The 121896-nt window shown below is 42.1% G+C and overlaps 1 protein-coding gene across 2 annotated transcripts; it reads left to right on the forward strand.

The window, feature by feature from the left end:
• Nucleotides 1–44210: 44210 nt before the first annotated feature.
• Nucleotides 44211–120092, forward strand: LOC133388830 (collagen alpha-1(XIII) chain-like). Of its 2 annotated transcripts, none has more exons than XM_061635225.1 (3): nt 44211–45007; nt 60542–60611; nt 119947–120092. In XM_061635225.1, exons 1-3 carry the CDS (start codon nt 44702–44704, stop codon nt 120033–120035), a joined length of 465 nt encoding a protein of 154 aa, XP_061491209.1. In that variant the 5' UTR covers nt 44211–44701; the 3' UTR covers nt 120036–120092. The 2 variants fall into 2 exon arrangements, with proteins under 2 accessions (XP_061491209.1, XP_061491210.1); XM_061635226.1 differs by lacking the exon at nt 119947–120092 and adding an exon at nt 106068–106136.
• The last annotated feature ends 1804 nt before the right edge of the window (nt 120093–121896 follow it).

A 121896-nucleotide genomic window follows, 5' to 3' on the forward strand; every position in this document is an offset into this window, starting at 1 on the left:
GACAACAGTGTTGGTGCCAGGTGCACCTCGGCAAGGAGATAATTCTATAATTTGGGGGCCACCACTGAGAAGGCCCTCTCCCTTGTTGCCATCCTCTGAGCTTCCCTCGGAGTAGGCACCCAGAGGAGGGCCTTTGATATTGAGTGTAGAGTGCATCCGCCCACCTAGGACACTGATGGAGCAAAGGCAAAACCCACAAATATTAATCAGGGTAGGACCCCTTACCTGAAGGCTGCCCTCTAGATCTGGGCTTTCTCCCCTTCTGAAAACCCTTAAACCCCTGAGCTCTAGAGCAGCTGGTAAAAGGATGGAAGCCAGTGCATATAGAACACTCATGTCCAAATTTACACAGGTTCCTATTGCAAATTCCCTTAGCACTGAGCTCCCAACAGAGCAGGTGGGGTGGAATCCCCTACCCCGTGGCCCCACAGGAAGGCGCTACAGTGGCAGACTGACCCAGTAAATGCCCACTGTCTGCCATATCCCCTTGCACAGTTTGAGCTGCAGTCATGAACTGCAACCACAACCCAGGTCCTTTCTGTTCCACTGTAGGTTTATATCCACTGCCACTCTCATCCTAAAAAAATTATCATAGGCCAGCCATGCTAACCCCATGAATTCCGTATGCGCCCTAAGTATTATGTCCAGGTATTTCACCAAAGCTGCTGCCCTCATAGGCTGGCGCTGAATCACCACCCCCATATAAATTAAAATTCCTGCCATCCAATTACCCCAGGTCCTATCCACCATTTCCTTTTAAATTTTTCATTGTCTCTCTCCTCCTGCTTATCCTTTTTATAATAGGGAAAACACATCCATGCATTCTCCCTTCCAAATATGCTCCCTTGTTGCCAACAGCAAATGGGCCCCTGTGACGCCCTTCCCTGGCTCTCCCTGTCAGGTTCCTACCTGCTCGTGGCTACTGCCTTTCACTAGGCACCACCAGGGACTCCATCAGTCCGGACTGTCCTTTTTTATGGTTTCTCTCTCCGCTCTAGCACAGATCTCAATAGATCCCCCTGCTAGGCAGCACCACCAGTCACGTTCTACAACCAATGTTCCCAGAGACCTTGCCTGAGTCTCTCTATCTGGTTACATTCGTGACTGCGTGCCTATGCTGTTCCCAACCCCCTTGTATCAATGCAGATAACTCATAACTTGGGGTTGCTCTGGATACTTATAATGTTATCTTCTCCTCTTCACCGCTGCCACCATTTGTTACTGTTTCCCTTCAGCCTTGGTTATTACCTTACCCTCCCTTCTGGTCTCTGAAACCCCAGCCAAGGATCAGGCCTTCGGTAAACCAAAATAGTATTTATTAAATAACATTAATAACAAGATAACTTTGATAATGATCTACAAGCTTATGGTTTCATCTATTACTGTGATATTTGACTTATTACTAATCCGAACTCCACCTCCCTCTTTCTCCACACTCTCCTGACATACACCAACTCACACCCACCTCCCAACTCCACCAAAACAACCCACTCACGTCCACCCAGATTCAACTGTCATCCTTCCATTTATTCAAACACTCAGCCAATCATCCAGCATTCTACTGCTCATTTACTCCCCCCTCCTCTTTCATTCCACTTACCATGTATCTTCTATACAAACAGCACTTACCATATATACATTAATACGGAACATCACATTTCCCCCCCCCCTTAAAAATAACGGCAGAGTATTATTCCTGCTCTAGGATTCATACGCCGCGTTAACAATAAAACCAAGTCTTTATGGGAAAAATGTCTTTTTTGTTCCTACGTCTGCGTCACGTCACTGCAGTCCCAGCCACCTGCCTTGACAGTCCATCGGCCAATACATTGTCCTTGCCTTTGATGAACTGGAAGTCCACTTGATAGTTTTGTAGGGCCCAGGACCACCTCTGCAGCATAGTGTTATGGTTTTTCATAGTCTGTAACCATAACAAGGCCCGATGGTCAGTCGTCACCGTAAATCTTCGTCCCCACACGTATGGGCGCAACTTGTTCAGTCCTCACACGACCGCTAGGCACTCCTTTTGGACCGATGAATAGTTTTTCTCCCTCGACTTCAGCTTGCGTCTCAGATACAGCACTGGATGTCTGGTGCCTTCTCTCTCCTGCAGCAAGACGACTCCCAGAGCGAGGTCCGACGCATCCGTAGCCACGATGAATGGTTGCTCATAGTCTGGTGCTATTAATATAGGTCCTTGGCACAAGGCTTGCTTCAGCAGATCAAAAGCCTTCTGACATTCATCCGTCCATACCACACGCTCAGAACACTTTTTCTTTGTCAACTCATGCAAGGGGGTTGCTATTTCCCCAAAATCTTTCACAAACTTTCTATAAAAACCAGCCACACCTAGAAATGCCCTAACTTGTTTTTTAGTTAAGGGGATAGGCCACGCTTGTATTGCCTCCACCTTGCTCCATAAGGGGGTGATTTTCCCATTCACACGGTACGGAACAGATCTGATTGGGGCATGATTTCCAGTATCAATAGAATGTCTGGCTATACTGGTTCGGCCAGGTTTATTACTAAAGGGATCTCCATAGTTTTTCAAAACTCTCAGAATCTCTTCCTTTACTTCTTCTTTCACCTCCTCCGACCATTCCACTTGATCTACCCCTCTTTTGTCTTTGCTTTCCTGTACCAAATCTGGAATTCCCTCAGGGAATAAGGTAACTTGCAACACCTTTGCATCCCTGGTATGGTAAGGTTTCAACGTATTTACGTGAACCACTTTGTTTTTGTTTAATTGGTCTGTGGTAATTACATACGTCACTGTGTCAAGCTTTTCTCTTATGGTATATGGTCCCTCCCAGTTAGCCTGTAATTTATCATGTTTCCTGGGTATGAATGCCATAACCATATCTCCAGAGCTTGGAAGTAACTCGTTATTTTTAATGAGTTACTTTTAATTCGTTACAATTTTAAATAACGAGTGGGTAATTCCATTACATTTGGCAAGTAACGGAACGAATAGTAATTTCCCTACTTTTCAGCTTCAACTTTAACGTTTCCACGTTAGGTTGGACGTTACTTGGGGGCGGGAACAAGGGGAAGTCAGCTCCTGGCTGTGATTGGTTAACACAAGACATGTGCCTCACACTGATTGGACCTCTGCGCAGACTGTCTCTTCCCTCGTGATCTGTGTTAGGAGGCACGATAGAAGAGATGAATAGGCAGGGGGAGCCTGCTAGCGTCTGACTCTGAGAGGAAAAAATGGACGCCGGAGGAAAAAGCCAGGGCAAGGAAGGCAGAATGGCGAAGAGCTGTGGAGGTGAGTGACGATGATTTGTGTGTGTGTGTGTGCCCCGGTGTCTGTGTTTTCGGCTGGAGTGTCTGGTTTTGGGGGGGGGGCTCCGGCTCTCTGGCTACCACCCCTTACTGTCTGGACTCTCCGCTTCAATTTTTTTTTAAAAATAAGTTTCTAGGTGTTCTAATTCCCGAGATATACACCAAAACGTAAACCCCCCCTGCACAACTTTTTTTAAACAGATCATGCTCTAGCTACAACTCCCATCAGCCCAATCCAGTGGCCATGCTGGCTGGGGCTGATGGGAGTTGTAGTTTAAAGTAACTTTTCAAAGCTCTGGCTGCAACCCTGCCCTTTCATGATTGTGAGTAAAGTGCAGACTTGTGTTTGTGTTGTAAATCTCTCTCCCTCCAACCCTATTTTTAAAGAAATTAGGCAGGGTTTATCACAGTTTTTATTATGTAGGAAACTAATACTCATTTTTTAAAAAAATGAATGAAGTTTATTTATTTATTTTTATTATTTTATTTATATCCCACCCTTCCTCCCAGTAGGAGCCCAGGGCAGCAAACAAAAGCACTAAAAACACTTTAAAAATCATAAAAACAGACTTTAAAATATATTAAAACAAAACATCTTTAAAAACATTTTTAAAAGCTTTAAAAACATATTTTTTAAGAAAAAATTTAAAAACATATTAAAAAGCAATTTCAACACAGACGCAGACTGGGATAAGCTCTCAACTTAAAGGACTTGTTAAAAGAACAAGTTCCTTATCACTTGAGGCTGCAGTTTTCCCTGGTTGAGTAAGCCCCATTGAATACATTGGGACTTGCTTCTGAGTAAACAAACATAGGATTGCACTATAAATACCTTTACAGGTTATATAAATAAACATATTTGATAGTCATGCTTATATAAATATTTTCATAGAATCATAGAATAGTAGAGTTGGAAGGGGCCTATAAGGCCATCAAGTCCAACCCCTTGCTCAATGCAGGAATCCAAATCAAAGCATTCCCGACAGATGGCTGTCCAGCTGCCTCTTGAATGCCTCCAGTGTCGGAGATCCCACTACCTCTCTAGTAATTAGTTCCATTGTTGTATGGCTCTAACAGTTAGGAAGCTTTTCCTGATGTCCAGTCGAAATCTGGCTTCTTGCAACTTGAGCCCATTATTCTGTGTCCTGCACTCTGGGATCATTGAGAAGAGATCCCGGCCCTCCTCTGTGTGGCAACCTTTCAAGTACTTGAAGAGTGCTATCATATCTCCCCTCAGTCTTCTCTTCTCCAGGTTAAATATGCCCAGTTCCTTCAGTCTCTCCTCATAGGGCGTTGTTTCCAGTCCCCTGATCATCCTTGTTGCCCTCTTCTGAACCTGTTCCAGTTTGTCTGCATCCTTCTTGAAGTGCAGAGACCAGAACTGGACACAGCACTCAAGATGAGGCCTAACCAGTGCTGAATAGAGGGGAACTAATACTTCACATGATTTGGAAACTATACTTCTGTTCATGCAGCCTGATATAGCATTTGCCTTTTTTGCAGCCACATCACACTGTTGGCTCATATTCAGCTTGTGATCAACAACAATTCCAAGATCCTTCTTGCATGTCGTACTGCTGAGCCAAGTATCCCCCATCTTATAACTGTGCATTTGGTTTCTTTTTCCTAAGTGTAGAACTTTTACTTCCACCCAGTTTTGTCATGCTGTGTCCCTATAAGTATCCAATTGAATACTATGGTTGTACAATACTTCCTTTACATTTTAAGTATGCCTTGGGGTAGTCATGGTTCTCCATTGTTTTCATCCTGAGGGGCAGATAGGCTGAGAAATGGTGAGTAGCCCATGGTCACCCACTACACTTTATAGCTTATTTTCATTTTGAAAAATTAATTAAAACAATTTACATGCAGGCAAAATTTATTAAGCGGATTCACACAACATGTGTAAAGCACATCCAACTCGCATTTAAAGCGCATGACTTCCCCTAAAGAATTCTGGGAAGTGTCATTTCCCCCTCACAGTTATAGTTCTCACCACTCTTAACAAACTGCAGTTCCCATGATTCTGTGGTGGGATTCATGTGCTTCAAATGGGTGCTGAATGTGCTTTAAAGGAATGGTGTGGATCTGCCCTAGGTATGATGTTCATTCAAGAGTGAATTGAAAAGAACAATTTTAAAAGATACTTCTTACTCTTACTCATTTTTCAGACCTCTTTCTGAAGTAAAGGGTCAAATCTGTAAAAACATTTGGAGCAGCCACATTAAAAGATAAGGGCAGGGTATTCCAGGCAGGGGGTTGCCAACCCTGCTTGGATATGGATGTCTTTGCAGAAGAACCCTAGTCAAGGTTTACCAACAGCACAATCCAAACTATATCTACTTAGAAGTCAGTCCTGTTGAGTTCTATGGGGCTTAATCCCTTAGTAAGTGTGTTTAGAATTGCAGCCTTCAGGAGCCTCCATCTTTACTCCCCAAAGCTCCCATCTAACATCTCCACAACACTAGGCTCCTTTGTCTCTGCTGTGGCCTTCTGGTGACTGCCCTAGCCTGAAGGCACTTAACCCTTCTTGCTGAAAGCAAGTAGGCTAGATTAAATGTTCCCTACCCAGGCTCATATATATAAAATATAAACGGCATTTTGTCAAAAGTATTTTTGTCTACATTTTATACCTCATCCTTGGTTTTCCAAGCTTGGCATGGAATGCTTCTCATACAGAATTAATTTGAAATGCTGCATATTTATTATCATAATCATCATATTCAAAATAAAAAATATATGTACCGCCTTCAAGTTGATTCCAACTTACGGTGACCCTATGAATAGGGTTTTCATGAGGCTGAGAGGCAGTGACTGGCCCAAGGTCACTCAGTGAGCTTCATGGCTATGTGGGGATTTGAACCCTAGTCTCATTTTGTTCTCACAACAACCCTGTGAGATAGTAGGTTAGACTGGCCCAGGCAGGGTTATTCAGTGAGCAAATAGGATCTCTTTTAATTGTGCTATCGACCTGCTTATTTCCACTCTGACTGGGGCATCTTGCAGCATGGGGAAGAGATGGGGGCACATCACAGCTGAAGTTCACCCATATAGGAGCATTATCTCTTGTTTATTACAGAGACGCCTGTTGCAGATTTTGCTGCTGAGAGCAGCAGTCAGTTAGTGCGGCCACTTGAGTCACAGCTTGTTGATCCTGAGGAGGCAAAACTAGAAAGTGAGGTTCAGAAAGGAGGCCCTGTGCACGAGGAGGAGGAGGGCATGAAGCAGTGCCAGTTGCCCACAGCCACATCTGCAGAACAGCAAGTACCATGGTTTGGCTTTGAGAAAGCTTGTACATTTGTGAGCCAGAGTGGGGAAAATGTTGTTGTACGATGCAATTACTGCCTTCCAAGGATCAAAAATCTGAGATCAGCTGTTTCCTCCTCATCCAATGTGAAGAAACATTTTGAGGTAAGCCTTTGTCATGCTGGTCCTCAAAGAGTGTCCATTGTCTATTTATGTTTAAATTGTGAAGTTCCTCTTCCATTTTTTCTTGGATTCATGCTTTGTTCTTCTTCCTCAGAGGGCACACCCTGAGAAGCTGAGAGCAATTGAAGAAGCAATAAAGGCAAGGAGACGTGGCCTTCCTGAACCAATGCATGACACCCCTCCTCCCAAAATGCTGAAGCAGCAGCAGACAACCCTTGAGAGGTGGGGATCTGGCAGGGATCTGCTTCTTCTGGCAGCCTGCGTACACCCTCGCTGCAAACTAGATCGACTGGAATCGTGTCAGGCCACCACCCATACCAACAAGTAAGAACATTAGGGAAGCCCTTTGGGTGGATTACTCCAAGGGAAATGTCTCAAGGGAGGCATCAGAGGGCTTAAGGTGGTAGGCAGGGGCTGGGCCTTTTCTTTCTGGGGCTCCTCATCACAACCTTGGGTTGCTGCAGGTAATCCTTAAGGGTCTGCTGCGCTGCCCCATGAGTGTGGTGACTTGGTCACCTTCCTACCTTCCATGTCATCATCCACAGGCTCAGGCTGGACCCTGAACCAGGGGACATGACAAGCATCAGGAAATGAAGAGCAGATGATGGTTTCCTAACATATATGAGTTAACATATCCTCTCTCTTTCTTAGATACACAATGGAAGCCTTGTTGAAAGCTGAAATAAAGATGGGTGTACTTAATGAGGACAGTGATCAGTCTTCAGATAAAGACCAGGAAGGAGATGACTTAGCAGATGACTTCTTTAACTTTCTGCCCCAGGGCAAGAAGTCAGCAGTGGACACTGCTGAGGAGGAACTGGTGAGGTACCTGAGGTCTCCCAGCAGGGAAGTGTCATCACTCCATGGCTTTCCACGTGTGCTGCGGTGTTTTTTGCAGCACAACACAGGCATGCCTTCAAGCGCCACAGTAGAACGCCTGTTCAGTACTGGTGGCAACGTAATGACTGTAAAAATACATTCCTTGTCTGACATGCTCTTTGAGCATCTTGTTCTTTTGAGACATAACAGAAACATATTATAAAAGCATTTCAAGTGTAAAATCTGATTTCAAGAGTTGGGGTATCTTCATTGCTTGGGGGGATGTGAGATTCTGTTATGCCATTATGTTAATCTTATGGATAAAATTTTTTATTCTACTACCCCCTGTGTGTGTGTGTTTATTTTTAATATTGTTTTAGGCTTCTTAGATGTGCAGCAGCCAAGGCCAGCACCTTGTAGGAGTTTTTTTTAAAAAGTAACTGAAATGTAATTGTAGTGATTACTTTTGAGAAAAAGTAAAGTAATCAGTTACTTTCAGAGCAATTGTAATTGTAACGGTAATTACTACTTTTTTGGGCCAAGTAATTGTAACTGTAATTTATTACTTTTTAAAAGTAATCTTCCAAGCTCTGCATATCTCCCACATCATACACACGTTCCCTGGCTGTTCTGTCATACCAGTAACTTTGCTTCTCCTGAGCTTGACTCAAATTCTTTTGTACAGCTTCCATCATCGATGTTAATTTGCTGTGGAAGTCTAATACAAAATCAACTACAGATGTTCTGTACTCTCCCAGGGTTCCTTCCCATGAATTTTTTAACAGTTCCAAAGGTCCCCTCACTTTTCTAGTGAACATCAGTTCAAATGTGAGAAGCCTGTTGACTCCTGAGGGACTTCTCTGTACGCAAATAAGAAGCACCCCAAACGTTCATCCCAGTCTTGTGGGTGATCTTGAACATAACTTCTTATCATGCCCTTCAGAACCCCATTAAATCTCTCAGTCAATCCATTAGTGGCTGGATGGTAAGTGGTGGTCTTTAGATGTTTTAGACCACAACACTTCCACATACATTGCATCACTTCTCCCATGAATACACTGCCTTGATCCGTCAGCACTTCATGAAGGAAACCCAGCCTCATAAAGATTTTTAACAAAGCCTCTGCCACTACAGGGGCTTCTACGGATCTTAATGCTTCCGCGTCTGGGTACCTGGTGGCAAAATCCACCACCACCAATAGATATTTCTTGCCATGCCTTGTGGGTTTGGAAAAAGGGCCCACCGACTTCCGGGAAGGGTGACTTCGCTTGTGCCTGCTTTTTGAGATGAGCTCTCGTCTCAGAAGAAGCTTTTTCAGTTTTAAAATCAGTCAGAACGTTCCTTTTGACTGGTAAAGATTTTCTCCCGGGCAGGGAGAAACGTAGAGATTAACCACAAAAGCCTGTTTTTGTTGGGAGGACTGGATTTCATTAATTTATGAGAGAAGGTTCACCCAGCAATGCCGGACGGACTTCCAACAAGCTCTAACTGATTAAGCGACACGTTTATCTTTTCTTCAAAGAAAAACGGACTTTAACAGGCAAGCATCCTTCTTTCTATTTTTTTTTTCACTTGGTTTAAATTGTTGCAGCAAAAAGAGATTTGTCAATGAATCAGCTATAAAGAATTTCTGGGTGAGTTATAACTCTTCTCTTTTATTCACGAAATTAAGGAAGAAAGAAATTGAAAAAGCTTATCTTTGTTTTTATTGCAAAAAGCTGGCCTGGAAGTGCATTCTAAAGATACAAACGGAAGAGGGATTTCTATTCCGAGGAGGAAAATAAATAAATTTGATTTATGAAATTTGGAATATTATATGTCCCGGACTATTTTCTTTTTGGTCTATTTCATTTTGACAAATCCGCTTGTTCACGACGCCACTAACTGTTTTGATGCTGGGAACTAAATTTGTTTTGTATTCCTGAACATATAAGAGATAAGGCAGGCTGTACTGTCTACACTGTGATGTCATCAAGCCTGGAATATTAACCCAATTGTTGCTGAAATAAGAAGTGGGGTTTTTTTTTTCGTGGTTTTAAGAATGGCAATCAAGAAAGTGGCTGAGATTCTGGAAGTAAGTATGTTTCAGAAAATAATGGATGAGATTGAGATAACGAAACAAACCCTGAGACAGGGTAGACAGGAGATGAAAATTGAATTTGGCAAAATGACGCAGGAGCTTAAAGAAATAGGGGGTCTTATGAGAGAGGAGATTGATGAGATCAGAGATGAGAAACGAAAAATTAAAGGGAAGATACAAGCTCTGGAGATTGGAACAAATGTGGAACTGGAAAAAGATCTGGAGTTTATGGATATTAGAAACAAAATTTACTGTTTGGAATTCAACGTTGTCTCTGAAGAAATTAATGAAGATATTTGAGATAAAGTTATCAATGTCTTGGATAATTTTCGGGACTGGAATGATGTGATGGAGCTTGACATAGAAAAAATCTATGGAATTAACTACAGATATGTGACAATGGAAAAACTCTCAAGAGATGAGCCAGTGCATTTTGTAAAAAAGAAGAACAGAGATATGACTTTACAACAATATTTCAGCAACATATTCAGAATTGATGGCAAGGAAATATTTGTGATAAAGGAAATTCCCATCAGACTCTTATTATATGACTATGGCTATGACAGCAAGATTATTATGGGATACTGATAATGGACTATGGCTATGACAGCAAGATTATTATGGGATACTGATAATGGAAGAATGGATACTGAAATTACTGGACTTAACAGGACTATTGAAGATGGAAGATGGAATTAATATTGATAATGGAAGAATGGCTATTGAAATTATTGGACCTAACAGATTTGATGAGATGGATTAATCGATATGTTTATTTGGACTATGGCTATGACAACAAGATTATTATGGGATACTGATAATGGAAGAATGGCTACTGAAATTACTGGATTTAACAGGATTATTGAAGATGGAAGATGGAATTAATATTGATAATGGAAGAATGGCTATTGAAATTATTGGACCTAACAGATTTGAACGAGATGGATTAATCGACATGTTTATTTGGAGAAAAATTGATAGATATATTTCTCAAAGAATTGAAACCTCTCTTTGACTTTTTGTGGAAAGAATAAAGTAATGTTTATGAGATTTGATGATTAATTAAGATAACTACTGGAGGAAAATGATTTTATAATATAATTTAAGAGACAGGATTGTTATATATTGTAGACCTATAACTGATCTGCGACAAATCGGAAGTCAACATTTTATTTTATTGTTTAATTATTTGTGTTTTGTTTTGTTTTTTGTCTTTGAAAATTTGAATAAAAATTAATGATAAAAAAAAGGAAAAAGGGCCCACCAAATCTACTCCCACTCTATAAAAGGGTTGCCCAATTATAGGAAGGGGCTTTAAGGGTGCCTTAGTCTTTACTCCACTTTTTCCCACCTTTTGGCATATACCACAAGATAGACAATGTTGTTTTACATCTTTGGAGATATTTGGCCAATAATAGTGTGCAGCCAATCTCCTCTTGGTCTTTTTTATTCCCAGATGTCCTGCACATGGGACATCGTGGGCTACCTCTAGCAATCTGGTTCTGTATTTGCTAGGTACTATCAATTGCTTCACTGGTTCACATTCATCCTTTCTCTCAGCAGGCATCCACAGTCTTGTCAGCTTGTCAGTAAAGGGAATCTTTTGTGTCAGGGCTTCCGCCTTTATTTGCTTCAAACTTGTATCCCTATTCAGTTCTTCTCTGAACTGCTCTGCCTCTTCACTAGAGACCATTTGATACAAGTTGTTTCTTTCAGCAGGCCTTCCAGGGGTTGCTATGGTGACCGTAGGCTCGAAAACAGGTTCCACCCTGTTTCCTTCAGCCCCTTTTAACATGGCTTCTGTTTCTCTGCCAAGTTGTTGTCTGGTTACCACATATATTTTTCCTTGTGCCCCCATTACATCTCTTCCCAGTATCACTGGCTCTTGTTGTTGGGCATTAATACCCACTTTATATTTTCCCTCTCTGCCTCTCCACTGCATTTTCACTAGGGCCATGGGTAAGCTTTCTGGTTTACCCCTCACTCCTTGGATAGTCACCATTTCCTGAGGTAATATTTCCTCAGATTTTATTAAATCTGGCCTCAGTAACGTCTGAGCGGCACCAGTATCAAGCAATGCCCAATAATTTGCCCCTTGTACACTCACTTCCTCTCTCAGACTCGAATCAAGGTCTTTTACTTCTGTCCAGTTTATCTGGCAGAACTGAACCTTTTTCGCTGTTAGATCTTTTGGTTCTGTCTTTACTGCCCTTGCCTGAGCAGGATTACTAATGGGGTTGGCAACCTCACATTGAAAACGTAGGTGCCCCGGTCTACCACATTTATAGCATAACGTCTCCTCCATTTTAGGGTATACAGATCCACTCTGGGGTGTCCTGTGCCCTTCAGATTTTATTGGAGGGCTCACTCGTTGTGGCACCACATCCTTTTTCCGCCATTATATGGTCTGGGTTTAAACTCTCTTGATGTTTTCCCCACCCAGCCAGTTCTATTGGAGGCAAAGTGATCCGCCATCTCTGCGGCCTCCTGCACCGATGTAGGGGAACGGTCTTTGACTAGGAGCCTTATTTCTGGTGGTAACTGATGGTATAATTGATCCAGTATCATGAGGCTTTTCACCTCTTCCACTGACTGAGCTTTGGCACTACTCATCCACTTTCCAAATATATCCATCAACTTTGCTCCCAGTTCAACAAAAGACCTCCCTGCTTGGATCTGACAGTTTTGGAATAATTTTCTAAAGTAGTCAGGTCCCAGTCTGAATCTCTTGTACACTGCCTCTTTAAACTCGGCATATGTGACGGGCCTGTCTGAGGGGAAATATTGGTATACCTCTGCCAATTCCCCTTTGATCAGGTTTGACAAATATTACATATATTTATCCTCCGGTAGCCTCCACATTTGAGCCGCTTTTTCAAAAGTGCTGAGGTAAATTTGTGGATCTTGTTCCGGCTCAAACACTGCAAAATCTTTCGGTGTAACCTTTATTTTGGTTTCATTTCTGTCCTTTCTTGTTTCATCAGAATGAAACTTCTGTCTTTCAAATTTTAACTTTTCCACCTGTATCTCAGCATCCAATGCTCGTTGCTTCTCCCTCTCCTCAAACTCCATTCTCATTCTCTCAATTTCCAACTCCCGCTGCTTTTCCTTCTCTTCCGTTTCAAAGACCCTCTGCTTGTCTTTTTCCTCAGCCTCCCTCCTCAATCTCTCAGTTTCCAACTCCCTCTGCTTCTCTTTCTCATCAGCCTCCCATCTTAACTTCTCTCTCAAATACTCTATATAAGCGGGATTGCTTAAGTATCCTTCTGGGGTCTCTTCCCTGACAGGTTGTTTTTGCTGGACAGTTGTAAATCCTATTAGTGCTACCCTCAATTCATCTACCCCTTTACCCTCGTGAGGCAAATTGAATGTTATGCACTTCTCCACCAGCTCCTCTCTTTTCATCTTTATGTATTCAGCCATGGTGTTGGAGTTCACTCACTCTTTGCCACACACTCTTTGCCAGTCACTCCCACAAGTAATCTTTATTTGTTATTTCTGTTTGCCACACCACTGTTAGGGACTCTCTTTTGTTCGTATCTGGACTCTCTTTTGTTCATATCCCACCGCTACAGCCAACACCTGTGACGCCCTTCCCTGGCTCTCCCTGTCAGGTTCCTACCTGCTCGTGGCTACTGCCTTTCACTAGGCACCACCAGGGACTCCACCAGTCCGGACTGTCCTTTTTTATGGTTTCTCTCTCCGCTCTAGCACAGATCTCAATAGATCCCCCTGCTAGGCAGCACCACCAGTCACGTTCTACAACCAATGTTCCCAGAGACCTTGCCTGAGTCTCTCTATCCAGTTACATTCGTGACTGCGTGCCTATGCTGTTCCCAACCCCCTTGTATCAATGCAGATAACTCATAACTTGGGGTTGCTCTGGATACTTATAATGTTATCTTCTCCTCTTCACCGCTGCCACCATTTGTTACTGTTTCCCTTCAGCCTTGGTTATTACCTTACCCTCCCTTCTGGTCTCTGAAACCTCAGCCAAGGATCAGGCCTTCGGTAAACCAAAATAGTATTTATTAAATAACATTAATAACAAGATAACTTTGATAATGATCTACAAGCTTATGGTTTCATCTATTACTGTGATATTTGACTTATTACTAATCCGAACTCCACCTCCCTCTTTCTCCACACTCTCCTGACATACACCAACTCACACCCACCTCCCAACTCCACCAAAACAACCCACTCACGTCCACCAAGATTCAACTGTCATCCTTCCATCTATACTCTCAGCCATCCAAACACTCAGCCAATCATCCAGCATTCTACTGCTCATTTACTCCCCCCTCCTCTTTCATTCCACTTACCATGTATCTTCTATACAAACAGCACTTACCATATATACATTAATACAGGAACATCACAGCCCCCAGAGGAGCTAACGTCTCCCCAAATGCAACTGCACCAACTTGGACAGAAGACAACAGGTTGGCAGTAAGGTAGGCTGCCCCTGCAGCAGGAGTGCCCATGGGGGCCCCAAGCTATCTACAAGCATCACTCCTAGGCTGCTGCTGGGCAGGAGGAGAAACTCCCTTTCCATATCCAGCAAGTACTGCCCCTGAACATGCAGATACAACATCAGGGCTCTAATCCACAGAGGATGACATGTCCTGAGGTGAAGGAGGCCACCGCTGAGCAGGCCGCTTTGGGGCCTTGCCCTTCTCCCTATGGCCACCCCCACCCTTCCTATGCTGTACACCGCCCTGGGAGCTTATTGCTATAGGGCGGTCTAAAAATGTAATAAAATAAATAAAAATAAATAATAAATAGGAGGCATGGTCCACAATCCAGATGGCTACTACCTAAAAATTACCTTACCAAAATGGCTGCCTCTGTAAGACCCTACCAAAATGGCCACCCTCCAGATGACCCTACCAAAATGGCCACACTCCAGATGAACTTACCAAAATGGCCACCCTTCAGATGACCCTACCAAAATGGCCACCCTCCAGATGACCTTACCACAATGCCTGCCAATCACCTATCAAAATGGCCACCTATGACAATCTTCCCCAAATGACTTGCCTCACAGAAAGTCTGCCAAAATGGCCACCAGGCAAAGAAAGGCCCAGTCACATGGCCCCAAACTACCACCCACGCTCCAACCGTAACTGTAGGCCCCAAACAGTCCCAGCCCTCCGGGCCCTTAACAAGCCAGCCAGGCCACCCAGGAGGCCTCCAAATGAAGCAGGCCTGCCAGGCCTCACAGAGACTCTCCCTGCCCCGACTCCAAACCTTGCAATGCCAGCCCTCCAGGCCCTTAACAGGCCAGCCAGGCCACACAAGAGGGCACCAAATGAAGCAGGTCTGCCAGGCCTAGCAGAGTCTCTCTCTGCCCAGACTCCACACCTTGTGGGCCCCTAAGGGACTGCCAACAATGCCGCTGCAACCACTGCAACTTCCCTGAATTCTGTTGACTCATCAACATCTTTGGGACTAATGTGAGGATTAGAATGAAATGACTCTTCTCTGAAGCTTGTTCTCAACTAAAAAAAAAATCAAAATGTATTAAAATGTGTATTTTTAGGGTATACATTGATATAAAATACACATTTTAAAAGTATTTCATGATACAATGTGTAGTTAAGTATAAATTTTAATGCTGATTAAAAAAAATAGAGAGAGAGAGGTAACAGACTTAGAAATGAACACATCCAAACCTGACATGGACTGAAAACAGAGTGATGCATCTATCACAGAAGTGCTCTTTGAATTTTGATAATTAACAGGCTGTTTCTGCATAGACGTATAAATTTATTTTTACAGATGTGTCCTGTGTCACCATCCTCCTTAATCACGTTGGCCCACACTGCAAATTGGATCAGGTGCACTATCAGCAGTTAGAAGCTATATGTGATTGTCATGTGCCAAACCATTGGCAGTTTACTTAGAATCCATGCTTTTATATAGTTCCAGATGAAACGGGAGCACAGCAAATGTTTAATGCAGATTCATTTTGGAAAAGCAAAATTTAGAGCAGGGCTGCCTAACCTGGGGTTGTGGAGGTTGAAGTCCAGCAACATCGGGGGGGGGCAGAGGTTAGCCACCCCTGTTTTAGAACATAATGGTTGGCCATCCATAATGAAGGATTCCACCATTAGAAATTATTTAGTAGTGAAAGCCACTTGATAGTATTTAGCCATCTGTTTATCTTTTCCCAGCTTTCAGACACAACTAGCCACAGTCTCATTTCAGGGTCAGGGACTGAAACACTTCAGATTTTTTGGGGAGATCCACAACATGGTTCTGTCTGAATATCAAAGAATCAGAAAGTGTTTCCAAGTTCCCTGGGGGGTGGGGAATGTCTCTGACAGCACTTTATTAAAACAGAGCAGCTCTGCTAATTCAAAATATACCAGTTGGATGCAGTCCGTAGTTAAATTAGTCCGTTTATATTGGCACAGGATTATAAGATTCCTTAATGCCTCATGGATAAAGAAATTACCCTCCCTGCACATCTGCAGCCAAAGCTTCTCATCTGACCTAAACTACACTGACATGCAGCAACCCGGGCCCACAGAAACAGCATGACATGGCCAGAAAATGAACTGATGGAGGAAAGGATGGAGGCAGCTGGAAGGCAACAAAAGGCAGTTACAAAACTACTCACCCAGTTCAGGAGTCTTGGCTGCATTACCTACATTGCAAACCAAGAGTGAATTATGGAGAACTCTCTCTGGTTAGCTCTGAGGTATGAAGACTACACATATGATAGCTGTTTTCCTTCATAAACATGAAGGATAAGGTGTGATTTCAAATTTAGCCCTCACACTGATAGATTGGGATGGGAGTGGGGAGGACAAATACAAGTGAGTGGGATACTCAAGTAGCGGCCTAGAACTCAATTGCTGCTTGTGCGTAGACTAGGATTGCCAGGTCAGAAGGATCCCAAACCCTGAGAATTCAGGGGCATGCCCTAGTGATGTCATGTGGACATGCCCTAGTGATGTCATGGGGGCATGCCCTAATGATGTCATTAACCATGATACATTAAGCATCAACAACAGTTGCTTGGACCATACCACTCAAAAAAAATCTCTGATTGGATTTTAAGATAGAAATCTCAACTAAATGAGGGTGTTTCCAGGTCCAGCTGAAGTGATGGGATCATCCCTTTTCACCTGCTTAGAGAGCCTGGGTAAGGAACATTTAATCTAGCCTATTTGCTTCTGGCAAGAAGGGTTTAAGTGTCAGACCAGGCCAGTCATTAGAAGGCCATTGTACGAAGAAACCCTAGTGTTGTGGAGATATTAGATGGGAGCACTCAGGAGTAAAGATGGATGCTCTGAAAGCTGCAATTCTAAATGAACTTACTAAAGGACTAAGCCGCATAGAACTCAATAGGATTTACTTCTGAGTAGATACCATTAGGATTGTGCTGTTGGTAAGGCTTAACTAGGGATCCTCTGCAAAGATATCCATATCAAAGCAGGTTTAGCAACCCCCTGCCTGGAATGCCCTGCCTGCCTTGTAACGTGGCTGCTCCAAATCTCTTGCCAGACTTGACCCTTCACTGTTAGGGTTGCCAGGTTTAGGGCCTGAGACTGATCCTGTATCTTTAGGAGAAGAGAAAGTCAGCCAAGTGCAGGTGTTCTTGCAACCCTGTAATGGGAAAAACCACAAGGTGGAATTCTCCCTTCCCCTGCACAACTTTTAAAGATACAGAAGACCTCTTGGAGGCCCGGCCTAGCAACCAAGTAACCAAATTACTTCATAAACTTTGCTTGCATATAAATAATTTTAATTAGATAAATGGAAATCAGCTACAAAGTTTACTGGGTGACCGTGGGCTACTTACCATCTCTCAGTCTAATCTGCCCCTCAGGTGAAAAAAACAGAGGGGGACCATGACCACCCCAAGGAAGAAGAGCACACTTAAAATGTAGACGAAATAATAATTTGTAAATAATAATTTACAACCATAGTGTGACATCAGATATATATCAAGACATAGTATGAAGAAAAAATTATATAAGCATGAATGTCAAAGTTGTTTATTATTTACATAACCTGTAAAGATATTTATAGTGCAATCCTATGCATGTTTACTCAGAAGCAAGTCCCAATGTATTCAATGGGGCTTACTCAAACAAGGAAGCAAGCACAAGAATTCAATTCAATTCAGAGGGAATTCAGCGATATGGAACTTCACTCACCCAATCCAAAATTCAGAATCATGCCACTTTAAGCTTTTTTGCAACTGTTTTATACTTGTTTTACAGTTATTGGGTTTTAAATGGATTTATTTCTTGTTGTGAGCTGCCTTGGTTTCCAACCCTACCTCACAGTGTTGTTGGAAATATTCCATACACACACACACTGGAGATGTAAAAATACATACACCCCATATAATAGTTTATTGTCAAAACCAGTTTGCCATTGCAGAACATTTTTTTAAAAGGTATGTGTTTCAAATAAATACAGTGACACCTAAGCAAGCCTTGCCTAACTGCTTTTTTTTTAAGGGTTGGAGAGAGAAAGATTTACAACACAATCCTTTTCTATGTTCACTCAAAAGCCCCATTGATTTTCTGCACAATCCTAACCATGTCTACTCAAAAGTAAATCTTACTGAATTCAATGGAGTTAACTCCCAGGTATGTGGAATTAGCATTGCAGCCTTACTCCCAGAAAAGCTTCATATTGGGAAGGTTTTCAAAACAGGTTATGAATAAGAAAAATAAACTGCCCTCTTGAACAGTCCAATAAAATTTAAACTTGTTTGACTTCTTAATTAGAACAGTTTAACACTGCAGCATGCACACTTTTTAAAACTTCTGTTCAAAAATTAATGGAAAGACAAAATGTATATATCATATTTTGCAAGTAATTAAAAAAACTGCATGCACACTTTTATTATAATTATAACTAAAATTGTTTACTGTGTATTCTCACCAAGATCCTGCTGTGATCTTCTGTTGTAGTGCAATCCTATGCATGTTTACTCAGAAGCAAGTCCTAATCCTGTACAGAGAAAGTACTCTTTATGCTGCTGAAAGCTATAAATTTACTGAATTCCTGATGTGAGGCAAGCAGGAAAAGGAACTTGAAATAGGTTTTAGGTATTGCCAGGGATCAACAAATCTTTTCAATCAGAACCCTGACTTCACTTATTGGCTAAAAACTGGAAAGGGCAGGGATTAGAGCAGCCGGTGCTAACAGACATTGTGGGTGTCGGTGACATTTTGGTTTATATCTTTTGAACCAGACTACCTAGAAACTTAAATTTTTTTGAAAATGAAAGCTAAAAGTCCAGAGATTAAGGTGACCCACCCGGAGACCCAGAGACAACCCCTAAAAACCGGAGTCTCTGGACAAAAACCAGACACCTGGCAACCCTAGCATAGACATGGCCCCAGACATTTTGTTGCCCAGGGCAGAAAATCCAAATGCTGCTCCCCTGGCAGTGAAATATAATAATAAACTAAGTAGTGGACAATTGATGCCTGTTATTGGTATGCTAAAATGTGCTGACTGAAGATAGGTAGGACTCAAGGTAGGAGCAATCCTACCTGTGAAACAAATTGAGGCCTGTCACTTTTGCTTTTTGCTTCTGTCACTATAAGTGGCTTAGGAACCCCAAACTGGCATACAGCCCTGGAAGAATGGATAGGAGGAATGAGGGAAACCACATAGTTGGCTACCTAGCAACCACTTATGTTCTCCTGACCATTTTTCATACACCAAACAGTGTAAAGCCAATATAAATACCTTTGTGGTGACTCCATATCTGTATTAATTGGGCAATGAGAATCAGTTGAGCACCTCATTGTCTTTGTAAGGGATTTTTGCTTCTCTAATCCCCTTCTTTCCACAGTGGTATATGCATCCCAGGGTATAGTCTGGAGGCAAGACTCTCCTTGTCTGCGGTGCATTTGGGGTGTCTTCCTCTCTGCTTTCCAGCTACAGTATACTGCCACTTGTGGCTGTATAATTTTTTTTGGTAACTGGTTCCATACATTGTGTCATGTACTAAGGATTATATTATGCCTTTGCTTCAGCTTGTAGGCTGCCCTACCACAGAAGACCAACCATATTTTTACAACACACGCATCTATTTTCAGTAATATAGACACAATTACTAATTGTGCTGAAACATGCTAATGAATGCCTAAACCAGACCACTATTTATGTATTAATTTATGTCACCCTTCAACATCTTTTGGATTCCTGTGCAGTGTACAACAAAAATTTATATCATAAAACAATATATACAAAACAGCAGATAAAACCCTTAAAAGCAGACTGGGATATGCAACATATTAAAATGCCTGGGCAAATAAAAATATTTTTGCCTTTAGCTTTAAATATTGCAATGTAAGCTCTAAGTCAGCCACAAAATATCAGTGTTCCCCCCGCCCCCCCATAAAGAGTTCACTTTGCATGGCAGTGAGAGAAAGTGAGTGGCTTCACATGTTACAAAAGTAGGCTCTTCTGTGTGGGAAGTTACTTGCAATCTAGATGGAGACTGCTGTCATGTGTCACTGCTGCTCTTACCGCTGCTTTGGAAAGTAGCAATCGAGCTCTACGAATACCACAGGTAGCATTTTCAATATAAGCCTCCAAGAAAAACAGGCCAACAGTGTAGTAAAACTATCAGTTAAGCTAACCTTGTTTTTTAATTTAAATTTTAAAATAATAATTTGATTTATAGCATTTTCTTCTGTTTTGGAACCCAAAGTGTCACAGATGAGATCCCCAGGTGGTCTTGCATCGAGGCAATGACCAGACCTAGACCTGCTTAGCTTTAGTAAGGTAGCAGCCTTGTGTTTGAAAGAAAACAAGGGTGGCTTCCTGCCAGGGCCGGCTCCAGGCATGCCGGGGCCCTTGGGCATCAACTTGCCCTGGGCCCCCCTTGCACGCGCATTCACAAATGCACATGGCCCCCAACCCCCCACCTACCTGTCTGCTGTCTTTTACCATTGCCCTTAATGAAGATGACGGCTGCAGTTTCCCTAAGGGGATGACGCCTCCGCCACCATCTTTGTTGATGGCACACGTGCGTGCTACGCGCGCACATCTCTGCCATCAACTAAGATGGCAGCAGGGGCTTCAGTACCTTAGGGAAACCGCAGCCACCATCTTCGTTAAGGGTTAATGGTAAAAGATAGCAGACAGGTGGGGGGTGGGGGCTGTGGATCGCAGAAGGGGAGTGGAGGTGTGGCTGATGGCCCCCCTATAGCTCCAGGGGCTGTCGGGCCAGTGCCCCACCTGGCCACCCTTTAGAACTGGCCCTGCTTCCTGCACTCAGGGAAGTCATCCAACAAGTGGCCTGCAGGGGATAGATTGATGTGTTGCTTACCACATGACCAAGTTAATAGCAACGTGTGCAAGAGCATTAGGAATTAATGGCACTTGTTGGATGCTATCCCTGAGTGCAGGAAGCCACCCTTACTTGCTTTCAAACTCACGAAGAACCTGAGGGATTGGCTTGTCCATAGCAATACCAGCCTTCCCTCAGGTTCCACTCAGTCCACTCCTGCTCCTGTGGGACACCATCCATGTGGCTGTTGCTCTTTTTGCAAACACACCTGCAAGTGCCTTTCTTTTTCTAACCCTTTGGACAACAGGGTCTACTTCCTTTGCCATTTTCCCACATGTAGCAGTGTTTCCATAGTTTATGTGATAAGAGTGTCCCTGCAAAAAAACTTTACATTGGCCAAACCAGGAGACCCCTCAAAAAATCGTATTGGAGAGCACCTTAGTAACATTCACAATAACAGAGCGGGATCTCCATTGGTGACCCATTCTCAGATCCAAATATATGCTCCCAATGACTTGGTCTTTTAGGCCCTAGAAAAAGTACAGTGTACCAACTATGATGTTCTGTTAAAAAGAGAACTTTTTTGGATCCTCCAGTTGAGGAGTGTATTCCCCACAGGTCTCAATGAAGATTTAGGAATAACTCCCCTATTACTAGCAATTGCCAGACTAGGGTTGCCAGGTCCATGGCCTGAGACTGCTCCTGTATCTTTAGGAGAAGAAAAAGTCAGCCAAGTGCAGGTGTTCTTCCAACTCTGTAATGAGAAAAACCACAAGGTGGAATTCTCCCTTCCCCCTGCCCAACTTTTAAAGATACAGAAGACCTCTTGGTTGCCAGGCCCGGCCTGCCAGAGGTCTTCTGTATCTTTAAAAGGCCATGAACCTGGCAACCCTATGCCAGACAGGTAGCTGTTTGGTGTGCCATTTGTATGTATGTGCATTCAATTTTACATAACATTCTTCTTTATGAAGACCGGTATCATATATCTTTAAGAACTTGAAAATTCTTCTGCTTTCACTGACTGTGTGGGTTGCTGTTGATCCTCCTTACTTTAAGAGTCAGCTGTTTTCAAGAATTATGTTAGCTTTTTACACTGATGAGATAGCAGTGTGTTACTTGCATAAGGTATTTTTCTTATACTCTTTCTGCTTTCAGATTCCTAAAAAAGCCCTGTAAGAATTTTTTAAAAAAAACCTTTTTGAGGGGGGGTCTGTTTAAATTCATTTATTTTTAGTTAGTTGTGAAGCTTTCACATTTTTAATTAATTACAAGATAGGCACCACCTTTATATGCCACCCATGTAGATGTTTGCATTTACTTTCAAGTAACATTATTTTCTATTGAGAATAGCATCATACACCTTTCGGAATTTAGAACTCTTCTGTCGTCAGTATATGGTTACATCCATCTGTTTGGTTATTGTTTATTTTCCTTCCTCTAAGAGTTAGCTGTTTTTAAGAATTCAAACAATTCTTGTTAAATCTTGGGTGCATGTTTATTTTCAGGGTCGTGTGAAGTTTATATGCTTCTGTTCTGTCCTCCTCTAAGAGCCAGTTACTCCTGTAAATTTGTTTGTTTAATTGACTAGATAACAGTGTGTGATGTATATAAGACATTCACCTTTGTATTCTTCTCCGTTCTTTTTCCAAGTTCAGGCTTTTTCAAATCAGAGAAGCTCTGTAAGAAATTTCCCAATTTGAGGTGTATGTACAATTTTGTGAAGCTTTAATGTGAAGTTTTATTTTGTATTATGTTTCATTTCAGTTGTCTCTTTTCCTTACTGATTCAGTTTCTGAGTCAGCCTCCAGCAGATTATGGCATTGTTAGGAATAGACAAGCTTATAAAAGTATTGTAGTTTATATTCTTAAGCACACTTTATAATTGATGTTAATGTTGTTCATATGTATTTTCACAGATTGCCCTTGATAAAAGCCTTTTGATACCCGAAATACGTTGGGCTACAATAAACAATTATTTTTTTCATTTTAGCTGGTTGCTTGCTCAGCACTTTGAGGGTTCCCCTCTCCTTGTCTGTAGTACACTATAGCCAGCATGGATTTTTCACATTCCACAATGTTAAATTGAAAATACCCCCATGCCATTCTGCTGCTTCCCATAAGTTCATTTCAAAACAAAATCTTACAAAACGTATAGTACTGAACTCAGAAATGCTTGCTTAATAACCCTCTAAGTTTTCATGGCAATACACAAAACACAAAGAGAGAGTTTAGAGTTCAAAATGTAAAACAAGAGGAAAAAAATAGACCCCTGTTGGACTTTTTTCTGTCAGTGGTCTCATCATTTTTTGAAATTGATTAAAAATCAGCCATGTTCACAGTTTAAACGTTTTTTAAAAATGCCTGACCAATTTTTAATTAATCTTAAGAAATTTAACATTGGAGTCAATGATAGCCAGGCATGCTCAGTAAGAACCAACTGTCAGTGTTCTAAAAGTGAGACTAACAACTGTTTGGTTTGGCTAATCAGGTGGGCACACCCACACCAGACATTTATTCCACTTTAAACAATCATGGCTTCCCCCAAAGAATCCTGGGAAGTGTAGTTTATGAAGGGTGCTAAGAGTTGTTAGGACACTCCTATTCCCCTGACAGAGCTCTGGTGTGGTTTAACAGTCAGCCCCACTTCTGGTGATTGTAGCTGTGTGAGGGGAATAGGGTGACTTCTCTCAGTACCCTTCACTAACTACACTTCCCAGGATTCCTTGGGGGAAGCCATGACTGTTTAAAGTGGGGAAAATGTCTGGATGTGACCAGGGACAGCTTTGGTTTATACTTGGGTGGGAGACCACATGTATCTGCTATAAAATAAAAAGGTGGGGGAAACCCAGAAAAATGATACTGTTAACAATGCTTTCCTTTTGGAAAGGAAACAGGCTTTTCCTCCATCCAGCGTCCATCCACCCATGATATAGTTCAGACAATCACTTTAAATAGGTTTGATTTCCTTAGCAATTTTACTGAAGTTTCCTATAGTAAATTATTTTCTTTTGCTTCTGTAGAAAGCAAGTACAGCAACACTTTGCATTATTTTTGCTAAAATAACCTCCAAAAATAATTTTGGAATAATGGCACTGATTATCCTGCAAAATACTCTCCAGTGGACATGAGGAGTGTCCCAGTTTGCACAAGATAAAACAGTGGAGGTGAAATATATTCTAGTAAATTTCTAGGTGTGTTCTATGTTTTTAATTGATCGTGCCCACCCTTCCTTATGTGCAATGGTTTAGGCATAGCAGGCTCAACGCATGCATCTTGGGCAAGCCAAGTTTGCTTTTTCCAACAGCTAGAGTCATTGCTTAAGTAGCAACATATTGTAATCAGTTTACTTTTACATCAATCTGCAGTTTCAGATTCAACTGTTAATGCACCCCAAATAGAAATAGAAAACAACCTCCAGTTTGAAACACAAAAGGCTGTCTTCACCATCATATGACACTATCCAATAAGGCTTTGAAATTAATAAAAATAAATTTGACACTAGGGATGGGGTTCGCTGCCTAGTTCTGATCCGCTTGTATTCCAATAGTCTGTCATTCGATTCCGATCCACAATTTTCGGTTCCTGTATGCTTTTGCACTTGCTGATTTGATTTGCTGTGAGGTTTTTTTGTTGGTGAAAAAAACTGCATAATTTTTAATGTAAATGCTTATGTAAATGATCACAGTGTTCCACTTGGGTTTTTTGTCCGATTTACATATCAGTGAGGCAGATGGAGTCTGTCTCTTGCCTCGGGATAATGGATGTTAATCGTGATCATTATCACACCTACACAGCCATTAAGGATGCATCAACTGAGAGGAAATACAATTAAAATAGACAATTATGTAAAATCAGGGGGGAAATAAAAAAAATCCATGCCGATTACAGCTGCGGCCCGCTACAAGAAATCAGTGCTGGTCCAAAGAGACAGCAGACTTGTTGGATTCAGTTGAAATCCAGTACTACGACCAATTTAGCAGATATTCTCCTTCATCCCTATTTGACACAGATTTCTAGAATGAATAATGAGAGAAATATACTTTTCTAGGTTAGATTCTCTGTAGAAACAATAGTAACACAGGAAAGAAGCAAAGTAAGAAGAACACCAACAAACATACAAAAATGTAATTCTCCATCTTTGGAGATGGCAGGTGTTGCCACCACTCACTATAGACTCAGAGGCACATATTACTAAATTCTTCCAAGCTACACAGGAAGTGGATTGGACTGTGAAAGACCAGCCTAAATTGTGTTTGCACTTTTACAAATTTGTAGGGCAGTACAATATCTCAGAGAAGAGGTCAGGTCTCTTGCTCCCTTTGTGCATTCACTATAGCTGCCCAATTTACCAACTGCTAAATTTAAATTTTGATAGAAATATCTGTTGGCTATAGGTAAGTTCTTAAACTGCAAGGGTTTTTTTCCTATTAGTGAATCTTACTATGAGAGTATTGGCATGCAATTATGGTTAAGTATAAACTACAGATCTACTAGGAGATTATAAAACTGAAGAACTTAGGATAGTTTGTTGTAGACAGGAAGAGCAACCTTTGTACTCTATTACTTTAAACATTCACTTTCAAATTCCCAGTTCTATATTTTAAAGTAACATTAAGGCTATAATCCTGACTCACGTATCTGGGAGTAAGCCCCATTAAATTCAATAGGGCTTACTTCTGAGAAGACATGCTTAGGAATTCAGCCTTAATGTACCAAAGTCTAGATCAGTTCCATTTCAGATATCAGCTTCTGTTCCCTCTGGTGGCAGAAAGTAGGCATCTCATAGGCATATCTGAACAACTGAAAAAGGGATTAGGAGTTTGCAGAGAACTGAAATGAATTATTTGAATTGACGCTGCAGAAGATTCTGGGCCAGTACCCACATCTGAACAACCTTTTCTGGGATGGTACCTGAAGAATGAAGTCAAACTGAGGACTGAGGCATCAAGAGATGAAGTTCTAGAGCTAATACGCAAATTAAAAATAAATAAGTCTTTGGGATCAGATGGCATACAGCCAATAGTGGGCAACATGGTGGAGCTGCAGTGCTCACCTGCCCTCCCACCCTCTGGTTAAGTTGCTGCTGCTCAGTGGGGGAGAGTTGAGGCCAGTACAGTGCAAATGTACCAGGAGAGCCAATCTGGTGCTGCTACTGGCTTATTTGCATTGTGCCAATTTTACCGCTGCCTCATCCCTCCTCCTTTCTGGCCTAGTATGCAGTATTGACTCCACCAGAGGGAGGTCAGGTCCTTATGCAGGGCTTAAGAACTTTCAGATCTGCAACTGCTGATCTAACAACAATATGCAAGTTATCTTTAAAATGAACCTCTCTATTGGAGGAGTGGAAGATGGTCAAAAAAGGGATCCCAGGGGTGTCTGGAAATTACACACTCAGTGGTCTAATATATGTACCAGGTAAATTGGTGGCAGGGCCAGTGCTAGGCATGCTTGGGCCCTTGGGCACCAGCCTGCCCAGAGCCCATGATGCCATAGCCCAACCCCTCCATACAAGCAGTGTGAGGCTAATAAAGCCGCCCACACTGTAATGTGAGTAGGAACTCAAGTGAATTAGAAGTAATTGTATGGGGGAATCAGTTGGGGGTGGGACCAGTAGGAAAATGAAAGTAGAGTTTTTGGTTATGCAGCAACACACTGTGAAGTAAAGTTGTTGCTTCTAACCAGCATTTGTGGTTCATTTCAAATCTTGCAAATATTACATGGTGTCAGAAGACTACCTAAAAACATAAGGCAGTGAAAAATGGACCAGCTAAAGCCTCCAGGAACATTGGTGTTTGAAGGAAATGCAGCAGAGAACTGGAGAAGATGGAAGCAAGGGTTTGAATTGTACTGCATTGCAAGTGGAGCAGATAAGAAAGATGAGACACTCCAGTCAGCATTATTTCTGCATGTGGCAGGTGAAGAAGCAAGAGAGGTATTTAATACTTTCCAGTTTGATGATGATGCAGATAAAAATAAAATTCAAGTTTTGATGAATAAATTTGAAGCATATTGTGTGCCCAGAAGAAATGTTACTTATGAAAGGCACAGGTTCTTCACTAGAATACAGAGTGAAGGAGAAAGTATAGACCAATATGTGACTGATTTGAAGCTTTTGGCTCAGACCTGTGAATTTGGGGAGCTGTGTGATTCTCTTATTAAGGATCACATAGTGTGTGGCATTCAGAAAGACAGATTGAGAGCCAAGTTACTGAGAGAGTGTGTGATTTAATCCTTGAGTGTGCAGTGAATATATGCAGGGCAGAAGAAGTGGCTGCAAAACAGATGAAAGTTTTTGGGGCAACAGAAAAACAAATGGATGCCTTACAGGGCAAAAGTACCTTTGAAAAGCCAAAAGAAAGCCAGCCTCAGAGCCAGTGGAGCCCTAGCACTACTACCAGCCCCCAAGAAAAGGAAATGTTGGCAATAGTGTTTCGATGCACAAGATTCCATCAATTTCTCTATGGCAAAAAAGTGACTGTGGAAACGGACCACAAACCATTGGAGGCAATTTTCAGAAAACCCTTGCATAATGCACCTCCAAGAATCCAAAGATGGCAGTTAACACTGCAGAAATATCAATTACAAGTGCACTATAGACCAGGCAAAGAATTAATCATTGCTGATACCCTGTCCAGGGCATATCTTGAACAGGGTGAAGGAATAAGTTCTGAAGAAGCTGAAGTTGCTGTTAACCTCATGCTATCTTATTTACCAATCTCCGAATCAAAAGAATTTCAGGTGGCTACTGAAAATGATAGCATTTTGCAAATCCTGAAAAATGCCATTTTGTAGGGGTGGCCAGATAGAAGAGTAGACGTTCCAGAGTGTATACGTGTTTATTGGAATTACAGAGAGGAATTAAGTGTTCATGATGGACTCATTTTTAAAAGTGACAGAATCGTAGTACCACAAGATTTGAGGAAAGAGATATTGAATATTATACATGAGAGTCATCTGAGTGTTGAATTATGTAAAAAGCGGGCACGAGAAGCTGCATATTGGCCAGGTATGTGTGCCCAAATTGAAGAATTGGTACTGTCATGTACCACATGTCACACCTTCAGAAATAAAAACCAAAAAGAACCAATGTTACCTCATGAAATTCCAAGAAGACCTTGGCAGAAGCTAGGAATTGACTTGTTTGAATTTCAAAGAAAGGACTATCTACTTTTGGTTGATTATTATTCAAAATATGTGGAAATATGTTTGCTTGAAGACACTACAAGTAGATCAGTAATTTTACACTGCAAATCTATATTTGCAAGACATGGTATACCTGAAGAGGTTGTCAGTGATAATGGCCCTCAGTTTTGCTCTAGAGACTTTAAAATGTTTGCCAAAGATTGGGACTATAGTGGACACAACATCCAGTCCACTATTTCCTCAATCAAATGGAATGGCAGAAAGAGCGATCCAAACAGTAAAGAGGATTCTTAAGAAATCTAGTCTGAATAACACAGATCCTTATCTTAGTTTATTGGATTACAGAAATACGCCTACAGTAGATACAGCCTCACCTGCACAACTTTTAATAGGGAGACGTTTAAGAACCAGGTTGCCTACCTCAGCACCGTTGTTACTACCTCAGCAGGTAAAAGGTGACATACAGACACATCTGAAGAGAAGACAAGAAAAACAGAAGCTTTACTTTGACAAAAGTTCAAAGTCTTTACCACCTTTGCAGGTTGGTGATTCTGTTAATGTTTGGCAAAATGGAGTGTGGAAACCAGCGAGAGTGACTGAACAAAACATGACTCCAAGATCATATTCGGTTCAGACTGATGATTTAGCTGTCTACCGAAGGAACAGAAGAGATCTTCAAAGCACTCCAAGTTGTGAACCAAAAATGGATGAGACTACTGAGACTGCAACTGCACCTCCATTAGAGGTAGACCTATCAGAGTCTCAAGACAACAAAAGTGGAACAGTTGTAGCACAAAGTGCCAGTGATATACCAGGGAAGATTTTGGACTCTGAGTTACCTGTTACTACATCAAGAGGCAGAGTGATCAGAAAACCAATTCGATATAGACAGTAGTTTCTATCTTTTTCTTAAAAATAAAAAAGGGAGATGTAATGTGAGTAGGAACTCAAGTGAATTAGAAGTAATTGTATGGGGGAATCAGTTGGGGGTGGGACCAGTAGGAAAACGAAATTAGAGTTTTTGGTTATGCAGCAACACATTGTGAAGTAAAGTTGTTCCTTCTAACCAGCATTTGTGGTTCATTTCAAATCTTGCAAATATTACACATACATCCCACCTACCTTTATTGTCCCTGTAAATGACATATGCGCTGTGCATGCATGCCTGCCCTCAACCAAGATGGCAGCAGGGGCATCAGCCCCTTAGGGAAGACTCTGCCACCATCTTGGTTGATGGCAGATGCACGCACTGCATTCACAGGGATGAGAGAGGTAAGTGAGATGTGCTTGCAGGCTTATTGAAGCCCGCACTGACTATATGGCGGGGAGATGCCTGGGAGCTCCCTCTCCACGATCCGCAGCAGGGTCGGGAGCCCATGCTGCCACAGATTGCAGAACAGGAGTGCTATCCCCCCACCCTAAGGGGGTCTTTTCAGGGGTTCCTCTGGGCTGCAGTGGCCCTCAGCCAGGGCCAGATCTGGCTGCCCCCGGCGCTGGTGCTGGCCCTGATTGGTGGAAAGTATTGTTAAACTAGAATGATTAAGCATATGGAAGAGTAACATTTGCTGAAGCTTCTGAATGGCTTTTACAAACAGGAGTCCTGTCTTGTTAAGTTTTTTAGAATTCTTTGAGTGTGTTAGCAAATTTGTAGACAAGAGTACTCTGGTCAACATTATGCTTAAATTTCCAAAAGATTTTGATGACGTCCATTGCCAAAGGTTTCTGAGTAAATTTAGCAATCAGAGAAGTTGGGACCTCTTATAGATTAAGAGGTGGATCAAAAACAGGAAGCTGAGTTGGAATAAATAGATGGTTTTCACAATGGAGGGGTCTCTCAAGAAAACATATTGGGAATGATGCTATTTATCTTATTTATCTTATTTATAAATTTTCTAGAGTCAAGGCAGGGGTGAGCAGCTTTCAGATGATAGCAAATTGTTTAGGATAGTGAAAACTCAAACAGACTGTGTTTGAAGAGATCCAAAAGGCTATCTCCAAACTGGGTGAATGAAAAACAAAAAGGCAGATGTCACAGAATCATAGAGTTGGAAGGGGCCTGTAAGGCCATTGAGTCCACCCCCTGCTCAATGCAGGAATCCAAATTAAAGTATACCTGACAGGCGGCTGTCCAGCTGCCTCTTGAATTCCTCCAGTGTTGGAGAGCCCACCACCTCCCTGGGTAATTCGTTCCATTGTTGTACCGCTCTAACAGTTAGGATGTTTTCCCTGATGTTCAATTGAAATCTGGCTTCCTCTAACTTGAGCCCATTATTCTGTGTCCTGCACTCTGGGATGATTAAGAAGAGGTCCTGGCCTTCCTTTATGTGGCAACCTTTCAAGTACTTGAACAGTGCTATCATGTCTCCCCTCAGTTGTCTCTTCTCAAAGTTAAACATGCCCAGTTCTTTCGGTCTTTCTTCATAGAGATTGGTTTCCAGTCCCCTGATCATCCTCGTTGCCCTCCTCTGAACCTATTCCAGTTTGTCTACATTCTTTCTAAAGTGTGGTGTCCAGAACTGGATGCAGTACTCAAGATGAGGCCTAACAAGTGCCAAATAGAGGGGAACAAATACTTCTGTTAATGCAGCCTAAAACAGCATTTTCCTTCTTTGCAGCCACATTACACTGTTGGCTCATATTCAGCTTATGATCAACAACAATCCCAAGATCCTTCTTGCATGTGGCATTGCTGAGCCAAGTATCCCCCATCTTATAACTGTGCATTTGGTTTCTTTTTACTAGGTGTAGAACTTTGCACTTATCCCTGTTAAATTTCATTCTGTTGTTTTCAGCCCAATGCTCCAACCTACCAAGGTCCCTTTGAATTTTGTTTCTGTCTTCCAATTTATTAGCTATCCCTTCCAATTATGTATCAGCTGCAAATTTGATAACCATTCCCTGCACCTCCTCATCCAAGTCATTAATAAAAATGTTGAAGAGCACTGGACCCAGGACCAAGCCCTGCAGTACCTCACTTGTTATCTCCCCCAGTTTGAGAAGGAGCCAACTGTGGATTCACCTGATAGTTGTTCCATCCAGCACACATTTAGCTAGCTTGCTAATCAGAATATCATGGGGCACATTGTCAAAAGCTATGCTGAAGTCGAGATATATTATGTCCACAGCATTCCCACAGTCTACCAGGAAGGTTACCCGATCATAAAATGAGATAAGATTAGTCTGGCAGGATTTGTTCTTGATAAATCCATGTTGGTTTCTAGTAATCACTGCATTGTTTTCAAGGTGTTTGTAGACTGACAGCTTTATAATCTGCTCCAGAATTTTCCCAGGGATTGATCTCAGGCTGACTGGTCTATAGTTCCCTAGTTCCTCCTTTTTGCCCTTTTTGAAAATAAGGACATTAGCCTTCCTCCAGTCATTCAGCACTTTACCCATCCTCCATGATTTCACAAAATTTGAAATTATAGACAGCTATTCCAAGAGTTCTTCAGCCAGTTCCTTCAATACTACACTCTAGTGTAGTTCATCGGGCCCTGAAGGTGTGAACTCGTTCAAAGTGATTTTGACCATTTGTCTATCAATCTCAAGCTCCAATCCTGCCCCTTCAACTTCACATTTCACAGGAGGGTCATAGACCCTTTTTTGGGAGAAGACTGAACCAAAGTAGGAATTGAGCACTTCTGCCTTTTCTTTATCATCTGTTATCATTTTACCATCCTTATTGAGTAGCTGTACCACCATTTCTTTTCTCTGTCTTTTACTACAGATGCACCTGAAGAAAGCCTTTTTGTTGCTTTTCTCTTGCTAACCTCAGCTCATTCTCAGCTTTAGCCTTCCTGACACCATCCCTGCAATTCCATGCTACCTGTCTATACTTTTCTATGTAGGTAAGTCTAAAAATAATGCACACTGGAGGGGGAAATCCCAGCACTGTATATACACTGATCTGAGTCAGCTGTCTAATCTGGAAGAAATCTTAGGACCATGATGGATTCCCTCAAAGAAAAAATATTGGTGTGCAGCAGTAATAAAACAAAAATGAAATGCAATGGACTGCCTTCAAGTCGATCCCAATTTGTGGTGATCCTATGAATAGGATTTTTATGGTAAGCAGTATTCAGAGGTGGTTTATCATTGCCCTTCCTCTGAGGCTTAGAGGCAGTGACTGGCCCAAGATCACCCACTGAGCTTCCCTGCCCCCCCAAAATCAAATACAATGTTAAGAATTATTGGGAGTAGGGTTGGCACCAGGCACGCCTGGGCCCTTGGGCATCAGCCTGCCCCAGGTCCATGGTGCCATAGTCCAACTCTTCCATACAAGCATGGGGCTAATAAACCAGCATGTCCCACCTACCTTTATCGTCCCTGTAAATGACATGCATGCTGTGTGCACATGCCTGCCATCAACCTAGATGGCAGCAGAGGCGTCAGGCCCTTAGGGAAGCCTCCGCTGCCATCTTGGTTGATGGCAGGCATGTGTGCTCTTCATTCACAAGAATGAGAGAGGCAGGTGGGGTGTGCATGAAGGCTTATTGAAGCCCACAATGACTGTATAGGGTGGAGGTGCATGGGAGTTCCCTCTCTATCATCCATGGCAGGGTCAGGAACCACCCACCCTAAGAAGGGACCCCTGGGAGCTCCTCTGGGCCACAGGGGCCCTCGGCCAGGGCCCAACCTGGCCACCCCCTTTCGCCAGCCCTGATTGGGAAGAGGCTGAAAGTAAAATGGCCAGTGTTATAATGCCTTTATAGGCTTTGTAGAGCAAACAAATGCTGTGTACAATTCTGATCACCACACTTTAAAAAGATATTGAAGATTTGAAAAAGGAACAGAAAATGGAAACCAAAATGATCAGGAGCTAGGAGCACTTTCCTCCCTGTGCGACAAAGAACAAACCAACCAACCGTAAAGCATTTAGGGATTTCTAGATTTATTTCTTTATTTGTTCTTTAAAAAATCATTTATAGCCTGTTCTTGCTCCCTAAGGAGATGAGAATCATGTACATTTAAAACAGTAAAACAGTGTTAAACAATAAAACTCACAGCAGCTAAAATGTCTAGGTGAAAAAAGATGATTGGGAGGTGAGGGCGGGGAGGCAGAAACATGATGCAACTTTATGAAAGTATGAATAGCGGAGACAAAGCTGATATTTTTTCTCTCTAGGAAAACACTAGAGAATACTACTAATACTAGATAACTTGGGATCACCCAATGACATGGACGTAATATGCACACGGAGTTCGCTGCCAAAGGATGTATGAGGGGCACTGGATTAGGTACTTTAAAGGGGGAATAGACCCATTAATGGAGGGTACCTGTCAATAGCAATGAGTCCTGCAACAAAATACTGCAGTTCAGGGTACTTCTTTCCATTTCCCCGGTTTTTGTCATCCTTGTCACCACTATGACAGACAGTCCGCACTCAGTACTCGTTGGTTTTTTTGCACTGGAGGACATACATTCTGAAGTCTGTATTTGTGCCCCCTAGAGTAGTTTTAGGAAGCCTTGCCCTCTGGGTCACATGAGGAAATTACCAGTGAAGCACATGTAGACCCCTCTCAGCCCATCACAGGACATTTTGGTTACTGATCCCTGTCGTTTGCTTCAAGAGAAGTCCCAAAACAGCCAATCTATTCACAATGCATACATATAACTTCTTGCCCTCTCTAGTTCATGGACTGAGCAATTCAGCAGAGATCCTGGTAGATTTTGTTTGGACTTTAATCTTGTAACGTAGCCTTCCCCAACCTGGTGCTCTCCAATTCCCATCAGCCTCAGGCAGTATGTCCAATGGTCAGGAATGATGTGAGTTATAGTCCAAAGCATCTGAAGTGCATCAGGCTGAGGAGGCTGTTTGGACCAAGGTATTTCAGCCCATCCACCTGACCTACTAGCTTGACACTTGGTTCTTCTGATCACAATGTTCTTGATTCGTTTTCAGGGAATTACACCAATGTTTGCAAAACTTCTGTTATATTTCTTGCAACATTGTAGTGGTTTTCTCTTTATATGCTTTGGGATGCCCATCCACATCTCCTTACAGATCCCTGTTGTAATTATCATTCTTTCTAAGGGAAATCAGTGCTGATTTATGACATAAAAGGTATATTAAGATCATCAGATAGGATGTTTCTATGAGCTGGCATCTCTACCATCAGCCAGCCCTTCTGCCCATCTGCTGTTCCTTCTGTGTTTTCCATCTAGAGGAAGAGCCTGGAAGTGGAACAGGGACAATGAAATGAACTGCCAGGGACAAAAAGAGATTGCCATAAATCATCTCCAGGTACACCCAGCGTGTTGTACCTTTTTGTGGATGACAATTGTATATTTTGTTTTTTTTTTTCAATTAATTTTTATTCCAATTTTCAAAACCAAAACAATACAAAAAGAAAACAACACAAATCAATAACTAGTACAATACAAAAAGAAAGAAATATATATATATATATATATATATATATATAAAAAGAATATTGACTTCCGATTTGTCATAGTTCAGCTATAAATCTATAATATATAACAAACCTATCTCTTAATAGATTATAAAATCACCTTCCTCCAACGGTTATCTTAGTTGGTTTCAAATTTCATTAACATCCTATCATTTTAATCTTCCACAAAAAGTCAAAGAGAAGTTTCCAATCCTTGAGATATATGTCAATCAATTTTTTTTCTAAATAAACATGCCAATTAATCCAACTCATCAAATCTACTAAGTCCAGTAATTTTAAAACGCTCTTCTGTCATTATCCATATTGGGTCCATCTTCCATCTTCCATCTTTACGCACCCAAAAATCTTGCTGTCATAGTCATATAATAAAAGTCTGATAGGAATTTCCTCCATCACAGATATTTTCTTGCCATCAAATCCAAACGTAACACTGAAGTATTGTTGCAAAGCCGCATCTCTGTTCCTCTTTTCCACATGATACACTAGTACATCTCTTGAAGGTTTTTCCATTGACACAAAACAGGGATTAATTCTGTTAACTTTCTCCATTTCAAGTTCCATCAAATCTTTCCAGTCCAAGAATTTTCTTGAACCGATAATATCTTTATCTCCAATCTCTTCAATTCCTTCAAGGACAGCGCTGAATTCCAAACAATAATATTTGTCTCCAGAATCCATCACAGCCAGGAAATCCAAATCTTTTTTCATGTCCATAATTAAGCCAATCTCCATAGTTTGAACCTTGCCTTTAATTTCTCTTTCATCCTTTTTTTGTTTTCCAGATCTATCTTTATTCTCCTTTCTCATAGAATCCTGAGTTTCTTTCAGCTCCTGTCTCATTTCGTGAAATTCAATTCTCCACGCTTGTCTATTATTTCTCAGTTCTTGTTTTATTGAGTTAATCCCATTCATTATTTTCTGAAACATGTCTAGAGATAAAGTCCCTTCTTGTACATCCATGATCTTCTTAATTGTCATTCTTAAAACCAAAGGAACAAAACTCCTTCAATTTTCAATGTCCCAAACAAAGAGCAGCTTATTTCTTTAACCAGTTACAAAGGAGTTAATCTTTCCAGCAAACTAACGTCACACGCTAGACAGCCCTTATCTCTTATCTGCCCAGAAGTGTAAGAACGGCTTTAGTTCACAGCGTCGAAATAGCTAGTAGCAGAGAGAGAATGAGCAGATTCGTCAAAAAAAAAGTAGATCAAGAAAAATAGTCCCAGCCAGTAAATCAAAAAGATTTCTTATCTCTTCCAATCAGAAATCTCTCGTCCGTTTAATCTTTAGATGCTATTTTCCATGTCAGCTTTTTGCAATAAAAAAAAGATACGCTATTTATATTTTCTTCCCCCTTAGTTCCGTGAATAAAAAAAGGAAAGTCTTACCTCACCTAGGTTATCTCAATTGCTGTTACTTTGACAAATCTCTTTAGCTGTATAGATAAGAAAATGATGAATGTAGACAGGAGGATGTTTGCCTGTTAATCCGTATAAAAAAAGGGTCACTTATCCAGCTGAGCTAGCATAAAAATCCTCGCTCTGTGTGGGCTGCTGGAAGACAGACAATTCTGACGAATTCCAGACTCCAACAATCAAAACAAAGCTATGTAGGAAATCTCACGTTTCTTCTTTAACCGGAAGAAATTATTCCCAGTCAGAAAAGAGCCTTCTGACTGAATTTAACCTGGATAAGTTTCATCCAAGACGGGAGCCCGTCTCAGAGGCAGCACAGGCGGAGGGATCCTCCTGGGAAGTTCGACAATTGTATATTTTGTAAGCCACTTCAGGAGCTGATGTGGACTAAAAAGTGGGGTATAAATATAATTCACTAACAGGCAAAAAACCCTTGCGGTTTAAGAATGTACCTATAGCCAACAGATATTTCTATCAAACCAAAAAGTAGGGAAATTGGGCGGCTATAGTGAATGACCAGGGGAGCAGGAGACCTGACCTCCTGTCTGAGATATTGTACTGCTCTACAAATTTGTAAAAATGCAAACACAGTTTGGGTTGGACTTTCACAGTCCAATCCACACCCTGTGTAGCTTGGAAGAATTTGGTAACATGTGCCTCTGAGAATATGGTGAGTGGTGGGGAGGGGGAGGGGAGGAGATTGGGTGGGTGGGCACTGGGCAGAGGCAAAGCCCCTTTCCAAAAGGAAAACATTCTGAACAGTATCATTGTTTTTCAGGGTTTCCCCCACCTTTTTATTCTACAGCAGGCACATGTAGTCTCCCACCCAAATTTAAACCAAAGTTGTCCCTGGCCACATCCACACCAGACCTTTATTTCAGGTGTGGCTTCTCCCAAAGAATCCTGGAAAGTGAAGGGTGCTGAGAGTTGCTGCAGATGCTCTATTCCCCTCACAGAGCTACAATCCCTGGAAGAGGGGCTGACTGTTAAACCACTGTGGCCACTGGAGCTCTATCAGGGGAATAGGAGTCTCCTAACAAGTCTCAGCACCCGTCACAAACTTTCCAGGATTCTTTGGGAGAGGCCATGACTGTCTAAAGTGGAATAAATGTTTGGCATGGGTGTGGTCCCTGATTAACCAAGCCAAGCAGCTGTGCGTCTGGCTTTTAGAACACTGACAGTTGGTTCTTAGTGAGTATGCCCGTGCTTATCATTGACTCCAATGTTAAGTTTCTAAAATTAATTAAAAATCAGCCAGACATTTTTTTAATGTTTAAACTGCAGAAGATGAAAGTCAGAGTATGGGGGCAAGGTCAGTAATAGGATTACACATATTCTGTGAACGTGGCTGATTTTTAATTAATTTCAAAAATTATGAGACCACTGACAGAAAAAAGCTGAACACGGGTCTGGATTCTTTTCCCTCTTGTTTTACACTTTGAACTCTCAATTCTCTCTGACTGTTTTGTGTATCACCATGAAAACTCAGAGGGTTGTTAAGCAATCATTTCTGAGTTCAGGACTATAAGTTTTGTAAGATTTTGTTTTGAAATGAGCTTATGGGAAGCAGCAGAATGTCATGGGGGTATTTTCAATTTAACATTGCCGAATGTGAAAAATCCATGCTGGCTATATTATACAACCACTCTTGTGGCTATATAATAAACAAATATAGATAATTATACGGTATAACAATTTTAACTGAGGCAAAACCATAGATTAAAAAAAATTTTTTTAAAGCATGAAGTAGCTCAGAGGAACTCCACAGAAGATTATTTTAAAATTAATACACTTATCCCCTGCACCTCATGATATAGTAGGGTAGCTCATATATATATGAAAAGCTGTTGAAAGAATATCTCTGTTAATAGGAGCATGTTTGCTAAGCATACCAAAGGCACAACATTCATTTGAGCTGTTAAATGACAAGGAACCCATTAGAAGAAATTAAGAAAGGATTTCCTGTCAAGCAGACACTAAAATCTCATTTTAGAAAACAAGTGGCTTGCGAAAGGGATATGGCTGTTCAAAGAATAAACACCGTGTGCTCTTGGGTTCTTCAAAGGTTTATTTGACGGAAGAGTAACAGATCTCTGTCTCTCTCTCTTCAACTGGGTCCCAAAAGGTCCATTTCTTCAAAAACAGTCTGAAACTGAGCTCAGGCCGGGGACGAATATGAGTTTCCTTTGCCAGCAATTTCCAGCACAGACTGCACACAAAATGTTCATTTAAACCGTGTAAATGACAGGCAAAGAGTCAGAAGGGAGCTCAATTTGAGAGGCCAATTTTCAGCATGTGTTTTAGTAAGCATGCTTCACAGTAGCCTTGGGCTGCTTTCTTTCAGCGTGTCTATATGAGGCAGACTGACCAAAAGCCATGCTGTCTACTGAGATGTTCAGAAAGAAGGCACATCCATTAAGGTTCTGTGGAGTTGATGTATTTCAGAAGAAAGGTCATTGATTTAAAACAGTTGTTTCAAACTCTGAATCTTTAGGGAACCTTTTCACATCATCTGCAAACAAACAAATCCTTGCATGTTGGCTGAGCATCTTGGACCATGTTCTAGAGTGCACATTCAGTTCATTCAGGACACTTGCCTGGCCTAATCAGCCAGTTAAATGGGATATGAACCAACCCAGACCCTGCGTTCAGCATCGAGGCCCTTCTTTGTGTGCCCCCTCCAAGGGAAGTGTGAAGAGTGGTGACATGAGAGTGGACCTTCTCAGTGGTGGCCCCCCACTTATGGAATACTCTCCCCAAGGAGATATCCCTTGCATCATCATTATCTATTTTTAGGTGCCAGGCATTTGGCTCCTAATTTTGGAGGGCTTTTGGAGGGCTCTTGATATTGTAGACTCTTTTAGGGGGTGGGTTGTTCCACTGCTGTTATAGTTACATGTTTTTAACTTTTTGTTTTGTTTAAGTTTTTATACTGGTTTTAACTTTTTTATTGATTGTAAGTTGCTTTGGTTCACTGTTCCCCACATCTGCTCTACAGGGCCCTCTACTGAAGCCTACCTTGCTGCTCTGGACCCCTTTTAAACAATATTTTCTGATACTCCAGTTGGGACCCAGTGACTGGGACTGCAAGCCAGCTGTTATTTTAATTTTCCATAGTGCCCCCAATACAGCGAGCATTTTTGGAAATTAAAATGACATCTGGCTCCCAGACCCAGCTACCTGACAGTAATTGGAGTACTGCTGCTATCTGACATCACTGCCAGGTAAGCCCATTAGATGGGCTTGTTGATGTAGGATGGGCCTCACTGTCATGAGCCTAGCGGAACAGGGGTGCAGCTGCGAGACTGCAGAGGAGGAGGAGGAGGACTTGGAATGGGTTGACAGTTCCAATGCCTGGCTGACTGGCATGCAGAACTCTGAGAGCTCTCTTGCCATATAGCTCCAGTTATCCCTGAGGAGGCCGAACCCAGTCAGGCAGTTGCCACACCACCTGACGAACTGCCTCTTGCCATACCCGCTTCACTGCCACCTCTGAGCAGCCCCCTCCCTCTGATGGGGAGGGACCTGCTGATGCAGAGCCACCACCTTCACCTCGAATACAGAACGGGTTGTGTTGGCAAGTTCAATGTGCCAGTTACAAACCTGCTCTTTTTAAGGGAAGTGCTACCCTGCCCAGAGTATGCCATCTACCCAGTTCCTGGACCTGAGAGCCACCTACATATAACAGCTCTGTTTTTCAGGATTCAGTGTTAGTTTATTGGCTATCATCCAGTCCAACGCTACCTCCAAATGCTATTCCATCACCAATGTGCATGACATTCTTTCCCCGACACTGTGAAAAGGAAGTTTAAAAGCTTTCACTTCTTCTTTTAGTTATTTTATTTTATTTATTTGATAAGGTTTATTTTGTTGTTTGTTATGTGCCTTCAAATCGATTACGACTTATGGCGACCCTATGAATCAGTGACCTCCAAGAGCATCTGTCGTGTTAGTCACTGTTCAGATCTTGTAAGTTCAGGTCTGTGGCTTCCTTTAGGGAATCACGCCATCTTTTGTTTGGCCTTCCTCTTTTTCTACTCCCTTCTGTTTTTCCCAGTATTATTGTCTTTTCTAGTGAATCATGTCTTCTCTTTAAGTGTCCATAACCTCAGTTTCATCATTTTAGCTTCTAGTGACAGTTCTGGTTTAACTTGTTCTAACACCCAATGATTTGTCATTTTCGCAGTCCATGGTATGCGCAAAGCTCTCCTCCAACACTGCATTTCAAATGAGTTGATTTTTCTCTTATCCACTGTTTTCACTGTCCAACTTTCACATCCTTACATAGAGATCGGGAATACCATGGTATGAATGATCCTGATTTTAGTGTTCAGTGATACATCTTTGCATTTAAGGACCTTTTCTAGTTCCCTCATAGCTGCCCTCCCCAGTCCTAGCCTTCTTCTGATTTCTTGACTATTGTCTCCACTTTGGTTAATGACTGTGCCGAGGTATGGATAATCCTTGACAAGTTCAATGTCCTCATTGTCAACTTTAAAGTTACATAAATCTTCTGTTGTCATTACTTTAGTCTTTTTGACGTTCAGCTGTAGTCCTGCTTTTGTGCTTTCCTCTTTAACTTTCATCAGCATTCGTTTCAAATCATTATTGGTTTCTGCTAGTAGTATGGTATCATCTGCATATCTTAAATTATTGATATTTCTCCCTCCAATTTTCACACCATCTTAGTCTAATTCCACTTTCCATATGATATGTTGTAAGCAGTTTAGTTAACCACAATTTGCTTTGTTGTCTGGAATTGGGGTTAACTGGAATTGGGGTTAACACTAACTATGGTTAATTTCCACAAGCCAGCTTCATAACCCGTAGTCTTAAATTGGTTTGTTTGAAATTAACCATAGTTAGTGTTAACTACAGTTTGTTGCTCCAAATGAAAGCAAAGGCTTCTAAACTCCTAGCCATGTGGTAGGAAAAGAATGAATGAAAGGAACATGCAAAGCTGAGGCTCACTATAAGTCCTTCCTTTTTGAGCATATCACACTAAACCATGGTTAGAGTGGTATGCAAATGTAGCAGTGAGTATAATTTAGAATACACCAACATTCCCCTACGGCTGCAAATTGCAGGGGAATATCAGTAGTGTTGGGTAAGCTGTCTTTTGAGGGAATTTGTCTGACATTACTGCTCTTCCACTGAGGAACCCCTAAAAAGTTTCCAAGGGACCTAGGTTTCCCTATCTGATAGATAGATCTAATCCGAGCATTCATTTAAGAACCACTGACTGAGAACCTTGCTTAGCGCATGGTCATTCTGAATGCAAGGGCAACATGTACTGAATCAGCTATACCACGTCATTTGGACATTACAGCAGCATCCTCCCGTGTCTTTTTGTGACACATACATTGCCAGTAGGATCTTTCCTCTGACCAGTGGCTGATTCCCACATTACGTTTTCCTCCATGTGAGTGTTTTGGAAGGATTCCAATGCGGGGGGGATTGCATCTGGACAGTAGGCCAGATTATTATCTCCCCCATCCCTTGGAGGCCAAGTCAATCACCTGTTAAACACTTGATGTCACAAAGGTGTCAAGTGACCCTTTTTTGCCTCCATGGGTCTTGCAGAATGATTTGCAAAGCACCACGCAAGATAGTTCTTTGCAAGGGCCTTAGCAAAACTTGACAATCAGCTGATTGTTGGGTCTTGAGAAGCCTGTCTGTAAGTGCTGAATAGTAGCAGGCAACTGTCAAGCAATTTCTCTACTCATGAGATCTGAACCCGTGTCTTTTCAGTCCAAGCATAGGTTTTTCAAACAATGTGGGATGTTTGGGAAGTTGTGAGACATTATAATTGTTAGTCCTCTTATGTGCCACAAGATTCTTTGCTGTTTTAACTTAGGAAAAATTAGCATTCTCCTTTCCATCCTTTCTTCTGGGTTGTTTCAATCCATTATTGGTTCCTGGCTAAACCTTTGGATTAGCTAGGAATTCTTCTGGGGCACATTATCTCCATTTTAAAATGTTCTCACTGTAACAGCAGCAACCAGCAAGCCAAGACCCTCCTCCTTCAACCTGTTTCATCCTTCTTTCCCACCCAGCTCTTGGTTCCCATCACCTTATTTCACCTTATTATGGAACTGCCACCCCAATAATAACCTATGATTTTGTCTTAGTGACAATGTACCTTGCCTCATGCTGGAGCTGACTAAAGTTATAATACTACATTGACTCAATCTGGCCACTTGCCTGTAGACCAAAGCATACCGGGTTCCTTCCTGTCTGTTGGCCAAACTCCTGGCAGATCCACATGGCTTTTCAATTGTGATTCAGCAGTTTCTAATTATGATTGTCTACAGGAATAATTCCATTCTCTTGGAGTTTGAATGTTATTCTGGAGCTGCATCTGGGCAGACACATGATCTGTCAAATCAGTTCTTGTAGCTTTGAAGTTCAGGAGAATGACTGGGAAGAGGATGTGTGCAATCTCAGGCCCTCAAAGTGAGTTCTAACCAACCAAAGAGGTCTCTTTCCATTTGCTTACCAGCTATTGGCATTGAAGAGAAATGTAAGGGGTTCTCAATGCTGAAATAAGATTCCTGAGTTTTGATGATATAACAATCTACAATTCCTTGGCACATTCAAAGATTGCACCAATGATTGTGTCCTGGAGACATAGAAAGATTACACCAATGCCCATTTTGACTTTTCTTTTCTTTTCTCCCAGTGATTTGTTTTCCAGTATTTCTTTTTTGCTTTGAGTAGAGTTGTCTTTTATATTCTGTTCCATAGTTTCACACTGGCTTGCATGATCATGTGTGCCATTTTGCTGGCTTCTCTCTTGTGGACTCGCCTATCTCTAAGCCATATTCCATTTACATTCCAGTGAGAATGTGAAAATGGAGGCATGTCCATAGATACTGGCTCTAGCCTAGCTGAATGGGGCTGGAAAAAGAGAGAGGAAGGAAGGACATGAACTAAAAATAGAGAGGGGGCAGTGAACAGAGGCAAGGGAGCGAAGGGAAGGAAATTTCCTAAGAAAATGAATGTGAAGAGACCAGAGTTGAGGCAGGACCAGCTGAGAGGTCTAGGAAAGGGAGGAAATCATAGACAAGAGAAGGGTAGCGGACAGAGGCAACAGATTCCTGCATTGCAATGGAACCTGGGGATAAACAGATCAAAAAAGTCAATGGAATACGGGAGGCAATCTGAGGCATTAGCACCATAATATTACATTCGTGTTGCCTTAGCTCTGGGTCTTAGCCCATAACAGGCTAGATTAAAGAATGCAAGCCATACACTATCCCAGTGTCAGAGACCTCACAGATTTCTTCTCTACCAGCATTTAAGAACATAAGAAGAGCCATACTGGATCCGCCTAGTGTCCCATCTAATCTAGCACCCTTTTTTCACTGTGGCCAGCCAGGTGCTTATGGGAAGGTCACAAGCAGGACCTGAGTGCAATAGCACTCTACCCATCTGCGATTCCCAGCAACTTATATGCAGAAACATTCTGCCTCTGACAGTGGAGGTAAAACATAACCATTGTAATTAGTAGTTTGAGGGCCAGTTCTAACCTACAGAAGCTGCACCTGAAATCTGTAGCTATGAAAAAGGCTGCTGAAATTCCAGTCAGTTGCTGCCCATGAAGTTATCACTTTTATGTATCCTCTACTCACTATGGAATTCCTCTGTAGTTTCATCATAGCATAAGTCCCTTATGCCATAGCATACTTTGCGTAACTGTTAATCCATCCTATGACCTTACTATTTTTATGTGAGGATTGATATGAAATCTATATGCCAGCCAACCTAGCTGAAGAGATTTCAGTCATTAGCATGACGTTAGATCCCATATAGACATTGTGCTCCTAAATTGTAGTCTGGTTTTCATGCCTACATTAGGAGCACATTTCATGTGTGTGAAATACCTGTGCCAAAGGAGCCCAGACATCTCCTCAATGAAGCCACAACGCAAAGAAAGGAGTCAGCAAAAAGATTCAGGACAAATCAACTAAATGAAAAACTATCCAAAGTTGTTTAGATCCAATGAAAAACAGCAGACCTGTCTGGAAAGAGTGGGGCAGCAGTATGCTGTGTGTCTTGTAAAGTCTTGTAACGAAAATCAAAACAAAGCCACAGACATAATCACCCTGATGTGAGATGGGAGGTGGTGGGAGCGTGGGTCCTGCCCCTCTGCTTTACAATCACTTTTCTGTAGCTATAAATGACTCCAGTGAGTGCCACTTCAAAGAAGAGCTGATGAAAGGCACTTTAGGGACCTGTGGGACTTTAAAGAAGGCGGGAGTCTAGAATCCAATCCCACCCAGCAGTTTTGCATAAATAAATAAATCATCACAGAGAGAGCGAGAGCAGAGGAGGTTGCTTTGGGAAGCAACGCAGCCAGCTCATCTGAGAGAGAGAGAGAGAGAGAGCGTGTGTATGTGTGTCATATTACAGAGAAGTCAGGAACAGCCACAGTAGAACTTCCAATCATTTGAGAATTACCTCTCTCTAATGGGGACCTCCACGTATAATCTGTTGCCTGCCCTGCTAAGGAACTGAAAATCTATCAAAGAGGGAGGGAGGGAGGAAAAACTGAAAGAAACAACAATCCTGATCAGATTGTTTTCCCAAAAAAACTTTTTTGAAGTTGATTTTTTTTCCCTTGGAGGGTGGGGGGAAGAAATCCCCTTCACTCCACCTCACTTTGATCCCTATACATTTTTGTTTGGTTAGCTGTCCTTTCTTCAGTGTCATTTGGGATTCCCTTGGACGGTGCTCTTTCATGCATTCTGGATTATACTTCTAAGAGGACGGTTGCAGCTTTATTTATACTATATTTATTTATTTATTGCCTCTCAGGCCAGGGAAGGAATGGTGGTGGAGGAGAAGGGCTGGAAGGGGGCTGCTCATGGTGCCTTGGAGAGCAGCTGCCTCACACATCCCAGGACAGGGGATGGGGAAAGATGCTGTAAGATACCTCTTCTGCTGAGCTCTGGGCTGCCTGGAGTATCTTTACTTTCTTTGGTGCTGAGCCTCTTGCTGTACTTCAGGACATCGGACCTGCAATCCAGGGTTTCACATTTGGAGGTGGACAGATCCACTCATATCCCTGCCTGCCTCTCCGCAGACCAAATGGAGACAGCTATTTTGGGAAGAGTTGACCAACTGCTTGCTGAGGTCGGTGCTCTTTCATTTTCACATATACATTTAAAACCCCCCTTCATAGTTTTCTTCCTGCAAAATGCATGCTTCTTGGGGAGTTCTCTAAGCAAATGATACACCAGAATATCTGCAGTTGCCAAATGCTGTGAAATGTCTCTGATCCTTTCTCTGGGGTTTGGGATTTCACTTCTGTTTGACAGGCTGTGAGCGCTCTGAGCCTTCCTCGGCAGCATTAAATTATACCAGGATTGCTTTCTTTCTTCTCATTTGCAGAAATAGATGAGTAAGTACGTTGACAAGTAGACCAAATAGTTAACTAACACCAAGCTACCTTCACCTATTTAATGTGTGCAGCTTGAAACTATACTTGTCTAAGTGGGAGTGCAAGTCCAACAGGACTTTTGCCTGAGTAAGTGTGCATAGGAATGCAGTCATGACAGCCAGATTCTAGGCATCTTTACTTTAATGTATGCATCATTGGATTTAATAAAGTTTGCTTCCATATAAGTATACACAGGATCGCAGCCTTACATCTGGTAACTGGAAGCTTGTGGACTGACATGGCAAAGCTGAAACCAATGGGAAGCAGCACATGAGGGAGCACACACGGAAGCTCCCTAAAGTAGCTAACCATGCGGAGGCTGTAATCGGGCAAATGAGAAAGAGAATCAGGCAAGGGTTATGAGGCATCTTGATTCCTCATTGTTTGCTGGAAGTCTTTCAGAACGAGTTGCTCTCCATTTCCACCCAGGTTGCTTGTTTCACAGATGTTATTTTGCGGGGGTGGGGTGGGAATAGGATGGCAAAAAGCAAGGCACTGGCAAGGCACTGCTAAGAAGTACTGCTGAGAACTACATCGGGGGAGGGGGAGGAGAATAACAATGAAATTAGAGAGGATCTGTTTACTGATGGGGGGGGGGGATAAATAAGTGCCGTTACCCAGAGTTGGCAAGACCACACACGGAGAGAAATAAGATCTTCAAGCTCAGAGACAGACCACTCCAGTCCAATCTCATGACCATTCCCACCACTCCAGAGTACCCATCTCTATCGCCCTCGCTCTTTCTGTCAGGTGTGGCTGGTGGTTATGTTGCATTCTTTTTGCGTCATAAATTACATGTGCATTTGAAGCCGTATTCTCCATTCCCGACAAGCAGTGGCTCCTTGGGGCCTTATGCAGAGGTCTTTCCAAGCCCTGCTTCCTGAGAGGTTGACCGGAGCTGGCAGGCTTTGAATCTAGGACCTTGGGAATGTTCTTTACTGCTGAGCTGGAGCTGCTTGCCGTGCTTTCCATGTTTAATATTAAATATCTCATTAATATGATTGCATTTTAGCCTCATGACCATTCCAAGAGTTTTTCTTCTGGTTCACAGATGGTGCAGTGAGGCTTTGGGTATATTCTCAGTAGTCAGGAATGGAGGAAACTCTCTGAAGTCTGAATCTAATGCCTGGGCTGGAAACTAGTCCTTTATCCTTGCCATCTATTGTACAATCTGTTTCATGCAAACTCCAAATATTTATGAGAGTGACAAATTTTCTGCACCTTGGTCCTACTATATTTGTTTAATTGCTAACAGCCTTAAACTAGTGCTTACTCTTAAGTAAGTGAGTACAGGACTGCAGCATTAATTTAATTTGGTATATATTAAACATTCATGCTCAAAACTGACGTTGCCAGGTTGCAGGTAAAATTCCCTGGATACTGCTTATATAGTCCCTGGTGTGTCTGTTTCCTGAAGGTGATTCCTAGTTTTGCTGTCTAAGATTACAGAAAAGTTTAGAAAGGTCAGTCTTCCCAGTGTCTTCAAAGTAATTGATCTATTTACTGCAGCTCACAGTGATATTCTGATCAATCTGTAGTTTATATCAATAGGAAGCTAAATGAGAGGTGGGTTTTTCCCAATACAAAATTGCTATTTCAGTGAATAGCCTTATCCTAAGAGCTGCTACATCAGCACATAATTGGATAGGTTATCAACAGCGATGTTGATATAAGCCCAGAAATATGAGGTCATACTGCAGTGCAGCTATGGTGAATTAGCATCATGGGTAGATATGATGATAAAAATGTTTAGTGACTATAAGTACCAGCCAAAGATCCATCTACATGGGAATGTTATACGTCCATTGTGGGTTGTCACTGAAAACTCTTTAGAACAAACTAGACTACTAAGAAATATCAGGTTAAAAAAAGAACTGTTTTACCATACGTCATTGGCTTGTACTTGGAATGTTGACTGTCTTGTTCAACCCATGCTATCATTTTAGTAAAAAGTACATGATGTAGTAAGTGCCACTTCTGAGAAAGCAATTCCTGCCACACAGCTTGCTGGAACTCATATTGTATTACTTGAATCCTGTGCATAAACTTCAGTGGAGCAAATAGAATTCCCTATTGTTTAGAATCCAAACTTGGCACCAACAGGGTTGGCTTACTGCTAAGGGTTGCTTTGTGCAATACAAGTGGGTCAATTAGCTGCATAGCACAGTTTATGAATATAGGAAGCTGCCTTATCCCAAGTCAAATAATTGGTCTGTTTAGTTCATTATTGTCTACACGCTGGCAATGCCTCTCCAGTGTTTCAGCCTTTCCAGTCCCAGCCCTATCTGGAGATGCCAGGAATTGAACCAGGGACCTTTTGCATGCAAAGCATGCAGTCTACCACCAAGCCATTCACTTACCCAAAGTTTAGGTGAATCCAGTTCTTCTACATAGATTGTTGGAAGCAAATTAAGCTATCCAATGCAGTTATTTGAGTAGAACATTATTTTCCAAGTGCAGTATAGAAAAACAAACAAACTACAAACCTGAAAAGGGATTACCCCTGCAATAAGATGAGGGGTTGGGGGACAGGATCAGATCAAGGTCCTAATCTAACCAGCACCCTGATTCCACCAGCACTCTTCAAATACCTGAAGGGCTGTCACACAGAAGAGGCAAAGATGTGTTTTCTGCTGCTCCAAGAGGCAGGACTAGATCTAGTGGGTTTAAGTTAATAGGAGAGTAGAGTTCAGTTGAACATTAGGAGAAGCTGAGCTTGGAAAAGTTACTTTTTTGAACTACAACTCCCATCAGCCCCAGCCAGCATGGCCACTAGATTGGGCTGATGGGAGTTGTAGTTCAAAAAAGTAACTTTTCCAAGCTCTGAAGTTTCTGAACAATAAGAGTAGTTCACCAGTGGAAACCTATAGAGGTGGGTGGGATCTCCTTCGTTGGAGGTCTTCAAGCAGAGGCTGTTGGGGACACTTCAACTCTGAATTTCCTGCATCAAGCAGGGGGTTAGATGGCCTACAAAGCCCCTTCAGACTCTATGATTCTGTGACCGATTCAGAACATGAAGGCATTATTCAGCTGTCATGGCTAACACTCAATGACAGACCCATTCATTGTCAATTTGTCTAATCCTTTAAAAAAGCCATTTAAGATAGTGACCACACCAACATACTCTACTAATAAATTCCATAAAATAATTATACACTGCATTACTCACTACACTTATCAGGACTTGAGGGTCATATCCAACATTCACTGTCTGCTAGCGCAAGAGTTCTAATATTGTGCAACAGAGGAATCAAATACAACAGTTGTGCTAGTGGAAACTTATTGCACAACAGATTGCGCAAATCTATTGTGCAACAAAGTTACCAGCAACCTAATTATGCATTCTCTTGTGCAATAATGTCCCGCTAGCATAAAACATTTTGCCAACGGAACAAGTATACCTCTAAGTAGGCATGAAAAGATCTGTCACTTTCCGTTTTCTGTTTCTCATTGTTCCAATCTTAAATTCAGTCTGCAGCGATTTGTACTTTTAAAAAAAAAAATCCTTGTGAAAATTCTCCAGCATTTTAGTGTGATTTATTTCCTAATAAACACATTTTTGTAGGCAGTTTTAATTAAAGTACCTGTTTTGCAAGCAATTTCTCATTATATAATGTATTTTTGTATGTTATTTCACTCATGTATTCATTTTAATGCACACTTTCCCCTAACGTACACATTTTTGTAAACATTGTTAGGCTGGCAAACTGCATTGCAAAACTCAAATAAGTGCGAATTTCAAAGGTTGGCTGTGCTTCTGTTCTCACATTGTTTTATAGAGTGTGAATACGATAGATTTGGCTTGAAATGCAAACTATATCTTATTTCTTCTCCGCCCCTACCACTAAGTGACTTTACCTTAGTGGTACATTGAATACAACCCAGAGTCTGTCATGGTAGGGCAGCTTGACTGCAGGCAGAGGGCATGAAATGAGTGCAGTGATGAAAGGGGGCAACTCCCCCCTTCTATCCTTTTTGGGTTCATTTAAAGGATGGCTGTGCCATTAATATCTGCGTCTCAACATGATAAATGCAATGAAATACTACCTCTCAACTAATTAATGTTATTTCCTGTTCTGTAAAAACAGCTATATTCTTCCTTAATTAATTTCATGTCCTTAGGAAGTACAAACAAATGGCAGATTTTGAGAGTGCATATATGAAAGAAGCATAGAAAAACAGAGAGGAAGGAGTCCTGTCTGTATAAGACTGGCTGCTCTCTAACATATGGGGACAGTTTACTGGAAGGGAGTGTCTGAGACCTGGCCTACATGTGCAGCAAGAGAAGGTGGTGGAGTTCTGAGGTGCTGGAATGGACTGTACCACTTATCAGAAGACATGTTTCTGAGAACACTTCCTGTGATTTTTGTTTTTCTCACCCCCTACTCAAAGAAGGCCACTTTGCAGAATTTCCTCAAAATATTCTCCACCAAAATATTCTGCCATCCTTCCCTCGCCCCTTATAAAGCCCTGGAATGACACAATATTCAGAACATTGCAGAGGATGCAAAATGATAGCCAGGCTGCCAACATAATTTCTTGCTCTGTCAGTTGCAGCAGCAGCAGCAGCACAAACAAAAAACTTAAGAAAAAAGAAATAATCTGCTTATCGTGAGCCCCGTCCCTGAGAGGTTGTTGGTAAATACCTTCTCCGCCTGGAGAAATCTGTTGAAATTGTTCCCTCAGTTTCTGTGCCCAATAACAGAGTTGAGAATATCAAGATGCCATTTTATGCAAAGCTCTGCTTTAGACTGCAGGTGGGAGGGATGCCAGTTTTGAATTCACACTGGTATGTATTTAAAAAATCCCTATATCTAGAAACTTAGCACAGCAAGAAGTGAGCTGAGGTAAAATCTGCTAGACCGTTGTGACCCAGGTTGGGAGGGGAGGCATCAATGAGGGCGACACTGACTTTGAGGACTGGGGCAACGAGCTGGGGGAAGGGACTAGCAATGAGGAGGGCTCATAGCACGCCAAGGCCCCTGTCACTGTCAGTTCAACTCCCCCGTATCCTGGCCCCCCTGCTGGAACACAACCTGAACTGTCAGAGACTGTCCCGTTAGAGACGGCTCCATTAGACACGCCCCCCTCGCCCGTGCCAGAGGCGCTGCCTTGTCAACCTGATGTTCCCCAGCCGAGTGTCCCTCAACTTCCCACACTCGAGCAGATAGATAGCCCCCACCAATCGGAGGGAAAGCTGAGATCCATCGCCCTGCGCTCAGAGGCTTCAGAGGTGGGAAGATCAATGGATGGAGTTGAGGAGGAGCCTTCATTTATGCCAATTCGAAAGCCAAGCCTACTTAAGTTGACTCAGGGGAGAGGTTAGTTGTTGAGTCAATGTCTGAGAGCCACGAAGTCATGCTAAGTCAGTGTTTATTCAGGGCAAAAGTTTCTTGAAATCATAGAGAGGTTAATGAGCCGCAAAGCTTTTGACGTTATCTATAACTTTAATAAAAAGAGAGAAAATCACAGACGTGACTGCGACTTGGTCTTTTGACTTCAGGCAGGACATAGACTTTGTGTGTGTGTTTTACACCAGGGAATATTTAAAAAAAAGTCAGTTTCCACCTGCAGCATGAAGTGGTAAGTACTCCCATAAGTCTGTACCACTTAATTCTGCTGCAAGTGCAGAACAAGTCCAGACTTCTGAGAGGCAAAACAAAAAGGATTATGAGAATCCTTGATCTAAAAATATGAGGAATTGTTGCTTTTCTGACCATTAATTGCTGACTTGTACAATCATTTTGACAAAGCTATGGCAAGACAAAGCTGTGACATTGAAAAGGGCTGTAGCTCAGTGGCAGAGGCTCTACTTTGCATGCAGAAGGTCTCAGGTTCGATCCCCAGCATTTCCAGGTAGGGTTGGAATGTCTTCTGTCTATGAATGTGGAGAGCTGCTGCCAGTCAGTGTAGACAACACTGAGCTAAATAGACCAATGGTCTGACTTGGTATAAGGCAGCTTCTAGTGGCCACCACCAATAACTTTTTAAAACTTGGTGTCATATTCTGTGATATATTTGAATTGCAGCTCACCACCTTCTAGAAAACAACTGAAATAGACTTAAGGTAGGAGGCAGGGTACAACACAATGAGTACATCAAAACATTTACAATACTTGGGAGTCAGTGTGTAAAATAGCAACTCTTGGGAGCTTTTCTGCATGTCATCACCATAGCAAAGTGGTCAAATGAGTGGGCAGAAAGAACTGGCTAGTTTGGTTTGGGTACTGTTTCCTTTTGCAATGCCTGAATTTTGTTTTTCACCTTTTGTTGGTTTTTGAATTATCCCTTTCCTTTAAGTAATTTTCTGCAGCATTAGCTAAAGTCACATCCAACTCTTTTGCCTTCACACTGAGACCCATATGACGATGTTAACTATCCACACTGCACAGTTTGGCTATACAAAATGAGTCAGTATGAATCAATGAATAGTGAATAGCAAGTTATAAATCTATAGCCTATAGTATAAATTACCATAGTATAACCTATATTTATAAATTTCCCAACCTATAGGAAAACCTATAGCACTGTATTATAAAATAAGGAATTAAAGATGAATCCAAATCCCTCACCCCCAGATTTCACATCCCTGTCTGGCAGTGATGAAAGTGTTGTGGGCATTTTGTTTTTTGGGGGTGATAACAAAATTTGTTGCCAACCTGGAAGACTTACCCTTACCAGTGGCTGTAGCTTTTTTTAAAAAATTATTTTTGCCACAGACAGCAGCAATGACAGCAGCAGTGCTTCCAACTCAGCAGCCTGGCGGCCATTTTTCTTTCCCCAGAATGCCATGGGTGCAACATAGTTGTTGTAGGGCATTGTAGGGGGAAAGTGGCGGTGCCAGTGGCGGGTGCAGTTTCTTTTGTAGTGGCTTCCAGTGTCCTAAAATGACACTGTGTCCAGTGCATTCTGGGGAAAACAAAATGATTGCAGGGCTGCTGAAGTGGAGGTGTTGCCGGTGGTGCCCCTGCTAAGAGTAACTTATCCCACCCCCTCAATGGCAGTGCATATCACTGCTTTTCCCTGAAAAAAAATCATCCCCTGTTCAAGGATGGAATTGTCCTCCTCCTGCAACAAAATCTGATGATATTTTGGTGATTTTCACCCCAGCCCTATACCCTTGTCCTTAGAATTAAGATGGACATTCACCATGACAAGGCAGTTGAAGTCTCCATAATTAGAGGCAGTGTATCTCTGGGTTCTGGAGGCAAGCAACAGCCATGGATATTACATCACCCCTGCCACTGTTGGAGGCCAAATGGTTGACTAGGTATACACTTGGTGTGACCCAAAAAGGCAATTCTTAACATTCTTATGTAGAGGTGATCAAAGCTGTGGATATGAACAAAAGCAAAGGACTTTCTAGTCCACTACTACTTTTGATTAGTCACAGCCAGACTCTCTATGTAGCAGCAAGAAGACAGATGTAAAGTGCTGAAGTCATGTACACCTTTTTAGTGGTAGTAAGATGTGTTCCACTTCTCACACTAGGCAGTCCATCAGCTGAAAGAGATTTCTGCAATATATTTATGTCCTTCTGCTCTCTTCCCCTTCATCTTCATCTATCATGATGGACATTTCAGTCGGCACTGGATAACTACTGTTTGAGAAACCCAAACACCATGTGTGTTGTATAAATGTTGTCATTAATGATGGTTTGGGGTACTGTAATGAAGTAACATTCTAGGCAGTACTCCATTACCATGGCAAATAACTATAGAAACACTTCCTCATGACCAAATTATACCCTAGATCAGTGGGCTTCAAAATTTCTGTTGGTTTATTTTATTTGTTTGTTCAGGTATTTCTATACCACCCTTTGCCATATGGTCACAGGACGATGTGCAACATATTAAAACACATTAATGCATATTCTAAAACCAACCAAAACATCAGTACAAAATAAACATAACATAAACTAACAAAAATACCGCAAAATAGTGAAAGATGCAATCCAAAACTAACTTCAGATAGATTACACCTTGTAACCTCCAAAATCTTGGCGAAAGAGGTACATCTTCACTTTGCTCCTAAAAAATTATAATACCGAGGCAAGATGCACCTCACTGGAGAGATCATTCTAACATCTAATGAGCTCATCCCTTGTTGGAAACAGCAGGAGGTCCTCCTTACTAAAAGATTGGTAAGGGAGAATTTTTTCCTGAGATATTTGGGTCCCAGGCTGTTCAGGGCTTTAAATCCCAATAGAAGCACCTTGAATCAGGCTCAGAAGGCAGTTGGCAACCAGAGTAGCTGTTATGAGAGTAATATGCAAGTGGTCTGCTAAAGTGCACCTGCCATAGAATCCCTGTCTGTTTCAGGGGATCCTGGGGTTTATAACAAGGGCCATTCTAAATGCCCTTAGGACACCAGAGTGGCCCATTCAGTTTCACTGTTGTCTCAGGCAAGCTGACAGCATGGAAAAATGCCCACCATTTCTCCTTTTTCCTGGGTTTGTACAGGAAAATCAGTACTAGTGGTCAAGCTTCCGTTGTCTGCCATTGATGGTCTTCTCAGTGAGAGATCCCAAGGAACATCAGGATTCCTTGGCACTTGGTTAGAAACACCTTATCCTAGATAATGGAAACAGTGTATTTTATTAGGTTGATCAAGATGCAATTGCACTTGCTTCACTGGAGTTACTAGAGTAGGTGAGAGGGGACTGACGCACAGTAATGGACTCTTTCTGCTTTGTTCTCCATGAGTGCCAAAGGAAAGATTGACAAGCAAATATGGAAGAGAGAGGCATGGGGGGGGTTCTGAGGTAAGATAAAGCAGAAAAGAAATGCAGGCTAATCTGGTAGGAGACGGAGAGAGGAATGGAGAAAGCAAGGATAGGAGACTATCCTCTAGGATGACAGGAGAGAGATGGATAGCAGAATTGAACCGAGAAAGAGAGCAGTGTAGAATGACTGGCCCCCCAAACAGAGCATTAAGTCCCTGCTCTCTTCCAGGTTGTCAGTACTTCTACCACCACATTCTCGTGAACAAGTTACAGTGGCTCCTAATGAGTTTTTCAGCTGCAAGGTTCATGTCATTCAGCGACAACACAGAATAAAGCACAATGCGGTTTTTAAGGGGGAGAAAGGGAAGCAAATGCACTGAATTAATGAAGCGGCTCAGCTTTGCTTGAAGCTGGCTTCTTTCTTTCCTTTTTAGTTTGGAAGCAGAGGGCATTTTAGAAAGTTAAGCACACTTGGGTTTCCTTGATCTCAACTGAAAAGTAATGCATGTGCTTAACTGTAAAATCTGGTAACTGATCCAGTTTTATGTTAGGCTGAATTATGCCCTACATTGACACATGCAAAGGGCATTGTCCTTTTCAAGCCATGTGAATGGATTTGTGTACCTCATCTGGTGTGTGTGCATGTGTATATGATTAGCTTGTGTATGCCTGTATATAAAATGGAAATGGACTGCCTTCAAGTCGATCCTGACTTATGGCAACCCTACGAATAGGGTTTTCGTGGTAAGTGGTATTCAGAGGGGGTTTACCATTGCCTCCCTCCGAGGCTGAGAGGCAGTGACTGGCCCAAGATCAACCAGGGAGCTTCATGGCTGTGTGGGGATTCAAAGCCTGGTCTCCCAGGTCGTAGTCTAGCACCTTAACCACTATACCACACTTTCCCCTATTGTCTATATGGGACTCTGATGCTGCCTTATAAAATATTACCGTTCAATGGTGAATGTCACAGGAAAAGTGGATGGAGAGAATTTGTGCCTGCAGTTCTGGAACCCAGGGTCACCCAAAGACATTGATTGGCAATAGATTCAAGATAGACAATAGATAGCATTTCTTCACGCAATGTTTGTATAGAAGAGGGAATTTCAGCAGGTCTAGCTTGTCATGCAAACTGAAATTCCCTCTTCAGCAGCCATGTGTAGGCTAGTGGATTCTTTGTAGGAAGCATGGAGCATATAAAAGTTTTTCTTAACCTATGACGACTGTATGGAGGTTTCAAGAGACTAGTTTTTATATAATGCATTGCTTCAATCATAGTGTAAATTAGATTTTAATATTCACAGCTGCAGAAATAGGTTCAGCCACCTCTAGCCGCTATGAACCCAAGAAACTGAAAGCCAGTTAAAATATGATCTATGTCCATTATCTTACTTTGTCTAACACTCAGAAGAGAAAGGTGCAGAGGAGTTGTCAATGGGATGTGTACTTTGACAATGGGTATATACAATTGTACATACCAGCTGGGACATGCTGTAGCTTCTACCTGCCTTTGCACACTATTCTTGACAAACATCCTGGCAAACGCATCAGATTTTGATGCACTAGTGCAGTATTTCTCAATGAGAACTTTTAAACACTCAGAATCCTAACGTTCAGTGCTTGGACATTTATTTGAGACTCCCACCCTTCTCAGTTACTGTTTGTCAATGTTAATGTGTCCCCCCCTTGCATGTGAAGGCTCAGGGCAAGTGCCCTCAAATGTCACCAACCTAAGAGTCTGTTTCTTAAGTACTAGCAGTGATAGTGAGCAACAAGCAGTGCGACTGGGTTTTCTGCCAACCAGGAATGCGTGCAGCATGTTTCCCTGACAAATGTGTTTGCTGGCTGAGAATGATGTAGATGGTACGGACAGTACCCTGGCCGCAAGGCGAAATTCTTCAGCGTTTATGGGACATTTAAAAAACAAACAAACAAAGGCACTGGCATTTAAGGCATAAGCAAAGCTTTCAAAGAGAAAAGGCAACTTTCTCCATAGCAGGTCACACAATTGGCTGTGAGTTCCTTCTGTGTCCCAAGAAAAAAGATGACATCTAAAAGTTGACTTTATTATCATTTAACATCTGTACGTATTTGGACAAAGGCAACTTAGGCATGTATCAAACATCCCAAAATTCATTTGTTATTTTTAGTTGTTGAAAAAGTGTAGGTGCTGCATAGTGGAGGGGCAGTGGAACGTTGTTCTCAGTTTTGAATAGAGAGCTAATGTTATCTTGAAGAAAAACCTGTCCCAAACCAGTATAGACATGATTTGGATTTAAAATTGATTACCTTGTAGAATACAGAGGACCATGGTCTCAGAAGAGGACTTGGGTTCTTGGGTGATTAAATAGTCTGTATTCTACCCTCCCATGCCACATCCATAAGTTGTTTCCCCTTATCTCCACTCTGAAATCCCTATATTTCCTGGCCATGACCTCATTTTTGTAGTCCTAAACCCTCAGCTGTCTGAAGGTCTTCTGCTCTTACATCATACTCCATTCTTTCCCCTTTCTGCCCTATATGCTTGATGCTGCCTACCAGAACACCAGTGTGATGCTATTTTACTTCATTTAAGTTCCTCCTTAAAACCTACATTTTCTGTGAGGCCTTTGGATCAGCCCCCTCATTCCCATGCCTTATTGCAATTAAGCCTGTAACCAAGGGTCAACACATGTAACTGAAACATTCACATATTACCCTTGCCTCCACTTCCCTCTTTGTCCTCTGTTGTTTCCCCTGTGTCAAATTTGGATTGCAAACTGCTCAGGATATGGACCTGTTGTACTCTATAAAGTGCTATCCATGGGCTACTAAAAACTAAGTTTAAAATTATAACTTGTCTTAGGTAATTTTGTTGTTTTGATTTTACCTGATGGACAGTTCTTTGCCATCTGAAAGCTTATATACTACTGAACAAAATTAATTCTGATAAAAAGTGTCATATCACCTATTTTATTTGGAGGAAGTTTCATTTTCCTTGGCGGAACTCCAAAACTCCATGGAAGAAAGGGTAGGGGTTTGTAGCTTTCCGCCATGCAAGGATAGGAATAGTTTTTCCATGCCTCCCAATTAATGTTCCAAGATATTCAGCTTCTTAAAACATCTCCAGCCTTGTGACCCACCATTCTGCAATTGTCTTTAGCAGTCTCTGGTCGCTTCTGAACAACCTGTATAATGAGCACTTATCTTGATTTGTTTGCATAAAGTTTGTGGGAGGTGGGGCTAGATGAAGTCAGCTATTTATTGAGCATTTATCCTGATTTATTTGGCTTCAGGCAAGTTATACAATGTGGCATCAAGCAATCTTTAGCCTATGCTTTCCAGTGCATTTTCCGGTCACTTTCCATATCACAAAAAGTCTGGTTTAGGGTTGAGAGCTGGTTTGTTTAGTAAGAGCACCAAATCAGCTTTAATTGTACAACCTGAATTTTCTGGTATGTGATTGAATCCCACCTGAAAATAGCAACAGCCTGGAAGCGCTCAAGGCTAGAAGGTGCATATTTCCTAAGTTATTGGAATAGCACAGGAAATGACAAACACTCTGTCCTGATAACAAAAGAGCTAGCAATGCTGCATTTCTGTCTTGAGAGCGCAGATGGCCCTCTTATTTCCTCTGCCTTCCTTTGTGGAGAGTTAGCAACAATGGTTAGCTACAACCAAAAACTGAAAACAATCCCACTTTTGTATATCTTGACTGTCCTCTCCATTTCGTCTGACTGCTGTCTTTGCAGTTGCCATATTCTGGCGCTATAAACAGTACATCAAAGAGCTGAATTCTAAGCGTGAGCATTAGTTTTCACTTGTTAGGGAATGAGTTGTCACAGAGACCTTCTGACCATGCAAATCATGCCACGTGGCCTCTTCCTTGAACTCACCAGAAGTAATGACATATGGTACCCTACCAGTTCCTAATGCAGCAGCCTTAGTGAGATGGCAAACTCCTGTGGTAAGATCCTTAAATTAACACTTGGAAGTATAAAAGGAGGCAATTAACTCTTCAAAGGCCAGGTTACATATCAAACTAAAGGATATAGATGTCCTATTTCTGGACCTGGCTGAAATGTTATACAGAGTCAAGAAGATCCAAGGTACAGAATTAGTCTTGAGGTAAACAACAAGGATGCAGACTGGAATGTTTGCAGAGCAGAGCTGCATATGCATCTAGAGGTTTTGTTAAAGGACATGCATATATGATTACATCGTATTTATCGGGGACTCCATGGTTTCAATTAGAGAACCTCATGGGCTGAACCTAGCAAGCTACTTAATTTGGATTGTTTATGTTCACCGCTCAATATGTGCCATATTTAACATATGTGCCATATTTAACATTCCAAGCCAAGGATCTAAATCTAGGCTTCAGATACAAAATTGAGCATTACGTTCTAAACATTTTCACTTAGCATTTAGTCCCACTGAATTTAATGAGACCCAGTTTCTAGTAGAAGTATGCTTGGGATTGCAGGTTTAGGCTACAATCCAACTCCCCCCCCCATTTGCTGGGCAGTGAGGGGTTGGATTGAGAGGCATACCTCCACTTGCTTCAGCTGACTCAGCTGGCTTCCTGCCGACACTGGAGTGACACTTGAGTCACTGCTCTGGCGCAACCTCCCCCATCTCCTTAATGAATGTGTGGGTGGGTAGGAGGCTTTGAAATGTGATGGGGCAGAGTTGGGCCAGGATCCTCTGGATTCAGAGCCACTCTCACAGCTGGCACTGGCTGGTGGAGGGCTTGGCTCAGGTCTGATTGCTCTGCCAGCCTGAAGCAGGGATCGGGTCCAATCTGCCTCCCTCCACCCACTTTCCACTGCTGCTGCTCTGAGTAGCTGGGCTGCAAATGCAGTGTTAACTCTGCTGCTTCAAAGAAGCATCGGTATCTTAGGATGCCTATGTCACAGTCTGACCCGAAACCTGTTCACTTGGAAGTAAACCCTACTGAGTTCAATGAGTCTTTCTCCCAAGTAACTATGTATTGGACTGTAGTCGTAGGATCTTTACCAAATGATCTGACAACGTAGCAGCTCTTTCTGAGTCTGAAGTGCTTAAGTGTGCGTGTGTGTTGGGGAGAAGATTGTGGATATCTCAGTATTTATGAAATTCAGGTCACATATATTGAGTCTTAAAAACAGATCTAGGAGGCTAAAGATAGCTTCTTATTTTTTGACCATAGATCTAGGGGGCTAAAAGATAGCTTCTTGTTTTTGACCATCTTGTCTCCACTTATCGGGTATGTAAAAGAAGGTGAAGGTGATACATGATGGATTTGAAGCAAAGCTCCTTGCTAAGTGGCAGTAGAGTCCTCAAAACGCTCCATTGTCTATACTACATGAATGGCATGCAATTTCTAAACAGAGTTGCAATCCCTAGCAGTGAAATATTTGAGCCTCCTTCAAAAGATTTGGCCTAAGAACACCAGGAAGTCAGATTTCCAATGCAAAAAAGTCTGCTTGACACCCCATATGACCATCTTCCCCTGAAAATCAACATAACAATTTTCAGAACATAATTCCTTTGGGTATTTATATTTTAACTTTTATTATTAAAAATACCAAAGTTACAATATTCAAGAATATTGCTTTATTCACTCTTTGAACAATTTTATGAGTTTGATTATTATGGTTTTCATTTCTCCAACGGAGACCTGAAGTTGGGGGAGGATTCATTCACATTGGTGTTCTTTTAGACAATTTTTTGATGGAGTGCAGTACTAACAGCAAGGTATGGAGCTGGAATTTTATAGTCAGATTTAGTACTGAGGGCTGGAGCACACATGGTTGATGAAGCAATACATTCAAAAATTAATCTATACTAAAGACCATAATGTTTGCAGACATTCTCCCCGTGACAGTTTGAGTTCGCCCAACTGCACTCTACAATTCTGGTGGTTGGATGAGGTGGGAGGAGGGTATAAATCTCATAACATGATGAGGGGGAGGCAGTGATGTGCTATTGAATCCTTGTAAACCTTAGAGATCACATGGGATTGAATTGCCTTGCTACAGCAGGTGTGTCCCTCCAGATGTTGCTGAACTGCAACTCCCATCAGTCACAGCAGGCATGGCCAATGGCCAGGGATGATAGGAGCTGCAGTTTAGCAACATCTGGAGGGCCAAAGGTTTCCCTCACCTGTGCCACAGGGAAGGCTTTTTTATTTGGCATCCCACAGTGGCCACTATGTTTAGGAAGGTAGAGTGTGCTTCACAACCGTTCTTTTATCTGCCAGGCAGAATTTTCCCTGAGAGGGGAATAGCTCGTTTCTACAGCGATCTAGTTCCCACACAAGGAATCACATTTAGAAATTCTGTCAAATTTGCTCTGCCTGCTTTCAGTCAAGCAGATGTTGAGATTGAAGTTGAAGGCAATTGTCTGCCCTTGACCCAGGACCAGATGTCTTTTCCTCACTACACTTCTGGGCTGAATTCCTTTCAAAAGCTGTTTTCTAACGCACACAAATCTTAGGTTTCATTATTACTAATGTAACTTTTTTCCTGCCTTCGCTTTATAGAGATTAAAGTTCAACTTGCCAAGACATCGGGAAGCTAGAGACATTCACCAGCGATGCAACTGTCCAGCAGGTAGGAATCACTGATAATGGTGATGGTGATGATGGCTTTTATATAGATAAGGAGCATCATTTGAGTTTTTATGGGCAGGCAAGGAGAGCATAGCTTTTATCAAATGTCAAAGGCCAGCTCTTGGATTCGATGAAGGTCAAATGAAAAATAGCATAATTTTGAATAATTTGTTTGTTTGTTATTATTTTCTATGAGTGACTATTAATATAATTGAACCTCTCCTAATCATCATGTATCTCTCTTCTCTGATCTTTTATTAATGTATTTAAAAAAATATTTATACCTCAACTAACTATTAAAATCAACAATTTGGTTTTCACACTTGCGGTGTTCTCTTTAGCTTCTGGTCACTCTTCAGAAGCTTTCCCTCTTGATGCCCCTGATCTGCTGTGATGTCATAGTAATCACTTGGAAAGGCAAAGATGTCACAGCCACTCTAATATGAATTGATTTAGCTGCTCTGATGTCAAAGAGAGCCTAGGTAGTTTTAGACCAGGTGACTGAGTATTAAGTGGATCTAAGGAGAACTTTTAAACTTTGCATTCTAAAGTCAGCAAGTGACTTTTGTTAGATTATATTGTTTTAAGGATAATCTGGAAGAGAATTTTGTTTGGCCCACTGACAATTCACAGTTCTTGGACTTATACATGGATTGGAACACAGTTAGCAATCATTTCTCTGAATTTTGTGATGCAGTTTCAGTTCAAAAATGGGTTAAAATGTGTATTTTAGGAGGAAATGCATAGCAAAATACAAAAATGAGTATTTTAGGAGGAAAATGTATAACGATTTGTACAAAATGCATTTTTTAGGGAAAAGTGATTACAAAAATGTGTACAATTCTAAGGTAAAAAAGACATTTTTAAAAAAAAAAACAGAAAATGGGACATAATGGATTTAGGATTGAATGCATGCAAAACTGAGGGTTCATCTGACTGTTCATCTAGGCTGATCTGTTCATCCCTATTTTATATAAACAATGCCTACAAATCATAGTTTTTTTCGAGCAAGATGTTTGAGTAGTTCCAGGTGTTTTTTTAAAAAATAATGAAAACCAGACAGACAGAGAGCAAATTATGGCAAATTTTGAGTCAGTGCTTGAAAGCACGATGCAAGGGCCTCAATTTGAGGTGGGCAGTTCCATTCAGACAGGCCCATCTTGACTGAGGTTCCCATTGGACCTATGCACCACCTCTACCATTCCCTACCAGTCTCCCTTTCCCAAGAAAAAAGCTTTACTCTGGGGAAGGGGAGGAGGGTAGCAGGTGGTGTAGTGATCCTATCTACACAGTAGGGCCTGTCTTCAGCAGCACCTGATTCATGAGATGTCCTTTCCCACTATACGGGGCTTCTCATTACTTGCAAATGATGCATGGAATTTCATTTTCTACCAGGATGTATCAGGCTTTTTTAGTCAAGTTCCTTGACTAAAGGCCCTTCTCCTAGTCCCACCTCTGAGGGAGGTCAGAGGGTGGTGATAAGGGAGAGGGCCTTTTCAGTTATGGCTCCTTGTCTGTTGAATGCTCTCCCTAGTGAGGTCCACCTGGCACCTTCATTGACATCTTTTTGGTTCCAGGTAAAGACTTATCTTTTCCCCCAAACTTTTGATGGACTAGGGTGATATTGGTTGTTATTAGTGTGCTGCCAAAGCTTTCTGTGGCTGTTTGGGGATGGCTGCTCTTGCTGTTTTATTGGTTTTTAAAAAATGGAATGATGTATTGGTTTTTAACAGTGTTGAAAGCCACTTAGAGACTTTTGGGTAACAAGCAACTAACAAATCTAATAAATGATGATGATAATGACGATAGTAAATCCTATAATCTCCAGTGGGAAAAGATTATTCACATGTCAGCTGCTCTGCTGCCAGCTATCCACCTTCCCTAATCTTGGGCCTTTTCTGTCCTTGGGAAAGGAGTGATAGCTGTGAAGGGGGGAGGCTATAAAACAGGGTTTTTGAGTATTCATATTAGGGATGGGGGAGAACATCCACTAAATCGGACTTAGTACTGGATTTTGACTGAATCCGACAGTCCGCTGTCTTTTTCTGACCAACACCAATCTGTTGTAGCAGGCTGGCTTCTTTTTTTCTGAATCCCCCCTCCTCTGCCGATTTCATGTAATTATTTTTGTAATTACAATCGCTATTATCCATTAACTTCCATGGATTTACATAAGCATTTATGTTGAAAATTACGTATTTTTTTGCCACCAAAACACAACAGCAGATTGAATCAGCAAGTGCAAAAGCAAGTGGGAACAAAAAAAAGGTGGATTGGGACTGAACGATGAGCTATCGGAATTCAAGTGGATCAGAACTAGGCAGTGAACCCCATCCCTAGTTCATATTGACACCCAAAAACAGAAGGAACATTTGAAAATTAGGGAAATCAGGAGAGAACGAACAAAATATGGAGACTTGCTCATGAGATGTTTTAATAAATCATATTGTAATGAATGAGGCTGCCAGCTCAGGGTAATGAGACAGCTTTGAATCAAAGTAATGTATATCTTTGGCATGTGAGCATAGTTTTAGAAGGACTCAGAATGGCAGGGCAATAAACATAATAAATGACTTCCTTTGACTATTTCTACTCTTGATAATGGTAATAATGATGTCAGGGTTGCATGGTGATTAACATCAGCAATATAAGATTTGGTTGTTCAAGCCAACAGATTTAGTATTAATGTGTTTTTTATTATGTGCCTATATGTCACATTAGGTAAAGCTGTAGAAAAGCTATTAAAGTTGTAATCATATGCACACTTACCTGGAAGTATGCCCCAGTGAACTCCACAGAGCTTACTTCTGAATAGACATGCACATGATTCCTGCATTGAGCAGGCAGCTGGACTCGATGGCCTTGTTGGTCCCTTCCAACCCTCTTATTCTATGATTCTATGATTACTGTACTCGAAATGTTAAAATGCACAAATGTGGAGCATGAGGGTGTGTTGATAATCTCGCACGTATCTTGTAAATGTGGGAAATTATGTAAATATGTTAGTGAATTTGTACTGTTACTAGTACAGTTGTCATCAAAATTTTGCCCAAAGCAAAATTCAAAGCAAATTTGACAGTACCTCCTCAAAGAAAACGGAGACGTAATTCTAAGAGAAGCCAGGAGCATTTCAACAATACTAGCATTTGTTAAGGTAATTTCCCACATACCTATTTATCAATGAGTCATTGTATGTGTTTCTCTGTATGTATGGGGTTTTTATAGCAAGGGTGGCAAACTGCTGACACATGGACCTGCTCTAACTTGCTTTTTCTGTGGCCCAGCAGCCCCACCACCACCATGCACTGGTGGCACCACTGAATGAAGTGCCACTCCTGTCCTGTGTAGCTACTATAGCTGCTGCCACTGAAAGCAGATTGGAGCACTCTGGAAACAGGAAGGAGCATTCTGCTCTGATGTTTCCAGACAGCAGACTTGGGAAACATCAGATCAGAACACTCTTTCCTGTTTCCAGAATTGAAACTTTGATTTGCTTTTATTTGTAGTGAGCACAGGACAGGAAAGATGGTTTGTTCAGCACCACCGTCAATGTGAAACTGAGTCAGGGCCGGTAGGTAACATTGCAGCAGTGGGCTGGGGAGTTTAACCCACATACACACTGCAAAGCCCAATACCACAGTGGGGAATCAAAATTCATCCTCTCCATGATTTTCCTGTCCATCACACTGCTGAGCTGGGTGGAGAGTTTTAAACCTCTGTACCAAGCCCAGTTCTGATGGGGAGGAAAATGCCCCCAGTCCTCTGCAGATCTCAAGGATCAGCTGAAGAGTGGGAGAGGCTCTGTGCATGTCTGTGTGTGATCTCTGATGTTTTTGGGTGGTCATACCCACTTTTGGGGCACTGACATGTGGCTCCCAGAGGGGTCCCTGGAGGATGTTGTGGCTCTGGAGCCCAAAAAGCTTAGCCACCCCTGCTTTATATGGGTGTATGTAAACTTTGTTTTATGGATTAATTAGCTTACATTTAGATCTAGATTGGTAGATTAGTATGATGGCAATCCTAATTTAAACTTGTACTATATTATGTTGAGGCAATTTTGTTTACTCATTTACTTATTTAAAATATTTGTACCCCATCTGTTCTCAGAGTGATTTCCAACAATAGATAAAAATGAAAAATCAAAACTAAATGCCAGATAAACATCAGCAATATATAGCCAGCATAAAAGAAGTCAGGAAAGGCTGGTCAGAGCAAATAAATCTTTAGAGCCTCTTTAAAAGTAACCAAAAACGGGGCCTTGTGAAGATTCCTGGGAAGGGAATTCCAGTTCCTACTCTTCCTTTCCCTAGCCAAACAGCGTCCTTGTTACAGATGCACTGGCACCTCCACATGTCCTGAGAGAGAGATGTCCCCCCGCCCCCCACATTTGCATTCTGGATGACTCTCTTGAAGCACTGGGATATCTCACCAATACAATGGATACACCTGAGAGAACACACATGTGGCATATGGACTCCAAGACGGCAAACACCACACGCAGAGGTTGAGACATTTGATTGCCTAATTGCTGTGAAGGATGTGTATGAAACAAACTCTTTAAAATATAAACAGCATGAGCAAGAACAGACAGCAGGAGTGATGTTGTGCTGTCTGTCTACATACCAGCGGGTCAGTGAAAGCAAGGCTTTCATAATGCCTCAAGGGCTACAAGCAAACCAAAGCCTCTTGTAAAATTAGACCCCTCAGTGTCTGTTGTCTTCTTCTGCACTCTACGTTATTAAACGGATAATTTACTCGGCTGCTGAAATACTATGGCTATGCCATATCTCTCAATGAAATATCAGTCCTTATTTAACTGGATTATTGAATCATATGCTTCCATGTAGTAATGAGCTAAAATGACGGAGGGGCATTTCAAGAAAACTTTGTTCTCTGTGAAATCCATCCCTCTGCCCCCCCATTTCAGCAATTATCCAAGGCAGGGCAAGCGGTTGCCACTTGGAAAGAAGTGATCTGAAACAGGCCCCACATTCTTTGCCCTCTCTTGGCAAGCCCTTTGCCAAGAGATGAGGGGGGATTACATTGTGTTGATTTCCTTTGATGCCTCCGTGGTTTTCAGTACCATTGACCATGGTATCCTTCTGGATCACCTTGCCAGAGTAGGGCCTATGGGGGTTGTCTTATGGGGACTCTGGTCTTTTCTGGAAAGGCATTCTCAGAACTTGGTGCTGGGGGACTATTGATCCAGCCTATGGCCTTTGCCATACGATGCCTCAAAGTTCCATCTTGTTCTCCATACTGTTTTACATCTACATGAAATCACTGGGAGGGGTCAACTGGAAGTATAGGCTGAAGTGTCATCAATATGCCGACAATACTCAGCTCTACTCTCAGCAGTTGTTGGGGCTTGACGCAGCTGCCTCCCACCTGGAAGGCTGTCGTGAGGCCAATTGGGAGTGTCTCCTCACCTTAGCACCCACTCATGATGTCAGATGTGTGCATTACAGACCCACAAGCTGCCAGCTCATTGGTGAGAAGATGGAATTCATCTGATGAGTTATAGGGAAGAGGTGTAGCCAGAGGTGTAGAAAGGAGCATTCCATTAAAAAGGGCTAAGAGAATGAAATATGGGGGGGGCAGAAAGGAGAGGAGAAAGGAGTAAGGAATCGTGGAGGGAGAACTGGGGGAGAGGGTGAGGGCAAAAGAATGAGAGGTGGAGTGCAGAGGAATAATCAAGAAGGAAAGCATGAGAGATGCAGCTCGGTGAAGAGAGAAAACACAGGAACAAGGCATGTAAAAGGACAGTGAGACACAAGTGGTAGAGAGAAAGGAAGGCTGAGTGTTATAGGAGGGGAATACTGGTGGAACATAAGAAATGGATTTGAGGGAGTTTATTTACACCTTCTGAAGATGCCTGGTTGGAGGCACGGGATAAACATTATGCAGACACAAAGCCAGAGACCCTGGGCTTCAGTTCCCTAACTAGGATTAGGACCTGCAGCATTCCCCACATTCATGAGTGGAGAAGAATCCCGAGCTCAGCTGAAATGTTGAGGGAACAGGACTGGAAGACTTCATAGACAGCCCTGTCCATTAGAAGACCTGCCAAGAACTTTAACCCTTTCACCCCTGCAGAAACTGATTTAGAAGGGGCTCCCTGCCTTGAGAGGAGAGTGTTGGCATCACACTTCAGGACGGAGGAGTGGAACCTGAGGCCCAGAGGCTGAATGTGGCCCTCCAGGCATCTCTATTTGGCCCCTGGGACTCTTCCTTAGAGCACACCCTTCGCTGACCCTGCTCTGTCTACATCCTTCATCATGTGCTTCTGCCTGGCTGGAAACTCTGATTGTGCCTCTTGCCAGCCTAGGGGGAGGATGGAGGGATGTGGGGTGTGAATGTATAGAAAGAAACCTCTGGATTTGTGTAGCTGGAATATGGCCTACTTTGTCAAAGTTCAGAGTCATGGCCATTGTCTCTAGCCCCATCCAAGCACTGGCATGCGGCTGTTGGCAGGTTGCGCATGAGGGAATGCAGCCTTCAGGCTGGAAACGATTCCCCATTCCTGGCTTAGGGGACAGCAGAGGACAGAGTTTGAATAAACCAGTGTTGATCTGCGGTATTACGATTCTCTGTATTCCTTTGGGCTCAAGATGCAGGATTTGTTTGAGGTGCTTCTCCCACCTGAGCTGATGGTATCTCTCTTTTATTTCCAACGATTAATCCCAGTCAAGTTGTGGGAACCCTGAACAGATGTCTGGGGAGTAGTTCCTGACATGGATGAAGCAGAGCTTGGAAAATTTACTTTTTTGAACAACTCCCATCAGCCCAATCCAGTGGCCGTGCTGGCTGGGGCTGATGGGAGTTGTAGTTTAAAAGAGTAACTTTTCCAAGCTCTGAAGGCAATAGCGTTTGGCAGGACAGGGCAGGGTGGAGCTGCACTGCTGACCTGGCTTCCCAGTGCCACGGTCGCAGTTGGTTACCAAGAGGGGGAGAGGAGAAGAAGCAGGAAGACCAGCATGGTGGAGGTGCAGCAGCAGAGCCAATCTGACCCTCTCACCACTGTGACCGCAACCCCCCAATCTCACTGCTACCTCTCCCCCTCCCTCTTGGTAACTGGCAACTAGGGATGGGCGAGAAATTTGATTCAGTTCGCATCTGAAGCTGAATCTATCAAATGTGCACATTCTGAAACAATATGAAACCTAAAACACAGCCATCTTTCAAAAATCGCACTTATTCGAATTCCGTGATGCGGTTCGCCAGCCAAACAGTGTTTACAAAAATTCATGTATTAGAAGAAAGTTTGCATAAAAAAGAACGTATGAGTGAAAATCACATGCAAACACTTTACATGACATGAAATTGTTTGCAAAACAAGTACATTAGTCAAAACTGCCTGCAAAAACATTTTTATTGGAAGTTTGCACTAAAATGCTGGAGAATTTTTGTGAGGATTTTTTTTTAAAAATAACTGCAAATCACTGCAGAAATGTGGAGAACTGAATTTAAGACTGGACAAAATGAGAAAATGAGAGATCCCAAATTGACAGATCTTTCCACCCCTACTTGCAGCACCTCTGGTGTTGGGAAGCCAGGAAAGCTGCCCTGCCCTGCCTTGCTGACCGCTTCTGGATGAGGGTGAATAAGCTGAAACTTTAACTAGACAAGATATAGGTGCTATTGGTTGGGAATTTTTCCGATCTGGATGGAGATATTCAGCCTGTTTGGGATGGGGTTGCACCAAGTGTGCAGTTTAGCGGTTCTTCTGACCTATCTCTGGATGTGCATGTGGCATAGGTGGCAAGGACTGCCTTGTCCAACTTTGATTATCTGAAAAATGCAGATGTAGCCTCCGTCACTCATGTGCTAGATCCATGCAAATTGGTCTTGCAACGCTCCCTATGTAGGTTGCCTTAAAAAGAGTTGTCATCAGAATGCTGCTAGGAACAAGGTTGTCGCCTCTTACTATACCCATTCTACATTAGTCACACTGGTTACCAGTTAGTTTCTGGGCTCACCCAAAGTGGTGCTATTGACATTTAAAGTTCTAATGGCTTAGGTTTGGTTTAATTGGGAATCTCCTGCATGGAAGTTGGACCTAGACCGTATAAGGCTTTACAAGTAATAACCACCCCTTTATGTAGCCTGGGAAGTAACCTTAACTTCTACTCTTTCATAGATCATGGAATTTTACCCTGTAATTCTTCCCACAAGGGCATAATTTCTGAATGAGATTTACTCCTAACTTTACTGAGTGGGGTCACCAGCAATGGCAAGATTTTTGAAGGACTTGAGGGGCTATTTATTATTTATTTTATATATTATAAAACTATTATGGAGGCTGGTCCATTGTGGAGGCTGGCCCATTAGGACAAGTGGGGCAAGTGCCCCACCAAGCTCAGTCTGTCCTTAGCCAGATCCCCCATGTCTGCCTTCTTACTTAAGTTACAACCAGTCCAGGTGGCAAAACTGGCTGTCAGCTTCCTCCTCCTTCATTTCAGGGTTGTCCCTTGTAGAACTCAGCAGGGAGGAGGATTTGGACAAAACGAGAATTGCTTTTTCTTACATCATTACTGTTGGTCTCCTTCTGCTTCCAAGTCCTGATAGGCATCGACCCCCACTGTTTATAAGCCATCCAGTAATGGAGTTCTAATCAGGCTAGTCATTCTGTGAAGTTCTTACTCTCCTCTGGAGAGGCAGCCTTGTCTTGAATGAATGTATGAATGACTGCGTAAGCAAGAAATAAGTGGGAGGCATGCATACATGAATATGTGATTTCCTTTTTTGCCACTAGGCACCTGTTGTATCGTTACCAAATATTCCAAGGACACAGATGCCATCTGCAAAACTCCCACCCTCACCCGTTTCAGTCACCCTCCTGAATTCAATGGGTGGAATGTAGAATTGGAGTGGTGGTCTGCCAGGCGGGGCTCTGGTTGACTTTGAGCAATTCAAGTGTGCTTTTCATTGTGGAGATTAGACCAGGAGACCTTGGAAATCACTACACCCTTGACATTTTCCCCCTGATGCCTAAGATGCTTTATGGTCTAGATGAATTCTTGATCCTAGACAGCATGACCCTTGCAGGCAGCCTTGAGGCTTTCTCAAGCTGTTAGGAGAGTCAGCATTTTGCTTTGGAGGCACTCCTCCCTTTCTAGTGCCTATAAACAAAGAGACCTCATGTCCCTTGTTGAAAATAAATGTTTATCATAAGTGACATTGCACCACATGTCCCAAAGATTCTTTTTCCCATAAGTTCTGCCTGATGTGCCAAAGGACAAAGAGAACACAAGTTCATCTGTAGACTTTTTGAAAGCAGGAGGTAAACGCTTATGGGACAAGCAAGAAAAGATTTTTTCAGTCTAGGAGCTGTATGCGATTTTAGAAGGCTGAGTAAAGTGAAGCAGTAAAGAGGATACGTAAGTGTGTGTGAGTGTGTTTCTCAGTTATCTCAGTGCTAAAGATAAGAACAGTACAGGCAGAAATAAAAACAGTGTTTTAAAGTTATTTATAGAGACGATAAGGAAATCTATGTTTCCTTTGACTCAGGAAACTGACACTACTAATCTGTCATGCTCTGGGATAGGTGTGGCACCCACTGTGTGTTGAGTTTTTCTGTAGGGTCACCAAATGTTTAAAGATCACCATAAGACTATACAGGAAGTCTCTGAGTTGTGTCCATGATTGTTAGCTGCAGTGGTCTTTGCTGTTGCTGCCTAGCATCTTTGTATCTGATAAATGTTATTTGAACTTTGTCAGGGCCCATAGTTCACCCAACTTTACGAGAACAAGGGTTGCCGCATGTTTTGTGACATGCTGACCTTATTACAAAAACAGTAATTTCAGGTACTCTTCACACAGATTTGGAAAACCTGAAGCTAAGCAATGAATGAACTTAAATGTCTTGCTAAATGAGATAGTCCTGTGGCTCTTTAAAGGCTAACACGATTTGGGGACATAAGCTTTCATGGGCAACCTGGAACCCCTTTATCAGATGATGAGATGAACTATTTTTGGATTCCACAGGGCTTACACAATTACCTAAAGTGCATCATTACATTTAATTTGTAATGATTTGACAATTTTTATTTATTTATTTATTAAATTTATTAGTCGCCCATCTGGCTGGTTGTCCAGCCACTCTGGGCGACGTACAAGATACAACAAAACAAAACAATACATTAAAATGTTAAAATTTAAAACCATAACAGTAAAAACCTAACCCACCTCAAAAGCCTGCCTGAAGAGCCAGGTCTTCAAGGCCCGGCGGAAGCTCATCATAGAAGGGGCATGGTGGAGATCATTTGGGAGAGAGTTCCACAGGGTGGGGGCCACTATTGAAAAAGCCCTCTCTCTAGTCCTCACCAGTCTAGCTGTTTTAACCGGTGGGATCGAGAGAAGGTCTTCTGAGGCTGATCTTGTTGAGCGGCATCCCTGATGATGCTGGAGGCGCTCCTTCAGATAGACTGGGCTAAAACCGTATAGGGTTTTAAAGGTCAAAACCAACACCTTGAATTGGGCCCGGTAAACAACCAGTAGCCAGTGCAACTCCTTCAGCACTGGAGTGATGTGATCTTGCCGGCGGCTGCCTCTAATCAGACGAGCCGCAGCATTCTGTACCAGTTGCAGCTTCCGGACCATTTTCAAGGGTAACCCCACGTAGAGCGCATTACAGTAGTCTAGGTGAGAGGTGACCAGAGCATGTACCACCGGTGGGAGCAGATGGTTGGGAAGGTAGGGGCGCAGCCTCCGTATCAGATGGAGTTGATACAGCGCCGCCCGGCTCACAGCCGAGACTTGAGCCTCCATGGTCAGCTGGGAGTCAAGAATGACCCCCAGGCTGCGGACCTGGTCTTTCAGGGGCAAACATACCCCATTGAGCACCAGATCCACATCCCCCAGCCTTCCCTTGTCTCCCACAAACAGTACCTTGGTTTTGTCAGGGTTCAGCTTCAGCTTATTCCTTCCAATCCAGCCACTCACCGACTCCAAGCACTTGGACAGGGTTTCTACAGCCAACCTCGGTGAAGATTTAAATGAGAGATAGAGCTGCGTGTCATCCGCATACTGATGACATTGCAGCCCAAATCTCCTGATGATTGCCCCCAGCGGCTTTATATAGATGTTGAACAGCATCGGGGAGAGGATGGAACCCTGTGGCACCCCATCAAGTGAGAGGCCAAGGATCCGAGACCTCATCCTCCAATGCCACTCTTTGGTACCTACCAGAGAGGAAGGAATGGAACCACTGCAATACAGTGCCCCCCATGCCTAACCTCTTCAGGCGGTCCAGGAGGATAACGTGGTCAATGGTATCGAAAGCCGCTGAGAGATCAAGGAGGACAAGGAAGGTGCATTCGCCCCTATCCCACGCCCTCCTCATATCATCTACCAAGGCGACCAAGGCTGTTTCAGTCCCATGTCCAGGCCTGAAGCCCGATTGAAATGGATCCAGATAATCCGCTTTCTCCAAGTGCGCTTGCAACTGCTTTGCCACCACCCGCTCAACTGCCTTGCCTAAGAATGGCAAATTTGAGACTGGGCGAAAGTTGTTCAGATCTTGGGGGATCCAATGAAAATGAAGAAATGGAGGCACTGGAAATATGGGCATTGCAAATAGCCAACTATTTTCACAGGCTCTGGTTTTCTGTGCAAGGAGATTTTTTTAAAAAATCTATCATTTGTATCCCAGCCTTCCTGTAAAGAGCTCAGGGTGGTACAGAAGGGACCCGCTTTTCGGCGACCCGCTTTTCGGCGTTCCGCTAATACGGCGGCTTTCAATTAGAGTAAAGCCCCACTCATACGGCGCTTGTTCCACTTTTACGGCGTTTTTCAGGCGTTGGGTGTTATTCTATTCAATGAGTTCCGCTTTTTGGTGGGTTTTGCTTTTAGGCGGGGGTCTGGAACGTAACCCGCCATATGAGTGGCGCCCTACTGTATAGATGGCATTAACCAGTTTCAATCCTAAACAGCCTGAGGAGAGCTACTGTCTGTTAGTGTAGACAATACTAATCTAGATGGTCTGGCCTGGTATGAGGCAGCTTCCTATCATCTTATGAATGCATGGTATCTCTTTCAGAGGCACAGTACAATTTTTGAGGTATGTCAACCCTGAGAATGACTTGCTCAAGGCCACTCATTGAGTTTCATGGCAAGGCAGAGATGGGAATCTGGCACTAGAGAGTCTAAGGCTATGGACAACTAGTCGCCTACCCCAAAGTGTTTCCATTAGGTACACCTGGAAAGGAAACAGGCTGATCTGCCGATCAGTTGCGAGATCTTTTTGAAGCGGATTTTTTTTAAAAAAAAAAAACAACTCACTCAAGGTGATCCCACAAGTTTTACAATAAAATGGGGCAGGGTTTGACTAGCATCATGTGCCCCCATTTTCAGAAGAGAAAGGTGGAGACACCCTGGAAGTGGCAGAACAGTGAGTGTGTTTCTACCCTAAATGTAGCTGTACACAATGCCCTTTTTTGGGGGGGGTATAAAAAATCAGGTGCCGCTACTCATATTTTGATAAAAGTGCCATGGGCGCCAACACAAAATGGTTGCTATGGGCAGCAAAAAACAAAACAAACAAAAACTAGAAAAGAGGTGGCAGTACTCCCTACCAGTCAGTACTGCCCCCCCACACACACACACACAAAACCCCACTGGCTGTATGTATCCACTATATCATGTTGTAACTAAGAAACAAAATAATTTTGATTATTTTGCCAGAAGAGGTTTTGGCAGAAATATGCCTGCCTGCCATCTTAACTCTGTTTACTATGGGGTTTGAATTTTTAACATCTTTCCACTGTTGCTTTGTACGGCCTTCCTCCCCACCTTTATTCTGCCGGCAGTCAGCTTCAGTTTCCAGTCCATTTTTCTACCAATTCTTTTTTCTTTGTTTCCTCATCCTTTACTTTTAGTCTCTGACTGAGCTTGAGTCGAACTTTTGAACCCCCAAGCGGGTTCAAGACAAGAACAAAATGAGTTTTCCATCTTTCAAAGTAGCACGTTGTTGCTTCTGCGGATTATAGTAGCACCTAAAGGCTGTATTGCTGTCAGGGTCAAGACTCTTGGGTACTAGACCCGATATATTGACCCTTAGAGCTCACGTAATCTTAATATCTGAAGGCAGGTAAGTAGTCAATATTTTTTTAAAAAAACATAGACGTGGGAAGGAGAAGAGTAAATAATATTGAGGCCATGGATCATTGATGCAAAAAGCAGGAGTTATCAAACGGTAATCAGGTGTGGTGTGGACATTGTGTGGTGAGTTGTATGAGAGGATTCAGGAGGAGAGGCTGGATAGCTGCGGAAACTCTACACTTGTGTTATGGAGGTAACTCTGCACATTGAGAAATGGCTCACACATCTTCTCACACTCAGATGCAAAGGAGCATTGCATAATCAGCATCCAAAGTGCAGCAACCAGACCCCACCCTGTTGCCTGTTACATGAGCTGGGTGTTGGCACGGCCTGATGAAATGATTCTACCATCTGTCAACCGAAGAAAGGTTCTGCTGGGGAACATCTTCAGGCCCATTTTAGAGGCGTTCTTGGAAATCTGTTGCTCTAATGACTTCCTTATTTCCTCTGAACATTTTTTTCATTGCCTCAGAATATATGGAAAGAAAATAGCATGGCTGTTAACGTTCAGATCTTGTTTTGTGAAGAAGTTCATGCCCTCTGAACATCTGCAAATGAAAATAGGTACATTGTAGCCGGTCTGTCCATAAAAGGTCTGGCAGGCTGGTGGGGTTATGTGTATTTGAAATGTAGGGTTGCAACCTTTAAACCTGACAAATTATGGAGAGCTCAGCCACTTGCTGTGGATGTGAGACAACATGAATATGACTTACTTCAAGGGCTTATTGAAATCAAGTGTGTTTGTAAGCATGCAACAAACAGAACTGGTATGGTGCAGTAATGAACTGTGCATGAACTCTGAGCCTGGGAGTACCTGGTTCAAATCTTGCCTTGGCTTGAATCACTAGGAGAGTTAATCCTCTCTCAGCCTGAAGTTACCAACTTTCATGACAAATGTATCTCTGGCCTAGTTATGAAAGAGAGAGGAACTGTAAATCAGTAGCAGAGCACATGCTTTACATGAGGAAGCTCCCAGGTTCAATCTCCAGGTAGGGCTGGAAACAAATCCTGGCTGAAACCCTGGAGAGCCTCTGCCAGTCAGTGTAGACAATACTGAACTATATGTACCAACAGGCATAGAGTATTCCTTTCAGATGTACAGTGCAATTTTCCGCATAATGTATTGCATTTTCTGTGTGTGTGTATGTGTGTAGGGGAATAGTTAGAGTTTCTTCTTCTTTGCCTTCCCCCTTTACAGTCCTGCTTCTCAGAGTGGCTTCTCAAGCTACGTTTTGTACATGTAGTTAAGTCTTGGGAAGGGCTGGCATCAGAGGATGGCCAGGTTGGGCCCTGGCTCAGGGCCCTTGTAGCCAAACGGGCCCCCTAAAAGGGCCCTCCTTAGGGTAGGAGGATGACACTCCCATTCCATGATCCACAGCAGCATCGGGTCCTGCAACCCAACCCTGCTGCAGATCATGGAGAGGGAGCTCCCAGGCACCCCCCCTAATACAGACAGTGCAAGCTTCAATAAGCCCGCACACATGTCCCACCTACCTCTCCCGTCAGTGTGAATGCCATGCATGCTGTATGTGCATGCCTGCTATCACCCAAGATGGTGGCAGGGGCTTCCCTAAGGGGCTGATGCCCCTGCCACCATGTTGGTTGATGACAGGTATGCATGCTATGCACACATGTCATTCACATGACATGAGAGGTAGGTGGGGCCTGTGGGCTGGTTTATTAGCCCCACACTGCCTGCATCAAGGGATGTTGGGCTATGGCATTGTGGCCCTGGGGCAGGTTGGTTCCCAAAGACCCAGTCATGCCTGGCACTGGCCCTGGTCCTGGGTTCAAAATATATGCCTAGCATGCTACTTGATAAAAGGTACACATGTGGGGAAATATCTGCATTCCCTTAAAATATAATGTAAGAGGTAGCCAGGGAAGGACTGGGACTCCCATTCCATGTAATTTAAAAATAAAATGTGGCTAATTTTACCGCATGCAATAACTTCACATAATACATACATATTCTATACTTGGGTTTCTGCACTTGGTCACAAAATTGAATGTTAGAAGCCACCCTCATTTAAGCTTGAATTGTACACGTATTTTCTAATTTTGAGCAAACACTGCATGGGGTGAATCCACATGGAAACAAGTCTTGGAATGGGCCCAAGATGCAATTAACAGCATCCTTTGCCAGAGCTTGGCAGTTGGAGCACCCATGTTCAATAGGCTTCACAAGCCCAAGTTCTACATAAGTAACTGACATGAGATAATTGCCAGAATAAAATAAAATACACCTCATGTATGTTTTCTGCTAGGAGAGTCCTGGAATTGCTTGAGAAGTGTGCTCAGTAGAATAAAGTAGTCAGTTTACAAGCTCTTAATAAAGGAAGTTTTTAAAAATAGAGTTCATGGCCTTCTCTTTCTCTCGTTCCTGTGCCCTCTGGGGGCCACATTATAATCTTCTAAAATAAATGTAAGTTTAGCTAAACATCAGTTTAACTGTCATGGATCACATCTGCACTGCATATTTAAAGCACATGGCTTCCACCCCAAGAATCCTGGGAACTGTCGTTTGTTAAGGGTGCTGGGAATTGTAGCCCTGTGAGGGGTAAACTACAGTTCCCAGGATTCTTGGGGGGAATCCATGTGCTTTAAATGTGTGTTAAATGTGTGGTGTGGATGCAGCTACTTTACTCCCAACTTAAGGATGGAAAATGGAATATCGGTGGACAGCAAAAGAGGTTTAAAGATGTTCTCAAAGCTAATCTAAAAAAAATGTAACATAAGCATCGAGAACTGGGAAGCCTTGGCCCATGAGCATCCCAATTGGAGGTCAGCCATTATCAAAGGTGCTATGGAGTTTGAAGAAGCACGAGTACAGGGCAAAAGGGAGAAACGAGCTAAGCGGAAGGCACATCAAGCAAATCCTCATCGTGACCATCTTCCATCTGGAAACCTATGTCCTCACTGTGGGAGGCTGTGTGGATCCAGAATTGGCCTCCACAGTCACTTACAGACCCACTGTTAAAGACCTTACCCTGGAAGACAATCTTACTCGGCCACGAGTGATCGCCAATGAATGAATGGATGTCACCATGGTTACCCCCAGAGAATCCTATGAACTGACTTTAGGAGGGGTACAGAAATACAATTCATTAATATTAAACTAGTCTTAACTGTGGTATAGATGGCCACCAGCTTGGATGGCTTTAAAAGAAGATTAGACAAATTCATGGAGGACAGGGCTATCAGTGGCTACTAGCCGTGATGGCTGTGCTGTGCCACCCTAGTCAGAGGCAGCATGCTTCTGAAAACCAGTTGCCGGAAGCCTCAGGAGGGGAGAGTGTTCTTGCACTCGGGTCCTGCTTGCGGGCTTCCCCCAGGCACCTGGTTGGCCACTGTGAGAACAGGATGCTGGACTAGATGGGCCACTGGCCTGATCCAGCAGGCTCTTCTTATGTTCTTATGTTCTTATGTTCTTATAGATTTGCCCCACTTGGCAGCAACATAAAGGAATTTTATTTACTCCTTTGTTGTTGTGTAAACAGAAATCACAATTTTGCTCTCACCATTCTGTTGAAATCTTTGTGTTAAACTGACTTTCATGCACCTTATAAAACAGTACTACTGCATACCATCCCAAAAGGCGAAGATGTGTCACTGGAGTGACTTTTACTGTCTAGTCAACTCTACAAAGTTTTCAACATCCGGAAATGGGGGGAAAGCCCCCAAAACAAACTTTTTAAAAAGTAAAGAGGTCTCTTGGTCTTGTGTTCGCTAATGTTTATAACATATTGATCTGTGTTAGAGTGGAATTTAAATACCTCAGAGGTCAGCTCTTTTCTGCATTGCCCTTTACATTTCCCAGAATGTTTCTCCATGGCTGGAGGAAGAGAAGGGGCTACGCCCTTTGGAAATCCCACACAGAAGCTATGTGTATGCATGTGTACTGCCTTCAAGTCGATTCCAACTTATGGCGACCCTATAAATACGGTTTTCATGAGGCTGAGAGGCAGTGCCTGGCCCAAGGTCACCCAGTGGGTTTTATGGCTGTGTGGGGATTTGAACCCTGGTCTCTCAGGTCATAATCCAACACCTTAACCACTACACCACACTGGCTCTCACACAGAAGCTAGGAGTACTGTTTTCTCCACATTAGGGTTGCCAAAAATGAGTGGGGTTCAGTTTTTTCCTCATATGTTTAAAATCAAAGTATTCTTCCAGGATAATAATAATAATAATAATAATAAAATTTTATTTGTTAGTCGCCCATCTGTCTGACTTAACAGACACTCTGGGCGACTTACACAATATAAAATACAATTTAAAACATATTCATACAACAGTCACCATATTAAACAACAATACATCTAAACCACCCGTTAGTAATACAACATAATAGCCTAACCCACCCCAGAAATCCCGTAGGCCTTCCTGAATAACAAGGTCTTTAAGGCTCGACGAAAAGCCATCAGGGAGAAGGCATGTCGAAGGTCAAAAGGAAGCAAGTTCCAGAGGGTGGGAGCCACGACCGAGAAGGCCCTTTCTCTGGTCCGCACCAGCCTAGCTGTTTTCACCGGTGGGACCGAGAGAAGGTCTTCTGAGGCCGATCTTGTTTGGCGGCATATTTGGTGATACTGGAGGCGTTCCTTCAGATAAACTGGGCCAAAACCATTTAGGGTTTTAAAGGTTAATACCAACACCTTGAATTGGGCCCGGTATACAACTGGCAACCAGTGTAGCTCCATCAACACTGGGGTGACATGATCCCGGCGACGGCTTTGCTTTATTAAGCGTGCTGCCGCATTCTGTACCAGCTGCAATTTCCGGACCGTTTTCAAGGGTAACCCCACGTAGAGCGCATTACAGTAGTCTAATCGAGAGGAGACCAGGGCATGTATCACTCGTGGAAGCAGATGTATAGGAAGGTAGGGTCGCAGCCTCTGTACCAGATGAAGCTGGTACCAGGCTGCCCGACATACTGCAGATACCTGGGGCTCCATGGACAATTGAGAGTCCAAAATGACCCCCAGGCTGCGGACCTGGTCCTTTAGGGGCAATCTCACCCCATTAAACAACAGGTCAAAGTTTCCCAACCTTCCCTTATCCCCCACCAGTAACACCTCGGTCTTGTCGGGGTTCAGCTTCAGCCTGTTCTCTCCCATCCATCCACTTACGGACTCCAGGCAATTGGACAAGGTTTCCACAGCCAACTCTGGTGAGGATTTAAACGAGAGATAGAGCTGCGTGTCATCCGCATACACTGCAGCCCAAAACTCCTGATGATAGCTCCCAGCGGTTTCATATAAATGTTGAATAGCATGGGGGCGAGGATAGAGCCCTGTGGCACACCACAATTAAGGGGCCAAGGGTCTGAAACCTCATCCCCCAACGCTACTCGTTGATATCTGTTGGAGAGATAGGAACGGAACCACCGTAAAACAGTGCCTCCCATTCCCAATCCCTCCAAGCGATTTAACAGGATACCGTGGTCAACGGTATCGAAAGCCGCTGAGAGATCCAGGAGGACGAGGAAAGTATGTTCTCCCCTATCCAACGCCCTCCTCATATCATGCACCAGAGCGACCAAGGCTGTTTCAGTTCCGTGTCCAGTCCTGAAGCCCAATTGGAAAGGATCTAAATAATCTGCTTCCTCCAAGTGTGTCTGTAACTGTTTAGCCACCACACGCTCAATCACCTTGCCCAAGAATGGTAAATTGGAGACTGGGCAAAAGTTGTTTAAATCTTGGGGGTCCAAGGAGGGCTTTTTCAAAATAGGTCTTATCACTGCCTCCTTGAGGGCTAATGGCATTGCACCCTCCTCCAAGGATGCATTTACCATTGCCCTGATCCCTTTGCCCAGTCTCTCTTTACAGCTTACAATGAGCCATGAAGGACAAGGATCAAGCAAGCAAGTGGTTGGTTTCACAGTAGAGAGCACCTTGTCCACTTCATCAGAGAGAAGAGGCTGAAACCGATCCCAGCAGACCAGACTGCAACTGGCCGCCTCTGGACCACTGCTTGTAACCACGACATACGGAATCTTGCCCTTTAGGCGCTCGACTTTATCGGCAAAGTGTTTTACAAATGTGTCACAGGAGGCTTTTGAGTGTTCCATAGGTTCCTGAGCAACTGGACCGACCAGGCTTCGGACCACTTGGAACAACCTCCTGGGACAGCACTCTGCCAACGCAATAGAGGCAGCAAAAAATTGCCTCTTTGCTGCCTTTGTTGCCCGCTGGTAGGCTGCTATTGCCGCTCTAACCAGTGTTCGATCGCCTTCAGAGCGCAACTTCCGCCATCGGCGTTCTAGTCGTCTCATCTCCTGTCTCAGACCGCGTAACCGTGGTGTGTACCAGGGTGCAGTCTGAGTTCTGTTCAGGGGAAGAGGACATTTCGGTGCCACCCGGTCTATTGCCCTAGTGATCTCCTCATTCCACTCCATCACCAGGGTTTCGACCGGGTGTCCTTCAGTAAGCTCCAAATCACCCAGCGCATTCAGGAATCCTTTGGGCTCCATCAGGCGTCTGGGGTGGACCATCCTAGTAGGTCCTTGTCCCCTGCGGAGGGTATGCGGCAGTGAGAGATCCATATTCACCAGGTAGTGATCTGACCATGACACAGGGCTAGAAAAAACATTCCCCATTTTCAGATCACTTCCCTTCTCTCCCGAGACAAACACAAGGTCAATAGTATGGCCGGCTACATGGGTGGGACCTATATTACTTAGGTGCAGTTCCCATGAAGTCATGGTCTCAATGAAATCCCGAGGGGCTCCAGTGAGAGCGGCCTCAGCATGCACGTTGAAATCCCCCAAAACCAATAGATTTGGGGTAAACAACCGCACAGCCGAGACCACCTCAAGCACCTCGGTCAGGGAGTCTGCTGTGCAGCGGGGTGGGCGGTACACAAGCAGAATTCCTAAACTGCCCTTTGGTCCCAACCTCCAGTACATACAATCAACAAACTTGGTCTTGTGGAGAGGAGGTCTGGTGAGAACCAAGAACTCCCGATAAATAACTGCCACCCCCCCTCCCCGCCTACCAATCCTTGGCTGCTGTGCATATTGGAAACCCGCTGGACACATGGCCTCAAGTATGGGAGCTGAGGCCTCATCCAGCCAGGTCTCCGTAATGCACACCAGGTCCGCGTTCTCATCCAGGATAAGATCGTGGATGTGCGATGTTTTCTGAACGACAGGATGAATGCATTACTACATAAACAGGAGCTGGTGGTGTATCCTAGTGGCCACGAGTGTCAGTTAGGAAGTCCCTGGTTCAAATTGTACTTCAGCCTGAAAAATGGCAATGCTAACAACTAACACTTCTAAAAATCACACACACAAAGGCAAAACAGTGAGAATTTATAACTTAGAACCATTCCCTTATATGGAACAGTAGTCAACACTTTCTTAGAAAATTGTAGTTTGTGGATGTGCCCTAAGACTGGAGTAGCCAACAAGGATAGGAAATGAAGATAATAATGTAGTCCAGTTCCCACTAGCCTCAGCCAGCATAATCATCAAGCAGAGATGGCAGGGATTGTAGTCCAACAACATATAGAGGGCATGTTAGCTACCACTGCCATAAGAGCACATGGATCTATAAGAACAGACAAAATACTGTAAACTGTTGAATCATTTTGTGTATGCCAATACTCATTCTGTGGTTTAGATTTATGAACCCAGGACCATTAGAACAGTAACTCATCAAGGATAGGTACCAGAAAGCAGGAACTGTACCTGACATATCGGGAGAACTGGAGCATGTGCCATGAATTCACAAAGTGGTATTAGGCAAGCACCTTGACCTCAACCACCAGCTTCTAGAGGATGTGTGTACATTAGCAATGGGTCCATTTCTGCAATAATCAGATTTGTCATTGGATTAATTATTATTTCTATCTTTGCTGAGAGAATTTTGAAGTAGCAACTCTTCACGCTTGCTTTCCAATTCATTCTTCTTCTTTTCCAATTCATTTTTTTTAAATTGCTTTGAAATTATCAATAGTGTGAGTGATACTTTTATTGATCTACTTTTCTATGTGAGCTCTTCAGATGTGTATTCCCTTTCACTGATGTCAATGAAATGTTTATTGTAACTGACAGACAGAAAGCAGCAGAGGAGAATGTGGTGTTGATTGTAAGCAGCAGGGGGAAAGACACTGACTTGGTTGTTTGACTTAATCTGCTCTGCAATACAATTGAAAAGGAATGTAAACAATAAGAGAGTTCAGAATAAAGATTGATCCCAGTGGAGACTCGTGAATAAACAGTGATTATAATATTGATCATTCTCTGCAAAGCAAAAAAATAAAATATCAGAGGAGATCCGAAAAATGAAAAGATATCAGAGGAAAAAGGAATTGGATTGTTAACAACCACTAGGGGGCCACACTTAAAAAAAACATAATAAAGGAGAGGATTCCATCTCTAGTATACATTAGGAATGAACACAATGATAAGGCGTATGGCAGATCTTCTCCCATGCTTGCTCCACAGAAGCAGAAACTTGTTAACATGCAGTCTTTGCATGTTAACCTTCAATAGCTATGATTGCATGGTCTGAAAATGAAGAACCACAAATGCCATTATTAACTTACAAGAGGTGAACTCATGAAAGTAGCCTTCACAGCAGTGGGACCTCTTCTCACTAGCCTAAAACAAGAAATAAATCTGTCAGTAGGATAGCAGCTAAATCAGGTTGCACATCCCTATGTCAGTTTTTTTTGCTAAGAAAGATGAGTAAGGGGAAATATGATACAGGTAAACTTATGAATGGGGTGGGCAAAGTGGATCTAGAGATTCCTCCCCAATCCCGGTCATAATATTGGAACTAGATATCAACCAATGAAACTAGTTGGATATGTTCAGGACTGACAAAAGCAAGTTCTTCTGATAATCTGTTCATGACTGACAAAGAATTACCTGTTCACACAAGCTAGTGATGGGAGAGAAATTTGTTTCAGTTGACATTTAAAGCCTAATTTATCAAATTTGTCATCCTTTGAAATGTGCACTTATCTGAATTTTGCAATGTGGTTCTCCAGCTAAGCAGTGTTTGCAAAAATACACATAAATGGGGAAAGTGTGCATAAAAATGAATGTATTGGTGAAAATAGCATCCAAAAATGTATTATTTTTGATAAATTGCTTGCAATTTATGTAGTCAAAACTGCCTACAAAAACGTGTTTAGTAGGAGAAATACTAAAATTCTGGAGAATTTTCATGAATTTTTTTAAAAATTCACAAATTGCTGCAGAAATGTGGAAAACTGAATTTAAGATTGGAAAAATGGGAAACTGAGAGAACCTAAATTGCCAGATCCTTCCATCCCTACACAAAACACAATAAACTTATGGAATTCATTATCAGAAGATGTGTTGACAGCCACTGGCTTAGAAGGCTTTAAAATGGATTTTGCAGGTTCATGAGGATAGGTACAGTGACAGCTATAAACCCACTAACTAAATGGAATTTCTGTACATGGAGGAAGTATAACTCTGAATATCACTCAAGCTTAGTTTTGGTTAGTTGCTGATACTTATTTAATTCAGCATTCATATACCTTGCCTTCCTGTGATAAAATCTTGCTCTGAGGTGAGATGCAACAAAAAGAACTTTGAGGCAGTTGTTTTGTCTATTTTATTGTATAATTTGTATTGATGTGTATTGTTTTAACCATTTTATGTAAACTGCCTTGTGAGGTCTACCTGAAAATCTGTATGTAAAGCATAATCATATCAGCAACAGCAGACTAGAAGAAACATCCTTAAGTAACAATATGAAATAAAATGATGGATTAGATCAGCCTTTCCCACCCTTTGGGACCCCAGATGTTGCTGGACTTCAGCTCCCATAAGCCCTAGGCTGTATGGCCAATGGTCAGGAATTATGGGAATTGTAGTCCAGCAACATCTGGGGACCCAAAGGTTAGGAAAGGCTGGATTAGATGAACATGGACTGATTTAGCAATGCAACTTTTGTGTTCTTGTATTTTTAATCTGACACTTGGCAAGCTAATATTCCAGCTGTACTAAGTTTAATTCTGTTTTTCTTCTTTTTGCTAAGTATAATTTTGAGGATGCACATTGGTATATAATTCATACAGCCAGGAATCTTCACATAGATTATGTTTTAATTGTTGTTCAGATATGCAAATTTCAGAAGCCACGCCTGTGCCGGTGCCTGCAAATATTATTCCTGGTTGGGAAACAAGATTGTCTGCACCCACCTTCCTTTTATTATTATTATTATTATTATTATTATTATTATTATTTGATTCTTTCATGTCCTCTTAAGGGGCCTCAGTTGGCTCTGACATAAGACACAACATGACAGACATTGGGGCTCCTAACCTGCATGTTAAAAGGCCTGGCCACCAGCTTAGCTCTTGGCTTTGGCTTGTGCTTCATAGGGATGCATTGCAGAGGGATGTTTGGGATTCTTGGAGGTGGGGGACTCTAAACTGGAGTGGTCTGTCTATTTCAGGGCAGAGGCTGTGTTGAGAGGAAGTGTGATTTGTCAGTTTGCCTGGCTTTGAGCCACCAACAGAGCTAGGCAGGGTTTGTAACAAGATAGCCTGTCCCCCTGCAGCCGCCACAGCCATGCCTGTTTGTCATGAATAAAAGCTCTCTGGGCAAATACAGATGGAAATGGAGCAGAAAGAGGGCTTGCATTTAGTGACAAGCAAGCACTATGCCGGATGTTTTTGTGAGAGTGTAGCCCATCATGCCAGCCAACTTTTGTAGACATTCTTCTCTGAGTTTCCAATAATGTATATTCCACCTTGCTCCATAGGATTAGTTACATACAGTAAACTTTGTACCCTCACCCTGTGCAATACTCTTTGTCAAGTGGTATATTTTATATATGTGTTTTTCAAGAAGCTGAGAGGAATTAGGCTTGCCAGGTGTCTATTATTGGACTGGTCTGATTGGTCCTATTGTACTGGCTGGTTATCAAGGTCTGAAAAAACAGTGAACCTCAGAGCAGGCCCAACCAAAAGGTTTGCTGTTCACCCCATCACATGACCTTTTAGGGCAGATTCTGCCAGACTGTATCCATCGATGACAAAAATTTTGCCCTGACCCTTGACTACCATTTGGCCCCTAGTGAGGATCATCTGACATTATTAAGTCTTTTCCAGTGATTAATTAATTAATTACTGGTTTTCAGTAATTACTTACAAAGTACCTAAAAAAACAAGGCAATGTACAACAAGTTTTTAAAAAAAGGCTTTGCCCATAGGTTTACACCATAATGATGTGATTTGATCTTGTCACATTTTATCTACTGTCAGGGATGTTGTATGATATCATGCAGTCTGTGAAGCTTAGTGAAAAAATAAAGTGCAGAGATTAGGCAATCCAAGAGAAAATCACACTACTATCAGAATTCTTTCCAAAGCAATTTTGTTGTGTGTGTACTATTATTAACAATAATGTGGCATTATTGTGATAATCAAAACATGTCTTACAAAAACCATACAGTTGTAAGAATGCAGTGTGTTTAACTAATAAAAATGCTCAATTTATTTTGTTTCAACTAATTTTTAGAATGTGATTCTAGTTTCAGAAAGAGAGAGAGAGAGTTCTTAATCTGAGGAATGCAACCATTTAACCTACTTATTCTTAATATAGGATAATTGGCTGTTGCAGTTAGTCGATTGTTTCAAGGGAATTTTCCAAATGTAATGGAATATTTCGTTCCTACTTCTTGCAGAAGCAATATGATCTTCATCTCAAAACCTGCCCCTTTCTTTGAACCCTTCAGTGCCAATCTACAGAAGTTCTTTCAGGCTGTGGTTTAACCACTATGTGCTGACATGCAAATGCTCTGTTGTGAGCTGAACAGTTGCAACTGGGGTCTGTAAGCCAATTCATGTGGAGGACCCCTCCAGATTTTTTATTTTATTTTTTGCATTCATAGTGATTTGTGCTCAGGATGGTGTCAGGTCAGTTATATGTATCCCACTTTCAAGATTGCTTGTGCCTGTAAAAGCACTGGGGTGATCACATTGCTTCGTTTCCAGTCAGTGCATGTCCTGCTGAAATCCTGTAAGTTTTTATACCACAAATGTTCTGGTTTATTTTCTGTCCTGCTTTTGTTGCGTTGTAGCATACAAGTGCCCCTCCTGATGGCACTAATGTGGTAATGTTGGGGAAACATCACAGAACAATTAAAGCAGAAAGATGTATAGATAGTCCAGTTTAAATCCACCACTAATGCACTAATATTGCATCAGGGATATGCTGCAGAACAACACACACAAATACACACACAAATACACAAAAGCCAGTCTGAAAGAGCCCTGAGTCAATCCCACATGCAGTCAGGGTTGGTAATTCCCCTAGACACAGGTTTTCCACCTTGGTGGGAACTAGGCCATGAACATGTAACAGAAACAAATTAAGAACCAAGAAGCTGCTCAAGAGTTCAAGTGTTTTCTTTTGATGTAATTTTTCCAAGTAAACGACTCCTAAAATAACTTTGCAGCACAAAAACTAATTAATAAATGGAGGAGAACGCCTTTGGAGTGTGGCACATCTGGTAATTGTCTCAAAGATAATTTTTCCACTGTATTTTTCTTACAGCTAACCCCTTGGAGTTTGTTTAATTCTTCTGAATTGAGAACTGCTGCTTTTGCAAAAGTTTTATTCTCCTGCTGTTTATGTAAACACAAAGATCCATGGGTTGTTCCTGTGCAATGAGTTGCTGGCAGACACTATTCAAGATTGAGGCTTGTTTGTTTTAGAAATGCCAGTGAGACATCTGTTTTCAGCATATTATCACATGTAAAAAAATCCTATAGACCCTGCAGAAAGGGGGTACTGATTCAAGGGGTTGTGCAACTATTTTTTTAAAAAAACACAATTTCTTTAGTAAGTTTATCCTTTGTCTCTTTGGTGAGTTGAATGGAACCTTGTTCAGTCCACCAAAGCTATGGTCAAATAATGTGTTCTGAGGATGTGTCAGGATTGCACATGTGGGTCCTGCCTCCACATGTTCATCTAACCCACACAGAACCAATCTATCAGATGTATGTACTTAGGCTGTGTATGTGGGATTGATATCCTGAATTTTGGCAGAAGTTTAGATGAACACAGAGAAGTCAGGATGGGGCTAGAAAGTGCAGTTGCTGCAATCCCCTCTGTTTACGACAGTCAACTGAACAAGGATTATAAGGAGCCTCTCAGGACTTCAGAGCAAAGGGTTCCTAGAGTTATGATGTCCCTTTTTGCTTTCAGAGTGACTCCACCAATCCATGATGCCCATTAGTTTCCTCTGTCCTGGTATAGCAATGAACGTGTCTTGCTTGGCTGCTGTTCTGGGTGTTTGTTGCCCTGCCTGCTCACTTCCTCTCAGGCCCCTCTCCCAGAGGCTTGTGTCTCCTGTTCCTCCCCACAGCTGGATGTCTAGGCTGCTTGTGGTCCAGTAACATGACAAATGCTCAGCACAATTGGGGACAGTTGTGTGTGTACAGGTTTCATCCTATAAATGTTTTCAGTGTATTTCTGTGAAGATACAGGTCAAATTTATGCTGATATGATTGGAATGTGGCTTGAACGAATGATTATGGGAAATTTCTCACAGGTTTTGAGTGGAATTTAGGTGTCTTGCTAAATTCACATTGAGACACATGCATCATTTTTCTTGATTACTTGATTAACTTTGCAGTATTATGTTTCCCTTTTTCTTAAATAAACCTGCAAGTAGTATAGTCCATGAAGATACCACTGAAATTGGTCTCTTTGTGATAAGTGAGCCCCACTTTATCTGTATTCTTAAGGGACTACATGGTCATCTGCTTGAAGTGCCCACATTATACATTAAACATATCTGAGTCTAGCCAAAATAGTTCTAGTTTCACTTGAAATATAGGTTGCATTGTGTGTTCCTCCAGCCCTAATGAAGGGATTGGCAGTTGTGTCCCAATGTGTCTAGTTTGTAACTCAACCAACATTCTCAGCATGCCATTTAGTCACATGAATTGCCCCTTGCTAATTCCCTTCCTACACAATAGAATGATCTGGGTGCCACATATTTTGGTGCAACTGTAAATTCATCTTGTCTGGTGTAACAGGTGGACATTATTAATAGCTGTCTTTGGGCTATTATCCATTTCTTTTAATACTAGAAATCTACACAAATTAAACTTTTCTGCATGTTGCATGTGCCTTGTGAATGGATGAGCATGTCCCCAGACTGAAACACAAAACATCATTCAGAGACACTTAAGACAGTGTATCTGGACACATTTTTGTAGTCTAGTCACAAGACCAATTCAACAAGTGCAAATTCACTTAGTAGAGTGAATTATCTTCACACTACATTCATGGAAGATAAGGCTATCAGTAGCTTCTAACCCTGATGGACATATTCTACTTCGTTTGTCGGAGGCAATATGCTTCTGAATACCAATTGCTGGAAACCATAGGAGGGGAGAGTGTTGTTGTGCTCATGTCCTGCTTGTGGACTTCCCATAGGCATCTGGTTGCTCCCAGTGAGAACAGGATGCTGGACTAGATGGGCTATTGGCCTGGTCCAGCAGGCTTTTCTTATGTTCTTAGGTCTTTCTGAGCAGAGGTGGAATCAGACGTCCTTTTGTTCCATACCAGGTCTGTGGTTCCGTTAAGCATAATTAGTGAAATGAAAATATGGTTTAACAAAGTTCTAGTCTAGCCTCACCCCAGATGAATGCTTTATGGCACAGTTCCTTAACAGCAAGGGCTTGTTATATTTCCCTGTGGACAATTTGCAGGTGATTGATCAGCCTTCCTCCAAAACTGCTGAGTGCATGTGTGTACTTCTGTACAGATATTTAGCAAAAGTGTTTACACCAGAGCGTGTCTGTTCGGGGTTTACAAAATCCCCAGTAGCACACATATATACATAAACCAATGCCTTGTCAAAGCAACGTCTCAACGTTAGACAGAGAACTGAAGAAATTCTTGAAAATGTGACATGCTGCTGAGCAGAATTGATGTAGTTCTTCTGACACCCTGCCACGTACAAATAATGCCTTGTATTATGGACCTTAGCAAATGTATATACAAAGACTTAATTTATTTTGGGCATCTATGCCTGATGTTATTCCTGGGTATCTGGTATAGATGGGGAGTTTCAGTGGCTTTGCCAGCAAGAGATTTCTGTGTATGCCTGCATTATGGAAATGCTTAACAAAATCTAATTTTCACAGATTACCAGACCAAAGTCTGGAGTGCTGCATCTCTTGTACCCCCAAAAGGCAACAAGGCTGGTTAATATAGGCTAGCGGTTTTCAGACTTTCTACCATCAGGGAACACTTTCCACATTGACTTTTGTGGTGAAAAATCTGTCCACTGGCCAAAGACCCCGTCCCCCGCCTCATGACGCAGAAGATTCTTGGCCATGTTCTAAGGAACATGCTTGGTGAAAAGGAGGCCACTGACTGGGCCTGCTGCGCCTTGCCATCACTCTGTCAGTATGAACTGCGAGTGTGCCTTAGGATGTATCTAAGTTATCTGGTTATTTATTACATAATTTCTATGCTGCCCAGGGCCATTTACACTGACTACAACAAGCACAATAAAAAGAAACACTACAAGCAATCATGGCAAGGCAGAAAACGCATCAGAGGTTAAAAGGCTGAGAAAATAAATGGTCTTCCCTTGGCTCCTAAAGGATATTAGTGTAGGTGCCAAGAAAGCCTCCCTAGGGAGAGAGTTCACAAGCAAAGTACCACAACTGAAAAGGCCCTTTCCCTTATAATCACTCACCTCAGTTCAGATGGAGGGGATGCCCAGAGGAGAGATCTCTGAAGAATATCCTCGTGTATGGGCAGGTTGATGTATCCAGGCCCCAAGCAATGTTGGGCTTTAAAGGTGAGCACCAGCACTCTGAATTTTGTTGGAAATGGATTGGAAGCACTGGTGAAATATATTCCCAGCGCCCAATCCCACTTACTTCAACACAGAGATGCTAGGATACTAACTGCAGTTTCCAGTCATTTTCAAAAGCAGCCCTGTGTTCAGTATACAGTTCTCCCTTAGATCTTCACATTGCAGTGAGCAAGCTGTTTTTCAGGGAAGCATCTCTAGCCCTTTTATTAGGGAACCCCATGCTTCTTGTGAAGACAGTGTGAAAGCCAGTGACATAAGCAGTGGTAAATGATACGCAAACCATCTATAATGAATGTATCAAATCAATCCAATTCATATTTTCACCCATTCTATATTTCTGATCCACTCTCTTTATGTCTGTATTATGGATGGAACTATCTGTCCATTTTGGTTCTCTCAGTTTCTCAATTTTTCTGTTCTTAAACTTAGTTTTCTACATTTCTGCATCAACTTGCAATTTTTTAAAAGAAATCCTCATGAAAAAATTTCTGCATTTTAGTGTGACTTTCTCCTAATCAATACATTTTTGTATGGAATTTTTACTAATGTACAAATTTTTGCAAGCAATGTATCCTAATGTAATGCATTTTGTATGTTATTTTCACCAATATATTCATATTGTGCAAAGTTTCTCCTAATATATCCATTTTTGTAAACATTGCTTGGTTGGAGAATTGCATTACAAAATTTGGCTAAGTGTGAATTTCAAAGGAATTCTGTTTCGGTTCTCATTGTTTTGAAAAGTGTAAATTTGAAATATCCGGCTTTAAATGCGAACTGAATCGAATTTCTCCCCATCTCTAGTCTGAATACATAAAGAATACCCTATTACAATCAGGGTGAAATTGTTTTTTGTGCTACCAATCTTAAGCTTCTCAAAACTAGGAATATGGTTTCCATTATCCTGCCACATTAACGAAACAGGGACGCTTCGCTCACTAAGGAGAGGAAAGAGAAGGAGGAAATGGCAATTTCTTTGCATATGTTAATTTATTGAAATTAAAGGTGAAAGTTTCAACATAGAGACTGGGGCTAAAACAGGAGTAGCCAACAAGGTGCCTTCCAGATGTAGTTGGACTTCAACCTTCATCATCTCTAACCGCTGTCCATGATGGCTGGGGCTGATGGGAACAGTAGTGCAGCAACTTCTGGATGGTACCATGTTGGATACCCCTGGCCTAGGCTAGACTATACATTACATGCAAATGCATGCAACTTAAACCTGAATCTAGAGCTAGAAAAGCTTCTTCTGGTGGGAGAAATTAGGAACAGAGAAATGGTTGGGAAATCAGTGCTTAACTCTTTCCCACCTCCCATTTCTCTGTTTCAGATCTCTGTCAAGCACTTTCCCCTTTCCCATGTGATTTATAATGTGTGTAAAACTAAGCTTAAGAGCATAAGAAGAGCCTGCTGGATCAGGTCAATGACCTTTCTGGCCCAGCATCCTATTCTCACAGTGGCCAACCAGATGCCTATGGGAACCTCGCAAGCAGGACCTCAGCACAAGAGCACCTTCCCCTCCTGCGGTTTCCAGCAACTGGTATTCAGAAGCATACTGTGGAGGCAGAGCATGGCCATCGTGGCTAGTAGCCATTGATAGCCTTAGCCTTCATGTATTCATCTAATCTTCTTTTAAAGCCTCCTGTGGAAGCAAATCCCGTAGTTTAACTATGCGCTATCTGCCACTTTGTAAAGAAGTACTTTCTATTGTCTGTTCTGAATCTTCCAACATTCAGCTTTATTGGATGTCCACAAGTTCTAGTGTTATGAGAAAGGGAGAAAAACTTTTCGATATCCACTTTCTCCATGCCATGCATACTTTTAAACACTTCTATCATGTCACCTCTTTTCTAAACTAAAAAGCCCCAAATGCTTTCCTCATAGGAGAGTAATAGGGAATAGGGAGTCATAGGGAAAACTTAACTTTCTTCACTTGATGACTGCTACATCTGGGATTCCTTGCATGTGTGAATGGGCCATCAGAGATATAACAGCACAGATAGTATCTTATCTCCCATGCAATGCTTTTTAGTGGAGACTTCACACATTCAGCTATTAGTGATCAAGTGTACAGCCACCAAGTGATGTACATGCATGCACATGAACAAGAAGCAGACCATAGGATCCTGATAGGCAATAAGCTCCAATGGCTAGTTACTAGTCTGAATTTTTTCAGTGTGTTACACCCGCATGGCTTGGTGGGGGCTTAAAAGAACAGTTTGTGTAGTTTGGAATTTGACCAGAGGGAAAAAGTATTTTGAAATCTGGAGCTGATGGAGAAAGGTTGCTAAGAGGTTTCTGGCAAGCAGAAGCAGTTTTTTAGGCTGATGGAGTGGTGAATATGCTAATTTGAGGTTAGCTGTGCCTTTTTACGCACATGCTTGCTTGCTACCTGATTGATCTGTGAATAAGTACTACAAACTCCTAAGGATGAACCAAAGCTATGTACCATTTTCCAGGAATGTTCTTCCCAGTGTGGAAAAACTCTCTCCCTTTTCCCACAATGTCCAGCACTACTTGAGAGAACATTTACCTGTTTGTTTACATTGCCTCCCCTCTCTCATTTAACTCAATTTGCCCTCAAGTAATCACATAGCCAAATCTGGTTAACCACATAGCGTAATGATGTCATCCTATTTACCATGCTATTCCTGTTTGCCTTGGATTGCTCATGTGATTTTTCCAGGGAGAAGAAAGGAGCAGAAAGGAGGGAAAAGAAAGGACACCAGTGTATTATTCACAATTGTAAACATGCCAATATGTGCAGAATTTGCACAATTTCAGGAAATTGTTCTATTTCTTTGTAACTATTGTTTCCTTCTCAAAAATCAAAATGTGGCACAGCCCTACAAAACACCACCGAGGTATTCTTTCTCCTCCAAAGGAAACTGTCTCTGTAAAGCTGCCTTGGAACTCTCTGCCGTGCAAGGATTTGGAAGTGGAAATGATTTGAAGCACCAACAAGACTGTTTTCTTTGCAGTGCTTGCAGCCTGGTAGATTCTGTTAAGATGAAGGATCGATCAAAAGCTGAATTTGGACATTGTTTGCAAACCTTCCTCAGTACTGCTGTCACCGTCTTTATCCAATGGAAAATGAACAGTTTGCCTTTTTTCCCCCTCCCTGCTCCTGCCCAAATGTACTTCTTGTCCTTCCTATCTACAATAATGGCAGCAAAGTTCCTGTCTCTGAAAGGACTGGTAGTTATTTCACTAGGAAACATTTAGTTGCTGGATTGAGACAGATTTACTTTCAGCTGCTTGGGTCAGTCTTTTTGGCCAGCCTTTAATCCAGTCTTTGGAGACAGAAGGCCCTGAAGTTCTGCTGGGACTGGTAGCTAAAGGGTGTCCTTAATGCGCTGATCAACAGGAAGAGCAATGACGTTGCCCTCTTCCTCCTGGATCATTTTTCTGCCCAGCTGCCAGGACACATCTTTAACTGGGGCTCTGTCTTTGCTAGGTCTGTGGTGGGGAGGGGTAAGGAGCAGAATGAGGAGTTTTGCTGCGCCTGCTGGGAAGGACAGAGCTGGTTGGGAAACATCATCTGGTAAACACATAACACCCCCAGACTCCCCCATTCCTCCTCCTCCCACCCCTGTGCTTTGGAACATTCAATCCTCTCTTTGATGGACATCCAAGAAAATACTTCTTCCACATCCTAAACTTGTTAGCACCAGTTAATCATCTTAACCTTCTTCCCCTCCAAATATATGCTCCAATGAGTTTCCCATCACCGACAGTCACTGAAGACCAGGCAATACTTCTGAGGTTGGTTTTGGTTTTGACATTTAAAACTAGCAGCAATTAATGATTAAGCTAATGCCTTCACCCTGAAGTAAACACAAGTTCTCTTTTCACTGGGTTGGCCCCCCCAGACCATATTATTAAGGGGAAAGTACTGTTATTAAGCAAACAGAAGTACTCGCTTCTATTGCTCTTCAGAAATAACGATCAAAGTGATCAATTCCAATTTTGATATGTCTTTGCATAGTTGTCGAAGATTAATTTATGAAAGCAGCCTTCCATAACTATGTGAAATTCAAATGGCTTGTGCTATCTACTTTCACACAGATGCTTAATTGTAGCAAACCATCATCACACTTTTAAACTCCTGCTTGCTTTTCATCTGAGAGCCCATTCAGAGGAGCAAACTACTATGGGAAAGCTTGGTCATCTGCAGCATCCTACCAAGTGTTAACGAGGATTTGACGTGTGGCAAAATAAATGGCACAATGTGGGATAAAATAGTTGCCTTGATGGGGCTCTGAAAAAGGAATTATACACTGGAGAGGGCACACTTGAGGCTTGTGGGATTTGTATTTTCCTAGGATCCAGAGATCCACCAACTAGGGATGGGGAGTGAAATTCAGTTTGCATTGCATTTTAATGTAAAACTACCTCATTTGTACTTTCTGAAACAACATGAGAACTGAAATGCAGCTATCATTCAAAATTTACACTTCTCCAAATTTTGCAATGTAGTTCTCTGATTAATGTATACGAAAATGCATATATTAGGGGAAAGTGTGTATAAAAATGCAGACATTGTACAGAAATGCATTATTTTAGGGGAACCCGCTTGCTAAAAATATGTATATTAGGAAAAATGTGCACTAAAATGCTGAGGACTTTTCATGAGGACTTTTTTTTTAATGCAAACTGATGCAGACATGTGAGAATTGAACTTAAAACTGGAAAAATGAGACATGGAGAGAAACCAAAATTGACAGATTTGACCATCCCTACCACCAACTGGAGCCGGGTGCAAAGGGCATTCACTTACAATTAAAAAATGTGGTGCCTCTGAGTGGGGAGGGGGGAACATTATTTATTTATTTATTTATTAGATTTATATCCCACCCTTCCTCTCAGTAGGAGACCAGGGCGGCATAGCAAAAGAATGGCAAAGTATTCCTTTTTGTGAGAAAAAGTGGGGAATGTACTGCTATTTAGAAAGCATAAGTAAACAATGCATACAGGCGATACAAGACCCTTCTGTGTAATCCTTGCAGAAGTACCTAACACTGAGCCCATATAGATGGGAAAACTATCAAAACAATACTGTTACAGTTACTTTTACTATTCTTATTATTGTTTATTAGATTTGTTAGTTGCTTGTTACCCAAAGGTCTCCAAGCAACTTCCAACGCATTAAAAACATAAGTACAAATACAAAATACCATGAAAGAGAACAAACAACCCCCATAAGAGCCATCTTTCTCAATCAGGGCTAGCTCCCTGCCAAATGGTAAGGAGAATTTATCATACATCAAGGGCAGATAGGGACACAGATACGTAAGAACAGCCTGCTGAATAAGGCCAATGACCCATCTAGTCCAGCATCCTGTTTTCACAGTGGCCAACCAGTTGCCCGTGGGAAACCTGCAAGCAGGACCTGAGTGGAAAGAGCTCTCTTCCTGCAGTTTCCAGCAACTGGTATTTGGAAGCATCTGCCTCTGCCTGTGGAGGCAGAACATAGCCATCATGGCTAGTAGCCACTGATAGTCTTTTCCTCCATGAATTTGTCTAATTCTCTTCTAAATCCATCGAAGCTGGTGGCCATCACTGCCTCTTGCGAGAGTGGATTCCATAGTTTATGCACTGCGTGAAGAAGTACTTTCTGTTGTCTGTCCTGAATCCTCCAACATTCAGCTTCATTGGACGTCCACAAGTTCTAGTGTTATGAGAGAGGGGGAAAAACCTTTCTCTACCCACTTTCTCCATGCCATGTATAATTTTATACACTTCTATCATGCCACCTCTTAATCGCCTTTTCTCTAAACTAAAACCCCCAAATGCTGCAATATTTAATCATAGGGGAGTTGCTCCATCCCCTTGATCATTTGGTTGCCCTTTGCTGAACCTTTTCCAGCTCTACAATATCCTTTTTGAGGTCAGGTGACCAGAACTATTCACAGTATTCCAAATGTACCTCCACCATAGATTTATACAATGGCATTATGATATTGGCAGTTTTATTTTCAGTACCCTTCCATGCTAGGAATTTGCTTTTTTCACAGTTGCAGTACATTGGGTTGACATCTTCATCGAGCTATCCATTATGACCCCACACTCTCATTTCTGGTCAGTCACTGCCTGTTTAGACCCCATGAGCGTATATGTGTAATTAAGCATTTTTGCTCTAATATGCACAACTCTACACTTATTTACACAAGATTGCATTTGCCATTTTCCCACCCATTCACTCAGTTTGGAGAGGTCCTTTTGTTTTAACAATGCTGAACAATTTAGTATCATCTGCAAACTTGGCCACCTCACTGCTCACCACCCCTAACTCTAGATCATTAAAAACCGCAGGTCCCAACACCAATCCTTGGCAGACTCCAACTTCTACAGCCCTGCATTGGGAGAACTGTCCATTTATTCATACTCTCTGCTTCCTGCTGCTTAACCAATTTCTGATCCACATGAGGACCTCTTATCTTATTCCATGACTGGTAAGCTTACTCAGGACTCTTTGGTGAGGTACCTTGTCAAAACTTTTTTGAAAGTCCAAATACACTGTGTCAACCAGATCATCTCTATCTATATGTGTGTTGACCCTCTCAGTGTAACAGCAGCTACCCTTGCAGAAGCCATGCTGGTTCTGCTTCAACAAGGCTCATTCTTCTATATATTTGGTTATTTTATCTTTAACGATATTTTCTACCAGTGTTCCTGGGAAAGACATTAAGCTAAGTGGCCTGTAATTTCCAGGATCTTCCTTGGATCCCTTTTTAAAAGATTGGTGTTACACTGGTAACTTTCCAGTCCTCAGCTATGAAGGCAGGTCTGGGAAACAAGTTAAATATTTTTGTTAGAAGGTCAGCAATCTCACATTTGAATTCTTTGAGAACTCAGGGGTGGATGCCATCTGGACCTGGCGATGGGTGGCAAAATTTATTTATATTTCTTTATAAAAGCATTTCTATACTGTCTTTGGGGCTCTAAAAGAATCCCCCAAACAGTGTAAACAATAAAATATCAATACACAAAAAGAGCATTTAAGCTACAATAAAACAGATAAACTTGCTAGTGGAGCACAGAGAAGGGTCTCTGAAGATGACTGCAACAGATTAACAGAATGCTGGAAGAGAGAGTCCTGAGGCAGTTTTTTTCAAAGCCTCTTGAATTCAGCCCAGAAATGAATTGGACATCAATACAATTAAAACACGACCATGTTAATATGGCCAGAAAAGCAGGCACCAGAAGTTATTCGACTGTAGCGTTTTACACCAGCTGTAGTTTCGGAACACTTCAAGAGGAGCTCCACATACAGGATGTTGCACTAATCGAAGCTGGATGTGACTAAGGGGAGATCTGCTTTGGAGATCTGCTTTCTCTAGGAAGAGGTACAATTGGTGTGCCAGTTAAACCTAGCGAAGGCACACCTAGCCACAGCAGCCACCTAGCCATTTAGGAACAATGGTGGATTCAGGAGAACCCCTAAACTGCAAACCAAGCCCTTCAGAGGGAGTGCATCCTCATCCAAAAAAGGCTGTACTTCCAAACTCAGGTCAGCATTTCTACTAAACAAAACTTTTTCTGTCTTGTCTGTGCATCCATTCGCTGTGCCTTAATGAGCAGACCTGTAGTGCAAGGAAGATAATAATTGCAGTGTGAAAATGTAACAACTGGGCTGTGGAGAACTAGACATGCTTGTTTGCCAGGAGATGACCTGACCCTCAGTCTCTGTGTCTGTTTCAGTAAAACATCAACTCTGTATACAAACCTGGTAGCTCTGCATTATCTCAGTATACAACAGACTGGGGGATTTAAATGCCAACATTGTAACAGTTCCATTATCCCTGTATTTCATTTCATTTATGAATCATTTATACATCATTTCCCATGAAGCATCCCATTTCCCATGAAACATCCCAAAGTGGTTAAGAATAAAAACATCAACAATAAAAATATATAAAACAAAGCTCCAATGCAGATACAGACTGGGATACAAATCTCCACTTAAAAGTCTTGCTGAAAGAAGAAGGCGTTCAATAGGTGCGAAAAAGAAAACAGAGATGGCGTCTGTCTAATATGTAAAGGGGGAGAATTCCAAAGGGTGGGTGTCGCCACTCTAAAAGCTTGATTCCTACATTGTACGGAATGGACCTCCTGAGATGGCGTGTTGATAGGTTGGGTATATAGGGTGTGAGACTTTTTTTTTAGGCATCCTGGTCCCAAGCTGTATAGGGCTTTGTACACCTGTACCAACACCTTGAACTTGGCACAGTAGCTAATTGGCAGCCAGTGCAATTCTTCAGAACATCAGACTGAGAGTCAACATTAGCAAGACCTGCACAATTTCAGACTCAGTAGGGTCAGACCAAAGGTCCATGTAGTCCAGCATCCTCTTTCCAAGAGTGGCCAGCCTGATGCCTCCACAAACCTCATGAAATCATGAAGGCAACGGCCCTCCCACATTGTTGTGATTTGGAAGTATACTGCCTCTAAGCATGGAGATTTAATGGCTATCGGACTTACCTTTCACATAATTAATCATCTTTTTATAAGAAATTTAACCAAATGCTCAGGTGCAACCTTTCTCTTCACAGACTCTGAAGCCATGTTTTGCCTTGAATAAACTTGAAAATGACTTTTAATCCACCAAGCTAAATGCTGCCCATCATCTGTGTATGGTAGCCCGCCAGAGCATTTATAGGCTTCTTTAGGCCTTCCTATCACTAAGCTCCCTGTTGTAACTACCTCCTAGAGACTGCAAAAACAGGATGGTTGTCAGGTATCTGGCAGGACAGAACATATCCCCACCACACGTAGCTGCTTATACCTCAATCACTGAGTGGAGAAGCAGGACTGAGTGGAGGGTCCCAAACAAAATAAATTTGCACTGCTGGGTTCTTTTAATAAAATGTTGTTCGGAAACCACTTGGCTAGAACTCTGCTAGATGTATGTTACACTTGGGTTCCATATCACAAAAACAGAAGGGTGTACTTCTTCATCCCACTGTATTTTTCATTGGCTTGGATGCTTGAAATATTTGAGGCTTATCTGAACAATGGGCATACTGCTGTGCTTGCAAAATTTTATGCATGTGTGCCAGTAGTGCCCTGACAACAGACCAGTCCATCAGAACACACTCTATGGAGGAAGGAGGCTCTGTCATAATCCACATCCAGAAACCTTTCTTGCACATGTGTTGTGCAATGCATGTCGCCCATGTTATGTCTTTGGGCCAATGTCTTCTTTCCATATGTGCTTTTTCTTCCTTTCTTAAGATTTGGGGGTGGGTGGCGGGTGGCAGAGAGTGGCATCAATCAGAATATTCTCCTCCAGTTCAGACAGTTGTTTTAATGTTCTTGATCTAATAAGACTGAAAAGCTTCAGGGTTGCCCTCTCTTCTCCGTAGGATAGCATTGTTGAGCTCCTTTGGAATCGGTCAGCTCAATTAGGGCAAGGTAATCAAATCAGTATATTCCCATGGGAATTGTGATAAGGGGGAAATGCAGTGTGGGGCGGGAGCTAAGGCTGATGAATAGCACATTTTTATCCACACACTTTGTAAGTCACTTTGCAAACAGGAATGTTACCCATACATCATGTGCCTTTCCTCCCTCCCTGAAAGGAAGTCTATTTCTCCCCCTCTTTTTTCTCTCTCCCTCTTTTCAAAGTGAAGATGAAGATTATATCAGTCTAAATGGAATCTGAACTGACAGGGAGTTGCATGTGGAACTTGTTTATTATGAGTTGATATTGCTCCAGGCAACATGTGTAGTACAGAAGAGACCACCCAGCGAATTTCCTCTAAGGCGACATAGTCTTCACCCCTCTTCCCTAAGCATCACAGCTGTGTAGGTCAGGCAGGGCCAGGTAGGGATAGAGTGGGAGATCAGAACAGTGTATGGAAAAAGTTAGAAAACATATGGGTTGTACTATGTGGTCTCTATTCATATGGTTAAGCTGATGGTGTTTGGTTTTTGCAAGGGGTCATAGTAGTAGCTGTTGGAATTGTGACCATGTGGTAGGCCTGATCAAACTGAGGGAAACTGCTGATTTGGTTGTAAATATCCTCTATAAATTAAGTGTTTTAAGAGAATATACAGGGTGCAGATACTACTCAAAGACTACTGTAATTGACAATTCTTATTTTAACCTTTGGCCCAGGGACTAGCAAGCAGGCCCTGGGATACTTTCAGATGGTCTCCAAGATCACAGTGAAAATAACCAAGGAAAATTCTGAAGAGCTCAATGTTTTTTGAAGTTTCCATCATGTACTTAAGTGGCACTTTTCCATTTTATTTTTTAAGTGGCTTGGCTCTTCAGCCCATGCTACTGCATTGGAAACTTCAGAGAAAACTCCCAACAATGAATGTCTCCATTCAAATGGCTTTGTTGGATTTTAAGCACGTAGAGCAAATCCAGCTTTTCATGCACCTTCTTTTGTGGTGAGAAAATGTGGGGATTCACAAAGAGCTATCAAACAACAAGCAATCCACAAAAATTAAAAAGCCACTGACTATAATAATTTTGAGGATGACCTATATAAACAGTTGAAATTGACCGTTGAAATTGAAATTTTGGTCTCACATGCTTTCAACTGCTACACAGCTAGGACCCTCTAGTGCAGGGATACCCAACATGGTGCCTTCTAGATGTAGTTGGAATACAACTACCATCATCCTTGACCACTGGTCATCCTGGCTGGGGCTGATGGAAATTGGAGTCCAACACCACCTGGAGGACACTAAGTTGGCTACCACTGCCCTAGTGCTTATATGCCTTGTCCTTGAATATGACTCAAGTATATAAATCAGTTGTGACATCTTATGCCTGGTTTATAAAATTACCAGCCTGCTGGTCCTTTTTGTGTTGCAGATACATGCCCTTCCCTCCACCAGGTACATAACAAAACATTGTATGTGGTGGGCTCTCCACACAGATGCATTAACCAATTTGTGTGAACCTTCTCCTAAAAACCGTGCTTCCACATAGAGAACCCGCTTCACATGTAACATTATGTGAGGTAAGGGGGACTGGAGGAAAGCACACTCTGTCCTGCATCACCCAAAGAGGATTGTCAGCCTGGCAAGTGTATAAACTGAGACATAGCAATCAACTGATATGTTTTAGGTTGCCTTAATAAAGTAATGGCATGCTTGTGCTCTGGTACTTGGATAGGAATTCTTTGGCTCAAAAAAATATGAGCAACAATTTATTCTTCCGCTAATTATGGAGGTTTGGAAGACAGTGGTTGCCATTTTCATCTGCCTTTTAAGGTGGAAGATCTCAGGCTCACAGAGACAGCAATCTGACGGATGGAATTGTGGCTGTGCTAAAATCAGTTATGCTAATTAGTGGTTAAGGGAGATATACGTCATCTTGGGTGGAAAGGAAGTGAGATTGGTTAGAAGAAAGTCCTTTCCGTATGTTTAACTATCTTACAAGTACTTTATGTTAAACGGGACTGTGAAAAGCTGATTATATGGAAGAAAGAGACCCTTAAAAAACCACAGAAACAACTGTCTTATCCCAGGACCCAGATTAAAAGGTAATTAAAAAAAGAAAAGAGAACCCTAAAATATTGTGTAAGAAAAAGACTGCTTCATTTTTGAAATACAAGTTGAATGTGGAAGCTGAATGTGTCACTTGACACATCAAATTAGTTTTATTACACAAAGAGAAAGGCATGCATCTAATGCTGCTGTTCTACTCACATAACAGTTTTCGGCTTGTACAATGGAACTTTATCCTTTCTTCTCCCATCCAGTTCCCCATGCATCCTCAGCATCTGCTCCAGAGGCCTGGAGGATCCTCCAGAGCAGATTTTTTGATGCACAGGGGAAATGAGAGGAAGGGGAAGTCCCATTTCATGAGTGGAATACAAAGATGGAAACAACCCCAATTTTGGGGGGGGGGGATGTTAAATGGTATATCCTCATTAGCCCATCCCTGAGATCTCATGAATATCCCCCAGAGTTGCCCTGTGTCATTGTCACACAAACCAGTGTTTTTTGAGGAATAAGTTAGAGATATAAGAATTTCAGAACTGGATAACTGTGAGTCAAATAGCCCAGTCACGAACCTTGTGGGCCAGTGGGCACATTTGGAATTTTGAGAAAATGTCTTGGGTGTCAGTCACAAAATGGTTGCCACATCTGAAAGAGCAGAAAAAGAGGACCACAAAATGATGTGGGCATGCCTCCTCATCAGCCCCTCCATCAATGCTGGGAAAGGTACCTACATCAGCCACACTCAGAAGCTCTTTGCACCTCTCCTCTGCTCAGAATGAATGGGAGGTATCGAATTCTTGCATCCAAATACAAGTGGGGATGTTTAAAGCGATGTATTCAATGTAGGAGAGACAGAGCAAGTACAAACAGGAAATGAGCAGGAAGAACAAACCTCTCATGTATTTTGGATTTTTGAGAGGGATATTTACTAAGACCTTTCGAGAGTGCCATAGGAGGTACTGGCCAGTTCACTAGTGTCTGTGGATGCTACATTGGTGATCCTGAAATAGCCTGAGGTGAAAGTAATATGTAAACATTCAACATTTGGAAAATGAAAGAAAGTGCTTCTTCGCTCTACAGACAGTTTGCTATGGGATTCACTGCCACAATATGCAGTGATGGCAAGTGGCTTAGGTGTCTTTATAAGACAAATTCATGGAGGGTAGGCCTATTAATGGTTATCAGGCATGACAGCTAATTGGATCCTCCAAATTCAGAGTTAGTTCTGAATACCAGTTATTGGGGGCAAATCTTTTGTTCTCATGAAACAGTAAAAGAACATTCAAACAAGCAACATCTGTCATTTAAGCAAAGGACATTAGAGAATTGCATCTTCATTTGATTTGTGCAACTGTCATAACAACAATAAAGTCTACCCAATTTTTGCTCCAGGAAAATGTTTGGGTATGTGCAGATTTTTACTAGGCTACTTTTGTACTCGACCTACTTGGCTGAGGATAAATATGCATAACAGCTCACATAGTAGAGAGTCATGTGGAGCCTAATCTTGTGAGTCAATCTAATGCTTCTTTGGCTACCTTATTCTACTTATTACACTCAGCTGGACAAACAAGACCAGGTTTCAGGTAGAACTGTTGCCCACTCCTCACTGAACTATCACATCTGTGCCTGAGCTGTACCACTTCAAACTGTAGGCTTACCTGACTGAATGCTCCTCTATGCTTAAAAAAAACCCCTCCATAATGAAAACTAGAGCCTAAGTATTTTTTTTCCTATGGAGGATAATTAGGGTTGCCATATTCTAGTCCCACAAATCCGGGCTCCTGACCCTGCCGTGGATCGTGAGAGGGAGCTCCCAGACACCCCACACAAACTGCGCAGGCCCATGACGTCCTCCTGCATGCTCCACCTACCACTCCCTTGACATAAATGCTGGTCGCTCTGTGGGCGCAACACTGCCATCAACCAAGATGGCGGCCAAGGTTTCCCTAAGGGGCTAATGCTCCAGCCGCCGTATTGGTTGATGGCAAGGATGTGCACACGTAGCACACATGCATGCCATCAACCAACATGGTAGCTGAGGCATCAGCCCCTTAGGGATCCCTTAGGGATACGGTTATCCCTGGATATAAACTATATCGGAAGGACAGGGAAGGACATATTGGTGGCGGAGTCGCTCTATACGTGAAAGAAGGCATTGAATCCAGCAAGCTCGAAACCCCAAAAGAGGCAGACTCCTCTACAGAATCGTTGTGGGTGGTGATACCATGCCCCAGGAGGGACTTAATACTGGGAACGATCTATCGTCCCCCTGATCAAAATGCTCAGGGAGACCTTGAGATGAGATATGAAATTGAGGAAGCATCCAAACTAGGAAATGTGGTAGTAATGGGTGACTTCAACTACCCGGACATAGACTGGCTGCATATGTGTTCCAGTCATGACAAAGAAGCAAAGTTTCTAGATATTCTAAATGACTATTCCCTAGACCAGTTGGTCATGGAACCGACCAGAGGGACGGCAACCCTGGACTTAATCCTCAGTGGGGACTGGGACCTGGTGCAAGATGTAAGTGTTGTTGAACCGATTGGGAGCAGTGACCACAGTGCTATTAAATTAAACATACATGTAACTGGCCAATTGCCAAGAAAATCCAACACGGTCACATTTGACTTCAAAAGAGGAAACTTCACAAAAATGAGGGGATTGGTAAAAAGAAAGCTGAAAAACAAAGTCCAGAGGGTCACATCACTCAAAAATGCTTGGAAGTTGTTTAAAAACACTATATTAGAAGCTCAACTGGAGTGCATACCGCAGATCAGAAAAGGTACCGCCAGGGCCAAGAAGATGCCAGCATGGTTAACGAGCAAAGTCAAGGAAGCTCTTAGAGGCAAAAAGTCTTCCTTCAAAAAATGGAAGTCTTGTCCAAATGAAGAAAATAAAAAAGAACACAAACTCTGGCAAAAGAAATGCAAGAAGACAATAAGGGATGCTAAAAAAGAATTTGAGGAGCACATTGCTAAGAACATAAAAACCAACAACAAAAAATTCTATAAATACATTCAAAGCAGGAGACCATCTAGGGAGACAATTGGACCCTTGGATGATAAGGGAGTCAAAGGTGTACTAAAGAACGATAAGGAGATTGCAGAGAAGCTAAATGAATTCTTTGCATCTGTCTTCACAGTGGAAGATATAGGGCAGATCCCTGAACCTGAACTAACATTTGCAGGAAGGGTTTCTGAGGAACTGAGACAAATAGTGGTAACGAGAGAGGAAGTTCTAAGCTTAATGGACAATATAAAAACTGACAAATCACCGGGCCCGGATGGCATCCACCCGAGAGTTCTCAAAGAACTGAAATGTGAAATTGCTGATCTGCTAACTAAAATATGTAACTTGTCCCTTGGGTCCTCCTCCGTGCCTGAGGACTGGAAAGTGGCAAATGTAACACCAATCTTCAAAAAGGGATCCAGAGGGGATCCCAGAAATTACAGGCCAGTTAGCTTAACTTCTGTCCCTGGAAACCTGGTAGAAAGTATTATTAAAGCTAGATTAACTAAGCACATAGAAGAACAAGCCTTGCTGAAGCAGAGCCAGCATGGCTTCTGCAAGGGAAAGTCCTGTCTCTATTAGAATTCTTTGAGAGTGTCAACAAGCATATAGATAGAGGTGATCCAGTGGACATAGTGTACTTAGACTTTCAAAAAGCGTTTGACAAAGTACCTCACCAAAGGCTTCTGAGGAAGCTTAGCAGTCATGGAATAAGAGGAGAGGTCCTCTTGTGGATAAGAAATTGGTTAAGAAGCAGAAAGCAGAGAGTAGGAATAAACGGACAGTTCTCCCAATGAAGGGCTGTAGAAAGTGGAGTCCCTCAAGGATCGGTATTGGGACCTGTACTTTTCAACTTGTTCATTAATGACCTAGAATTAGGAGTGAGCAGTGAAGTAGCCAAGTTTGCTGACGACACTAAATTGTTCAGGGTTGTTACAACAAAAAGGGATTGCGAAGAGCTCCAAAAAGACCTCTCCAAACTGAGTGAATGGGCAGAAAAATGACAAATGCAATTCAATATAAACAAGTGTAAAATTATGCATATTCGAGCAAAAAATCTGAATTTCACGTATACGCTCATGGGGTCTGAACTGGCGGTGACCGACCAGGAGAGAGACCTCGGGGTTGTAGTGGACAGCACGATGAAAATGTTGACCCAGTGTGCGGCAGCTGTGAAAAAGGCAAATTCCATGCTAGCGATAATTAGGAAAGGTATTGGAAATAAAACAGCCGATATCATAATGCCATTGTATAAATCTATGGTGCGGCCGCATTTGGAATACTGTGTACAGTTCTGGTCGCCTCATCTCAAAAAGGATATTATAGAGTTGGAAAAGGTTCAGAAGAGGGCAACCAGAATGATCAAGGGGATGGACCGACTCTCTTACGAGGAAAGGTTGCAGCATTTGGGGCTTTTTAGTTTAGAGAAAAGGCGGGTCAGAGGAGACATGATAGAAGTGTATAAAATTATGCATGGCATTGAGAAAGTGGATAGAGAAAAGTTCTTCTCCCTCTCTCATAATACTAGAACTCGTGGACATTCAAAGAAGCTGAATGTTGGAAGATTCAGGACAGACAAAAGGAAGTACTTCTTTACTCAGCGCATAGTTAAACTATGGAATTTGCTCCCACAGGATGCAGTAATGGCCACCAGCTTGGATGGCTTTAAAAGAAGATTAGACAAATTCATGGAGGACAGGGCTATCAATGGCTACTAGCCATGATGGCTGTGCTCTGCCACCCTAGTCAGAGGCAGCATGCTTCTGAAAACCAGTTGCCGGAAGCCTCAGGAGGGGAGAGTGTTCTTGCACTCGGGTCCTGCTTGCGGGCTCCCCCCAGGCACCTGGTTGGCCACTGTGAGAACAGGATGCTGGACTAGATGGGCCACTGGCCTGATCCAGCAGGCTCTTCTTATGTTCTTATGTTCTTATGTTCTTATGTTCTTATGTTCTTATGTTCTTATGTTCTTATGTTCTTATGTTCTTATGTTCTTATGTTCTTATGTTCTTATGTTCTTATGTTCTTATGTTCTTAAGCCTCGGCCGCCATCTTGGTTAATGGCAGGGTTGTGCCTGCAGTGTGACCAGCATTTGTCAAGGGAGAGGTAGGTAAGTGGAATTTTTGTGCGTGCAGGCATGTGCCAGCCCTGAGCACCACCCACCTTTCCCTCCCCACATGCCTCTCTTCTTTTCTCCTTGGCAATCTCTGCAGCTCGGCGCCCATCCAGAAAATCTGGGCCACTGAATGGGCTAAGTGGGCACCGGGTAGCAGGGCTATAATTTGGGTAAAATCCGGCTAACTGGGCAATATGGCAACCCTAGGATAATTTCATCACATGAGCCCACACCTGCTATCTGAAGTGGTACAGCCTAGATAACAGACTTACAGAGCGATCCAAACTATAGGAAGCAACCTTAAGTTAGTGTAATTGTATTGAGTGGAATGTAGCCTTCTCAGAGACTATATGATGAATGTTGGGCTGTTCCAGGCTCTGTTCAGGAGCCCCAGCCTGGTAGAGGGAAAACAACTCTTTAAAATAGATAATAATAATAATAAATTTAATTTCTTCGTCGCCTATCTGGCCAATGGCCACTCTAGGCGACTTACAAATTTGTTAGAATACAATTGATAAAATATAATAATACAATATAAAAACAATACATCTGCAGCAACAATATTAAAACTGGGCAGGAGGCATTACAGTTATAACAATTAACCCTCCCCGGATACCCCGAAGGCCTGCTGAAAGAGCCAGGTCTTTAAGGCTTTCCGAAACACATTTAGGGAAGAGGCGTGCCGGAGATCTTGTGGGAGGGAGTTCCAAAGAGTGGGGGCCGCCACTGAGAATGCCCTCTCTCTAGTACCCGCCAATCTGGCTGTTTTTGTTGGCGGGATTGAGAGAAGGCCCTGTGTGGCCGATCTTGTCAGGCGGCATAATTGGTGGCGTTGAAGGCGCTCCGTGAGATAAACTGGGCCGAAACCGTGTAGGGATTTAAAGGTCAATACCAACACCTTGAATTGGGCTCGGAAAACAACTGGTAGCCAGTGTAGGTCGAACAACACTGGTGTGATGTGATCTCGGCGGCGACTATTCGTAAGTAGTCGAGCCGCCGCATTTTGTATCAGTTGTAATTTCCGGACCGTTTTCAAGGGTAACCCCACGTAGAGCGCATTACAGTAGTCCAAACGAGAGGTGACCAGGGCGTGTACCACTAGTGGGAGCTGGTGAACAGGAAGGTAGGGTTGCAGCCTTCGTATGAGGTATAGTTGGTACCAGGCTGCCCGGCTCACTGCCGAAATCTGAGCCTCCATGGACAGCCTGGAATCAAGCACAACCCCAAGGCTGCGGACCTGGTCCTTTAGGGGTAGACTCACCCCATTGAACTTCAGGTCAATGTCGCCCAACCTTCTCTTGTCCCCCACAAGTAGTACCTCAGTCTTATCAGGGTTCAACTTCAGCTTGTTCCTTCCCATCCATCCACTCACGGATTCCAGGCACTTGGACAAGGTCTCCACAGCCAACTCTGGTGAAGATTTAAATGAGAGACAGAGCTGAGTGTCATCCGCATATTGATGACACTGCAGCCCAAATCTCCTGATGATTGCCCCCAAATAGAGTTTGACTTATACCACCCTTTTTGCCATTGTAACTTCCACTGGGTTATTAGGTCACATGACTGAACAGAATTTGGAAGAGGGGTATGTCTCCCCCTGCCCCATCTAACCCCTCCCCCAGAATGCTTCTTTTTTGGGTCCTCATCTAAGCTGACTGAGCCACAGCTGAGCTGGAATGGAAGACTTACATCAATGTTCTTTTGGATGAGCCAGGATGAGGTACGTCAGCCGGATTTAACCCAGGCTGAGCCGGAGATCCACTTATTTCAAACTCTGTTAATCCTGGTGGATCTTGGGTTTGGATTACTCCCTTACCATCAGCTAACTTGAAAAATGGAAATGGACTGCCTTCAAGTCGATCCCAACTTATGGCTACCCTATGAATAGGGTTTTCATGGTAAGCAGTATTCAGAGGGGGTTTACCATTGCCTCTCTCTGAAGCTAGTCCTCCCCAGCTGGCTAGGGCCTGCTCAGCTTGCCACAGCTGAACAAACCAGCCCCTTCCTTGCCTGCAACTGCCAGCTGGGGGGCAACTGGGCTCCTTGGACTATGCAGCTTGCCCACGGCTACACAGGTGGCATGGCACGTAATCCCTGAGCCACTCACTGTGGGGGTGATCTTTAACTGGCCCTTGACACCCAGGAGACACGAGCGGGGATTTGAACTCACGGACTCTGGACTCCCAGCCAGTGTCTCCTCCCCACTGTGTATACCAGCTGTGTTCAGCTAACTCAGGGAACAGTAAATGGTGTGGAAAATGGTAGTTGAGTGAACTTTCCTTGACTGTTTATTTGTGTCTTAGCAATGGCAAAATATGTGGTACTGAAGAAATGGTCACCTCCCCCATATGGATGTTGTCCCTGTATTGTCAAACAGGATTGCACTATAAATATATATTACAGGTTGTATAAATAATAAACATATTTGATAGTCATGCTTATATACCGTATATTCCGGCGTATAAGACGACTGGGCGTATAAGATGACCCCCAACTTTTCCAGTTAAAATATAGAGTTTGGGATATACTCGCCGTGTAAGACTACCCCTGCTTATGACATTCAGGTACTTAGCAGGAAAACTGTCACTTATAAACTTATAAATATTAATATTTGGATTGTCCAGTTGTTTTGCTTTTGTGCCTAGGAATTACCACCAAAAACTGGGGAAAGATGTGAGAAATCTTTTTTTTAAAAGCAACATTAAATGCCTAGACTCTAGTTTCCAACACTATGGAGTATTTATTGATTGATTAAGAGAATGTATATCCTGCCCTTTTGCTGTTAAAAACAGAGCTCAGCACAGCTTACAAATATAGTAAAAACAATAAAAATACACAATCAGAGAAAAACAAGCCAAAATGTTAGGAAAAGGAGTCTTTCACACCACATGCTCAGTTCTAAATACTGTTGCAGCAAGTTTTACAAGTTCCTCCAGTATGCCACTGGTGCAGGCACTCAGACATTCAAAGTACTGTATGTTTCTTAGGTTTTATAAAAGCAGAGCTTTGCTTAACTCAAAATTTCTTCTCCCTTTGATAACCACATCTACACAGGTTCCACCTCCATACTCAAAACGAAACTGAGCCTGGAAGTGTACAACAACCCCACACATACCTTGCTAATTCGATTATCAATGCCAGGATGTCTGTCTTATCGACTACTCTCCTGCTCCCCCCCCACACACACACACCGGGCATCATGAAAGACCCAGTCCTGGGCTCAGAAAGAAAATAAATATCTGGTCCTCTTCAAAGTATTGATAAGCCTCTTGTTTTAATTGAAATAATAATTATAAATTCTTGTTCTTATCACTAATGGGAGTTAATTATCTTGCATATGCTGCTGTTGCTTCTATGGCTGTAACGGAGTGAGGTTAAAGATAAGTGAAATGCAAATAGGAAAAAAAAATACAGAAGGCAGTAACACTTTCCTAAATGTAATACCATACCAACCACAACAAGATTCCTATAAGGCAAAAAACTAAGCATCTCACAACCAGTCAGGATTCCTAACCAAAAACCAAAAATATGATAAATGAAGAAATATTTATATAAGCATAACTATCAAATATATTTATTATTTACACAAACTGTAAAGATATTTATAGTGCAATCCTGAATTTATTTATTCAGAAGCAAGTCCCAGCGTATTCAATGGGGCTTACTCAAACAGGGACAGAAATGCAACCTCAAGTGATAAGCAACTTCATTCACACAACCCAAAATTCCGAATCATGTCACTTTACACTGTTTTGCAACTGTTTATACTTGTTTTTATGGTTATTGGATTTTAAATGGCTTTATTTCTTGTTGTGAGCTGCCTTGGTTTCCAACCCTACCTCACAGGGGTGTTGGAAAGACTCCATACACACACGCACACACTGCAGATGTATAAATACATACAGCCCATATAATAGTTTATTGTCAAACCAATTGGTCATTGCAGAAAAATCAGTATTAGTTTTTAAAAAATCAGTATTAGTTTCCTACAGAATAAAAACTGCAATACCTAAGTAAGCCCTGCCTACTTGCTTTAAAATAGGACGGGGGGGGGGGCAGAAAGAGAACACAAACACAATTCTTTTTTACATTCACTCCAAAGTCCCATTGATTTTCAGCACATTCATAATCATGTCTACTCGAAAGTAATTCCTACTGAATTCAATAGGATTTACTCTGGACATATGGGATTAGCACTGTTTTTACCCCCAAAAGCAACTATTGGGAAGGTTTTCAAAACACTACCCAGGATCTGACTCCTACACACAACAGGGGGAAAAACTGAAATGTATATACCTACGCAATTTATGCGATTTTCAGATAAACAGGAGGGGAAACCACAATTTTCTGGCCTCGCAATGAGGTTTTGCAGACACTGCCACCAAACAAACACTTCACTGATTGGCTGAAATCCTGAACGGGCGGGGTTAAAGCTACGAAGTGCTATACAGTAGTTTAAAAAAAGATTTAACCGGGGGGGGGTGCCTGACGTTTTTATATATATCTCAAGAACCGCACCACCTAGAAACTTAATTTTTTTTTTAAATGAAAGCTGAGAATCCGGGCCACCTAAGGGGCTAGCCGGGCACCAGGTGGCATGCTTAGAATCTGGGTAAAACCCAGCTATCTGGGCAATATGGCAACCCTAATAAGACGACACCCGGCGTATAAGACGACCCCCGACTTTGGAGAAGATTTTCCAGGGTTAAAAAGTCATCTTATATGCCGGAATATATGGTAAATATTTCTTCATACTGTGTCCCAATAAGTATTTGATTTCACACTATGGTTGTAGATTATATTTTCCTCTACATTTTAAGTTTGCCCTTCTTCCTTGGGGTGGTCATGGTTCTCCGTTGTTTTCATCCTGAGGGGCAGATAGGCTGAGAGATGGTGAGAAGCCCATGGTCGCCCATTACACTTTATAGCTCATTTCCATTTTGAAAAATTAATTAAAACAGTTTACATGCAGGCAAAATTTATTAAGAAGAGCCACACAATATATTTAAAGCACATCCAACTTGCATTTAAAGCACATGACATCCCCTAAAGAATCCTGGGAAGTGTAGTTTCCTCCTCAGTTATAGCTGTCACCAACCTTAACAAACAACAGTTCCCATGAATCTGTGGTGGAATTCATGTGCTTCAAATGAGTGTTGAATGTGCTTTAAATTAATAATGTGGATCTGCCCTAGGTATAATGTGCATTCAAGAGTGAATTGAAAAGACAATGGTAAAAGATACTTTTTTAAACAGGGGAAGGGTTGTAGCTCATTGGTAGGGCATATGCTTTGCATGCAAAGGTGTAGAATTCAATCTCTGGAAAAGACTATTGCCTGGAATCCTGGAGAGCCAATGCTAGTCCATGCCATCAGTACTGAGCTACATGGTACCAAATGGCCTGAGTCAGTATAAGGTAGATTCTTTTGTTCCTAAAAGTTGGAAGAGACGCAAGGGCCACAGTGACTCAAACATTTATTTATTTTATTTACAACATTTATATACCACTTTATTGTAAAAAATCTCAAAGCGGTTTACAGAATGATTTAAAACAATACAATCATTGGTAAAAACAGTTAAAGACAGATAATTGGAAACATTCAAAATAGTAAAACCAACAATGAGTTAAAAACTGATAAAAAACACAATAGCTTCTACATGCCTGGGTAGGCTTGCCTAAACAAAACTGCTTTTAGCAGGTGCTGAAAAGAGTACAATGAAGGTGTCTGCCTAATGTCAATAGGCAGGGAGTTCCAAAGTGTAGGTGCTGCCACACTAAAGGAATGATTTTTTACAAGAGCAGAACAAGTACTATGTAGCACCCATAACATGGAAAGCACACCTTGAACTTGGCCTGGTAGCAAATCAACAACCAATGCAAATTTCAGAGCAGAGGTATTATGTGCTGATAGGATCTCACTCATGTCAGCAATCGTGCCGCAGCCTTCTGCATTAACCGCAGCCCCCGTGTCAGCTTGTGCTGTCTGGGGATTTCTGTGACCTTGGCTGACTGGCTGCTAGGATTATTTTAGTTTTGATGTTCGGTTATGAATCCTGACTGATGGGATGCCGAGTTGACTGCCTTACTCATAGGAATCTTGTTGTGGTTGGTATGGTATTGCATTTAGGAAATCATCACTGTCATTTCTTTTTCTGTTTGCATTTCATTTACCTTTAACCTCACTCCCTTACATCCATAGAAGCAATAGCAGTGGTTCCATACACTCAGCTCAACCCCCTAAAACCCATGGATGATGCACCTTGTTGGTTGCATGACAGTTTGTTTCTTGCCCAATAGTGGTAAAAGAGAATTCACATATTTGGAAGTGTGGCTGCAATTGTTCTCAAGCTGCTGCCTGTGAAGGTAGACCAAACCATGTGTATGTTCTCTCTATCAATTATTACTCACTGGAATTGGGTTGGCTGTCAAAGTGAGTTTATAGCACCCCACAGGGGAGACAATCTTCTTACTCTTACTCATTTCTCAGAACTCTTTCTGACGTGAAGGGTCAAATCTGTAAAGACGTTTGGAGCAGCCATGTTAAGAGATAAGGGCAGGGCATTCCAGGCAGGAGGTTGCCAACCCTGCTTAGATATGGATGTCTTTGCAGAGGATCCCTAGTCAAGTTTTACCAGCAGCACAATCCTAATGATAGCTGCTCAGAAGTAAGTCCTGTTGAGTTCCATGGGGCTTAGTCCCTTAGTAAGTGTGTTTAGAATTGCAGCCTTCAGGGGCATCCATCTTTACTTCTGAGTGCTCCCATCTAACATCTCCACAACACTAGGTTCCCTTCTTCCTACAATGGCCTGGCCTGGCTTGAGGGCACTTAAACCCTTCTTGCCAAAAGCAAGTAGGCTAAATTAAATGTTCCCTACCCAGGCTCCATCTTTTAGCTAAGATTTCTATCTTAATTTCCAATCAGATAATTTTTTTAAAATTGTATGCTCTAAGCAACTGTGATTGATGTTTAATGTATCATGCTTAATGAGTTCCCTAGGGCCCACCCTATGACATCACTAGGGCCCACCGTGACTTCACTAGAACCCGCCCGCTGACATCACTAGGGCCCTCCCCTGAAATATCAGGTTTTGGGATGCTTCTGATCTGGCAACCCTAGTTTTAACTGTTTTTTTTTTGTTTCTTCTGAACTGTATTCCTTGTACAGTGCTTAGAGACTATAGTAGTTGAGCGGTATATAAATGGTCTAAATAAACATATAATATAAATTTGTGGTGTATGTATGTCATTTAGATATATTAATGTGTAGAACGCACTTTAAAATTAGCCAGTGTGGTATAGTAGATAAAAATTTATCTCAGACTATCACCATCTGGGTTCAGATTTCCACTTCAGCTCCACTGAGTGATCTTGAGCCAGTCAATATCTCTCAGCCTCACCTACGTCACAGGGTTTTTGTAAGGATAAAATGGATAGATCCTATGTAAGCCACAATGAGATCTTTGGAGGAAAGATGGGATACAAATAAAATAAGCATTATCACTTTTCCTAAAAATGTAAACAAATAATAATATACCCATCATCCATCATCCATCATCATCATCATCATCACACATACAGGTACACTGTATCTGAACATCCTGACACTATGGAATATTTGTAAACCTGATTCTGTTCAAACAGCGCGCCAAAACTGCAACAAGGAATACGTCTCTTCCTTCTTAATGGGTGAAAGTCAGCTTTAGGATTGTTGACCTTTTAATTAGCATTTCATTATACAGCCACAAGAGTGGCTGTATACTATAGACAACATGGATTTTTCACATTCTGCAATGTTAAATTGAAAATACCCCCATGCCATTCTGATGCTTCCCATAAACTCATTTCAAAACAAAACCTTACGTAACTTACAAGCGTGAATTCAGAAACGCTTGCTTAACAACCCTGTAAATTTTCATGGTGATACACAAAACAGTCAGAGAGAATCGAGAGTTCAAAGTCTAAAAAGAGAGAGAGAAAACTCAGAGCCCTTATGGACTTTTTTTCTGTCAGAGTTCTCATAATCTGTTGAAATTCATTAAAAATCAACCATGTTCACAGAGTACCTATAATCTGACCTTGCCCCATACTCTGACCTTGATCTTCTGCAGTTTAAAAGTTGAAAAAATGCCTGGCTGATTTTTAATTAATTTAAGAAATTTTGGCTGACACCCTATGATAAGCCCGGGCATGCTCAGTAAGAACCAACTGTCAGAGTTCTAAAAGCCAGTTGCTGGGCTTGGCTAATCAGGGGACCACACCCACACCAGACTTTGATTTCACGTGAGACAGTCATGGCTTCCCCCAAAGAATCCTGGGAAGTGTAGTTTGTGAAGGGTGCTGAGAGGAGACTCCTATTCCCCTGACAGAGCTCCAGTGGCCAGAGTCATTTAACAGTCAGTTGCTCTGACTGAAGGTCTGTGAGAGGATCAGGGCATCTCCTAGCAACTCTAAGCACCCTTCACTAACTACACTCCCCAGGATTCTTTGAGAGAAGCCATGACTGTCCAAAGTGAAATAAAGTTCTGGTATGGATGTGGCCAGGGACAGCTTTGGTTTAAATGTGGATGGGAGGCTACATGTGCCTGCTGTAGAATAGAAAGGTGGGGGAAACCCTGAAAAGCAATGATACTGTTCACAATGTTTTCCTTTTGAAAAGGAAAGGGGCTTCCCCTCTGCCCAGTGCCAAACCACCCAATCTCCTCCCCTCCCCCTCTTCCTACTCTCCCTGCCCCTCCCCCGAGTCAGTGTTGGACTACGACCTGGGAGACCAGGATTTGAATCCCCACACAGCCATGAAGCTCACTGGGTGACCTTGGGCCAGTCAGCCTCAGAGGAAGGCAATGGTAAACCACCTCTGAATACTGCTTACTATGACCCTGTTCACACGTTAGTCAACAAGTGTACAGTCTGTGTACCCGGGTACACAAGTAGCTGGGCTGTACACTCATACAGTTATTCACATGTAATGTTCAACAAGTGTACAGTCTCCGTTATAAACACATTTGCTGCCAGGGAAAGAAAATGGCTTCAGTGACACTTATTAAATGCACCATTGAAGCAATTCCCTTTTACTGGCAACAAGACAAGGCATGCTGGGTCTGTTATACTTCCTGAAACTGTTTCCCGTCAAGGGGTACATTCAGTAGAAAGAGTTTTGGCAGAAATGGGAATGTAGTTTTGCTCTTTTCATTTTTCCTACAGATTCTTACGTTTTTAAAATCAAAACACCAACTATTTAAAAGAAAATACCGGCCTGTAACTACTATAATTATAGCTATTAAAATATTGCATTTTTCATTGCCTGTTATTAGAGTATGTATGGTTTTTGATGTAGGCTTTCATGGAACAATCCTATACATGTCTATACAGTCCTACAGAGATCAACTGGACTTACTCATAAATAAATCTGTGAAAGTGCAGACCTAAATATATTGAATATTTATATATGAAAATATTTTGAGAAGCGGGCTGCAACAAAAACAAGCTGCTTAAAAGAGTAGAATAAATAATAGTTTATTATTACAGTCAAAGACCCAAATATGAAAAAAAAACATACAGAAGATTATAACAGAATAGAGGGAATCGACATATAATACAAAACAAAACAGAATTCATAATACAAACATTAGGAGGAAGCACGTATTGATTGGGCGGCAAATACAAATTTGGCTACTTGTATAGTGATGTCTTTATCAGAACCTGAGAGGAGCAAAGCAATCGTTTCATCGGGGGGAGAATTTTTAAGTTTCTGGTCCATCAAAATGGGTTTAAGGAATTTAATCCGGATTTGTGAATAAAGCGGGCAGTCCAAAATGGAATGGCAGAGGGTTTCAATCTGTTCATATCCACAAGGGCATAAACGATGTTCGTAGGGGACTCGTCGAAATCTCCCTTCCATTATCGCTGAATTTAAAACATTGAATCTGGCTTTTGTAAAAGCTAAACATAATTTGGGGAAAGTAAGAAAATATAGATAGGGGACGAGTTTACCAGATTCAAAAGATAAATTCAGAGACAATGGGGAACATATTTTTGAAGTGTTGGAAATTGAATTTTGATAATCAATATCTATGAGCCGAGAACGAATCTGTGAAAGTGCATTATTAGGGGACTGAGTGGCCAGGTAGTCTTTGGAAAGGCCAATCTTCAGCAATTTGGCTTCTATATTTATGAGCCAAGAAGAGGGATAGAAATCATGCCAGAGTAAAGCTAAAAGGCCTTGGGGAGGATTAAACGAAATTTTCGCCCAGAAGTTAAGAGTCATGATCCATGCTCGGCAGTCCAAGGAGGTCAGCCCGCACTCGAGTCTTAAGGCCGCTGAGGGAACACATCGAGGCACAGCTAAAAGGCAATGAAGGAAAATGGAAAGTGTGGTTTCAACAGAGGAACCTAGAGAATGGATCCAAATGGGGGCGCCGTATAAAAGTTGGGGGATAATCTTATACGAGAATAGTTTAATAAGGACTGGGACAAAGCGGCCACCTTTATGGTGAAAGAAACAAAGCAAATTCTTTATGGAGTACCTTGCTTTCATTACTGCTGCTCGTATGTGGGTAGACCAACTCAGGGAGGCGTGGAAAATTATGCCTAAATATCTATAGTGGGCAACTTGTGCAATTTGGTGTCCATTTATAGACCAAACAGGAAGAGATTTGCTATTGGAAAAGACTAAAATTTTAGTCTTTTCAAAATTAATGACTAGTTGGTTGTCATTACAATAGGACATAAATGCCTTTATCATGCGAGTAAGGCCAATCTTCGTGAAAGACAGAAGCACAGCGTCGTCTGCATATAATAGTAATGGACAGCATGCAGAGGCAATTTTGGGAATATGGAAATCGTTGGAAAGACACTGTTCTGCCAGGTCATTTAAGTATAAATTAAAAAGGAGAGGAGCTAAAATGCAGCCTTGTCTCACCCCTGTAAACGTGTGTATAGGGTTTGACAGGCCACCATCTTTGCCACAGCAAACTCGAAGGGAAGTATTTTGATGTAATTTGTAAATCAAGAAAAGAAGTCTTTTATCAATAGTGGCTTTTATTAATTTAAGCCAAAGTTTATCCTGTGGTATGGAGTCAAATGCGGCCTTTAAGTCTATAAAGGCAGCATGAAGACCTGGACTATTATGTTTGTTATATTTTTCAGCAAGATGCTGCAGGATTATACAATGGTTCAAGGTAGAGCAACCCTTTCGAAATCCTGCTTGCTCTAAGCCCAGAATGTTTTGGTCATCAAGCCATGACTGAAGTTTTATTTTCAGATAAGAGGCGTACAGTTTTCCAATAGTGGAAAGGAGACTAATAGGGCGTAGTTGGAAGGATCTTGCCTGTCTCCTTTTTTAAAGATGGGTATAATAATAGCTTCTTGCCACGATATTGGGAAGTGGCAGCTTAAAAGAGTATGAACTGAAACGATTCTTCCAACATAGTACACCTGATTCTTTCTTGAAGACATCATGCGTTTTATTATTATTATTATTATTATTATTATTATTATTATTATTATTATTATTATTATTATTATTATTATTATTATTATTATTATTATCTTTATTATCTTTATTATCTTTATTATCTTTATTGTTGTTGTTATGTGCCTCCAAGTCGACTACGACTTATGGCGACCCTATGAATCAGTGACCTCCAAGAGCATCTGTTATAAACCACCCTGTTCAGATCTTGTCAGTTCAGGTCTATGGCTTCCTTTATGGAATCAATCCATCTCTTCTTTGGCCTTCCTCCCTTCTGTTTTTCCCAGCATTTTTGTCTTTTCTAGTGAATCCTGTCTTCTCATGATGTGTCTAAAGTAGGATAACCTCAGTTTCATCATTTTAGTTTCTAGTGACAGTTCTGTTTAATTTGTTCTAACACTCAATTATTTGTCTTTTTTGCAGTCCATGGTATCCGCAAAGCTCTTCTCCAACACCACATTTCAAATGCATTGATTTTTCTCTTATCCACTTTTTTCACTGCCCAACTTTCACATCCATACAGAGAGATCGGAAATACCGTGATCTGAATGATCCTGACTTTAGTGTTCAGTGATACATCTTTACATTTGAGGACCTTTTCTAGTTCTCTCACAGCTGCCCTACCCAGTCCTAGCCTTCTTCTGATTTCTTGACTATTGTCTCCATTTTGGTTAATGATTGTGCCAAGGTATTGATAATCCTTGACAAGTTCAATGTCCTCATTGTCAACTGTAAAGTTACATAAATCTTCTGTTGTCATTACTTTAGTCTTTTTGACTTTCAGCTGTAGTCCTGCTTTTGTGCTTTCCTCTTTAACTTTTATCAGCATTCGTTTCAAATCATTACTGGTTTCTGCTAGTAGTATGGTATCGTCTGCATATCTTATAATTATATTTCTTCCTCCAATTTTCACACCTCCTTCTTCTTGGTCCAATCCTGCTTTCTGTATGATATGTTCTGCGTATAGGAAACTTCACTGAAATTGCAAAGTAAATCAGACATATTTAAAGTGACTATCTCAACTATGTCAACTGTCTTAATAATGTTGCTTCTTCCCTGCTAAAACAAGATCAGCACAGCACATGCCTTGTTTCTATTATTTGGGCTGATTTCAGGTGTTGCCACCACTCACCATATGCTCAGAGGCACATGTTACCAAATTCTTGCAAGCTACACAGCAAGTGGATTGGACTGTGAAAGAACAACCCAAATTGTGTTTGCATTTTGACCAATTTGTAGGGCAGTCCAATATCTCAGAGATGAGGTCAGGTCTCCGGCTCCCCTGGTGCATTCACTATAGCTGCCCAATTTCCCTGCTTTTTAAAGTTTGATAGAAATATCTGTGGGCTATAGGTATGTTCTTAAACTGCAAGGTTTTTTGCCTATTAGTGAATAACTAATTGGCTTGCCATAGCTACCTTGTTATCAATGAGCATCCTCCTGAATTTCTCTCTAGCTTGGCCTGGCTTTGAAGAGTCTGGATTTCCTCACAGGGGTCGCTGTCATTAGACATTTGCTGGTCATATTCTTAGCTAGTGAATGCAAGGAATGGCAATAAAAGGTGCTGGTTTTTTACCACCCTGAACCAGTGCAATGCAATCTAGGGGCTATGGAATGTGTTTGTTTTGCGCAACATAGTGCATGGAAGATAGTCTTCAAATTATCCACTGATAGGATGCTTTAGTCCAGGCTTTTATGAGAAATGTTGTAACTGCTACCTAATACTCCATAAACATAAGTGCACAAAACAGACTGATCATTTGCGGCCTAAATATCAGGTGCCTACTTTAATGGCAATGCAAACCCAGCCAGCCCTTTTTATTCTCTGGACACCCTGCAGACATCCTAGTTGTGTCCTCCAAATCTTTCCCTATTCTGCTGTCAGTGTTGCCTGCACATTCCTAAAGGAGTGTGATCCCCACTGGCTTCCCTCCTCTTCCTCTTCCTTCTAGAGTCTAGAACTTTAGTTGTGTAGATATGTTTGAAATTGAGCAAGCCTATTGTACACTACCTAGATTATTTCACTGAATCGTGAAGCCAGGAGATCCGCACGTACATCATACTGTCTGACTATTGTTGTTACAGAAGTGGTGTGGGTGTGTGCATGGCATTAAGAATACTACTCTATATAAGCAGTTAAGTTTGCTTGCATTTCTGTTTTTTAATTATTTATATTTAATACCCGATGTACAAAGGCCAGCCTTCAATAGTCATAATAGGTAACATTATTGTAGGCTGAAATATATTCCATTGCTTTGCCTGCCAGTCTGAGTTACTTTACATTAAATGGCTGTGCTTCCTTTCCTTCCACATTATCCTTAATTTTACAGAGGGTGATATAAAGAAGATGAACCTCAGAGATGCCTTTGAACATCCTAATGAGCAGCAACCTGCAGGCATTACCGGATTTACAGTGTAGCTCAGGATGTAACCACATTCCTGAGTGAAATTGCTGATAAAGGCATGTTTTTTGGGAGATCAAGGGCATTTTTAATACTTTGGTTCCAGGAGATATAGATTTCTTTCCTCCACATTGCTCTATATAGGGAATTTTGCAGCTTGATAAGCATAAATTCAGGTCACTGGTAAAACATGAATTTTCCCCACCACAAGAATGTCAGTCAAAGATGTTTGTATCTTGTAGGGTTTGGGGTTATTTTTTACTGTCACTGCTCCTCCCCATTCCTGAGCATATATTTTAAAATATTTTTGTTTTGTTTTTAATATGTATATTTCATTTGGTTCTGTAAAGGACAAGCACTTGCTTGCAATTCCACATTAATGCTCACATGTCCATTTTAAAAGAAAAAAAGGGGAAGATTATCTCTCCCCCACCAACAAAGCAGTGCCCTGCCAATATTTGTGCTTGTTTCTTGAGTTTACTTTCCCCCCAATGTCTTATCAAGTGTGGAACTCCAACCTTGTGGAAAGGATGGGGAGCACCAAGATCACATGGAGGAAAGCTTTTCCCATCCCACTGAGCCACAAATAATGCATCTGGGGGAAAAGTCTTACCTGTTACTCCAGGCATAATGACGTCACAACGCATCCAGTACAAGAGATACACATCATATTTAAGAATAATGTGGTGAATTTAGTTTGGACAAAGTTAAACTGTCCATAGCAAAGGCATCACATAGAGCCGGTTCACACAGGTATAAACAGCAGACAGATAAATGTATATATATGTACACATTTTTCTACAGTTGATGACTGGTAGCTTAGGCCCGAACTACATCTTATGAGGAACACATGACCACCTACAACCCAAATCTTCTCCCTACATTTTCCCTGTAATATTTAATTAAAGAAGATGTATGCTATGACATCATACTCAGGGCTTCCCTACACTCTGAAAGCGACAACCAATGAGGTGGAGTGGGAGCAGGGAAACTGTGAACATGATGGCATCATGGCATGCATCTTCTTTAACTAAGCATTAAAATGAAGATGTAGGGAGGAGATTTGAGTTGGTGCTGGTCAGGTGTTCCTCATAATACATAGTTGGGGTCTAATTGTGTTAACTGATTCCACAGAAAAACATTGCGTTTGAGATGATATGATGGGACATGAACATTTTATCTGCGGTATTATATCTGTGCTGAACTCATTCACATCTGCAAGTCATCACTTGATGGTGTAGTCATCCAGTGATGACCATATAGGTGTGAACCATCCCATAATGTAGAGGTCCATTGGTTAATGGTGGATTATTCTTTTGTTTTTCCTTTCCGATAATGTGGCTTCAAGGATGTGACATCCCATATAACAACTTAATTTCCCCACATTTGCGAAAGACTTTCCTTGTAGCCATGGCTAAATTAGCTGGAATCTTCTTCTAGCTTCAGTTTAGGTTCAAAATGGGAGGCGCCACAATAATATAGCATGTCCTATGTTAGCCAAAGATATTGGATATTTAATGAGGATGACTCATCGTTTACATTTTTCCATCTCTGGGAGCCAAATTGTGAAAAGAATAGTTGTTCTCATAATATTTCAGCTGCATTCAATCGGCAACAAGAAAATGAGGTGTGCACTCTCTCTCGGATTGTGGATAAGAACTGAAAGAATCACACAAGTAAGCTTAAACACATGAATGAGAATGTGACCCAATCTTTGTGCCAATTCCAGAGGTTTCTGATTTAAAGCTCTCTGATTGTGGTTCACCTCCTGTTCTAAAACCTATAATGCAATACAGATGTTGTTAGGGGGTGACTGACAGACGGATGCAATTAATTTCCATTTCTCCATTGAGGTAGAATACTGAAATCTGGTGAATG

The sequence above is a fragment of the Rhineura floridana genome, chromosome 7 (assembly GCF_030035675.1).
Source record: "Rhineura floridana isolate rRhiFlo1 chromosome 7, rRhiFlo1.hap2, whole genome shotgun sequence".
NCBI lineage: Eukaryota > Metazoa > Chordata > Lepidosauria > Squamata > Rhineuridae > Rhineura > Rhineura floridana.

Excerpts from the sequence above, each read along its gene's own strand:
- LOC133388830 (XM_061635225.1), top strand. The coding sequence starts at position 44,702 with ATGGTGGTGGAGGAGAAGGGCTGGAAGGGGGCTGCTCATGGTGCCTTG. Across the intron at positions 45,008-60,541 it reads TTGACCAACTGCTTGCTGAG|AGATTAAAGTTCAACTTGCC; the intron begins GTCGGTGCTCTT and ends TTCGCTTTATAG. Across the intron at positions 60,612-119,946 it reads GCGATGCAACTGTCCAGCAG|AGGGTGATATAAAGAAGATG; the intron begins GTAGGAATCACT and ends TTAATTTTACAG.